This window comes from Zingiber officinale, chromosome 3A (assembly GCF_018446385.1).
Source record: "Zingiber officinale cultivar Zhangliang chromosome 3A, Zo_v1.1, whole genome shotgun sequence".
In the NCBI taxonomy this organism is placed as follows: domain Eukaryota; kingdom Viridiplantae; phylum Streptophyta; class Magnoliopsida; order Zingiberales; family Zingiberaceae; genus Zingiber; species Zingiber officinale.
In genome coordinates, this window is record NC_055990.1 from 20541856 (window position 1) to 20686034 (window position 144179).

General features: G+C 39.9%; 7 protein-coding genes across 14 annotated transcripts; 2 read left to right on the forward strand and 5 right to left on the reverse strand.

Annotated features, from left to right (window-relative positions):
• Positions 1-21100: 21100 nt before the first annotated feature.
• Positions 21101-26660, reverse strand: LOC122051319 (protein YLS7-like). 2 transcript variants are annotated; one of them, XM_042612383.1, is made up of 4 exons: positions 26500-26660; positions 25303-26395; positions 23298-23575; positions 21101-22131 (listed from the first exon to the last, which is right to left on the reverse strand). In XM_042612383.1, exons 2-4 carry the CDS (start codon positions 25772-25774, stop codon positions 21343-21345), a joined length of 1539 nt encoding a protein of 512 aa, XP_042468317.1. In that variant the 5' UTR covers positions 25775-26395; positions 26500-26660; the 3' UTR covers positions 21101-21342. The 2 variants fall into 2 exon arrangements, with proteins under 2 accessions (XP_042468317.1, XP_042468318.1); XM_042612384.1 differs by having other exon boundaries at positions 25303-26411.
• A 2998-nt stretch (positions 26661-29658) lies between these two features.
• Positions 29659-31612, forward strand: LOC122050251. The gene is made up of 3 exons (XM_042611173.1): positions 29659-30007; positions 30349-30543; positions 30614-31612. Exons 1-3 carry the CDS (start codon positions 29659-29661, stop codon positions 31435-31437), a joined length of 1368 nt encoding a protein of 455 aa, XP_042467107.1. The 3' UTR covers positions 31438-31612.
• Positions 31613-32049: 437 nt separating this feature from the next.
• Positions 32050-41254, reverse strand: LOC122051320 (prolycopene isomerase 1, chloroplastic-like). Of its 4 annotated transcripts, XR_006131427.1 has the most exons (11): positions 41026-41253; positions 39032-39255; positions 38420-38530; positions 37139-37192; positions 36213-36500; positions 35164-35355; positions 34887-35045; positions 33779-34015; positions 33072-33391; positions 32812-32972; positions 32050-32634 (listed from the first exon to the last, which is right to left on the reverse strand). XR_006131427.1 is itself a non-coding variant. In XM_042612387.1 (10 exons), exons 1-9 carry the CDS (start codon positions 41180-41182, stop codon positions 33077-33079), a joined length of 1701 nt encoding a protein of 566 aa, XP_042468321.1. In that variant the 5' UTR covers positions 41183-41254; the 3' UTR covers positions 32654-32972; positions 33072-33076. The 4 variants fall into 4 exon arrangements, 3 of the variants coding, with proteins under 3 accessions (XP_042468321.1, XP_042468320.1, XP_042468319.1); XM_042612387.1 differs by lacking the exon at positions 32050-32634 and having other exon boundaries at positions 32654-32972; positions 41062-41254; XM_042612386.1 differs by lacking the exon at positions 32050-32634 and having other exon boundaries at positions 32654-32972; positions 33068-33391; positions 41026-41254.
• A 165-nt stretch (positions 41255-41419) lies between these two features.
• Positions 41420-44677, reverse strand: LOC122051323 (probable beta-1,3-galactosyltransferase 8). Of its 2 annotated transcripts, XM_042612392.1 has the most exons (8): positions 43318-44677; positions 43024-43239; positions 42878-42942; positions 42591-42790; positions 42177-42522; positions 41975-42100; positions 41764-41873; positions 41420-41685 (listed from the first exon to the last, which is right to left on the reverse strand). In XM_042612392.1, exons 1-8 carry the CDS (start codon positions 43528-43530, stop codon positions 41537-41539), a joined length of 1425 nt encoding a protein of 474 aa, XP_042468326.1. In that variant the 5' UTR covers positions 43531-44677; the 3' UTR covers positions 41420-41536. The 2 variants fall into 2 exon arrangements, with proteins under 2 accessions (XP_042468326.1, XP_042468325.1); XM_042612391.1 differs by having other exon boundaries at positions 41420-41873.
• Positions 44678-44823: 146 nt separating this feature from the next.
• On the reverse strand, positions 44824-50433 carry LOC122051321 (SUN domain-containing protein 4-like). 3 transcript variants are annotated; one of them, XM_042612390.1, is made up of 6 exons: positions 50285-50431; positions 50070-50143; positions 49307-49502; positions 47431-48677; positions 47260-47345; positions 44824-45179 (listed from the first exon to the last, which is right to left on the reverse strand). In XM_042612390.1, exons 3-6 carry the CDS (start codon positions 49470-49472, stop codon positions 44951-44953), a joined length of 1728 nt encoding a protein of 575 aa, XP_042468324.1. In that variant the 5' UTR covers positions 49473-49502; positions 50070-50143; positions 50285-50431; the 3' UTR covers positions 44824-44950. The 3 variants fall into 3 exon arrangements, with proteins under 3 accessions (XP_042468324.1, XP_042468322.1, XP_042468323.1); XM_042612388.1 differs by lacking the exon at positions 50070-50143 and having other exon boundaries at positions 50285-50433; XM_042612389.1 differs by lacking the exons at positions 50070-50143; positions 50285-50431 and having other exon boundaries at positions 49307-49523.
• A 17238-nt stretch (positions 50434-67671) lies between these two features.
• LOC122051324 (chloride channel protein CLC-c-like) lies at positions 67672-70811 on the reverse strand. The gene is made up of 7 exons (XM_042612394.1): positions 70391-70811; positions 70102-70302; positions 69861-70038; positions 69509-69771; positions 69161-69430; positions 67949-69074; positions 67672-67862 (listed from the first exon to the last, which is right to left on the reverse strand). Exons 1-7 carry the CDS (start codon positions 70534-70536, stop codon positions 67758-67760), a joined length of 2289 nt encoding a protein of 762 aa, XP_042468328.1. The 5' UTR covers positions 70537-70811; the 3' UTR covers positions 67672-67757.
• A 4287-nt stretch (positions 70812-75098) lies between these two features.
• LOC122051325 (probable serine/threonine-protein kinase At1g54610) lies at positions 75099-86685 on the forward strand. The gene is made up of 8 exons (XM_042612395.1): positions 75099-76669; positions 78628-78912; positions 79005-79322; positions 84191-84418; positions 84877-84977; positions 85139-85214; positions 85320-85757; positions 86178-86685. Exons 1-8 carry the CDS (start codon positions 76064-76066, stop codon positions 86388-86390), a joined length of 2265 nt encoding a protein of 754 aa, XP_042468329.1. The 5' UTR covers positions 75099-76063; the 3' UTR covers positions 86391-86685.
• The last annotated feature ends 57494 nt before the right edge of the window (positions 86686-144179 follow it).

Consider the following 144179-nt stretch of genomic DNA (forward strand, 5'->3'; position numbering starts at 1 on the left):
AAATTTCTATAATTTTAATTTTCAACATGTGAATAATTTTTCAGAGAGAAAAAATAAAATATCTTTCCAATCTACAAATAAGGAAAGAGATCTAATCTCTTTCTTTTAATCTTTTTGTAGATCTTTTTAAAGAGAGATATTTTAATTTTAATTCTCTGTAATAAATTATATCTTCCACATAATAAAAATTAAAATTAAAATTCTTTTTAATTTAATGGAGGTCGGCCACCTAAGCTTGGGTTCAAGCTAGGGCCGGCCACCCATGAACCAAGGCTTGGCCGACCCTAGCTTGAACCACAAGCTAGCTTGGCCGGCCCCTTTCTCATGGGTATGAAGGTGGGTATAGTACTCTATAAATAAGAGGCTACGATAGGGACCGAGAGGAGGAATTGGTTTTGGTCTCCCGATAAAATTAAGCATTCCGTGTTCGCCCCGAACACACAACTTAATTTTATCAATAATAATTCATTCCACTAGAGAACTATTATTGAACTACCGCACCAATCCCAAATTACATTTTTGGGTCCTTCTTATTATGAGTGTGTTAGTCTCCCTGTGTTTAAGATATCGAATGTCCACTAATTAAGTGAGTTACTGACAACTCATTTAATTAATATCTTAGTCCAAGAGTAGTACCACTCAACCTTATTATCATGTCGGACTAAGTCCACCTGCAGGGTTTAACATGAAAATCCTTATGAGCTCCTCTTGAGGACATTATCAACCTAGTATCTCTAGGACACAATTTCCTTTTATAATCAACAACACACACTATAAGTGATACCATTTCCCAACTTATCGGGCTTATTGATTTATCGAACTAAATCTCACCCATTGATAAATTAAAGAAATAAATATCAAATATATGTGCTTGTTATTATATTAGGATTAAGAGCACACACTTCCATAATAACCGAGGTCTTTGTTTCTTTATAAAGTCAGTATAAAAGAAACGACCTCAAATGGTCCTACTCAATACACTCTGAGTGTACTAGTGTAATTATACAATCAAGATAAACTGATACCTAATTACACTACGACCTTTCAATGGTTTGTCCCTTTCCATTATGGTCGTGAGCTACTGTTTATAATTTATAAGATACTGATAACATGATCATCTGTGTGTGACACCACACACCATGTCATCTACAATATAAATTAATTGAACAACTACATTTATCATAAATGTAGACATTTGACCAATGTGATTCTTATTTCTAGATAAATGTTTATACCAAAAGCTAGGCTTTTAGTATACACTCTAACAGGACTGGATTTTTCGTTAGGTTTATTGTGCTAATGTTGTCACACAACACTTGCACTCCCTTATACGAAAGTCCATAATCTTCTAGAGTGTGAATCATCCACAACAATTGTGATACACTCTCTCCCATGGTAATGTATTCAGCCTCGGTCGTGGAGAGAGCAACACAATGTTGCTTTCGACTTGACCAACTAACCAATGATGATCCTAAGAATTGACAACCCCCACTAGTGCTTTTCCGATCCAATTTGCACCCAGCATAATCGGAGTCGGTATAACCTATCAAGTCAAAAGACTCAGTACGAGGGTACCAAAGACCTACTCTAATTGTGCCTTTAAGGTATCTCAGAATTCTCTTAACTGCAATTAAATGAGATTCCTTGGCACAGACTTGATATCTAGCGCACATGCCCACAGCAAAGAGTATGTCCGGTCGACTAGCTGTGAGATATAGAAGATTACCGATCATGCTTCTATAACGCGTTAGATCAACTGATTTTCCACTCTCATCATTGTCCAGATGAGTGTTTGTCGCCATTGGAGTGGACACTTCCTTAGAGTTACTCATGTTGAATTTCTTGAGCATCTCTTGAGTGTATTTCGTCTGATGGACATAAATGTCATCTCGAGTTTGTTTGATTTCAAGTCCAAGGAAGAAAGTCAATTCTCCCACCAGACTCATCTCAAACTCACTCTCCATGTGAGTGATAAATTCATTCAAATAGTCCTTGTTATTTGAGCCACAAATTATATCATCGACATATACTTGGGCTACAAAAATATTTTCACCATCTCTACGCAGAAATAGTGTTGGATCTATTTGACCTCTCACGAAACCCTTTTTTAGTAGGTAAGTTGACAACCTTTCTTACCAAGCTCGAGGTGCTTGTTTAAGCCCATAAAGAGCTTTCTTGAGCTTGTACACGTGGTTTGGTGCTTCAGTATTCACAAACCCTGGTGGTTGTTCAACATAGACCTCTTCTTTGATGAATCCGTTTAAGAAGGCCGATTTAACGTCCATTTGATAGAGCTTGAAACCTCTATGTGCAACAAAAGCTAGCATCAAACGAATGAACTCTAATCGTGCCACGGGAGCATAAGTCTCATCATAATCGAGGCCTTCGACTTGACTATAGCCCTTGGCTACAAGTCTCGCCTTGTTCCTTACGACTTCTCCCTTTTGGTTTAACTTATTTTTGAAGACCCATTTAGTTCCAATAATGGTGGTCTTCTTAGGTCTATGAACTAAGTCCCACACTTGGCTCCTTTCAAATTGACCTAACTCATCTTGCATAGCTATGATCCGGTCAGGATCGTGCAATGCCTCATCAACTATTTTTGGTTCAATTTCTGAGATCAAGGCGACCTCATTAGACTCATTTCTAAAGAATGATCTAGTCCTAACCCCTTGTTGGATGTCTCCCACAATCTGGTCTTGGGGATGACTAGAGGCTATCCTAGATTACCTTGGTGTTGGCGGTGCCTCATGAATGGTCTCACTAGGCACAGGCAGAGACTCAGTATCAGGCAAATGATCAGCCTGAGCCCTTTGTTGCCTTTACTCATCGTCATCAGAGTCAACCTCGACTCTTTCTTCATTTTGATCATTCAAACTTAGATTTCTAAGTTCAAGTTGAATTTCTCCTACATCCCTTGATTGATCATTCGATTTAGGGATTTCTTCAAATGCTACATCTGAGGACTCTTCAATCAATTTAGTCCTATTGTTGCAGACTCGATAGGCTTTACTGAAGAGAGAGTACCCGACCAGTATCCCTTCATCAGCCTTAGCCGTGAACTTTCCAAGATGATCCTTGGTGTTCAAGATAAACACCTTACAACCAAACACCCTAAGATGTTTAATTGTAGGGGGTTTCCCAAACCAAAGTTCATGAGGAGTTTTTCCTAAAAACCTATGTATCAGGACTCGGTTTTGCACATAGCAAGCTGTATTCACAGCTTCAGCCTACAAGTAGCTCGGTAGTGAGTACTCATTGAGCATGCTTCGTGCAGCCTCTTGCAAAGCTCGGTTCTTTCTCTCCACAACCCCATTTTGCTGTGGGGTCCTTGGAGTAGAGAACTCATGCCTATATCCTTTTTCTTGACAAAACTCTAAAAATCTATGGTTTTGAAATTCTCCACCATGATCACTTCTAATTGTTTTAATTGTTGTTGATTTTTCATTTTCAGTTCTTCTACAAAAAGAAATAAAGATATCTATGGTTTGATCCTTATTTTTCAAAAAGAAAGTCCATGTATATCTAGTAAAATCATCAATAATCACTAAGCAATATCTACTATCATTCAAAGAAATGACACTACTACAATCAAACAAGTCCATATGCAGTAAATCTAAAACAGTAGAGGTACTTACAGCGCTTTTACCTTTATGAGTTGCTTTTGTTTGCTTACCCTTTTGACATGCATCACATAGTTTTGTCTTTTGGTACTTGATGCTTGGTAAGCCTCGCACTAATCCTTTGTTGGCCAGCTTTCTAATATTCTTCATGTTCACATGAGCCAACCTCCTATGCCAAAGCCATGATTCTTCTTCTTTTGACATGAAACACTTAGCAGAGGCATTAGTAGCACTTTTAAAAGAAATTTGATAAATGTTATCTACTCTTGTGCCTACTAGTACCGTGTCAAGTGTGTCAATGTGTTTGACCAGACATTGACTTGAATGAAACTCAATTGTGTAACCTGTATCACACAATTGACTGACACTTAGGAGATTAAAAGTCATCCCCTTGACTAGAAGGACATTCTTGATTTGGAGGCATTCGGATATATGAATGTCTCCAACTCCTATAACCTTAAGACTACCATTGTTACCAAATGACACATTACCTCTATTTTTATTTTGAAAGGTAGTAAAAAGTGACTTGTCTCCGGTCATATGCTTGGAGCATCCACTATCAACAAACCAAGTTGATAGACGCTCTCCCTTGACCAATGCCTACAAGACACGAAAGATAGATGTTTTAGGTACCTAAATCTTGGGACCTAATGCATCTACAATGAAAGACTTAGGCACCCATGCCTTAGTTACACCCTTCCTAGTCTCATGAACCCTAGAAGCATGTGATCTATGAAAATGGGTTCTAGACACTAGAGAAATAAAACTTGACTCCTTGGGTTGATACCCTAACCCAGCCTTATTGTAGACCGCCCTTTGGGCATTTAGAATCATGTCTAATGTCTTGGAGCTAGTTGAGAATTTCTCAAGCATTTTCTTGAGTTTCTCAACTTCACTCTTCAAGGCTTTGTTTTCATCTTCAAGGAGCTCTAGATGTAGGTCATCAACCTCATCTTCCCTAAGAGCTCTCAAGTTCTCTACTTCATCTTTTAAATATTTAATTTCAGTTTTTGATTTTTTAAGCAAGGTAGACAAATGTGTAATAGTCTTATAGCATTTTTCTAAGTGAGAAGAGGTTACCTCTTCATCATCCGAAGATGATGAAGCCGCGGCTGAAGTGCTTGCGTCCCCATCACTCCCGGAATCAGATTCCTCCCTTGCCATGAGTGCTAGTTGCCTTGTGCTCTTCTCCTTCTTCTCTTCCTCCGATGAGCTCGAGGAGGATTCATCCCATGTGGCTTTGAGGGCTTTCTTTTTCTTGGCCCTTTCCTCCTTCTTCTTTAGCTTTGGACACTCGCTCCGATAGTGTCCTTTCTTGCTACACTCATAGCAAGTAACGTTAGACTTATCAATATTTTGATCTACAGTTTTACCTTTGTATCTCCTGCTTCTTCTCATGATCCTCCTCACAAAATTTGCCATCTCGCTTGATGATGATCCACCTTCATCATCGGACTCGAAGGAGGATGAAGATGAAGGAATCTCTTTCTCCTTCTTCTTTTCTTTCTTTCTTCTCCCATCCTTGCTCTTTTCTCCTGCAACCAAAGCTATACCTTTCTCCTTTTGACCTTTGTTAGCAAGTTCATGAAGTTCCATTTCACAAAAGAATTCATCTAACTTTACAATTGAAGATCCTTAGAGACCTTGTAGGCATCTACCATAGATGACCACAAGGCACTCCTCGGAAAGGCTTTTAGAGCGTACCTTACAAGATCGCGATTCTCCACGCGTTCATCCACGGAATGGAGACCATTGATGATCTCTTTGAATCTTCCATGTAGCTCACTTACTGTCTCATTTTCTCTCATGGTGAGGTTTTGGAGTTGGTTTAGGAACAAGTCTCTCTTGGCGATCCGAGAGTCCCGAGTTCCTTCTTGGAGCTCGATGAGCTTGTTCCATAGATCTTTTGCGCTCGTGAAAGGACCTACCTTGACGAGTTGGTCCTTGGCTATTCCACATTGCAAAGTGACCACTGCCTTGGCATCGGCTTGTCCTTTGCGGGTTTGCTCGGTGGACCACCTAGAGGAGTCGAGTTCCTTACCTTCTTCGTCCTTTGGAGGCGTAAATCCTTCCTTTACAGAAAACCACATGGAGATATCAGTTTTGAGATAATACTCCATGCGACTTTTCCAATATTAGAAATCTACTCCATCGAAGAAGGGTGGTCTGTTGGTGCTGAATCCTTCCTTCATGGCCATCTTCTTGCTCCTTAGGATGTTAGTCCAGATGAAGAGCACCAGGCTCTGATACCACTTGTTGGGATCCTTTGGATGGCTAGAGAGGGGGGGAGTGAATAGCCTCCACCAAAATCTTAATCTTTTCACAAAAATTCTAAGCGAGTTTGTTAGCGCAGCGGAAAATAAGCAAACAAAAAGAAATTATACGAGAAAAGAACCAAGCACCACTAACACAAGATATACGAGGTTCGGGGATAACTTGCCCCTACTCCTCGGCGTGTCCGTAAGGTGGACGAGCCCTTGATCTTCGGTAGATCACACCCCGGATGACACCGTCTAATGAAGCTCTCCTTCTCGGTGGAGAAACCTCTCCACAAAGTCTTCGAACATATTTAAAATGAAGCACACAAGACTTACAGATCACAGTGGCTCAAAGGAAAATCGAAGTAAGCTCACAGCCACGAAGATGATGAAGACAGAGTCCAAGAACACAGCAAGCTCTCAACCGAAACACACACAGTTTTTCACTTGCTTCACCTTTTCTTCTTTCCAGCATACACTGCTTCTTATGTCTCTGCATTCGATCAGCCTGCACCGGATCGCTGCCAACCTGCACCGAATCCCTACTGCAAGCTACGACGTCGCCAATCGCTTCTCTTCCTCTTCTGATTCTCTGAGCTCACACCAATAGAACCACGGTCTTCACTGGTGCCTCTGAGCTCGAACCAATCACCAGGAGTTAAGCCAATCGCCGCCTGATCACTGCCAGAAACACAGCCAATCGCAACCTGTAGCCGTTGCTGCTTCAAATGCATTTGATGCAGAGAAAGCAGTGGAAAGATCTTTTGTCTCATTCCTTTGATGAGGCTTAATTTGAAACTAAGCACTGGTATGGTACCGCAACCCGATCTCCAAAAGACTCACAGGAAGGTTAAGCGAGATGGGCAAAAGAAGTGCGAATCGAAAATATCGAGAAAGCGATGCACAATGAACTTAATCGTGGATCGGCGACCGATCACAGACCTTGACCGATCCGACAGACGGTTCGAGGTCGGTCTCGATCGGCGTGACGACCGATCGATTAGATGGATCGGTCCATGACCGATCCAACCCCTTTTCTTCGCGACATTTTCTCCCGACCGGTCTGCATCGATCGATTGCACTCGCAGTGCTCGAGTGTTTCCGACCGGTCTACGCATCGATCGATTACACTCGAGTGTTTCCGATCGATCACCGGACCGATCGTAAAATTTAGTCTCACTAGATCGGTCGGACCGATCAGTCATCCAAAGTATCACTGGATCGGTCTGTTGACCGATCCAACGCCTATGTGATACTAGGATTGGTCCGAGAACGAGCTACCGAGCCCTCTCTGACCTAATCCGGTCCAGAGAACGAGCTCCCGAGCCCTCTCTGATCTAATCCGGAGAACGAGCTACCGAGCCCTCTCCGACTTCGTCTGGTCCAGAGAACGAGCTACCGAGCCCTCTCTGACCTGGTCCGAAGAACGAGCTACCGAGCCCTCTCCGACTTCGTCCGGTCCAGAGAACGAGCTACCGAGCCCTCTCTGACCTGATCCGGAGAACGAGCTACGGAGCCCTCTCCGACCTAGTCCGGAGAACGAGCTACCGAGCCCTCTCCGACTTCACGTGCCAAGTTTCCAACTTGGACTTTTTCCTTCCACATGATCAACCTTGATCAGTAATCAATCCGAGTTCAATTAACATCTGAAACAAACTTAAATCAGTGTCAACATCAAAACAACAGCCAGGTCAGACTGTATCAACAGGGGGGGCCTCTTCTTACTTGATCTTTTGTTGATGAAGATACCTCTAGACTAGTTGGAAAGTACAACAACACTTATCTTCCATGCTCGAAGTCCGGCGAACAGAGAGGTAAATCGTGTGAGCGCTGGTCGAAGAAGATGTGGCATTTGAACTCGTCATCGCCTTTATATCTATGCTTCTAGGGCTCCCAATCAATTGAGCCTTCTCCCAATCGATTGTCATGTTAGATCCTAGCAATTTCAGCAGTCCAAAACCTGCATCCTGTGCAACGGTCATATCCTAATCGATTTGTTAATCTATTGGGGAGGCTTGAATCGATCGGTTGATCAATTCAGAGCGCCTCTGTGCTCTCGCTGGAAAAGGCCTAAATCAATCGCCCGATCGATTCAGCCTTCCTCGTGTCGCGTAAGAATTCCAACCCCAATCAATCGGCCAATCGATTAGGCTGCATTCTGTGCTTGCGATAAAGACTCTCAATCGATCGACTGATCGATTGGGCTGTTATTTATCGCAACACTCTCCCAATCGATCTGATCGATTAGGCTTCGGTTCAATTGATCGACTAATCGATTGACCACTCTTGACTTGCTTAACTCAAGCCCAAGGGCTCCCAAATCCAACATCCGGTCAATCGTGATATGTTGAAACTACTCGTGCCAAGTGACCGGTCAACCTTGACCCTCTTGGACTTATCGTCTCGTGCCAAGTGTCCGGTCCTCCGTGACCCACTTGGACTTACCGTCTCGTGCCATGTATCCAGTCCTCCATGACTCACTTGGATTTCCTTCCACTAGATGTCTAGTCACCCTTGACCCATCTGGATTTCCTTGTGCCAAGTATCCAGCCACTCCTTTGACCTACTTGGACTTACCGTCTCGTGCCAAGTGTTCGGTCCTCTATGACCCACTTGGACTTCCTTCCACCAGATGTCCAGTCGCCCTTGACCCATCTGGATTTCCTTGTGCCAAGTATCCGATTACTCCTTTGACCTACTTGGACTTCCCAACACCAGGTGTCTGGTCAACCTTGACTCATTTGGATTTCTACGTGTCTGGCTTCACTCACCAAGTCTTTCCATCTGTGTATCTTCACTCATTAGGACTTTCCATCTGTCTAGCTTCACTCACTAGGACTTTCACCTGCCTAACTTCACTCACCAGGATTTTCACCTAGTTTCACTCACTAGGATTTTCCCACTATCTGGCTTCATTCATCAGAACTTTCACCTGGCTTCACTCAGCAGGATTTCCCAACTACCTAGCTTCACTCACTGGGTCTTTCACTTGGCTTCACTCACCATGATTTCCAACTGTCTGGCTTCACTCACTAGGACTTTCCCTTACCTGACCTCCAGTTAGGACTTTCCCAGTCAAGTATCTAGTCAACTTTACATACTTGATTCTTCTTCACATCAAACTAGTCAAACATTGATCAGAGGAAAATTGTACCAACAATTTCCCTAATCGGACGATCACACTTGCAATCTCCATATGTTGTCAAACATTGAAAATCAAACATCAAGACTCAATCTTGAGCCAACTCAAGCTTAGTCAACTTGGTCAACCTTAACCCAGGGATATTACACCAACAAAAAATTCAATTTGAGCTTGAGCCGAGCTCGAGCCCGAATATAACCTAAATGAGTCGAGCTCGAGCTTAATACTATTCGGCTCGTTTACATCCCTAGATCCAACTGGACATTGGTCAGTTGTCAAATCCCACAGATCTAACTGAACTTCTCGCTAGATATAGGGTTCCGCAGATTTATCTGGACTTCACACCAGCTATCGGGTTTGGTGGACCTAACTGGATTTCAGGCTGGCGTCAGGTCCTCTAGATCTGTCAACTCCTGCATAGTTGATAAAACAATTAGAGCATAAATATTCTAACTTTAATCTACTTGTCATTCATCAAAACTTGAGTTAGATTATTAGTACAAATCGTACCAACAATCTCTTCCTTTTTATGCAATGAATACCTAAGTAAAAATTAGAAAAAAATAATATTGAAAGGCAATATGCAAAATATAAATAAATGATCTAAATTAATTTTGATTTACTTGATCAAGTTTGGTTGTTCTTTTTCTATATTAACTCTTACCCTCCTATTTTGGCATTCATAAAAAAAAAACTACAATAAAACAAAGACAAGCATAAGATAGATAAGTAATGTCAGACATTAATGCAGAAAATAAACAATGCACAAGAACAGAATGGAAAAGAAGTATCAACATAAAGTAGGCATAATATCATGTCAACAGTCAAGGTGCAGCGTAAAATATACATCCAAAACCAGTAAACATAAGGACTAAAGAAGATGCAGCTAAAATGATCTACTAAGAAGATGATGAAGAATGACCTGAGTTCCTAGAGCGAAATATATTCATCAGCTCGATATGGCGAGTCCTCTCCTCCTCTCAAAGACTAGAAAGGTCCTGTCGAAAACCGGAAACCTCCTGTCTAAGACTCATCATAGACTCCTCAAGTCTAGTAACTCTATCGTCTAGAGTAGAAGGAGCTGGAGGTGGAGGCGATCCAAAAAGATTAGCAATGATATCAGATATCTCTACCTCCTCTCCTGGAGCTAGGGCAGGCTGAGGCTAGGCAACAAGGTCAGGCTGAGGCTGGGTTGTGCGATCAGGTTGATGTTGGATCTCTCTCCTCCAAGATAAGATGCCCTGATCATCTATATAAATATCAACTAAGGACAAGTTCTTAGCTCCTACTATGTCGAACTCATTTAGGACTTTAACATCACCTATGGTGACATGAATACCTAATGATGCTAAGTAGAAAGTCAAAATATGACACCAAGGCATATGGATCCACCCGGCTAGTTGTAATACTTGCTAAATAAATGATAGTATGAAATATATATAAATTGATGTCTAAATCTAGCTTTTGACATAATACATAAAGAATGAATGAATGAAATAGACGCATCATGGTTACATCTCGGGTAGTCAAAGGCAAAATGCACATGACTAGGATCCTATAGAGAACATAGTTCTGAATCCTAAGGGTGACAGATTTAAACTGGGTCACAATAGATATGTGTTGTCCCCCCAAAAAAATATGAATATATTGTATCAAGAGTGATATGAGAATAAGGATTACCAAATGATAGATCCCTAGGAGATAGCACAAAAAAAGGGCATACAGAGGGTCGTAATCCTAAGAAGTCTCTAATGATTGTCGGAGATAACATAACATCCGTACCGATGACTTGAGAAGTGTATATGAAATCATTGACTCTAACTAAGTTATTATGTAGTTCAGCACACAAATTGATTAGCCAATCAATTAGATAAACTTTTATTTCTCATAAAACTCATGTTAATAAATTGACCAATCAATTAAAAATGCTTAATCGATTAATCAATTGATTGAAAGACTTTGTTTTAAAAAAGAACATGAGGTGTTGCCACAATGAGGTCTGGGGTTCGAATCTCGACAAAGTCAAGGTAAATACCTTCCTTATGTGTTAGTCATTATTCCAAAGGCTAGTAGCTGCCCGTGATTTACCTCATCTGTGTTGGCCCTGGAACGAGTTGGCGAGAGCGCTGGGGGCGAACGTATTCGCCTTTTGCCACAATTGTTTTAAAAAAGAAAAAAAATCAGATGTCCTGTGCCTAACGGCGCCTAGCTAGCTACCTAAGCAGCCGATTAAAACGACAATATCTACTGACGTCACCTTTGCAGAAGGACAGCCGCACATCAATCGCTTAGGCGGCGCCTTTTAGAAGAGTGCTTTCCACTAACGGTTTCACGCCGCAATGAGTTTATTTATGTATATTTTTGTTAATATTTGTTTAATCATTTTCGACTAAATTTAATACATGTGGTAAATATAATAACACTGAGAGCAACTGTCATTTTACATTATGGTAAAAAGGTAAATATGTTCGCCCCCAACGTCTCCGTCAATCCATCCTAGGGCCAACACGGAGGAAGTAAATCATGGACGACTACTATGTTAGGACCAAAAGTAGCTAGAGGGGGGTGAATAGCTCGTCGTGTTCGCTCGTTGCTTGGCGTTGCTTGTTCCTTCAAAGATGTGCAGCGGAATAATACAGAAACAAACACACAACGCTAACACGGTTGGTTTACTTGGTATCCACCTCACAAGAGGTGACTAGTCCAAGGATCCACACCACGCACGCACCCTCCACTATGAAAACACTCCTTTTCGGTAACTACCGAGGGCGGAGAAGCCCTACAAGACTCTCAGTACAAGAAGAAAGGAAAGGAAAACAAAATACAAGCGCAAAGCTTACAATGAGTACAGAAAACCCTAACCCTAGCTTCTCTTCTTGCCTTTGATCCGCCTCTTGACTTGGAAAGCTTCCAAGATCCTTCAAGAACTGGCGATCTGATCTTTGAGAGCGCTGTGGAGGAGCTGGCGAGTAATCTGGAGTGAATCGGAGAAGCGGTGCTGCAGTCATCACACGCCTGCAGCTATAAACGACGCCAACGGTCGGATCCCGATCGATTCGAATATTCCCAATCGATCGGGGAGGCTTTGGATCGATCCACGGATCGATCCAGAGCGCCTCTGTGCTCTGGAAACGCGCCTGGATCGATCCACGGATCGATCCAGCGCTTATCGCGCGAAGCAGCCGCGTCCCAATCGATCCACTGATCGATTGGGACCTCTGGATCGATCCACGGATCGATCCAGAAGCTCTCTGTTCGCTGGGACAGGTCTGGATCGATCCACTGATCGATCCAGCACTTGATTTTTGTCCAAAACCAAGTCCCAAACCTCCCAAACCAACATCCGGTCAACCTTGACCTGTTGGTATGTCATGCCTAGCATCTAGTCACTCCCTTGACCTGCTAGGACTCCCTTACCAAGTGTCCCTTTGACCCACTTGGACTTTTCTTCATGCCAAGTATCCGGTCAATCCCTTGACCTACTTGGCTTTCTTCATGCCAAGTATCCAGTCAATCCTTTGACCTACTTGGACTTCCCAGCACCAGATGTCCGATCATCCTTGATCCATCTGGATTTTCCCTTGCCTGGCTTCACTCACCAGGACTTTCACATAGCTTCACTCACTAGGGTTTTCCATCTTCCTAGCTTCACTCACTAGGACTTTCACCTGGCTTCATTCACCAGGACTTTCCTTCTGCCTGGCTTCACTTACCAGGACTTTCCTTCTGCCTGGCTTCACTCACCAGGACTTTCATACTGCCTAGCTTCACTCACTAGGTCTTTCATTTTGCCTAACATCCCAGTTAGGACTTCCCAGTCAAGTATCCGGTCAACCTTGACCTACTTGACTCTTCTTCAATCAATATCTTATTGTCAAACATCTAAACCCAAACCAAGACTCAGCTTGGTTACCCAGGTCAACCTTGACCTGAGGGATATTGCACCAACAATCTCCCCCTTTTTGATGTTTGACAATACCTCTATAACACTTACAATCCCATATGTAAGTTAGGCTAATCCCATAGCCTCCTTCTTCATGCCACTAGGTAATGAAAGCATAAATTAAGCTCTTCATTCTCCCCCTAAGAGGGCAAACTCCCTCTAGGTAATGAAAGCCTAACTTACTCCCTTTCATGAGTCCTTTCATTCTCCCCCTATGACCTTCCCATAGGTAATGAAAGCCTAAACTTAACCATACATTCTCCCCCTATTGGCACACATCAACCCATCGTTGGACACACATCAACCTATGCTCCAATTCTGGGCACACTTCAACAAATCCATTTGTTGAAGACTCTCCCCCTGAAGAGTTGCTCATCGTTGTTCACAACATCACTCGTTGTGATCAACACGATAATGAAGGTCTCATACCCTTCATTTATCCTTAACTTCTCCCTCAATGTAGACAAATACCCAACCTTGAGCATTTTCAACCACTTGAGTTTCCACTTGAAATAATGAGGATATCCACTCCCCATTTCTCCCCATTTCAAGTTTAAATGCTCAACCTTGAGCAAGTTCATAACAGAATGTTAACCACCTTCCAAGGTTCATGAAAAATAATTTTCATGTCTTTAAAGAGTCCCTCCCCCTAAAGACATGGTGGTAACTTCTGTCATTGCACCAACAATGACTTGGAATCCCTAAAACATTAGGAAACCCAAATTTAGAAGTTTTGAGGTTCAAATATTCAAAATTTGAAACAACCTCAACCTAAACTTCTACTTAGTCTTCGTTAACCAATCCATCCTTGTTTTCAACATGAAAACTCCCTTTGTATGTGTACAAATGTATTTAAGGGGTTTGGAATGGTTACCTAGACTCAAATAGGTTCAAAGATGCTGAAATCAGGCCTTCCCAGCCAAAACCAGCAACTTGGATCGATTGAAGTTGGGTTCCAATCGATTGAACCTTTCTGAATCGATCCACTGATCGATTCAGACTCCCTGGATCGATCGACTGATCGATCCAGCGAGCTTCTGCTCGCGGGAATTGCCGTTTGAATCGATCCATGGATCGATTCAGGAACTCCAATCGATCCATGGATCGATCGGAGCTCTGATAGTTGCTGAAATTCCATTTCAGTCAACTTCAGAAACCCCTAGAAAATTCTACAAAAATCCAAAAATTATGAAATTTCGTGTAGACATTATTTAGGGCGTTTACTATCACGAAAAAATAGTTTTCTATGAAAATACATCATATTTTCAAAGATTGACACAAACTTGAGAACTTGCAAAAACTTTAGTGTTTTCTTCAAGTTTGTGTCTAACTATTCAATGGTGATTACTATCAAAAGATAGCCTTCATCAAGGTTCTCCAAAATCATTTTGAAAACATTTTCAAAACCAATATCCCATCATGTTCCTTGGGCATAATGCACATGACTTGTACATTAGCTTTCCCAATGATGGGAAAACACATAACTATGTGTTTTGATGAATTTAAAACTCAAAAGAATGCACTAAATCAACATCTTGAGTTTTGTTCATCATCCTAACATCTCACTTGTATATAATATGGACAAAACACATACAAGTCACCTTATAGTCTTTGTGAGATGTAGATTTTGGTTTTTGCCCTAATCTAGGGATCGTGCATATTTATCTAGGCATTTTAGAAATGTTAGACATCCACCTAGGATGTCACTTGTCAATAAGTGTCGTTAAATGCCATTTGTCCTTAATTACAAGGAATTAAACTTAATGCATGATTATGTTATGGCATACATCAAAAGAAAATAATTTTCAAAACAGAATATCCTATTACTACATGATGTATGAATGTCATGACATGGTATTTTTGGATTTTTCATAATAAAACATGAATGCAAAACTAGACATGATGTCATGGCATATTATGGGCAAACAATCATGGCAAGATTTAGCATAAATAAAATATACCTAGATTAACTATCTAAGTATCCTTAAAGTCTTAGCTAAACTTACAACTTAAACCTAGATTGCCCTAAAGTGCTACAAGAGAATGCCAAAACCTAAATTTGACATTTCTAATTTCCTTGATTTAATGTATGCCAATTGAAAATAAACATGTCCTCAAATGTTGGCATATTCCATTTTTCCTCAAGAGTAGCACTTTTAAATTTAAGGCCCGGATTGCCTTAAATTGCCTAAGAACATACCAAAATCCCAACTTGATAGTTCTTATGAATTTCCCAATATGTGCCATTTAAGATTAAAATCAATTCTTCCACCATTAGGCACATTTTACTCTTTCAAGGAGTAATCAATAGGTCCATTTCATTTTCAAAGGTTAACTAAAACCTTGAAAATGCTCCTTGAGTGTCAATTTCCTCAAAGTTGGGTTAACTACCCTTCTAATCGGAGTTGACACTCTCTAACCCATCTATGGGGTAGAGAAGATGCTCCTAGGAACCCAACACCTATTGGTGCTCCTTGGATGCTCTAGGTACTCACTAGGGATAACTTCCCTAGATACCTTCCTAGTGACCTTGTTGGGCTTCTTAGAAGCCTTGGTCACATTTTCTAGGTCAACTCTAGGGATAGCCTCCCTTGTAACCTTGTTCGTGACTTTCTTAGACTTCTTAAAAGTCTTAATCACTTTGGTTGCAAAGATACTTCTAGGGATATCTTCCCTTGTATCCTTGACTTGACCTCTAGACTTAGGATTCGTTCCATAACTATATGGAACCCTATGATAACTAGGCACATCCTTCTTAGCTTTTGGTTTGTATCCCAAACCTTTATGGCCATTGGATGGCTTTGATTTTCCTAAACCTAAGTTATGCTCACTTTGCCCTAATAGGATATTTTCCATCATTTTTAGGGTCTTCTCCATTTTATCAAATCTTGACCTCAAGACTTGATTTTCTCTCACTAAGTCCTTAGTATTTGATTCATGAGCATTTTTGTTTCTAGGCTTGTATCTTACATCCTTAGAGTTATCGCCTAGGTTTTTACCTACATTCCTAGCCTTAGGGATAGTAGTTTTGGCATGTAGGGCCACATGCTTTTCCTTAAAGCCCTCATGCTTTCTATTCTTATGGTAAATTGCATTAAAATGATAAAAATTTGATCTATTATCCTTTTTACCATAACGTAAAGGGGTAGACTCAATAAATGTTACCTTCTTCTTTACCTTGGAGGCTCCCCCTTGACTAGTTCCTCCTTGAGCCTTGACCATCTTCTTCCCCTTGGGGCATTGACTTCGGTAATGCCCTTTTTGTTGACACAAGAAGCACACAATGTGCTCCTTGCTCTTCTTTGTCCCGGGGGTGGTCTCCTTGGGCTTCTCCTTGCCCTTTTGTGTCACTTGACCCTTTTTCTTGGCCAAGTTGGGACACTTGCTCTTGTAGTGCCCACTTTCCCTACACTCAAAACATATTATATGATTTTTATTTTTAATTGAAACATTTATACCTTCTTGTGTAGGGGTGGTGCTTTCTCCTCCATGTGATGTGGATGTAGGGGCTTCCTCTTGATCCGATAGTGATGCTCCTCCATTTGATTTTTCTTGACTTGTGGAGGTGGAAGCTTCTTCATCCTCTTCATCTCTTGACCCAGATGTAGAAGCTTCTCCTTCTTCTTGATCCGGTGTCACCAAGGATTGCTCCCCCTCAATCCTAGAGGTGGAGGCTTCATCATCTTGAATATGAAACAAGGAGTATGCTCCCTCCTTGTTCCCTTCGTTGCATTCCCTTGAGGATGAAGCTTCTTGGATTTCCTCTTCTTCGGAGGTTGAGCATCTCTTAACCTCGGAGTCCTCCTCTTGGTCTTGATCCAATGAGTCGCCCTCTTTGGATTCTCCTTGATTTGATACAGTGGAGGGGATCTCATGAATTCTTGCCAATTTGCTCCAAAGCTCCTTGGCATCTTCAAACTCTCCAATTTGTTCCAAGATGTTGCTTGGCAATAAATTGACCAAAAGCTTGGTCACTTTGTCATTGGCCTCACATCTTTGGATTTGGTCTTTGCTCCACTTGCTCCTTTTGAGTACTTTGCCCTTGGAATTTGTGGGAGCTTCAAAACCTTCCATGAGATCAAACCATTGCTCTATCTCCATCATAAGAAAATTTTCGATTCTTGATTTCCAAGAATCGAAGCTTGTAGATGAATATGGTGGAGCCACCCTTGTGTCAAATCCAAGTCCATCTTGGAATTGCATCTTGAAGTTGAGCTTGATAGAATCTTGAACTTGAAGAATTTGCTCCAACTTCTTCACCCCTCTAGCTTTTCTTGTTATGCTTGACCCTTCCGGCGATGATTCCGGTGAAGAGCGGCCTCGCTCTGATACCACTTGTTAGGACCAAAAGTAGCTAGAGGGGGGGTGAATAACTCGTCGTGTTCGCTCGTTGCTTGGCGTTGCTTGTTCCTTCAAAGATGTGCAGCGGAATAATACAGAAACAAACACACAACGCTAACACGGTTGGTTTACTTGGTATCCATCTCACAAGAGGTGACTAGTCCAAGGATCCACACCACGCACGCACCCTCCACTATGAAAACACTCCTTTTCGGTAACTACCGAGGGCGGAGAAGCCCTACAAGACTCTCAGTACAAGAAGAAAGGAAAGGAAAACAAAATACAAGCGCAAAGCTTACAATGAGTACAGAAAACCCTAACCCTAGCTTCTCTTCTTGCCTTTGATCCGCCTCTTGACTTGGAAAGCTTCCAAGATCCTTCAAGAACTGGCGATCTGATCTTTGAGAGCGCTGTGGAGGAGCTGGCGAGTAATCTGGAGTGAATCGGAGGCTGCTATAAACGACGCCAACGGTCGGATCCCGATCGATTCGAATATTCCCAATCGATCGGGAGGCTTTGGATCGATCCACGGATCGATCCAGATCGCTCGGAGCGCTTATCGCGCGAAGCAGCCGCGTCCCAATCGATCCACCGATCGATTGGGACCTCTGGATCGATCCAGAGGCTCTCTGTTCGCTGGGACAGGTCCGGATCGATCCATCGATCGATCCAAAGACTTGATTTTGTCCAAAACCAAGTCCCAAACCTCCCAAACCAACATCCGGTCAACCTTGACCTGTTGGTATGTCATGCCTAGCATCTAGTCACTCCCTTGACCTGCTAGGACTCCCTTACCAAGTGTTCGGTCAATCCCTTTGACCCACTTGGACTTTTCTCTGTGCCAAGTATCCGGTCAATCCCTTTGACCTACTTGGACTTTTCTTTCATGCCAAGTATCCAGTCAATCCTTTGACCTACTTGGACTTCCCAGCACCAGATGTCCGATCATCCTTGATCCATCTGGATTTTCCCTTGCCTGGCTTCACTCACCAGGACTTTCACCTAGCTTCACTCACTAGGGTTTTCCATCTTCCTAGCTTCACTCACTAGGACTTTCACCTGGCTTCATTCACCAGGACTTTCCTTCTGCCTGGCTTCACTTACCAGGACTTTCCTTCTGCCTGGCTTCACTCACCAGGACTTTCATACTGCCTAGCTTCACTCACTAGGTCTTTCATTTTGCCTAACATCCTAGTTAGGACTTCCCAGTCAAGTATCCGGTCAACCTTGACCTACTTGACTCTTCTTCAATCAATATCTTATTGTCAAACATCTAAACCCAAACCAAGACTCAGCTTGGTTACCCAGGTCAACCTTGACCTGAGGGATATTGCACCAACAATATCCTTAAAGACATGAAAATTATTTTTTCATGAACCTTGGAAGGTGGTTAACCTTCTGTTGTGAACTTGCTCAAGGTTGAGCATTTAAACTTGAAATGGGGAGAAATGGGGAGTGGATATCCTCATTATTTCAAGTGGAAACTCAAGTGGTTGAAAATGCTCGAGGTTGGGTAGTTGTCTACATTGAGGGAGAAGTTAAGGATAAATGAAGGGTATGGGACCTTCATTATCGTGTTGATCACAACGAGTGATGTTGTGAACAACGATGAGCAACTCTTCAGGGGGAGAGTCTTCAACAAATGGATTTGTTGAAGTGTGCCCAGAATTGGAGCATAGGTTGATGTGTGTCCAACGATGGGTTGATGTGTGCCAATAGGGGGAGAATGTATGGTTAAGTTTAGGCCTTCATTACCTATGGGAAGGTCATAGGGGGAGAATGAAAGGACTCATGAAAGGGAGTAAGTTAGGCTTTCATTACCTAGAGGGAGTTTGCCCTCTTAGGGGGAGAATGAAGAGCTTAATTTATGCTTTCATTACCTAGTGGCATGAAGAAGGAGGCTATGGGATTAGCCTAACTTACATATGGGATTGTAAGTGTTATTGTGGTATTGTCAAACATCAAAAAGGGGGAGATTGTTGGTGCAATATCCCTCAGGTCAAGGTTGACCTGGGTAACCAAGCTGAGTCTTGGTTTGGGTTTAGATGTTTGACAATAAGATATTGATTTAAGAAGAGTCAAGTAGGTCAAGGTTGACTGGATACTTGACTGGGAAGTCCTAACTGGGATGTTAGGCAAAATGAAAGTCCTGGTGAGTGAAGCCAGGCAGAAGGAAAGTCCTGGTAAGTGAAGCCAGGCAGAAGAAATCCTGGTGAGTGAAGCCAGGTGAAAGTCCTAGTGAGTGAAGCTAGGCAGAGTGAAAGTCCTAGTGAGTGAAGCTAGGCAGATGGAAATCCTGGTGAGTGAAGCCAGGTGAAAGTCCTAGTGAGTGAAGCTAGGCAGATGGAAATCCTGGTGAGTGAAGCCAGGTGAAAGTCCTAGTGAGTGAAGCTAGGCAGATGGAAAACCCTAGTGAGTGAAGCTAGGTGAAAGTCCTGGTGAGTGAAGCCAGGCAAAAGAAAATCCAGATGGATCAAGGATGATCGGACATCTGGTGCTGGGAAGTCCAAGTAGGTCAAAGGATTGACTGGATACTTGGCATGAAAGAAAAGTCCAAGTAGGTCAAAGGGATTGACCGGATACTTGGCACAGAGAAAAGTCCAAGTGGGTCAAAGGGATTGACCGGACACTTGGTAAGGGAGTCCTAGCAGGTCAAGGGAGTGACTAGATGCTAGGCATGACATACCAACAGGTCAAGGTTGACCGGATGTTGGTTTGGGAGGTTTGGGACTTGGTTTTGGACAAAAATCAAGTGCTGGATCGCGATCCGAGGCTCTCGATCGATCGATGGATCGATCCGGCCATTCCTCAGAACCTCGGATCGATCCGTGGATCGATCAGAGGTCCCAATCGATCGCTGGATCGATTGGGAGGCAGCCGCGATGGAAGAGCCGGATCGATCCGTGGATCGATCCAGCGCTTTCGAGCAGAAGCTCGGATCGATCCGTGGATCGATCCAAAGCCTCCCCGATCGATTGGGAGCAATCCAATCGATTGGGATTCGACCGTTGGCGTCGTTTATAGCTGTTGGCGTGCGATTCCTTCAACAGATCTTCATCGATTCACTCCAGCTCTCTCGCCAACTCCTCCACAGCGCTCTCAAAGCTCAGATCGCCAGTTCTTGAAGGATCTTGGAAGCTTTCCAAGTCAAGAGGCGGATCAAAGGCAAGAAGAGAAGCTAGGGTTAGGGTTTTCTGTACTCATTGTAAGCTTTGCGCTTGTATTTTGTTTCCCTTTCCTTTCTTCTTGTACGGAGAGTCTTGTAGGGCTTCTCCGCCCTCGGTAGTTACCGAAAAGGAGTGTTTTCATAGTGGAGGGTGCGTGCGTGGTGTGGATCCTTGGACTAGTCACCTCTTGTGAGGTGGATACCAAGTAAACCAACCTTGTTAGCGTTGTTGTATTTGTTTCTGTATTTTCCGCTGCATATTATTGAAGAAACGAGCAACGCCGAGCAACGAACGAACGCGACGAGCTATTCACCCCCCCCCCTCTAGCTACTTTTGGTCCTAACATACTAACCTTTGAAATAATGATTAGTACATAAGAAAGATATTTATTTCGATTTTATCGAAATTCGAACCCACAACTGTGATCTTACATGAGTTATAGGTAGGGTAAGATAACTTTTGATTAAAAATAAAAAACATCCCTTTGATTATTCTGGAAAAAAAAAGTGACGCGCCCTTTAAATTTTTGCCCGACAAATATTATAAAGATAAGCATAAATTGTACACTAAATTTACCGATAAGTGACTCAAAGAGAAAGATCGTTATCTGAGACAGATTCTCCATCTCCAAAATTAATCAGGCGGAACCTGAACCCTGAATTGAATTATCGAAGGAAAACAGCGTGGTTACAGTTAACTATTTGCATATAAAAGAATAGAGGCAGAGATGAAACATATAACAAAAGAAAGAACTTGAAAGATATGGATAGCTGTGGTTCTGATTCCAAGTCACGGGAGAGACTCCTCCCAGGGTAACTGTGTTAGGATAGATGTAAATTTATGTACTGGACGCAGTGATCCACCATTACTAGTTGTCTTCGAACTCTCTCCGGATGATCTCTAGTAGAATTTCGTTCCAAGTATCGACTGGCCCAGGCATGCACCAATGCAGACAATCTTGTGGTGGTGGCTCTCCGTTTGGTCCCCTTTTTGTAACCTTGTTTGGGTCAGGACTCCTGTATGGACCTGGGTGTCCATCGTGTCTGTGGCCGAATGGCTTGGTTATGTCCATCAATCTCAGCTTTGAACTGGCCCCAATCTTCTCCACTGCACGAGCAAAACTGGTAACCTGCTTCTCGTGCATCATGTCAGTAAACTCGTTTGTTACTACAGTGGTGGCAGGCTTGGTCTTTCCTGTGCATGAACCTCCAGTGTTCCAAGCTCCGCCCTCATAATGATCGGGTGAGTACGTTCGGACGATAGCTAAACCTTTGAAGTTTGGATGAGAGGCGATGGCAGTAAGGCAGCTCTCCACGGAAACAGCAAATGCATCAAAGTTTTTGATCTGCATTTTCCCTGCTGTCTTGGGCCACCAAAGTTGTCCCCCAACAAGGGTTGCATTGAGGATGTAGGCAGATTGCTTAGCAAACCAGTGGCCCGAGGAAAGGACCACTACATCAAACTTCGGGAGAAATTCCATGAAGTCTTCGTCAGGAAGGTCCAGATGAACCTTGACGACATTATCTGGAACAGGCTCAAAGTGCTCAGAGGTTTTGTGTACAAGCCATGATGACCATATTCTGACGATAGTAGTGGAGGTGGATCTGAAGTACCATTTCTGCATCCTACGGTTGCCTCTGTTCTTGGGAGCCTCTACCTGCAAGGAGCACAAAGCATCGACAATTTCCGATATTGAACATTTTGCTAGGTAAAATGAAAGCACACAACCAGTATGGATGAAGTTGAATGGATTGATACAAGATGAAAAGTATAGCTATCTTGTTTTCACTATCTTCTGTTGAAATAGCTTCATCAGACATGCTTCGGTAATTCCACAAGTATAATGCAACAAAGATATTTTGTGTAATTCGAGATATCCAACCTGCTAAAGATGTCCTACAGCCAACAGGAAAGAATGCAGCTGACACATCAAAGATGAGCCACTTTAGTATCCATCTACAGAAAATACCTATAGGAAGAAGTAGCTAGGTATCAAGATCAGTATTATTGGGAAATATTTTTTCTATTTTTACCTCTGTATGTTAGGTTAATTGGCTGACCAGGCCTGCCTGGAATGACCCTAAATTCCACATCTCAAAATGAGTCCTATAATATGCTTAAATACTAAGAGATCTCACACTTAAGCCTTGAGATTTGGGGTTGAATTGGGTTCTGGTCCTAAGAGAGCTAACTCCATGTGAACTAACTCCATGGACACTCTTTCATTGGCTTTCTTGCGTACACTGCTAGAACTGCAGAGTTGAACCATCTCCCTGAAGGCTCTTTCGGATCATTTTTGCTACGGCTCAACCAATTTTAGGTGTAATATCACTGCCCTTAACCCAGGCATTTGTTTTATTGCAATTCTGTACTTCACTGATTTGGACTCGCCTTTTATTTAATGTATTGGGTGAAACTATTCACCTTCAGGCATTTCCCCAAACAAAATGAAAAAAAAAAAAAAAAACATAGAAGTTCTCTTCAATCTACATGTTTTTCTCTTCCCCATACTACGTTTCGTAGTATTTTTCCGCAATCCGGACTTGCAACAATAGATGGGGCTTTGAAGAATTCCATGACAATAAATTTGTTTCTCACCACTATGCAGTGTGCACAATGAAGTTCGTATCAAACTTTGAAGATGGCTAATCTATTTTGAGTGCATGCTTCAAATTCTGAAACTCATAAACTTCAGCTTTAAAATGGAAAAACGCTATGCGAACAAAATTGGCAAACTAAATGCTCACTGATAATCATCTGTCATCAACACAATATCAGTTTGCCCTTATGGAGCAAAAGAATCAGGTTAATGTAGATTATTACCTGCCATAGAATGCAAAGCATGGATTCCATCTGATTTCTGGCAACGGAATCCCCAACAAAAGCTAATGTCTTGCCTCTCATTAATTCTAAGAATTTCCTTGCATCAAAGCGTGGAAGGTCACAATATTCAGGCTTCCATCTCCAGTTCTCATAGTCCTTGTCTGGCCTCCCATTTCCCTGACAGTTTTGCATCTGAGTAATTACTGGGCAAGTATTGTTTGTATACAAAGGTCCAGCAGCATCATAGATCCATTTCCCACTATAAAGATCACAACTCCCTGGAAGCATGACACAATATTAAAGTGTCCAAAGATATAACATAGTCAATATCTTCTAAGTAGATCAGAGAAAGATCTTTATACTAACAATGAAAAATAATTTGCCATTTTCATCGTGCTGTAAGCAAGGTATTGGAAAGAAACTATTGAGAATATAAATAAAAACATTGATTCACTTGATCACTTCTTAGCATTTGACTTTCGGGGGATAAGTGGTTAGCTCATCGCCTTTACCATTGTATTGGAGCACAAGGTCCAAACATCTTATATTACAAATTATTCCCATCAATTCATGTGGTGATTTTGGGCCAATTGAGTCAAGCACACCCAGCCACATGACCACCCACATATGATGGAATATATTAGCAAGATAATATAAAGTTTGTCCTCTTTCCTAATAGCATAAGTTTTTGAAACAAGTGATTATCCAATCAATTTTAACAAGATGCATTCAGCCTGCAGCTAAGTGTAGTTTTGAACACCAAAAAGTGATAGGGCACTGCAAGAGTAATTGTAAACTGTTGAAAATTGTATCAACCCTATCAACCCTACCCACATACATTATCATTGGCACATGGCAATTGCTTCTCTGAGTCCCAGATAAAGAAAAGGTTAAAATATTCACTAATTTTATGAGCCAAAGTCCTTTGACCAGTGCATTATGTGGTAAAGTGAAACAGTATTAGAAAATTCTTATATAATATAATTTTTTATCAAAATTTTCAACAAAATTAGCTAAATTTTTTTTTTTACAGACTTAGTATGAAAATAGTGAATCATTTTTACACAATGTCAAATGCTGAATCTAATGCAAATGCAGGATTAATAGATATATATGCGTAACTTGAATTTGTCCACAATTGCTGAGTACACAAATATAGGAAAAAAGACGAGCACAAAGTTTAGCTTTTCTAAGAAACAATATCTCCATTGGAGGGAATAGTGCATATATAGTTATTTTTATTAATACAAGCAATGGTAAGATATCGAACAGAAATATGAAGGAAAAAGCAGGAATAATGCAAATTTGTCACCGCGTTATGAGTATAATGCACATGATGGAATCAACAAGTACATGTGGAATAATTACAGGGCATACTTGGGTATTACATGGCATGAACCATGGATCAAACATATGGTACTTACAAAATCTAAAAAATGGGAGCATTAGGACATTTATGTCTTTAATAGATGAGGTAAGAAAGTCTACTATAAAGTGTGCTCACCCTTTTAGTGAAAAAAAAAAATTATTCTACAAAAGCTGAGGTTGCTTCACTCTAAAACATGGCATGAACTTGATTTTCAGTTTCAATAACTTCTCAATTTATTGACAACATGGCAACCAATACTGAACCTCCAATGGAGATAATTTATTGTAACCAACTATTCATTATTAAGCTCACTGCATTTACCTAACTCTATGGGCTACTCCTTGTGAAGTATAAGATCCACAGATTGTTATGTGCATCCTGCTTCTAATGTGAGAACAAAGTTTAATGGATGACTTCCAACAAGAAGGAAGTTAACTGGATAACAACTTTCAACCATTATACAGTTGTATCCAGATGAGAATGATTTGACTTTGAGATTCTAAAGGCTTAAGTATGCTTGCTAGCAACTTCTTGAAATATATAATTTATTGACAAGTTTTCACATAGATGAAGCTGGCAAGCCACACCATGCAGTTAACCAAAAATGCTTAAACATAGGATGATGGTTATACTTACTAGAATCATGCTTCTTGGAAGCTTCAGAGCTTTCTGTACCAATCTTTTTAGATCTGTCAAAACTAGAAGGGGAAGACATGTCTTTCAACTCAGAGACTAGTGTTATGTTGGGCACACCTAAGGTACTCGCATCTCCTTTCACCATCACTCCATCAGTGGCTGCCCCAGCAGAATCTACAGAATTCGTAGGCACATCAAAATCAGATGAAGGTTCCTTTATAACGATGTCCTCATTAGTGTCCTGTGAACGATCCAATGATGATGGCAAAATTTTGGTCTGATTAGCATTCAGGATTATTGAATCTGTATTCATGTACCGATCTGGTCCTAATAAATACCCATGCAATGTTGAACCAAGAGGATATGAAACCAGCATTATTGAGGCTATAATAAGAAACAGAGCTAATACTCCCACTGCTAAAGCAATGCTGTAGAGAGGCCGGGGATAAGAATAGCTTTTTGAGTAAGACATCGTCAAGATTCAGAGAATCCCACAGCTTACAGCTAAATGTGATGGTTCCCCTAGTTAGAAGGGCACTAGATGAACATCGAATAAACTACCTTAGCTGAAATTTGACGAAGTTATAAAATCCTTGGAAAGAATCAATCGAAAGCACCTACTGGTCAAATCTTATCCGTACCGCATCGATAACTTTTGGCAGAAACAATCCTCAATAATTCAAAGAAAATAACATCAGATCTACCAAAATATTCCAATTTGTCGGGATTACCGGGCGTGCTAGACAGAAGAATTTACCAGATATCTATAAAATCCTTCTAAATCAAGTCCGTGCCACTAAAAATCTCAAAACCCGATACTGTCACAGGAAGAACGACCTCCTATCTGATAAAGCCACCACGTTCGTAAACAATAACATCCCTTCGATTTCTTATTCCCCCATCGGGAGCACCAATTTGCAAGCAAGATCTGTCATCTAGAAATCTAAAACAAGCAATGCGCGAACAAAACATAACAGGTACAAATTCCAACTCAGGCCACCAAAACCAAAAATATGCCGACTGAGATCGTCATTTCAAACGCATCCACCATCTGCTTCCTCACGCGATGAGATAGAACCTCAATCACGAAGATCTGCGTCAATTTTCCCCTAAACAATTAAGCACTTCCATTCAAAGAAACAAGAAGAAAAAACTGGGAAAAAAGTTGATAATAACACGAAAACAAGGAGCCGAAACCTTCGACCCGCCGTCGGAGGAGGGCGGCGAACAAGACGCGAATGGAACTGGAAATCCAAAGCGGATCCACCGTTAGCGAGGCTTTCTCGTTCGCCACAAGTGAGCGACAGATCTCGCCAAGAACGAAATATTTTTTAAAATTGAGAAGTGCGAAAAGGTTAAAACTCTCCGAATTTAGCTATTGACCCACCGTCTCGTTTAATACTTTAATTAAGCAATGAAGTACGATAAATCGTAGCCGTCCAACTCACCGTTGTCGACGTGATCGGCGATCCCACTTCCTTTCACGGAATCCTCTGGGACCCTCCACAATGCTGTCGTAGAATTGCATGCCTCTATGGCTTTCTATACCCGTCCATAGATGGCAAATGCTCGATCGGACGGCTAGTCCATGTCGGTTTTTCTAAGAAAATCCCTTGATCAGATCATGTTTTTCGGACTTCCCAACCGACTCGATTTGGAGAGAAGTTAGTGGGACCACGTGGGACCCTGCATAGGACCCTTATTAACCAAATGATGATTATGGTAGAATTGGACGGAGAAATTAGGAATGCATTATCCCTATCAATTATTCTAAATTAAATTTTTATTATAAATTTTATAGTTTACATAAAAAAAATATCTATATTATATAGCATATTTATATAAATAGTAATTTCTAAATAATAATTTTTAAAATTAAGAAGATATATTTTATTTTCTAAATATTAAAATAATATTTCTCTTCTTTCCCTCTAATAATAAAAAAGATTTCCCTCCCTTCCATCTAATAATAATAATAATAATAATAATAATAATAATAATTAGGAAGAAAAGAAAAAAAATAATAAAAAAATAAATCTATGATAAATTATAAGAAAGTTTTTTATAGCACGAGTATTACAGTGATATTATAAAAGGGAATTCCCTTCTATAGGGAAAGATGTGTACAATTTCATTTTCTACATCATATAGTTATAATTTTTCATTTCTTGAGATAGTTAGAAACTGACTTAAACGTCCGAGGGATAACGTCGAGAACTCCTTTCCGATTTGACATTGACATTTTTGTATTATAGAGCCACGTAGAATCTTTACCGTATCAATTTCAAAACTATATTTTTAACTTGTCATCTTCATCTTCGTTGTTTTTGGAAAGATCAAGCTAGTTTATCATTAACTTAAAAAAGGTTGTGTTTAACTGAGAGGAAAATAAATTAAGGGATGGGTTAAGAAAAATTGCTTTTTTCCCCACCATTGACTGGTGAATGGAAGATAAAACTGCAACCTCGTTACCATTAGAAAGGTATGAGAATAGGTTTTGTTTTGCATAAGTCAGTTCTTTTTTATTATTGTAATTTGATATTTGAAATACGGTTTTTTCACTCTATTCTAGAATAATTTTGATTAATAATTTATTACCTGGGAGTATATAGCTTTAACAAAAATTATATATTAGTTTTTATTCAAAGTGCACCACTTTAGAAGGGGCAATGCTATTTTAAAGTGAAGCATGGAAGAATATTAGGTAATTTTAGAAAGGGCGCGCATCCAACTTTCATTCTTCTCAAAAGTAAAAACGCATAGTATTCTAAGTTTTTTCTCTTCTTTGCATATAATATTTTTCTTCTTTTCTTTTTCCAATCAAATTAAATTAAACTTTAATTTAAATATCCTCTAAATTTATTTATTTTTAATTTTAAAACTTTAATAAAAATTTATAAAAGAAGGCGAATAAAAAATATTTTTTTAATATCCAATTATAAAAGAATAAATAAATTAATTAAATTAATAACGAGAACAGATTTTATAATAAAAATAAAATAAAAAATCACTTTTGGTGTTGATTTTTAAAAAATTACTTGATGCTGGTATTTAAAAATTAGCTCCACAACTTAAACCCTAGCACTATTATTTTTTAAAAAATAGTAAAAAAAAAATTTAGACTTCTAAGAACTGTCTAAATCCATTGGAGTTAAAATAAATCTAATTAAAATTCTCTAAGTCTATCAATATATTTTTATAGAAACTCTCTTGGTAGGTACTTTTGTACATAAAGTTCCATGAATGATAGGAGAAGAAAATAAAATAAAGGGTGGTTGAAAAAAAAATTATTTACTTACCATTAAGTGGAATGGAAGTTTCAAATTCTTCACTAAACAAAAAAAAGTGTTTTAAGTGTCCCTCAGATGTGGTACAGTTGGGAAATATTTAGAAGAACAATTAAGAGATCAAGGTTTAAATTCAAATTAATATTTTAATAATTGATTTTCGAGTATGTATAAATTGTATTTTAAATTTATCTTATAGATAAATTGAGAAAAGATCATAGAAGAGAAGTTTATTTAGAGGGGATAGAAGTGAGACAAAAATAAAAAATAAAAATTATGGAAAAGAATAAACTAAGTATTAACGAATAAATTTATTTTTAGATTTTATCTAAAAAAAATCTTATATCAAATAAGATATTTTCTATCTCATAACTTCCTAATTTTCTCTAATATAGAATTTTGATTGTAATTTCAACCATAAGATTAGATGTAGAGTAGAAGGGATCCATATAGGGGTGGAGCCGACTCAACAACATCTCGTATTGTTGTTCAACCTCGTTCGATTTCAACCAATTTATTCTATACTAATTTTTCCTAGTACTCTAAGGGGGTGTTTGGTTGATGGATTTGGGAATGAAGGAATAAAATGATAGTAAAAAATAGTGTTTGGATTGTGGATTTGGGAATGACATTTTGGGAACGATTACTAGATTTATGGGAATCATCAAACTCATATAACTTGATGGGTTTCATTTTCATTCCTATTCTCATTCCACCCTACTATCAAATCCATACTCATAGTCATTTTCATCATTTAATCAAACACCCCTTTAGAACCAATACTCTTTATAACTCACTCAGCTCAAATAAAAATATTTTATCTAATATTATTTCCAAATTTGATTAATATCTAATTAATGTTTCAAATTTATCTAGAAAAAAGCCGGTGCACCTATTATATATAAGAAAATTATTGAAATTTTTTTATATAAAATGTGATAAAAAGATGATTCTAAAGAGGTAAATTACTCCCTAAAGATATGAAAAAAAAAAAAAGACATGTTAAAACTAATTCGGTGAAAGAGAGAATATATTCCATGAATTTTCTACTTCTTCTAGAAGCGTCTTGATGGGTATTAGACGGTTACTTGTTACGCCCTTTTTATACGATATTTCATACGCGAATGGCCTTTTGTTTTTAATTGAATATCCTTCTTTTAGCGATCCCGGCGGCGAAGTTGTAGCGGCGGCGGTTTCGATCGACAAGGAGAGCCGCCAGTTTACCGGAGGTTGTTCTCACTTACCTTCTCCTTCTCTTTCTCCATATCCTCCGTCTTCCGCCTTCAAATCCACATCTTTTCCCCTCTCTCTCTCGATCCCTGCCCTTTCCGACCAATCACAAGAAGAAGATGTTATCCAGCGAGAAGAGAAGGAGACGATCTCGATGAGCAATCGAGAACTGCAACTTCTTAGAGAAGGTGAGTTATCTTCGTTTCGATGTTTCTTTTTTGGGTCCTTGTTCTTCCATTCGATTCGTGGAACCCTAAATCTCTTCAACTGGGGAGCAGAAGATTTGTCTTTGCTGTTTCTCCTGGTTGACTGTTGAATCATATTTGGGGATTCAATAATCGTAGTTTCATTGCTCTTTTGGGAACCCTAAATTTCATCGACCAGGAAACTAAGGATTTGTTTACTTCTTGGTTTCATGGCGTCTCTCTCTGATCAAATGCGATAAAAAGTTGACTTTTTTGTTTCTGATTCTCTCGGCTAAAATTGTTTAATTTCAGCAATCAATCTAAAGAACCAAGTTCTATGGCAGCATCAGTAGCAGGAGGAGAAGACGACTCCCTCTCGTCTTCCTCCTTCCCTTCGCTGTCGTCCTCCAAGAACGCCCGGATCAAGTTCCTTTGCAGCTACGGAGGGAAGATCCTCCCGCGCCCCCGTGATGGACGCCTCAAGTACGTCGGCGGCGACATTCGCGTTCTCGTCCTCGCCCGCTCCGTCTCCTTCTCAGGTTCGCATTCTGCATCCACAAGTTGTTTGCTTTATTGTTGCTGCGGTTGACGATGCTGTGTGGGCTGCAGAGCTCAGAGAGAGGATCCAGGGGATGTTCCGGCATTGCATGGTGATCAAGTACAAACTGGTGTCGGAAGACCTCGACACTCTCGTGACCGTCGCCGACGATGAGGACCTCGTCCACATGCTCGATGAGTACGACCGCGTCGACATGCTCCACCCTCAGTCCCCCTCTGCCGCCTCCTCTCCCCGTTTCCGCCTCTTCCTCTTCCCTGCCCCTTCCTCCTCCGCTGCTGACCCGGCCGCCGCTGCGACGCTCGACCAGCGCTATGTCAACGCCATCAATGCTGCTGTCCCCGGAAGCCCCGGGCGTCCCTCGATCTTCAGCGTTTCTGCCGCGATATCCCCTACCTCCACAATCGACTGCTCCGGCGAGTTCTTAGCCACGCACCCCGCCGCCCACGTCGTCGGCGGCAGGATGAACCGCGTTCAGAGCACGCCCAATCTCGCCGGCGGAGGGATGCACCGGGTCAGCAGCACGCCCAATCTCAGCGGAGGCGGGTCATTGAACCCAGCGGGCGGTGCCGGCCTACAGTATCAACAAAACCTCAGCTACCACCACCACCTGCAGCACCATCACTTACCCCACCGCCATTCGACCGCGGCCCCTGTTTCGCCGGTGCACGCCACCGGCAGTAGCGGGGCCTCGAGAGCGGGCCGTAATGAAGTGTGCGGGTGCTGCGCAATGAGGGGAGGAGTTCACTACGGCGGCGGCGGAGGCGTCGGAAACATGCCCATCAGGAGCGCCGGCGAGGAGCCGCATTCCGGGAGGGCGTCGAGGAGCACCTCGCCGTTCCGTGCCGTGCCACGGGAGCCCGTCATCTGGGAATAATGGCTTTAAGAATCGTGCACGTGATAGCATACGTATCAGTTTTATTTTCAATAATTGTTCGGAACCGACGGTGCTGATCGATTCTGAGTGCAACGGACGGCTTATACATTTTTTTTTACTTTTATTTGTTTTTCATGTGATGAAATTGAGTGACGGATGATTTCCACTTGGACTATACAATTTATGTTACCTGTAAAATATAAAAAAAAACGAAAAAAAATAAATCAAAAGAGGGTCCTTATTTTGCTTATCCTTAAAGGTATATTCTATTTTTTAAAATAATTAACGTACTGTATTATACTTTTTATCCTTAATAATATTTTTAGTCATTGTAGTAACTATTTTTATACCATAGTACTAAAATATAAAATAAAATTATTCTAATTTAATTAAATATATATATAATTATAATTATTTTAATATTATTATAATTAAGAGGAGTACATGAATAATTATTATTATTATAATAATAAATCCTAATAATAGTCGTAGTAGTAATAATAACTATAATAGTAGTACCATAAAAAAGTAATATAATAATAACAATCATAGTAATAATTAATAATATTATAATTACAATCATAATATTATTAACAATAATCATAATAGTAATGATAATAAAGATTAATTTTTGAGGTCCACTTCAATTAGCTTCCTCTGCAATGAAAACGCAAAATTGTAAGGTTCTTAATGCCTCTCCTCTCTCGGCCTCTCGGGCACACAAGACACAATTCTTTCTATTTTTGCAAAAAAATCAAAACCTTCCCTTAACAACTTCCTCATAATTCTCACTTCCCCTTCTACAACCGCACAAACACTAATTCCTTCCCAACAACATCCACCACCAAATGCAGGTTTGCATTGATCAGGAAAACAAGTGCCCCTCAAGGCCTGTCGTTCTCCTTCACCACCGGAGTTGCGGCGGTGGAACAAGCTGGGACAGCAAGTAGTTAGTGAGGGAGAACAGCTGGAGACTGAAGAGGATAGTGAAGGTGGCAGAAGAGATAAGGAAGGTAGTGCATGTGCATGTCTAAGCTGAGGCTTTCCTCACTCAAGCCACCTTCTTGTTCGTTTTCTTTAGAGTGGTAGGAACTCCATTCCTCTTGATTTTTGTGCGTAAATCACAAGTTCTGTTCTTTCTTGTGGTTCTAACTCATGTGAAAACTATCAAAGGCCCAAGAACCTAACAAATGCTTCCTGGGAACATTTTTAACAGTTCAGATGAAGAAATTTTTGGCATTAAGAATCATGGAACTTCTACAAATAAGAAAGACTGCTACTCATGTTATGTTCCATGTCCCTGAATATATATATATATATATATATATATATATATATATATATATATAAAAGATGGGTGTTCTTCCCTTTTACCTTACTTTTTCTTGTTCTATTCTCAATTGGACGGCAAATCCAATCATCAATTGAATATACGTCGTTGTGAGGTAGCTGTTCTTTCTCGGTTTGAAGCACTTCCATCGCGATCTCTAGCTTGAATGCATGTCATTTCTACTGCCCTTCAAACTTGGTGGAAGCTATGATAATGTTTACAAAGCCAGTGAACCAAAATCGATCAGTAGCTATGTAACAAGGAGAAACCATTTCATCAACAAAAGAAGTAGCTTCTTACATACAGCAGTCAAATGCCAATGGCATCGAGAAGCTCAGAGTGCTGCTTGACGGACACCAAAGTGTTGGCGACAATGGCACCACTAGCTGCCACTGCTGGAACACCAATGCCTGGGAAAGTTGAATCGCCGCAACAAAATAGCTGCAGAATTGGTGTCGAATGGCCAGGGAAAGTCCCTTTTCCTGCCTTTATGGCTGGCCCATATGTTCCTCGGTTCCTCCTGAGAAACCTTCGATGAGTCAATGGTGTTCCAACTAATTTCACGTCACATTTCTCACGGCTAAATCCAGGGCCAAGGACACGCTCAACTGCTCTCCACATCACCTGAAACATTTTTTCCAGAGGTAACAAACCATGGAGCAGTTCTGCTTTCAAATAGAGATAAAAAGAACAGATTTCAACTTCAAAGAATTTAAGCTAAAGTGATGCATCATGGAAAAGGATACTCACATGGAGAATCCGTACCAATTTATGCATCCCGAGGGATAAACAATCTCACATACTCGGGATGGTCTAGTGGCTAGCACATTACCTCCTCCGTGTTAGCCCAGTGACGGGTTGCCGGGGGCACTGGGGGTGAGCGTATTCGCCGTAGACAAACTCACAAAAAAAGAACGAAAACTAGGAACATAGTGAAACAAAGTAATCCAAACCATCATACAAAGTAGACATGAAAATAATGGATGCTAGAGTGCTGGTAAATACGAGTACCTCTGATCTTTCTTCTTTTAGTTTTCGGTATACTATGCTTCTACGATCAAGCCCTTCCCACAATCCAAAGGGTTCTGTTCCTGGAGTATAAGCATGCAAGACGTGCTTTCCAGGAGGTGCTAATCCCTTACCATGTACACTTGGAATCGAAATTAATACAACATTCTGATCAGCATCTACACCCCTGCTCCAGTCATCAACAACTATGTGATGGATCCCCAAGTTTTCTGGTAAATTCTGTCAAATCCTCATTGTTAGTCTACTCGAAGAGTAACGTTGAGTTTATTTCAAGGGGATAAAGCAAGAGAGAGAATTTAGTTTAAGTGGCAAAGAACAGAAACAAATAGCATTGTTTTCCTTCTGACAAATTTCACACAACTTATTTCAGCAGAACCCAGAAGGAGATAGTAATGTTACTTTCTGTTTATTAAAGACTCAAAACTTACCTCCACTTTCACCTTTCTTTGTGGGAGATAAAATAGAGGTATTACATCAAGTTAAATTATTTTCTCTTTTATTTTTTCCTAAAAGTAAATGGGAGACATTGACAAATTTCTTTCTTTTAGGTTTCGTTACAATGCAAGTCAAGTTGATTTTATGGAAATGCTTATCTGAAAAGATAAATATTGACATGTTTGAATGAATGGAAGGAATTATTTTGCTTGTTTAAAATTGACATGGTGATAGTCAATGAAGGTTATTTGTTATTTCATGTGGCATAAGGAGATATCGGCAATACCCTACAGCAAAATACTTAACAAACCCAACATCTGGCTTTCCTCAATGACCGTCATAATTTTAGTTAGCTTTTTCTCTCTAAATAATCATTCTAGCTCCCTCATGAGTAGTAAGTAATAAAGGGGGACATTTAATTGCAAAGAAAATGTCTCTCATAATGGCAGTGTGAATGTTTTTCTTATAGTTATTTGGAGAATTTTTTAAAGTTTTATACAAAAGAACATACACAGTGAAGGCATCAAGAAAGAGATCAACTGTGAGTTTTTTAATAGAAGATTTTGATCTATGATAAGAGTTAATTCCTACTCATAAAAGTAGATAGCAATTAAGGAGAACTGGAGTAGAGAGCTGTTAGTGACCATCAACTTACCTGTGCATCAAAACCCAAATGAAGGTGCATAAATGATTCACACTGAGGGGTTGCTTGAACCTGATCTCTATAAGTTTTGGGGACAGATTCTACTGGAAGCAAATTGAGGGTGTCCCACATAGATGCATTGCTTACAACAGCCTTTTTGGCACGAATAAACTGGAAAGAGAAACAGTAAGTAGAAAATAATTTGTTTATAATCTGTCAAATCCATGATTCAAAAAATGTCGAGAAAACAGCTATGAAGGGCCGAGGTAAATGGAGTGATGAAAAAAACCTGCCCACTTCTTAATTTGACACCAGTAGCTCGACCATTTTCAATGACAATTTTGTCGACATGAGCACCCAGTGCAAGCCTTCCCCCAAACTTTTTCAATCCTCGAACAAGAGCATCAACTACTGCTCCACTTCCATCCAATGGATATTCAAGGACACATCCTGGTTTATACCATTCAGCAAACATATACACCTGGAATAAACATAAATAAGAAAAACATATAATGGTGAATTCATCAAATTAGTAGAATTGAATAGGATCTGCATATTGAATGGTTTGGTTGTTGTTTTACATGGAATATAAGCAGAATAGTTGAAATAGAGGAGAGCATCAGATGTTCTTTGTGATTGTAAAATACCTCTAACATGTGAAGGAAAATTCCACAAAACGACGGTTAGACCTGCTACTATGAGCCTATGATATATAAAGCTAAATGTTGGACTATGACTCAAACACATGAGCAGAAAATGAGATATGAGAATGTTAAAGTGGATATGCAGACATATGAGGATCTACTAGATAAAAAATTGAATATTAGAAAGAAAGTCAAGATTGTGCCTATTGAGAAAAATCTCTAAGAGACGTATTTATAACAGTACAGACATGTGCTTAGACAACCTATAAATGCTACAACTAGATGATGTAAAACTATGATGCACATTAAATGAGGAAGAGAATGACCAAAGAAGATTTTATCAACACCGATAAAACAAACTAAAATTCATTTAAATATAGATGAAGATATAGTAGGGGATAAAACTCAATGGTATAGAAGGATTCATATAGCCGACTCTACTGGGATAATGCTTGATTGTTGTTGTCGGCAATATGTTGTTGGCATGTCTATTTGGCTGGATTTATTCAATCATCATAGTACCATAGAATGTATATCTGTTTAATTAGTATATTACAATTGCTAAAAAAAGGCAAATTCAAACCTCTTAAGTTAGAAAATGCAAGATACTCTGATTGCAGTTGACTGCCATATAATCTGAGAAATATATTTTAAAAAATCAAACATAAATTCTCACAAGGTAAACAGAACTTACAATTTCTGCTGAAATTATGCCATCAGATTTAACTCCCGCAAGTAGAAAACATAACAGATCCACCCAATTACGGATAAAGGGATGTTTTAGCTCAAGAGAATCAAGTATCTCTGAGAAGGGTCTCAAAAGTTTCATAGCACCAAAAGCTCCTTGGGGCCCCATCTGGATGAATGACTTCAAGAGTGATGGAGCATATCTTGCTGCTGCAGTTGAGAAAGCACCCCAGTCACCTCGTATAGAAAGAGGGGGGAGAGCCATTGCAGCTGAAGATAATGGGAGAACTGCATCCTGCAGTGACATTTGGCAATTCATTTATAAAAAATAATAATAATGAAAGGTAAGGTAAGAACTCAAACTATCCAAACATGTCCCAACTGAAGAAATTTAGAGATTGCACAGCCGGCTTATGTACTATCAGCCAACCAAGAACAAGTAAGAGGAAGAGAGCTGATTAAAGAGTACAAGTAAAATTTAATTGGCTTCCTAGTATGAGATAGGATGTTGGTGCCTGGCTTGGGAGCTATATGGGACTTCAATGAATGCAAATGGTTAAGCATGATAGCATAACACAACAAAAATAGCTATTTGAACTTAAAATGGCAGGAGACTAATGGCTTTCAAGTTTCAACCTCAAACCATGGTTGAATTATATACATGCAGTTTATGTGCCTTGCCAGAAGTTTGATGATCAAAGTAGTTTATTTTCCCTTCTTTTTAAGGGAAGATTTCAACATGCAGTTTATGTGCCTTGCCAGAAGTTTGATGCCTAAAGTAGTTTCTTTTCTTTATGAGGGGAAGATTTCTACACACAGTTTATGTCTCTTGCCAGAAATTTGATGCCTGAAGATTCAGATGACAGGTTGTAGCAAAAACTATGAAATCATAACATCAAAGAATACTGATACCAAAGAATACTGATAACTCACAAGAAGCTTTTTCCACTCATGAACAGCATCAAGACTTACATATGTCTCTAGGTCCTGTAAATGATCCAGTAAATTATCAGGTATCTAAAAAAATAAGGATAATGTTCAATACAAACAATACAGAGAGAAAAAAAAAAAAAAAAAAAAGAAAGAAGAGACAAACTTATACATGTCTTCTTTTTCTGCAAGCAACAAAACAAAATTATGTACTTCATGGGATTAGCTATGTGATGCTAACTTAAGATCATAAACATGGATTGCCCAACTGCGTCAGAAATATTTATTATTGGCTGTAAATTAAATAAGTAGGACACCAGGACCTATTTAAATACAGGGACCTGTCCTCTGTACCAATCCCGTATGAGGCATGTTTATCCTGCCAGTTAACTAGCTATGAAGCACTTCCTAAATCCGCTTTCACTTGTCTAAGATGTTTAATAAACACAATACATGAGTGCTAGAATATTGTTCTAAATGGGTTTTTCACTGGAATCTTTGAAAGATCACGTAATTGCAACTAGCATCATCACTGGCATATGGCAAATGTCTGTATCGATGTATGTAGAAATAAGTTGCCCACTGAAGAAATTCATATTCCACATAGAATGTCGATTAGATAATAACTGCAGAATTCCAGAAGCTTTCCTTCAGAAGCCTTGGATACATGGTCTTCTGTGAGGTACATTCTTGGGTGGTCAATACAGTCATTCAAGCATGGATACACCCATTATGGATAGTTGGCCTCGGTATGCAAGGATCTTCGAGGGTAAACAGTTACATTGCTCTGATGCTCCAGAAATGGTTTGGATGTTTACATCTTTGGGAGAACAGAGGACCAAAAAAAGCTGCTGGAGCTTTTCATGCAATGCTCTGCAAAATGCTGCAGCTCCTTCAAGTTTATCCTGCAAGTGACCATTCACTAAACTTTGAAATGTGTTCCATGTTTTCCGGTCTTTTGTCTCTATTTTAATGTTTCAGTTTAACTTTAGACCTTTACTATCTGCTACATTTGTCTATTAATGTAACTCCAGTGTGAACGTTTTCACACTTATCTTTTTCATAAAATAAAAAGGTAACATTTTCCAAAAGAAAATAGAGGATAAAATATTTAACAAGCATAAAATAAAGCATTACAAACTGCTGGTGATTCACTCTGCTGCTCAAAGACGTAAACTTCAATCTTTTGTCAGAGATTTTTCATGCACTCAGGAAAAAAAAGACAAAGGAACTATAAAATAAGCTAACAAAATAGTCCATGAATAACAGAATAATCCACATCACCTTAAGAAACTCTGTAGGCCCAATACGTGACAGGAATTCACCTTCTGGAATGTAGACCATCCATGAATTGTAACTCGCACATGGAATTGATTCTCCCAGTGCATCAAGAACCTAACGGATATACAAAATTGTTAGGGATGAAGAAATCCATTGCTGTTACAGATTCCAGATTGCCTTCACAAGATCAATTTGCAATTAACAAAGAGACTTTGGGTCCCCAGGATAAAGAAAGTTAAGGGTAAGAAACAACCATAAAGTGCTTTATGATTACAGGATACTGAAATATTCCTCTAGTGTGAAGGAATAAATTACTGCCGCAATAATTTTTTTTCTTTTCTTGGGTAAACTGGCACAATTCATCGTGCAGCTAAAATAAATAAAAAGTAAATCCAATCAGAATCTCCTTACTGACTCATTAATACCTTCAAATCACTTTGCCTGCTCCATATAAAGTGATGGAAGATGAATTACCACATGGCCTATCCAAGACTATGATTACTTTACTGCATGGTAGTATTTATTTCAAAATCCATAAAGCACACAAACAGACATTTCAGAGATAAAGGGAAACATACATTCAAGAAACTTCGTAAATATGGCACCAGGAATCACCTGTGCAATAGGATTAGCTTGAAGTCCTCTCGACTGAAATCCAGAGAACAGAGATGGTCCTGAATCAAATTTGTAACCTTTTACGTCAAAAGAATGAGCAGCACCTCCAGGAAGATCATGACTTTCTAAAACCAGAACATCTTGCTGATATCTAGCTGAAAGTCCAGAACAACATAATCCGCCTATACCACTTCCAATAACAACTATATCTGCCTCTGGCTTCCCTGGAAGACACATATTAGTTAGAACATAGAAGAAAAATTTTCTGGAAATTGAACCTTTAAAGTCTGTGTTGAAAAGAACAGACCGTTGTTACAAAATCACTAGGCCAGAGTTAAGCATCGATATTTTCTCTGTTACTTAGTTCTTCTTTAGTGCCTTGAGAGCAATTAACAGCAAATTTAGAAACAACCATGTTTACTAATGTTGATGTCCACATTTGGATATTATTTCATTTACTTGAAAAGAATAATAATTAAAAAAAGGCAAATCTGATTCAAACAAATCCATTTTATACCATTAATAGTGAATTTAGAAACAAAAATATTGTGGTGCAACTATTTTCTTCGATATGTAGCATATGAAACAGACAAAAAAGAGAATGATAGGCACACTTTGTCACCTTTGTATAATTGTTGGATATTGAAATTTTGTCTCAAACAAACCAACTGTAATTTAGTTTTCACTATTAGCTACATGCAAAAGCCCAATTAATCTTTACAGAACACTCACTATCACCTGAATAAGTGAAGCTCTCTTTAGGGGATCCCCATCTAAGTTTTCTGTATTTAGATTGAATAGAGTTTCCCCTCATGTATTACATGGTATCTAAACCATTCCATCTCTAATCCTCCGATGATGTTGGAAATGAAAGGGTATGCATGAATTAAGAGATAATGTCTTCCCTCTACATGACTGAGTGAAACACTCTTGGGCATACATGAATATTGTTGGACCCTCCACCTAAATGGGTGACATTTTGGATTGAATTTAGCTTTCTCTTACGCTTCTACAATCTTCCCTCTCTATCTCAAGCTTCACCTGCTTCTATTTTGCATCAAACAATGACAATATTGTTGTCAAAGGAGAAAAATGACTGAGAAGCAAATACTCCATATGCTGCAAATATCTATATAAAAGGCAATGATGTAAAACCAACTAATAATTATACATTTTTTTAGAATAATTTTATAAGGCATGAAATTAACTAAACTCTGAATTAAGTTATATAATACAAAGGTTATTAATGGTTTTTTAAAATGGATTATCTTTATAAATGAGTAAATATGTGTCAACCTCTTTATATATTTGGATCATGTTTTGTCATTTTCTGGTTTTATCTTTATTAATCTTGTTTCAGGTAGCGTCAGGTTATCAGGTAGGGTCAGGTTATCAGGTAGTGTCAATATTGCCTTAATTATATTGGTTGGAGTATACTCGGTGGAAAAAACCTTCAACCTAGAATCTAGATGTCTTATCAGCAAACAGCAAGAAAAGATGGAGAAGAGGAAAATGATGTGTCAAACACTCAAGACAAGATGATTCCTTCTAAATGATAACTACTCACACGCAAAACTACTCAAACCACAGTATGAAGAGAACACTTCCACCATTCAGCGTGTGTATATGTTTCTAGCTAAATTAATAAGTTGATTATTATGTCACATATTGCTATTATGGCTTATTGTGCTCCCTATTGGCATAGACCTTAAATATTCCAGTTTGGATTTTATTCGACTTCGACTTTGCATTTTTCAAACTTGATATATTATTATATTCCAGTTCGCTTTTTATTTTTTTCTTCTCACAAAATCCATTTAAAATCAAACCGTCTCAACTCCTGCTTGTAAGGATATTTTAACACTACGAAGACTATTTCTTGTCCATTACTTATAGCATTCCTACAAATGCATCATACAAATGATAACAAACCACCTGTTCGATTCATAATCAACCAAACTAAGGTATTAGGAAAAGGGGAAGAAGCATATCACCTGGAAAGGGATTTCTCGATTCGAGAGGGGGCTCACCGACGGATGCGAGCGTCGCGCAGAGCTTCCGCCGCCTCCTGCTCAGCGATTTCCTCAGCCGCGAACGGGGCGGAGCCGTCGAAGAAAACGGCGAGAATCCGAGCCCCAGCGGAGCATCCATGGACGATGGTAGCGACTGAGACTCGAGTGGCCGACCCGAGACACCCTCTCCTTCCAATGAAGTGGGTCCCACTCGTCTCCACTTCCGTCGGGCCACCGGTCCAACTTACCTCTGAACCGATATCTCAAGAACAAGATGACAAAGCCGCCACGTTTCACTCGGACCGATCTTGTCTGCACCAGACCGGAACGGAATCGACTCGAACCCACTAGTAAAACATACAATAATTTCTCATAATTCAATTATATGAAATCATTTCCCACGAAACATCTGTCTCTTCTTATTATCTTTAATTCGAGGTACAAATTAATTAACTTAACTAATTAATTAGTCTCTTAAAAGTGATTTAATAATTCAGAGCGCCACGTTCCAAATCGCCTCAGCCGCCTCTCCGCACGTGCCGTGCACCTCCTTCATCCTCTCCACCGGCTTGCACACTCCGCTGCACGGCCAGTCAAACGAGGCGATGCAAAAATTACCGGACTCCGCCTTCCACTCGCAATCTACCATCAAACCCATCAAATCAAAATTTTCAGGGGGTGTTTTTCGAAAACTTCCAACTCGATTGCGGGTAACTTTACCGGGAGGTGTTCCGCAACACATTCTCCGCTCGTCAATGTGTTTGACTTCCAATCCGATCAGCCACGAACCCAACGAGACATCTTCGTTTGCATATTTATGAAGTATCGGCCTGAAACAAAATTATAAAATTATTTCAAATTATATATATATATATATATATATATATATATATATATATTTGAAAATTGTAAAGAAAAAAAAATTACTTACGCATTAATGGAGATATATGACGCAAGGTCTTTGGAGATGGCATAGATTTGGCCAGTGGCGTGTCTGAAATATTTGTTCCCTTCTTCTCCAAATTTCCAAAATTCCGGCTCATGGTATTTAACATCCCTGAATTAATTAAAAAGAAAAAGATAAATAAATAAAATATACAATAAATAAAATCGATCCGAAGCGGTATGCTTACTTTTGGTATAGAACCGGACCGGATTTCATGCAGCCGATGTACACTCTGGGCTTGTTTCTATATTGGGCAAGCGTGGCGACGAGCATCCCTAAATTGAGATGCACGTCGTCGTCGACCTTGACGAAGAAATCGGCGTCCCAAATGGCGACGGCGGTCGAGAAGAAGGCTCTGGTCTTGGCGGAGAGCTTGTGGTATCCTTCTAAGTGATCGAGCCGGAGGAAGTCCTTCGTCTCCGCGTCTTCCTCGTCGATGGCGCGGTCGACGGCTCCCCCCGACGTCGCGCTGTGCCCGATCACGAATCGCACCACCACCCCCTTCTCCTCCTCCAGCCTCTTCAGCTTCGCTCCTACCCTCAAAATACGCTATTTATTTATTTATTTATTTATTTTATTTACTTGTTAATTTTTAAAATACCTGTGGGCATCCACGTAGCCCTAACGGCTTCCCGCCTTTTCTGGCTGCTGAAAGCTGTGTTGATTCCGACGACCACGAACGCCTTTTTCAGCTGCTTATTGTAACTGCCGCCTCCTCTTCCTCCTCCTCTTCCTCCGTTCAGTCTCATCCTTCCAACTGCCAGTTCCATCTCCAGTTTCGATACCGATTTGTCCAGTGCTCTTCGATATACAATTTATGGCAAAAGCATCAGAATCATGCATTCGAAAATCGAAACTGAAAACAGAGAGAGAGTTCAATCAGCTCACTGGATGACTTGATGAGTTCTCGACACTTGATCCATCACGTCTCCGGTCTTCGCCTCCTCCAATCTCTACGAACGCAAAATTGTTAATATGACGGAAAAAAAAGAGCTTAATCTTTCGACGATCAAGGATCGTGTTCGAGTTCTTACACGTTTCCGGTCGCAATCTTTGGAGTCGCAGGCAATTCCCGCTCTGTTTTCGGAAGCCACCAGGCTGCTGATTCCGCTGCTAAGGAGCAGGCCCAGGAAGAAGCAGGCCGCGGCGAGGAGGACGACGGTCTTCACAGGCAAAGGTGGTCGGAACCGGGGCTTCTTCTCGGCCGCCGGCAGCTGCTGCTGCTGCTGCTGCAGCCTCTCGCTCACTGCCTTCATCAACCCAACCATCAGGAACATTAATTTCAGTGAGTTGAGCAAACAGAGGAGGAGTTGTGGATCAATTTATACCATGTTTCGTGATTCCAAAGAGCTGAAGCAATTGTCTGGCGATGAATTAAATAGCAAAGATTTGTGAGAGAGTGAAGGATTAATAACTAGTATCAGTTGCTGTCGCAGCACTGAATGAATGGTGGTAGTAAGGTGGTGGGAGTTTTGAAGCATTTGCAGGGAAATGGTTAAGTTTGGGAGGAGATTTGTGTGAGCCTTTTTTGCTTGTGTCATGCACTTTGTGTGCAGGGTTGCAGAGTGTGAGTGTGGGCATCAAGTCGGTCGGTTCTTCGTCACCTATGTCGTCGGCACGATCGAGCTGGCTAGACCCTTATCAAGTTGGTCACACTGTATGATGGCTTGAGTGATTCTGAGTTTTCTTAATGGTACATTCAAGTCAAATGAATTTAATGACAGATTCAGGATTATAGCACTCAGTAGGGTTTTGTTGCTAATGAAGCACAGATGGATACATATACCCAAACAGATGTTTGGTTGAGTTACTCAATTAAAGAAATCATCATTAATTTCTGTTTTCCATTCATTAGCATAATCTAACAAACAAATGTCAACATTGTACTTAAAAAAAACAATTTCAAATATCATTAAGTAGAAGCATATCATGTGGCACTAGTGAATGCTATGCTAAATGCAGAAGGAGAATAGATTTGAGATGTATGAAACATGGCATTTCAAGAAGAGGGGGAAGAAGCTTTAAAGATTTTTAGCCATCAAAGAGAACTAAATGCTAATAAGTAACTGCTGTTCATATCTGAAAGATAGACTTTGTATTTTTTTGAACTGACATCTATAATTGGCATGAAAATTATCATTATCTGAAACAATGGACAAAAGTCAAAGAAAAAGCCTAATCTTATACTTTTTCTTTCGTGTAAGCAAGCAAGCTTAATGATGGGCACTTGAAGCTACATAGAAGTCACGCTAAAAACAGCTTCTCATTCTCTTTAGTCAAGTGCCTATTAGGTAGATGTTTGGTGGACAAGTTGAATGTCTCCTCAAATTTTCAAAATTGTAAACAGACTAGTTAGAAAATACTAACCTCGATGAGAATGGCCTAATGAGATTTGCAACTGTTCAAGCATCTTTAACACAAACTTTATGGCATTTAGAGGATTTCAAAGTAACAAGATGTACCTGAGAAGTCGCATAACAGAATGCAGAAACCCAAGAAATCCATGCCAATCCACAACTAGAAATGCACATCCATGTTTATTTGCTTGTTGAGCTACAAGTAACCTAGCGAACAACCAGCGGTAAGGATAAAATTGTCAGCTATAATATTGCAATGGTAATATATATTTCTCGGGCATTCCTCGGTACAACTCTTGTAAGTGAACCATCACATATCTTGAAGTGTGTTAGATGAATGCAACTAATCCAAATGCGTCAAAAGCAAACAAGTATCGGCAAAAAGCAAAGCTTTCGAATTTCAAACTTAACATTAAGGGCATGCTTTGACAAAATATGGAAACCCATAAGAACGCCTGGGTATTTTTCAATCTGAAACAAGTGATGTACATCGCAAGTATTGCTTTGCTCCATCTACCTCAACAAAATATAGGATCTTCTCCAGATCAAAATCTCATAGAAACAAAAGTTTTGCCTCAGCTACAGATCTCAACACTTACAAAAGCTATAAAAGCATTATGAATGTAATAGTGCTACAGCTCAGAAGCAGCATAATCCAACCAGAGCTCATCTGACATGAACTTCCATATTTGCTTATTGTACAGATGCTCAAAAGTATGTTAATGATCAATTTAAAAGTAGCCACACAAGCAAATACAAAAGTTAAAAATATCACAGCTAGAGCTTTGTTTTCCATGTTGATATGATATTCCTGAATGCCTTTGATCTCTGACCTGTTTATGACCATCAATACATAAGCATCAAGTTGTTGAAAAAAGAAAGAATTATAAATTCAACAATGAAGTAAACTCAATAACTAAATATAGTCTGATAATAAAATATACTATTTTCTACTCGTTTTCTTCTTCTAGGTTGACACATAATTTTGAAATTTTCTTCTTCTTTTTGCATTTTGTTTTCGCATACTACTTTATTGTGTTCTCTTCTCTTACATTCTAATTCTTTACTAGTTGCATCGGTTGGTATTGCCAAAAAAGTAAGAAATTTGTCACGCACTCAAATAACCAAAATCATTTCCTGTGCACAAAGCTCAATCACAAGTTCCTAAATTAAAGAAGCAAGTTGTGGACAATTCCTGTTGGATAGAGCTCAATGAAGAAATAAGACGCATATTATTGATCATAAGTAGTTGGAAGTACCATGAATTGGTGAGGATCATAAGTTGTTCCTCCTATTCTTGTTTGTTTAGTTGGCAAAAATTCATGATATAAAAAGTCAATTTTAACTACTTTATCTATATTATATATGTTATTGATTTAATAAGACATTCATTAGGAAATATGGAGAAAATAATTATTTGCATATTATTTTATTAACTTAGGAGGAAATCTTATGATGGTCCCCTTAGACAATGTTGTAGCGGATCTAAAAGAAGGAAAATCTCTAGTAATTATATTGGTGCAACAAGGACAATATACATTTTTTCCTAGGGATGTTTGTCTATGCACAAATTCTTTCTTCAAATTTAATTTATTTGTCCTCGCAATTTGCAGAATATCATCTTCAATAATACGACAAAGATTGTTTTGAATATGATTGATGAATTTATATGCATCATTACTGGAACAAAAAATGGCTCATATAAAGGACTATATACGAGGTGCACACGAAAAATATTGGCATGCAGACTTAGCTCATACCAAGACTAATACCAGAACTTATCATTTATCTCCTATATACTCATGTAGGATACTGACACTTGAACAACGGCACCTCTATTAATCATGTGTTAGATTCTTATAACCAAGTTCGAGTAGCATGGAAAATGCTTGTCGGAACATGGAAAAGCTTTGTCCGAACTCTGAAGATTGCTTGCAAACAAGTTAAAGCGTGCAAGGAACTTAAAATCGGACTTAAAATGACAAGTATATGGGCACTATAAAGGTAGGTCAATTATCAAGAGCCTTTGAATGTTTATGAAACTAGTTTTCACGTATTTTTTTTTTACTTTTTCTAGGTCTAGGAATCTATATTGTATTTTATCTTTTCTATATGATCTTAGCCCCACCAAAAGATAAGCCTCTACTAGGTTCAAATTACAAGTAAATTTTCTTATACTGCATCTTTTTTTTAACCTCTTCTTCTGTCATTTCTTAGCTTGGTCTCACCTATTATCCTATTTCTCTAATCTCTTCTCCTACTTCTAGTTCAGTACTATTTGCTACATCAGAAGAAAACCAAAAAATAAATATTAAAAAAAATCATATGGGATGTTACATGGTCATCAATTGTCCTACTTATCTTGCTTACAGTGACATTTCTTTCTTTTCTCGTCTCTTTCCTGAATTTGGACAGTTCGAATGTTGGATAAAACTTACACAGCTTCCCGTTTTCTATTTAAAACTTTCAAAGAAACAACACATTATTTTTTTTACTCCCCACTCTATCCTTTCTGTTCACCAAAGCAAACATTGCCTAAGGGTGTATGCTTCTCACAAGAAATGGAAAATGCGAGGGAGAGATATAGAGTTGGGGAAATGGAGTTGATAGGGAGAGGATAAGGGAATTTATCCCTTCTTTTTATTTCCACGGAGGGAAAAGAAGGCTTTCCTACTGTTTAAGAAAGAAGGAGATAAAATTTAAGATTCTATGAATATACTTTTAGTTTTACTTTGTTTATATTCTGCAGTTTTGATGCTTAATATATTTGTATCTGCTAAGAGTGGGTTCATAAAAAACAGATCTCTCCAAAGCAAGTTAACTAAGCTAAATACTCTGTTGGAGAAGCTAAATTCAGAAAGGAAATAATAATTTACAAGATATAGGCAACAAACAAGAGATATTCAATTGAACCTGAGGACTGCATTCTCTCTACCTAGCTGGTCCAGTTGTAAGGAAGCAACTCTTTTCCATATAAGAAGATCTCCAATATCACTGACCTGAAGTCAAGGAATTTGAATTGGCTGAAAAACAAATAAGTTGGTAGCATACTACAAGAATATAAGAGTTTCAAGGTTTACATACAAGAAGATCTTTGCTGTCCTGCAGATTCTTAATCTCTAATCTCATTTGTGCCAAGATTAGATCTTTGTTGTTGATGTCATCATCAAAGTCCTTGAAGATGTGCCCATATCTGCTGTTCAGTTCCTCCAAATAACGCTCCAACACAGAAAAGTTCATATCAAGAGTTTGGACCTTCTGCATTAAAACCTTAAGTACAGTATCTCCAGGCATTCTTCCTACTTGAGGTGGTTTTGTCTCCTGCATAGGATTTGGCGAAGCACCCTTGGGGGGCTCTTGTTTTGGTTTTGTATTTTCATCAATATGTTCGAGAATTTCCTCAAACTTTTCTGCATTGTGATCCTCAAATTGGTACTGCTCAGCAATTTGTTCTTCGGGTTCTAACCTCTTGTTATCAACTGAAATCATGTCCTCTAGCATCTTCTCAACTGCATCCACTCCATAAACTTCCACCACACTGACAGTACAATAAAACTCAGAACCGTAATGGCTGAGCAAATTAATCTTCAAGTACCTTGCCCACTTTGGTTCTGGTAGGGAAAATCTCTGTGCATGTTTGACGTTTGCCACAGTGAAGTTCCCTAATTTGTCCCAACCATCTGTTGGGTAGACTAAACTGCTGAGCAGTTCAAGATCCTTCAGATTAGAGGAGTAGTGCTCGAAGTTTGCTATCTCAATAGTATCAACCAAAGTTTCTTCTGAAAGCTCAATGACAACATATTTCTCTTCAGCTGAGCATGGATTACGCAGATATTTATCCTGATCTTTGTCTAAGATGTTGGAAGCACCTTTAGCTTCCTTGTTGTGAGCTAATATCTTGGCACCCTTACTAGCAGAAGCATAATTGTACTCTCTACCACTAGGCTCCACTCGGTGGATGATACTCCCGGCTTGCCTAGGAATGGTGTTTTTTTCTTTAGAACTTATGGCTTTGCTTTTGAATTCATCGAGACCAAGGGGAGCAATACGTGATAATCTATCAATTCTTGGATGAGCCTCTTTTTCTAAATCAACAAATGGATCAGAAATCAACTCAGAAGTTGTGTCTTTGTGAGTAGTTGATTGTTCTAATTTGCTTCTATCACTGACCGAATCCTCTCCAATATTCTCATTTGCGACATTTTGGTTGTTTGGATGATCATAAGTGGATGTGGGATCAGATGATCGCAGCAAATCTTGAGCATCCGCTTTCTTATCTATATAGGAGGCATTGTGGAAACTAAACTTACTAGGTTCAGTGCTCTGTCCATCTGCATCATTAATATGAATGAAAAAAAGTATATTTATCTTAGAAAAACAATCTAAAATGAATTTCCATCAGTCTTTGTCATGTTATATCTTGTTAACTAATCAAGTCTCTATAAATTTTCAATGTCTGCAGATTGAAGTTGTAATAAAAACCTAATTGCTGCCAGTTTGGATTCACCTTGAAGAGAAAAATAAAACATAAGGAACAGTTAAAAAGAACTATAAAGGTGTGGGTTTGGATAAAATTCTCAATCATTCTTCAAAATATGTATGAAAGAAGAATGTTACTAAAGCAACAACCATACCCTGAGACACAATCAATAAATACATTAGAGAATAAATTGAATAATATTTTTTAAGAAAATAAATTTTATTATTAGGAAAATGAAAAAAAAATACAGAAAAAAGAAACCCAAATCTCAAAGATAATTGGGTTAAAAAATTAGAAGAAAACAAATTAGAAAATCACATAAAAGCATAAAAGTGAGGGAAGTGCTGTTACTTATGCATGACAACGCCATCAATAAGAACATGGATAGAAAATAAAACGAGGCAAATATTATTAACAAAATAGCCAGTCAAATCTCCTCAAAAGGCTGATGATGTAGGGAAACAGAAAGAAGAGCATTACCTCCACAACCATCACCTTTACTAATCAAGGAATTGATGAGTAGAATTAGAACCCAAAAGATGATGAGAAGAGATGCTGAGGTTATGTAAAAGTGTTTAATCTTGTTAATAACGTTGTTCTCCAATATAGCTCTTCTTTGTAGAAGAGCTCTGCTAGATCTCTGCATTTGCTCATTAATCCAATTGCCAAATCACAGCTGCCAAATCGAAATACAAGATTTACTTGGTTAGTAACATTCAAGAGTAGATGGAGATGACGTGACCATGAGGGTGAATTAAAGAACAAAGATAGGAAGACGACACAATCCCAACAACCATGTCTATCAAAATACTACATTTTTCAAATGCAAAGAGCTAAACTGTGTAAGGATATTGAATATTAATGAGAATTCCAGTAAAACTATGTGATAAAAACGGGAAAAGGAATAGACTAAAGCAACTAAGCTACCAAGAGGTGGAAAAATTTTATGGCGAGAAAACTTGAAACGCAATTTCAGAGGAAATTTAAAATATTTAAAGCTCTTTCTTTGTCTTCCCCATCTGGATACATATGACAGAAGAATAAGATCGACTTGTCTATTTTTGCAATACACAGTTTTTTAAATAAAACGTTTTTGCTTTTACTTGCCCTCGCCAAGAATCGAAGCAGATTTTTTTTCTATGGTTAATTTGCGAGAGCGGAAAAACCTTTTGTCCAAGACTAGAAAACCCAAAATTTTCAACAACATCGCTCCTAAACAAAATCTAATCTTGTATTTACAAACCGTCCTTCAAAGTCGATTCCGATAAAACGCGCAAGACCTCGGCCTCAGACCTCGAACGAACGAACGATAAGAATCTGAAACCAAAATAAATAAATAAATAAATAGGAAATCGAATCAAAGACGAAGCCTTGGAGACAAAAACACCAATTCCCCAGATCTAATTCGCTGCCCGTCCCCCGAGATCCAATATTGAATAAGATCGATCAAATACGAACCTTCAGTTCAAGGAGATCTTCGCTGCCGATGGGGATCGAGTCCGAATCGGTGGATTGAAGAAAGAAACGGACGACTTCCCATGCGAGCAGGGTGGAGAAAAAGGAATGAGTCGGGAGGTCAAAGGTCTGCGGCAGCAATTGCGATAACATCAATATCTGTCCGTGTTAAACACCTAAGACCGTCATGTCATAACTGGGCCCGTATTCACCGTGATTTACTCCCTCTCATACTTATGGGGCCGGGGTGAGGGGGCCGCTGGGTTGGCGGTTCCAACCTTTTGCATCAGGGTGGAGAAAAAGGAGAAAGCAGAGGGAGGCGTTTCTGGAATTATACTCCACTTCTCTGCGGGCGATTTGAACCGTTAACCTCGACCCTTTCGACGGCTGCGATCTCTCTGATGACGGCGATTCATTCCAATTCCAGCTCAGACGCAGAATTTGTAATTTGTCTTTTTATAAAAGAGCCCTCTATCGCTGTAGATTCTTCAAATTGCCCGAGCATTCGAAATGATTTTAGATTTTTAGGGTGGCATTTTATTTTTTTTTCCTCATATTATTTGGAATGGAAATAGGTATAAATATAAATATTATAAAAATAATATTTAATTAGTTAAATATTTTCTATTAAATCTAAATTTTCTTTATTTATCTTTAAAGAAAAATAAAAGAAAAAAATTAGATGGGAGAGAAAATTAAAATATAATGAGAAAAAGTGTGATAGAAAAAAAAAAAGAAAAAAAAAATATGATTAGAGAAAATAAGAAGAGAAAGTCTGATGGGAGAAATTGAGAAAAGAGACAATATAATGGGAGAGTGAAAGTGTAATGAAAAAAAAAATCAAAAGAGAGGTGTAATGAGAGAAATTGAGGAGAGAGTATGTGATGGGAGATAATGAAGACAGGAAAAGTGCGATGAGAGAAAATGAGAAGAAAGAATATAGGAGAGAGAAAGTGGTATGAGAAAAAATAAGAAGAGAGTATGTGATGGAAGAAAAAGTATGGTGGTAAAAGGCAAATATGCTTGTCCCAGAGCCCCCGCTAACCTGTCCCAAGGCCAACACGCTCGCCCCAGTGTCTTTGGAATAGTGTCTAGCACTAAGGGAGGCATATACCTCGACTTTGCCGAGATTCGAACCCCAAACCTCATGGTGGCAACGCCTCATATGCTAGCCACTAGACCATCCCGAGGGGCAGGGACGGATCTAGGATATTAAGTTTGGGGGGGTCGTATATTAAGTGACAAAAATAATTATTAAATGTATTATATAATAATGACATCTCCAAACTTTCAAAATACATAATGTATATTTAGTTGAAATGTGAAAAATAAAGGAGAAAAAAAACTTAAATTCAGTCCTACAAAGATTTAAACTCAAAGAGGTGTGTTAAAATAAAATTAAAACTTACCAATACACCAACTACACATATGTTTTGAAGTAGGGTAAAATAATATATATACTAATAAATTTTAAAAACTTCTCTATAAAATTATGTTATTAAAAAATTTAGGGGGGGGGGGGGGGGAGGTCGTGGCCCCCTCATGTCCTAATGTAGATCCGCCCCTGCCGAGGGGACGATGGAAGAGAAAGCATGGTAAGAGAAAATGAGGAGAGAGAAAGTGTTATGGAAGATAATGTAGAGAGAATGAGGAGAGAGAATGTGTGATGATAAAAGAGAGAATAAGAAGAGAGAAAGTGATATGAAAAAAAAATTAAACAAATATATTAAAGGTGTATTTGGTTCAAGTTATCATAATAATCTTAGTTATGTGATTACCTAGTATGGAGATTAAAACATAACCTGTATATTTGGTTCAACGTAAGTAATGCTATAATCTAATTTGACATTTACTATATTACCCTTCTTAAATTTAATATTTAATTATTTTTTAAAAGCTAAATTAAATTATATTAATAATAATATTATAAATTAATAAGTTGATAATATATATAATAAATAAATATAATTGATTTATAATTTTTAAATTTTAAAATAAATTTATATATATTTTAAAATGTAATTAAAATAAATTTAAATATTTTACGGTATTTCTCCCTCGTTCATTGCCACTGCCTCCTTTGCAAGCTGTTGGCATGTCGCCTCCTCAGCGAACCGCCGGTGTCGTCTCCCTCCTCCACGAATTGTCGGCCCCTCCTTCATGAACCACCAACATCATGCACCTTGGCCCGCTGCTCCCTCCTTCGCGAATCGCCACCACCTTGGGTCACTGCTCCCTTCGCCAGGGTGTTGCCTCCTCCGCGAACCACCGACCCTCCTTCGCGAACCTACTGCTCGCAGCAACCATCTGCTCGCAAACCGTATGCTCATGAATTGTCTGCTCACGAAATGCCTATTCGTAGTCACCGTTGCTTGCTCACAGTCACCATCACCTGCTCACAATTGTCGTATGCTCGTGAACTGTATTTGTCGTCTGCTCGCGCCTCGCGAACCACCTGTTCATAGTTGCAGTCGTTATCTGCTCGTGAACCACTTGCTTGCAGTCACCGATTACTCACAATAGCAGTCGTCGTCTGCTCGCAGTTGCTGTCTGATCGTAGTCGTCGTCTACTTGCGAACCGCCTCAATCGTCGTCTGCTCGCGGTCACCACTTGCTCGCCATCGCCTAGCCTCGAAGATAATTTTGGAAAAAAATTATTCTTATCCTCGAAATAGTGAAAAAAAACCTTAAGTTTCTAAGGGAGCATTTGATTTGTTTGCATTTTCACTTTCATTTTCAGAAAATCGCATTTTTTAGTTTTTTGGAAAATGATTTTTCCGTATTTTTTTATTTTCTTAGAAAATTCTCTTTCTTTTTTGTAGAAAATGAACGTGAAAAATGTAAACCAAACACATTTTCCATTTTCTCAGAAAATGAAAATAGAAAACGTGAAAAATACAAACCAAATACCCTCTAAGGTTCTCTAATTCTGGAATCGATTTCCTGATTGTTGACATGGCGAGATGTTACATTACTTAGTGATCCTGTCCAAAATGGGTGGGTCAAAAGCTGGGGATGTGGCTGCTACGCTGATTGGCTGTAGACCGCGCTCCGCTCTGCAAAACAAATAATGTCAGTGTCGAGCCAAGGAAGGGGTCCATGGCGTTGGTCCTCCGACGCTCAAGCTAGTTAATAGAAATGTAGAGGAAAGCGGAGCAACATTAACACAATCACAAATAATAATCATGTGTACCTCCGTCGGTGATGGACCCCTCTTTATATAAAGCCCTGGTGGGTAACGTGCACCCTCCTAGAGGTATGGACATGTTCTTCAATATGTCCTATGAAGGGACATGTCAGGAAAGTACCTCTGACACCATACATTAACAAGGCATGTATATCCCTAGCAAGACAGTAGAAGCTTCCGCCATACGATCCGTCTGTCGATCATGCCTCGTGTCAATGATACTATCACCCAAAAGGATATCAAGAGATATAATAATGGTCCCGCTGCTTGGCCGAGCGGGGTGGCCGCTCGGCCGGGATTCCTCTTTTTCGTTGATGGTCAGGTCCCGTTGCTTGGGCGAGCAGGGTGATCGCTCAGTCGAAATCTCTCCGCTTTGTTGACCTCAACTGCTATTCCCTACGGTGACTGAGTGTAGTAGCATGCCGCCCTCCCCGTTCGTGCAACCTCTCTGGTCTCCTTAGCGTCCTGCTGCTCCACAATGAGCATCTAGCTATCTTATCGTATTATCCGTGTTAGACGGTTGGCCCACCCGGACACTTATTACCCAACCGACCATTGTAGCTTCTTGCCAATTCGACCCTGATTACCTCGATCGGCCATTGTAGCTGTCCTCCGCTCGGCCACCGTAGGCGAGCTTTTTGACTCCTCGGCATTGACCACCTTGACTTTGACCTCCACCTCGGTAGTTGACCCATGCCAGGTGGGCCCCCGCATCACAAGCCTCCCCCTCAAGTCTAGTCGAAGGAGACTGTAAGTTCAACTGATTGGATGAGTAGAGTCTTCGGTGGCTTCCACGTCTGATCGAACAAGAAATGCTCCCAAGTTTCTGTTCAAAACAAGAGTTTGCACCATTCGGCTTTATTTCACTAGGCTTGATTTGTAGTTGCCGCTCGGATCATACCTACAAAGGCATATAGTGAATCGACTGTTCGGTAGTGTAATAACCCACTCTCTATGCCGATTGGGACAATGAACGACAACACTTGGCGAAATTATTCTTTTCCCTATGCTCCCTCGGATTAGTGTCTTTTTATAGTAGTTGGCGTCATCTAAATTTCTTAAAAATCGTGCAAATCTCTGATGATTATGGTCGAGCACGCGTCCATACCTTTTAATTAAGTCATATTAATGTCTTCCGCTAGCTGAATGTCATGTGTCCCACTTTCTGCCGCCGCACGTTTGACGTGATAGGCGGATATCCGCTAGTGACGTGACAGACACCTTTTTAAATTCTACGGTCGGATCTTCTCCTGGATTCTTGAACCATAGATCGGACGGCTCAGGGCAATCGACCGCAAGGTTTATAAACCTTGCTTGTGTCGCAGTCTTCTTCACTCCGTGTGCCTTCGTCTTTGAGCTATCTACGACACTTCATCCTTTCTTCTTCTCCGGCGATCTTTTCTGTAAGCTTCTTCACTTTTTTCTTATCTGAATCCATTCGCGGCTACTTCTTGCATCTTTTGTTATCGATGGTCAATTCTGCATAACCCTCCATCCCTATCCCTAGACTCTAGTATTCTTCCACGAGACCAAGTCGTCGAGGACGATATCGAAAGTCTTAAATCCGCCTACTAATTTCCATCCGACTACCAAGTTGTTATTCCTTCCGCATACGACCGGCCACATGAACCACCTGCGGGCTTTTTGTGTTTTTTAAGGACTAATTTACTGCTGGTCTGTGATTCCCCGTTCATTCGTTCTTCTCCGCTGTTTGCAAATATTTCCATATTTCCCTTAACCAGTTAGTGTCGAACTCCTTTAGACTGCTGTGCAGGGTTGTTGTCTTGTTCCGCTTGTATGACATTCTTTTGACTCCTCGGCTCTTCAATTATTTTATTACCCTAAATTTTCCAAGCCGGGGACCTTCTTATTCCAAGCCCGAGTGGGCTTGGTCTTTTTTGATAAGATGTCATCCTTCAATAAGCATTGGAGGGACCACTACTTCATTCTTCATTTTCCCGAGCAGCCAGACTTCCCGATCGACTGGCAGATAGAAGTGACGAATCCCTTATCACTCGGGAAGTACAAAATTCGATTGGACTTTTTCCAGGCAACTTCCAATTTAGCCGGTCAGAAATACCACATGTTGGTTGGTCCTAGGAAGATCGTACCGGTTCCACTGTACAAAAATTTTATACAAGTGTCGAACCTTTCCTAACAACCTATTGTATTCTTTACAAATTAAATTCGGAATCGCAAACGGAACTTAACATTATTGACTCCAAATTTAACTTATCTGTTCTTAATGATTTAGACTTGGATCGCAAGCGGAACTTAACACTATTGATCCAAATCTACCTATGTTACAAATTCAATTAAATATTTATTTCCGAAATTGGCTCCCAGGTCAAACATGGCGAGACACATGACCTTCTTGGGTATGGGAGCATCCACCACTGCCTCGACAAAGCCTCTTAACGAAATTCAATATTTAATTTCCTAAAATAACATTAGGTTTAACCAAAAGGAACAATCGAATCACAAGATCGAAAAAATAAAAAAACACAACTTCGAATATCTAATCCAAAAATCTAGAATCATATGTCTCTTGTGTTTGGAATTCATACAAGGAAAAACTGGTATGATGCGGAAAATAATTACTAGTTATACCTTTCTTTATATGCAACGATCTCTTGATCTTCTACCGTATTCTTCTTCTTATCTTGGGCGTTGTGTGGGCAACGATCTACCGAGATGAGAACCACCCAAATCCTTCTTCTTCCTCATCAAGTTTCGGCCACCAAGACTCCTCCAAGGATGTAGAGGTTCGACCACCACCACCAAGCTCTAAGGGATGCAAGAAATAAAGTCTCCTATCTCTCCTTCTTCTCCTAGCTAGAACCAGCCACCAACAAGAGCTCCAAGAGATGGATAATACCGGCCACTAAAGAAGAAGAGAAGAGGAGAAGAAGAAGCTCTAGGGCCAGCCACCACCAAGGAAGAGAGGGAGAAAAATAGAATCGAGTTAGCACCCATGAAGGCACCCCTACCTCCTCTTTTATAATCCTTGGTCTTGACAAATAAGGAAAATTTAAATAAAACCTTCCTTATTTTCTTTGCCATGAAAAGAAAAAGTTAATTGATTAAAACAAATTTCCTTTTCTTAATTATAATGGTCGGCCACCTCATAGCTCCAAACAAGGAATGTTTTAATAACACAAGAATTAAAACTTCCTAATTTGTTTCCGAAAATTTATAAAAAATTTCTCTAATAAATTTTCTCTTCATGGTTGGTTATAAAAGGAAATTTTATAAATTAAAATCTTTCTTTTAAACATGTGGATGATTTCCAAAAAGAAAAGTTATCTTTAAAATTAAAATCTCCTTACAATCTACAAATAAGGAAAGATATCAAATCTTTTCTTAATCTTTTATAGAAACTTATAAAAGGGAATATTTAATTTTAAAATCTCTTTTTAAATCATGAACATGATTACAAAAAAGGAAAGTTTTATCAAAATTAAATTCTTCCTTTCAATCTACAAATAAGGAAAGATATCAAATCTTTTCTCAATCTTTTATAGAAAGCTATAAAAGGAAAGATTTAAATTTTACTCTCTTTTAAAACCATGAAACCCACATAAGAAAATTTTAAAAATAAAAATCCTTTTAATTTTCTTAGGGCCGACCACACCATGCTTGGGCTCCAAGCATTGGTCGACCCCATCAACTTGGCTCAACCCTTGGCTTGGTCGGCCCAAGCTTGGACTCCAAGCTTGCTTGGCCGACCCCTTTAAGTTGGATAAGGAAGTGGGTATAGGTGGGTATAATTCTCTATATACAAGAGGCTACGATAGGGACCGAGAGGAGGAATTAGTTTGGTCTCCCGATGAAATTAAGCTTCCCGTGTTCGTCTCGAACACCCAACTTAATTTTATCAATAATAATTCATTCCACTAAAGAATTATTATTGAACTATCGCACCAATCCCAAATTACTTTTTTTGGGCTCCTTCTTATTATGAGTGTGTTAGTCTCCCTGTGTTTAAGATGTTGAATGTCCACTAATTAAATGAGTTACTAACAACTCTCTTTAATTAATATCTTAGTCCAAGAGTAATACCACTCAACCTTATTGTCGTGTCCGACTAAGTCCACCTGCAGGGTTTAACATGACAATCCTTATGAGCTCCTCTTGGGGACATTATCAACCTAGATTACTAGGACACAGTTTCCTTCTATAATCAACAACACACACTATAAATAATATCATTTTCCAACTTATCGGGCCTATTGATTTATCGAGCTAAATCTCACCCTTTGATAAGTCAAAGAAATAAATACTAAATATATGTGCTTGTTAGTATATTAGGATTAAGAGTACACACTTCCATAATAACTAAGATCTTGTTCTTTTATTAAGTCAGTATAAAAAGAACTTACCTTAAATGATCCTGCTCAATACACTCAGAGTGTACTAGTGTAATTTATTAGTCAAGATAAATTAATACCTAATTACACTACGACTATTCCAATGGTTTGTTGCTTTCCATCTCAGTCGTGAGTTACTGTTTATAATTTATAAGGAATTGATAACATGATCTTCTATGTGTGACACCACACACCATATTATCTACAATATAAATTAATTGAACAACTACACTTAACTTATAAATGTAGATATTTGACCAATATGATTCTTATTTCTAAGTAAATGTTTATACAAAAAACTAGGCTTTTGTTATACATTCCAACACCACATTCACCGGTTGCTGTTGGAGGGCATCCTTTATGTGTTCGCCTTGAGCCCAATCCACACACGACTTTCGTCTAGCCTAGGTATCATCTTTCTTCCCTTCATCCTTGAATCTAACTAATTTTACTTTTTTTTTTTTTTAGCTGGGGTCATGTTAAGGGTGTGTCTGGCCGGCAAGAGCAAACTCGCGGACGCTGAGATCAATGCTGCGGTAGTGGCCAAACTGGAGAGCCGAGGCCTACAGTCGGTCGACTCCCAAGAGGATCCATTCGGCGAGGCCGAAGGGGCGGAAGTGTCGGCCAGCAAGAGTGGAAGAAGTTAAACTACGATTAGTGGGGTGGCTGCTACAGCCGACCTTCCTCCCGAACGACCCTCGATGTTGCTGATCGCGGTGGCTTCTGAGTCGGCCACTTCAGGCGAACCCTTGCAATGCCGCAAGAGGCGCCGCACGGAAGGGTCCTCTCGCTCTACTACTTTCGCCCTACAGACTCCAGCCCAAGGCGGCTCACGCCCATCTTCCGAGTGGAGCAAGACTTCCACACTTGCTCCTCCAAAGCAAGAAGCCGCAACACTCCACACCTCCATGTCATCTGACCGAACGCTGTCATTGTCCAGGTTGCCGCTGGGGACCATTTTCGCACCACTGGTGGTCTTCATGTCGCTCCCATCTTTGTCGACAGCCAATATCCTACATCCTACCAATTATAATGCCCCAGTCGACAGGCAGAGCCACCTCAAAGTCCTCTGGTCCGAGCGACTAGAGGCAAATAACGATAATTATCCATTTGCCGACCGACGAGTGGCGCAGTCCGGACGATATTGCATCCCGCACCTTCGAGCACCAGATACAAATACAAAGGCCATTCGCATAAATATAGGCCAAACCCCAGGCTCGTGCGACGGTCATCTCTCTAGGGGAGCTCACGAACAACTATACTCAGATGTCCACTAGTGTATGTATGTTGCCTTCATACTTCTTTTTATCCGCTCGACTCTTACAATTTTTCTCTTACTGTAGTACTGGGTCAAGAGCCTGACTATATGCTAGAGGCTCGCATTTTTAAAGCATAAAGTCTAGCAACTGCGTGCTCCGAGCGGCTAGTTAGCGGCTTCTGAGTTGCGCTTGGAGCAGCTGACTGCCGAGGCCGGTCAACTGAAGGTTAATTTACAAAAGAGCGCCGAGCTGCTGGAGGTAGAGAGGGGCAAGAGTGTCGAGCAGGCTTCGCAACTAGCGAAGCTCAATAAGTAGGCCAGCTCCTTTGAGGCGAAGATCCTTTCGGCCAATATCAAGAAGCTTCGAGCCATCAAGGACCTAGAAATCAAAAACAAGGATACTTAGATCCTGACTCAAAACTTGAAGGAGACGATTGCAGCTTTGGCTACCGAGAGGGAGAGTAGATCGGCTGAACAAGCAGTGGCGTAAGAACAGCTCGCCCCTAAGGATGCCGAGCTGGCCACTTTGAAGGCAGAGCTGGAGGCTTCCCAAACGACTTTGAAGGAGTATCAGAGCAGAGAGTCCAGCTGATTCGAGACCCTAAAGTAGGATTACCTCTGAAGGCGCTGGAATTTCATTCTGTTTCAATTTTCCTGTATAAAAAATTTATACAAGAACAGAACTTTTACTAACAACCCGCATGTTCGATCAAACATGTGTTTGACCAATCAAGCAAGTTCTTGAATGATCAAAGCACACCTTGATTGAAGTACAAGATCGTTGGCCTCTTGTGTTGGTATTCCAAAAATGATACAAAGAAAACTAACTAATTACGTAGCAGAATTAAAGAATTAATTGTACCTTTCTTCATAGCTAAAGACCTCTTGATCTTCTGTCGTATTCCTCTTCTCTTCTTAGGCGACGTGTGGGAGACGATCTACCAAGACAAAAACCACCCTTCCTCTCATTTCTCCAAATCGTCGGTTACAAAAGGAGGCTCTAGGATGGGGCACATTCTAATCTTCTTCCTCTTCTTCCTTCTCTTCAAGCGGCCGGCCACTAAGGGAGAAGGGCACCGACCCTAAACAAGGAGGAGGGGGGCACCGACCCTAAGCAAAGAGAAGAGGAGCCGACCCTAGGTGGAGAAGGTGGCGCCGGCCACCAAGGAGGGAGGAGGTGAGGGGTGTCGACCACAAGGAGAAGGATGTGTGCCGCCAGCCCTAGGAGGAGAGAAGAGAATTGTGAGAAAATTAGGTTTTGGAGGCACCACCTACTCCCTTTTATAAGCTTGCCGCCGACCCTAGGTAAGGAAGAGAAAACCAAAAACCAAAACCAAGTTGTGGATGGGTGGATGCGAGGCTTTATATAGAGGCTACAACAGAGACCTAAAGGGGGAATTGGTTTAGGCCTCCTAATGAGCTTAGGTTTTCTGTGTTCGACCCGAACACCCAACCCAAGTCCATCAATAATAACTCATATCACTAAAGAGTTATTATTGAACTACCGCACCAATCCCATATTATAATATGGACTCTTTCTTATCATGAGTGCGTTAATCTCCCTGTATTTAAGATATCGTATGTCCGTTAATTAAATGAGTTACTGGCAACTCAATTAATTAACATCTGATTTCAAAAGTAGTGTCACTCAACTTTATTATCATGCCAGACTAAGTCCACCTGCAAGGTTTACATGATAATCCTTATGAGCTCCTCAAGGGGACATCATCAACCAAAATAATTAGGACACAGATTCCTTCTATAATCAACAACACATCATATAAATAATATTATCTCTCAACTCATCGGGCCTATTGATTTAACGAATAAATCTCACTCATTGATAAGTTAAAGAAATAAATACTAAGTATATGTGCTTGTTATTATATAGGGATTAAGAGGATGCACATCCATAATAACAGAGGTTCTGTTCTTTTATGTAATCAATACAAATCGAACAACCTCAAACGGTCATGTTCAATACACACATAGTGTACTAGTATAATTTTATAGTCAAGACAAACTAATACCAAATTACACTACAATCGTTCCAATGGTTCTCTCCTATCCATCTTAGTTATGAGTTACTATTTATAATTTATAAGGAACCGATAACATGATCTTTTATGTGGCACCACACATCATGTTATCTACAATATAAATTAAATGGACAACTGCATTGACATATATACAAATATAGAATGCAGACATTTGACCACAGTGATTCTCATTTCAAAATATTTCAAAATAGATGTTCATACAAAAGCTAGGCTTATAGTATACATCTCAACAACCTATACTCGGACCCTTTCAACAACTGACTCATCGACCGAGTGCTTCGCCTCTTCAACCTCGCCGTTGATAGGACACTTGACCAGCTAAAGGGCAATGGCTATATTCCATCTGCATTGACCAACAAGGTCATCAGTCGGAATAAGCTGACCGAGTCGTTGCCTGATGATGTACTGAATTATCTGGAGTGAACTCGCTCCCTGCGAAGCTTGCCTCATTTTGTACTGCCCTTCGCCAACTTGTAAAAATTTTTTAAGTCTTAATGCATGATCGCCCGTTCGGCGTATCCTTATTTATTTTATTCGTATTTCATCATGCATCGGCATTCAACATTTCTTTGCTTTGTTGGCTGTCGCGCTTACTTATGCATGCTTCACCTCTTGGTTCGAGTAGGACTACGAATCACTTACCGTTTTGCAAAAAATTTCTAAGTGTGGTGATTTGTCCTCCCGATTGTCGATGTAACTAATCGTTGGGATACCCGAGCAATCACTTCATAGTTGTCGAACGACTTTATTTTAGTGGAAACTGCTGCTTCTTCGAGTAAGACGTTTCTTGGTCAACCTTATTCTCGGCTTACATATTCATCATTCCTCTTCGTTTGTTGTAGACTTGGTTTTAGAGTGATCGATCAACTGTTACGTTATTTATCTAGACTCGGGTTTATAGCCACCGCTCCGTTGTTGACGAAGATCAGGGTTTAACGTCACCACTCGATGGTTGACGAATACTTGGGTTTAAGGTCGTCACTCGACCGTTGACGAAAACAGGGGTTTAAGGTCGCTGCTCGACTGTTGACGATGACAGAGGTTTAAGGTCACTGCTCGACCGTTGATAATGACAGGGGTTTAAGGTTGTCACTCGATTGTTGATGACGACAGCAGTTTAAGATCGTCGCTCGACCATTGATGACAACAAAGGTTTAAAGTCGCCACTCGATCGCTGATGAAGACAGGGGTTTAAGGTTGCTGCTCAACCGTTGATGAAGACAGGAGTTTAAGGTCATCGCTCAACCGTTGGTGAAGACAGGGGTTTAAGGTTATCGCTCGACTGCTGATGTAGATTAGGATTTAACGTCGCCGCTCGACGGTTGATGAAGACCAGAGTTTAAGGTCGTCGCTCGACTGTTGGTGAAGATAAAAGTTTAAGGTTGTCGCTCGATCGTTGGTGAAGACATGGATTTAAAGTCACCGCTTGACTGTTGGTGAAGACAGGGGGTTAAGGTCATCGCTCGACCGTTGACGAAGACAGGGGTTTAAGGTCGTTGCTCGACCGTTGGTGAAGATTAGGGTTTATAGTCGCCGCTCGACTTTTAACTTCACCAATCGACACAAGAGTCTTGAATACTTATGGATTATTCATCGTTCACCTACGTTTACAAGACATACTCAATTACAATATTACTCGGATTTAACCATGCACCTTTCACCCCGGCTTGGAAGGGATGCAGATGGTTCGCGATCCTGTGCTGATCGAGCTTTTTTCCATGATAGCATTCACCTCCAAGCATGGGTTTTTCCGAGCGTCCCTTGCTTCGAACTTGACCATCTCACTGTAGCATTGTAGAGCGACCAACTGGTCGCCTTTAACCTCGCCCACCTCATTGTCCACCGAAAACTTAATCTTCTGGCAGATAGTGAACACCACCGCTCGGAACTCATTGAGGACTGGTCGACCTAGTATGACGTTGTAGGCGGACGACGCGTCCACCACAATGAAGTTCGTCATCCTCGTCCTCTTTAGCGGCTCCTCTCCGAGCGAAATGGCTAGCCGTTCCTGGCCGATCGACAACACTCTGTTGCCTGTGAAGTCATAGAGTGGAGTTGTCATTGGTCACTCCGGTCAATTTGCAATTAGTTAAACGTTTTCTTGAATATAATATTTATCGAACTCCCCATATCAACAAAGGTTTGGTGAATAGTATAATTAGCGATTACCGCTCGGATTATCAGGACGTCGTCGTAAGGGATCTCCACTCTCTCTAAGTCTCTGAGGTTGAAGCTTATTTCAGGTCCTTCAGCCTTCTCCTTGTTGCACCCAACAACATGGATCTCTAGTCGCTAAGCGTGTAACTTCCTCGCTCGGTTGGAATCAACTCCGGTCGGCCCACCAGCAATCATTCCAATTTCTCCCCGAGCGGTGTTATTCCTATTTTTTTCTTCCCTAGCCGAGGGTCTGTTCCGCTCAGCGGAAGCTCGGACGGGACTCATGTTGTTCCTTCGTTGGGGCTGATGATGTCGACACTCAAGCACCCCTCTTTCTTCCTCGTCTCGGCCAGATGGCCGACATCTATGATGTCGAATGGGAGATAGTGACCGTCGACAATATCCTCATGGAGCCAATGGGCTTACAATCAAAGTCAGATCATAACAGTCGATCGTGTTGTGCGTCATCGACTAATGGAAGGAGCAGAATAGTGACTTCCATGCCTTGCCTTTTGTAGTCTTTGGGCGACCGGCTGCCACATGCTGCACAACATGCGTCTGGGGCTCATGGCGTGGCTGTGTTCCTCACAATCGGGACCCCTTTGGGGGTTGATGGCTACTCGATTGTCGTCGTTCAGATGCTGCTATGGGCTCGACAGGCGCCCCCTTCCTTCTAGCTGCTTAGGCATCCTCCACGTTTATGTATTTTATGTAGGGGTGAGCATTCGGTTAATTCAGTTAATTTGGTTAATTTGATATTAATTTTATATAAATTCTTTTTATTATTATTTTAAACAAATTTAGTTAATTCAGTGTTAACTGAAATAACTAATTCGGTTAATTCAGTTTTAACTTTGATTTGATTTGGTTAGCCAACACTAAATCGGTTTTCAGTTAATTCGGTTAATTTATGGACCGAATTAACCGAATGCTCACCCCTAATTTTATGACCCTCATGAGCAGATAGTCGAAGCCCCTCGGCGGCTTCCAAATGATTGACCGGAAGAACTCTCTTTATGGCGTTCATTTATGGCGTTCATCAACACTTCTGTAGAGATTGAGAGAATGCCCATGATCACCTGGTTGAAGCACTGAATGTAGGCCCTCAGTGCCTCCCTGGGCCCTTGCTTCAAGGAGAACAAATTGATGCTGGTTTTCTGGTGGCAGCGACTACTGACAAAGTGGTGTAGAAATGCCGCTGGAAAGTCTTTGAAGCTGTGGATTGATCCGTTCGACAATCTCTTGAACTAACGTTGTGCTGATCCGGAGAGGGTAGTGAGGAAGACCCGACACTTTATACCGTCAGTATACTGATGAAGTGTGGTCGTGTTGTCAAACTTGGCCAAGTGGTCCTCATGATCGATAGTTCCGTTGTATTCCCCAATCGCCAGCGGGATGTAGTCCCTCGGCAGAGGGTCGTCCATAATCCCCTACAAGAATTGTTGATTGATCCGCTCAAGCAAATCATCTTCCCTTGTTTCATGCATCCCGAACGAGTGCATCGTCCGAGGAAGACCCCCGATCCTTGTCCGCACGACCCCATTCCTCTGATGGAGTCTGGAACAATGCTCAATAAAAAAGGATCAGCGCATTGGGTACCTCTCCATATGTGTCGGTCGACTTTTTGTTTTGTCCCCAACCGAATACATGCTCCGCTCGATCTTCATATCTTACCTGATGCCCCACCGCTGATGTCACGTGCTCATGCGCTTAGCGCTCGACCAACGCTTATTGCTGTTGTTGCTTCACTATCCTTGCGGCTCGGGCTTGTATAAGCATATCAAGCTCCTCCTTTGTCAGCATCACCGTGGTGAGTTATCCAGCGTATTCCATCTTGTTTTGGATGCAGGCTACGTTTCCACAGACGACGCCAAAATGATCCTGTCCGAGAACGGGAGGGTGGAAAGCTAGGGATGTGGCTACTGCACTGACTGGCCGTAGACCGCGCTCCACTCTGCAAGACAAATAACGTTACTGCCGAGCCAGGGAAGGGGCCCCAGCGTTGGCCCTCTGACGTTCAAATCAGTCACCAGAAATGTAGAGAAAAGCGGAGCAACAATAACACAAGCGCAAACAGTAATTATGTGTACCTCCGCCGGTGATGGATCTCCCTTTATATAGAGCCTTGGTTGGCGACGTGCACACTCCTCGAAGCCTGACAATGTTCTTCAATATGTCCTATGAAAAGAAATGTCAGGAAAGTACCTCTAACACCATACCTTAACAGGGCATGCATATGTTGGATCGTAGACGTTCGATAGAGGGGGGGGGGGGGGGGGAATATCGATTACAAAATTCGTTCAAGTATAAATGCAGTGGAAATAGAAAATCAATGCTAACACAGAACCAATTTTACTTGGTTCGGAGCCTGTGTCGACTCCTACTCCAAGGCCCGCGGTCGTTGACTGCTTTCGCTGGGCAATCACTAGCAATTCGAAATTTATTACAAACTTAAGTACAGAAATTGCTAATGAAGAAATAAAAGCGATACCGACAAAGGAATAACTTGAAAAGAAAACGTGCGTTATCGGAGCTTCGTTAGCGTCGCAGGAGCGCAGAGCAGCAGAGCAAGCAGTAGACGATCTTCTTGTTTCAGTTGTGTTTGAAGCTCCCCTCTGACCCTCCTTTTATATGAGGCTCGGGGCGCCCTGGTGAGACGTGGCAGGTTCAACCAGCGAGCTCCACGTGGCGACGCGCGATCGGGATAAAACTTGCCTCCCGGGCGCCCGGACCACCTTTCTCCAGAGACCAGCTTTCCTGCAAGACAAGGTTAGTCCGAGGCAAATGAATAATGTATATCCTGCAAAATAAATTTTTAGCACAGTTTATAAGTTTGACATAAAAAGTATGACTTAGATTCCGTCTTTCCGAGATCGGAATCTAGTCACGATCTCGACTTAGATATCCTAAATGGATCTAAGCCGGATCGACGCCTAATGTTACCTTCCCGGGAACGCGTCCTCACAGTCACTCCCTTCCAGTGACTTACCTTTACTCACCTGCCAGACGTCCGGTCAGCCCTTCAACCCGTCTGGACTTCCGCCAGTTATCCGGTCAGCCCGTCGACCTAGCTGGACTTCTCGCCAAGCGTCCGGTCAGCCCGTCGACCCGCTTGGACTTCTCGCTAGCTATCCGGTCAGCCTGTCGACCTAGCTGGACTTCTCGTCAAGCGTCCGGTCAGCTCGTCGACCCGCTTGGACTTCGTGCCAGACATCCGGTCAGCCCGTCGACCTGTCTGGACTTCGTTTGCACTCTCGGTCAAAGTGTTAGATTACGATAAACCTAACTTAACCCGATTTGTCATTCATCAAAACCTGAGTTAGACCGTTAGTGCTAACCGCACCAACAACATATCCCTAATAAGATAGTAGAAGTTTTCGTTGTACGATCTGTCTGTCGATCATGTCTCGTGTCAGCGACACTATATCCTAAAAGGATATCGAGAGATATAACAATGGTCTCACTGTTTGGCCGAGTGGGGTAACCACTCAACCGGGACTCCTCTCCGTTGATGGTCAGGTCTCATTGCTTGGCCGAGCGGGGTAGCCGCTCAGTCGAGATTTCTCTGCTCTATCGACCTCAGCTGCTCTTCTCTGCGATGATTGAGTGTAGTAACATGCCCTCTCATTTGAATAAGTTCTCTGATCTCCTTAGCGTCTTACTACTCCATAATGAATAACTGACTATCTTACCATATTCTGAAATCTTATTTCTATCCACCAAAAATAAGAAATTTGGAAATGTATCGAATTTATTATTCTCATTCTCATTCTCTCATTCTCATAACCAAAAGCCACCTAAATATATTCTAGAGCATTTTATTCTAAGCACCATCACACCCAGGAACACGAACTATTCCACGACCTACTCCGTAAAGCCTAAACTACTCCGTGCCCAGCTTCGATCCGAGTTACCTCAAGGAGTACAAGGCTGCTATCGCTTTCACCGGCTCCTAACGATCAAGCGGGACTCCCAATTCCTGGTCTTCTCCTCGGCGACACGCACATACGCCGTGAGATTCAAGTTTCCGCCACGTCGCCGTCACCCTACACGGCTTCTACTGCTGAAATCTCCTCATCCCGATCGATTTCAAAGATGGCGACTGCAGCGTGGTGCCTTGATGATTCAACTGCGGCGGCAGATAGAACTGGTGGCGACTGCTTCTGATTTGGGGAAGAAGGAATCGGATGAGGTTCGCGAGGTCTGGAAGGGGGTGGTTCGGCCGAGTGCCGGTGGTGGCGCACAGCGAGGTCGCCTCCACCTGCCACACGCTAAACGCTAGCTTCCGCTCCTCACGGAGTCGCGCTGAGGTTAAGCAGAGGGTACGACATGCAGAGGCACAACAGAGCACGGCATGATTGTTCTTAAAACAAGGGGCTTTAACATATCGCACGCCCAGATGCAACCACAAATATTCCCAGTATGAAAACAACAACGACAACGATCAAACGCTCATATGAGGACGGCGATGTTTGAGATGAGGAAACAGCCCGAGGATGTGCTCCGGCATGAAATCATGCCGCGTTAGAATCCCTACGATGGGATGCCTCTGCAAGCAAAACCAAAAAGGTTCAGGCGATGAGAAAATATCAGGCCAAGAGGAGGATAAATTAAAGAAATGCAAGGAAAACTGACCCCCGGAGTCTTGGGCACGACGCACAGGTGCCGGAGGCCAAGGTCTCTGAATAGAACTGCAGCCTTGGATAGGGGCATGCTCTCTACCACTGTGTAAGGCGATCTATTGGTAATGGGATGGAGATCCACAAACATTTCCATTTCTTCGTCGTCGATGTCAAGGTCCTCCAACTGCACACCCTTACCAGACCCTGCTTTGGCGAAATCAAACGCGCCAAATCTCTGCAAAACATGTCCTGCGCCAGTGGACACCCTTTCCTTGGTGAATTGCTTCCCTTTGAGCAATACGAGCAGATGAGACCGCAATACGAGACCACACAGTCCTGGTTCTTCCGAAAAAGGCGGCTCGTCGATTACTGGAAATCCATTATGGCCGGTCAATTTCAAAGTGTAAACTATGTTTGCCACCTTCTCGACCCCGGCAAGGGTAATGAGCGGGCCTGAGACCGCGTCGCCGGCGTCCAAGTTTCGCATGTAAGGTGCAGGGTGGCATTCCAGGTAGGGGAAGCCCTTCATCTTCACAATTTGATCGTATATTCCCTTGTTGAAGCAATCCGCGACGGTTTTGGATACGAGGAGAACGAGCATCACCAGGGGGAGCATTAGAAGATCGTTGGTGAGCTCCAGGAGGATAACGCAAACTGAGACTGTCATTCTCATGGTTCCGCCGAGAAAAGAAGCCGCGCCGAGGAGCGAAAACAGGCCTTTATCCAATTTAGACAGAGGGCCGAGAAGGGTCCCCAAAAGGCGACCGTACGAAGCCCCAGCCATTATGACGGGGATGAAAAGGCCAGAAGGAATGGCGATGCCATAGGTGACGATGCCGAGGGAAAAACTCGCAGCGAAGAAGATGAGAAGAGAAGAAATGTAGAACTCATCCTCAGTGCCACCGCTGAAAAGATTGCGTATGGCATCGTCATTGGTGTTGAGAAAGAGGGAAGCGAGGTCGTTGTAATGGTTCGGCGGACATTGGAAGCTCTTGAAGTTGCCCGACCGGCCGATGGTCGGGCACTGAGAACCTGGAGGGCACGGGGTGCATTTGGCCAGCCATGGCAGTCCATACGAACAGCACGAGGTCAAGAGCGAGATCGTAACTGTGAGGAGGATCTTGAATGGAGCTCCTCTTCTGCAACGAGATGAACAAGTCCCATAATTACATACATTCATTCCAAACGCCGAAACAAATTAAACCAATGGCGAGAGCTAGCATACTCATTGATGACGCTGTAGTTGCGAAGTATCTTGTCGACGGAGAAGTTGTAGAAGCTTCCCAAAAGTCCACCTATGGCTCCGATGACTACCACCGCAATCAGATCCGGCGTTCCGTAGGTAGCGACAGTGGCGCTCAGGTCGAACATTATCAGTCCTCCTTGTCCAAACAGCCCGCACCTTCCACTGCGGCAGAAACCTATCAGACCCCTCAATACGACAGCAACTACGGCCGTCGTGAAAAATGTCCTCCAGAGGAGAGCACTTCGCCACCTAAAAGTCATCAAAGAAACACAAATGACAAGTGGTTTTATGATTACAGAAGTTGTAGATTGTAAATTGAGAAGATACCATGATGCGACTTCTTCGAGTGCAAAAAGAACCCCACCCACGGGGGCTCTAAAGGCAGCTGCTACACCGGCAGCAGCTCCACAAGTTATCAAATCTCTACGATCTCGGTCGTTCTTGAAATATCTAAGCCATTTCCAAGTCAAGTGATACCTGCGCGATCCACCCTGACCGAGGATGGAAGCTATGCATGATCCTGTGTGAACCATAGGGCCCTCCTTGCCCACCATGAGTCCAGCAGCAACTCCCCCTATGGAACCAAAGATCTGCAGATTCGACAAATAAAAAATTACTTGCCTAGGCACAATCAATCCATCACTGATCTAACAGCGGGCATTCAGATTTTCTACAAAACCTTCACAAACAGTGTGCTGGGAGCCAAGATGGAGTGAGCATCGACCCCATTTAGATAAGCTTTCACCTCAGGTATGCCGGACCCAGCTGCTGCCGGAGCAACATAAGCACATAGAGCAGCAGTCGCTGCTGCCAGAATTAAGTTGCAGCCAGCGTAGACGACAAATGCTGCATGATACCTGAACTTGACCGCGTAAATGATCACTGAAACTACTTTGCAGAATCGACAGGTAGAAAATTACCTATGCTTGAGCATGAAGTTGCTCGTGAGTAACAACTTGAATCCAGCAATGTTCTCGACGGCGAGGTTGTTGAAGAATCCGACTAATCCAGTAGCCAAGCCTATAAGGAGCGCCAGTGCCCACTTGAGCACTACGTACTGGAAAATCTGAACCTTGTTTCGAGATCTCCAATCCTCTTTCAATAAATCATTCTCCACGATCCTTAAAGAAAAAAAAATCGACAGTTAAAGTATTTGCGACTGAAAATTTCAATGGGGGAGTGATCAGATGAGGGAGAGGGAGTAGGTACTCGTAGTCCAAGCTCTCGATGGGGCAGATGTTGGCGCCGACGATGGCGCTCTGAGAGGTGGTGTTGGCGACGGCGCGCCTCCTGATCAAGGGTTCCGCCGCTCCTGTCTCCTTGTCCTCGTAAAAGCTCGACGAGTTCCTCTCCATCTCTTGCTCCGGTGCCAGCAGCAGAACTGCTGCTTCTGCTGCTGCTGCACAAAATGTTGCAGCAAGTTAAAAAAATATACAGAAAACTGTGGGAAAGCAAAAAAGCTGGATCGATCAGTAGCGTAGAAATCTCGTCTAATAACAGGAATTTTGCCATTTTGATGCGTGCAATCACGAATAATCAACTGTATGCAGATGAGTAGGTGGGCTTGATGTGGTGAAGCAATGCCTGGAGGCTGGAAGCGTGTAAGCTTCCTGAAGCTTTCGGAGATGAAGAACAGAGGCGACCAAGAATTCGACCAGCAAAAAACTATAAAATAAGAACAAATACATAACATAAAAGGAAAAGAAGAAATAACAAAAATTGATTTTTTTTTTACTTTTAAGTTTAGTCAATTCAATTGATGGTTGACAAATGAGGCTCCTGTGATTGCGTAAGGGATCTTAAAACTTAGCCTCAATCACTTTCAATCAATTCTTCATTTTCAATTTTCCACTTTTTCAAATAAAACAAATGTAAATGTTTATTAACATTTTTTTTTAAAAAATTAACACTTAGAAATAAAATTGAAAATAAAAATTATTACAATACCAAACTACCAACCACCATATGATCCCCCAAAAAACTACTTTAATGATTCAATTGTTCAAGTAGCTTGATTGATAAACATAGTAGAGTAGAACATATATTTACTAAATATTTTTTAAAGTAATTTAAATTGAATTTTAGGAAATAAAAAGATATTTAATCAAAAGAAATAACACTATCCTAATTTTTACCATTTCTATAAAAAGAATACTTTATATATATCTTTTTTGAATTCATTGAGAGGAAAAAATTAGTGAAAAGGAAATTAAATGTAGGTCTTTTGGGAGAGCATCAATGAGTTGTTGTTTTGTTTCCGTAACTTTTCTAGCTTTTGATTGATATGGAGGTCATATTTTAATGCCATCAGCTTAATTAGGCAGAGAGGAGGCCTACTTGGGCATTATTTGAATGCTAATTCTTTTTAAGAAAACATAATCAAAAAATAAATAAATTTGGATCACTAGAGTCCTTTTTTGCCACTATAATGAAAAGATAACTAATCTAGAAGACTGATTTGAACGTGTAATTGTATGTTCTGCTTTTTAAATGTACTCGATAATTTGGAGTGGATATCACTTTCTTCATAAAAATATCTATTGTAAAAGTATTTAAACAAAAATTCTAGCTTTGAATATGATTTTTAAGAACTTCAAGTATGATTAAAGTAGCTTTACTATTAGATGGTGTCATAATTTGCAACGGAATGGAAATATAGGGTTTCATATTGCAGAAGCATCGCTAAGAACTATCACTAAATGATTCTGGATAATGCATAAGCAGCAGAACATAAACCCCTAAAAGAATCAACTTTTTTTGGAAGCAAAGCAGATGCCGATTGCTCAGTCTTGAAGAAACAAAGGAATCTACAAAAAAAACAAAAAAGGGGAAAATAAAGCAGGAGGGGGGGAGACGAATCGAAATCTCAAACAAATCAGACGGTTAATCCACCAAATTGCAAATTTTCCACAAGGAGAAAAAAAAAAGGCCGCACAATCGACATTAGGGATCACGGACGCAATGAACCCTAAATCCGTTCTCGAAATGATCAAGCGAGGCGAGGCGAGGCGCGAAAGATATTACCTCTATCGGAGACGGGATCAAATGCGGAGAAGAGGGATCGTCGGTGGTATCCGCATCGATGGGAAAAGGTCGGAAGGTTGAGGAGAGTTCAATCTTCGGGGAACCCTTTGGCGAAGGAGGAGGAGGAGGAGGAAACTTTGGATTGTGCCCAAGGGAGAGAGGAAGCCACCGTTTTCTGGCGTTGGCGAGAGATTGCCGGCGAGAAGAAAGGAGCGGCATTCCCTGCTTTAAATAGTTCGCTTGCTGACACTGTACCAAGTAGATAAATAAAATAAAATAAATAAATAAATAAGAAACTTGTTAATTTTAAAAATCCTAACATAGAAAATATTCACTAATTTCTAAAAGTAATTAAAAATTGAAAGGTAAATCTTAAAAGCTTTTATATATATATATATATATATATATATATATATATATATAATGTGGGCCCCAACCACTTCAACATTTGGGGCGCAACATAACAAGCCTCATATACAATTTTCCTAGACTCGTTTCTATGTTGTATTTTTGTAACTAAAATGATTCATTACGCTTTGAATCACCGAGACATCTTAAATGAATCAGGGCACCCTTAATGATTCTAAGCACCTTGCGTTATCTCAATCCTCTCTCTCTATATATAATATAATATGTTAGCGTAGACACTACACACCCAATGACACACCTTGCTAGTATTATTGAGCACTATGTATAAATATTTTTTTTATAGGATTTAACATTTAGGGTCTAATGTTTATAACTTATTATATATAAAAGTTATAATAAGTTTCATGCCCTTTGCAAATTGCACGTCCACGTGCATGCTCAGGGGTACTTACATGTAGAGATATAATCGAATCGAATCGAGTCGAGTCGGATTTTTAAATGTTTAAATTTGATTTATTTATAATTGAGTCTAGCTTGAGATTTATTTAACAAATATATATATTGCTCATGAGCTTATTCGAACTTTTATCAAACCTAAATAAGCTTAATAAATATAAATTATAAATTTAAATATTTATTTAAAAAATAAATTATGTATTTAAAGAAAATTATAATATTCTTATTAAAATTTATAATTCTAATCTAATAAATAAATTTAATATATTTATCTATATGTTAGTTTAAAATTTATAAATTCAATATCAAAATTATTATTATTTTTATTTAAAAATTGATATACAAACTTAATAAACATGTTCATGAGTTAACGAGCCTCAAATAATTATAAGTTACTTGATTTATTTACATTACTACTTACATGATAGGAGAGGGTCAATCCCCGTCACATCATGAGTGCCCCCCTCAAGTGCACATGTAGGCGTGATTTAGAATTTAGGATTTAGATATAATATTTAAGCTAAAAGAAGTTAAAAAAAAATACACATATTACTAAAGAGATATGCAACATTAGATAATATTACCTTATGTTATGGTACACACCCGACCACCCGGGTGCACTAAAAGGGTACATTTTTTGCTTTCTTTAATTTAAATACTACATCTTAAATTTTAAGATTTTTTTAAAAAAAATACATTTGGTGCACACGGATGTATAAAAGTTCCCCTTAACTTTAGTTTTTTTAACCATTAAAAGACGCTCCATTTTGATTATTTTTTAAAAGGCACCTAGCTCCCATAAGTAACTCATTTACAAATTACCCAACTGTCTCATTTATAATTTTTTCATTATTATTTTTTATCTATATTTCTTATCTAAATCTTAAAATAGATATAAAACCATAATTACTATCCATTACTACAATATGTATTTCTCTATTATTCATGTGGTAGGTTGTCCTGGGACCTGGATTTATACACGAAATATAAGTGGAAAATAATAATAGGAACAACGTAGCAGTTGGATAATTATTTTGGATTTTAACAAAAAATATATATATAAATCTGCTATATTATCTGTCCCTTATGTCAACCCCATGAATATAAAAGGAAATACATGCAGATACGTCAAACTCACGATAAGATTAATCCCATATTCATGGATTTATGAGAATCGATCCTAGAGATGCCATAAGTCCACGTCTCTGCTATTTGGGGTTCTAACAAAGTTCTAAATGAGTTAGCCATCTTAATAAGTCTTTAAACTATTTTACTCAGCGGGCGGCATCGACGGCGCCGTTGGCTATGGCGATGGTGAGTTCTGACAGTGTCGCGGTCGATGACACTCGTCGAAGTTGGAGACGGGAAAGCAAGCTGAGAGCGGGCCGACGTGGAAGTCGAATCGCCACGTCGATGCCAACCAAGGAGAAGCGGGCTTTAACGCTGACCTCTTTCATCTCCGTCAGCGTCCCGGCGTCCACCGTCCCGCCGTTTTCCCTCCCGTACTCGATCAAGTACCAGCTGCCGAGGAACACCCAAAGCTCCCGTCTGAGGCCAGATCGCAGCCCCTCTGGGAACTTCTCGAGTTTCTCGTAGACGGGGGACTGGTCAGCTGGCCGGCGAGTCTACTACGGGGAAGACGAGGAGGAGGAGGAGGAGGGCGCAAGGTCGGATTTTGAAACCCGGCATCGTCGGAAGATCGGATTTTGAGATTGTTTTGTGTCGCGGGGAATTTAATCGGAAGGAGAGCACATGGAATTTGATGACCATGAACAGGAAACATGGCCGCAAGTCGCAGGCGAGGAACAAGGAATTAGCAGTGCTTTAGAAGGCTTCGATTGATTGAAATCGATCGAATGAAAATTATATAAAATAAATTTATAAATTTTAAAATAAAATTATGAGCATTTTTCATTTTAGCCCTCAAAGGAATCATTTTTCGGAGCGTGGACGTAGTGGGGTGGGGCGGAAGACCCTTGATGCGGTGTGGTGGCAGCGCAGCGTACAGCTTATCCCTTCCGCCCGCCTCGATCTCCTTCAGCCAGACGCCACGATGAGTTGAAGCGACCGCTGCGATGGATCTCCGCCGTCCGATCGCCCTCCTCTTCGGCTACCTCGGACAGGAATGTCGTGCTACCTCGCGTTGCGGCTTCCTTCTTCCTCTTCTTCTTCTTCTTCTTCTTCTTCTTCTTCTTCTTCTCTCCTCCTCAACTTCCTCTGCCTAGTCCCATCACTTTCGCATCGGTCGCAGTATTTGAAGCCCTAAAAGTGCGTCTTTTCTGATCCATCTTGTTCTTCCGCCGTCTCTTTGATTCCATTGTGAAAATACATGCGTGTCTCCTGCTGGCGAGATCTCTCCTCTTGCGGCGGCGACCTCTTGGTTCTTCTTCACATTGGATCACACAAAAATCACGCCTTTTACCCTTTTTTGAGTCGTTTCTTTTGGGAGAGGGAATATACTGATAGTTTTTGGCTACTTTTCGTTGTTTCTCATTTGTGATTTGGTTTCCTCGTCTTCTAAAAGATTCGTTGGCGAGAAAAGATTGGAGGTGGGAGAATCAGAGGAAGCGACTCGGAAGTTCGAGCAAAATGCTCAGATTTGCGCTGACTACATAGGATCATTACCGGATTCCGACGGTCTTCGTTGTTGAATTCGTCTATTTGGCGGTTTGCAGGCCTGCAACTGGCCGACGGAGAGATATCCTGACTTTGATGTCTGTCCGTCTGCTAATAAAGGCTGTTTATGCCATTTGGATCGTCATTTGACTGGCTATTTGTTATTGTTTCAACTGATAGCTTCCCTTTTGGATTTTTCTATTGGGAGTTGGGACAACCTAAAGGGTTATTCTGGAGATCTCGTGATTGTTTCTTCGTGCATCGTTGGATTCAGCTTATAAGGAGTTCGTGATTCCGTTCAAGATTTCAAAATGGTTTTTGGTTCCCTTCAGTGCAAAAGCCGAATTTTTCCTTGATCTAAGTGCATCAATAATTACGATCGCTTGGTTGTAACGGGAGAGGATTAAGAAGTTTCTTATGGGCTGTGTTTCATCCAAGGGATTCAGGGGAGATGATGTCCCGGAGTTTCAGAGACCCAAGGCTTCAAGAAGGACGCTAAGTAGACTTCTTTCTTCAACGACTGAGGACTCTTTGAATAGGCTGGTTTCTTCTTCAAGGAGAGATGAAGTTGGAGTGATAGATGCTGATGCTGCTGCTAGCACTGATCTCAGTACCGCACAGCTTATATCAATGCCACAGGAAAATGGAATCACTTCTCCGTCTCCATTTGTTGGCACGGGAGAGAGGAAGTTATTGCCTATGGTTGAGAGGAATGGTAGAGTCACAACTCTCTCGGTGGATGATGGAGAAAGAAAGGCATCTCCTGCAGTTAGGAGTTCTAAGGGGGCTAGGCTGCAGAGACAAGCAACATTTGATGCTCAGGCAAGTATGGTAGAGCCATCTTCAGCAGTTGTCAGTTCTGCTACGGTGAATGAACACAAAACGATGATCCCTCATGTATCAAATGGGTTTAAATTCGAGCATGCTGCAGCTGGTTGGCCTTCTTGGCTCACAGCAGTTGCTGGTGATGCAGTGCAAGGCTGGCTTCCTCGAAGGGCAGATTCCTTTGAGAAATTAAACAAGGTGAGTAACAGCATCATTAGAGTTTTTTTTTTTCACAGGATCATGTATTGTGCAAATTATTTATCATTTGCGCGTTGTATATGGTGAATCTTTTGTTTGTATGTTTAGTCAGTTGCTGTTCTATACCTGAAAATATAATTGCCTCTCAATTATTTTGTGTATAATGCTCATACTAAAGAAATTTGATTAACTTCTTTTTTTTAATGCTTTCTGAAGCTTCACAGAAACTATATCTCAGCTCAGACTTCTTCCTTATATCAAATAATGTAAATTCTGTTATGAGGCATTCATTTTGGTGTTATTGTCATATACAAAGTAAAAATTATTGTTTCCACAATTATCTGGTTGATATTTTTATTTTGGACAACATGGTCTGTCACTTGCACATATTGGGTTAGGAAGGTCCAAACGATGGCCAACACTTCCAATTCATAATTAGCTGGCCTGCACATAGAATAATTAGTGGAGATTAAACTCAATTTAGTGAAGTAGGGGGAAGGGCACTTTGCGACAAAAGCTAACATGTTATTTGGTATAATTACTGGGGAAAATAATGTTTATGGTTGAAGTATGATAAGTTTGTGCTGGAAGCTGGGTAAGAGCTAAAATGACAAAAGCATGCTATTTTAGTGGCAATTACCTTACTTTCTCCTCAGAAAAGCTAGTTTTGTTATACAATACCAAAGGGAGCCATGAAATTCAAAACCTGTTGTGACACAGCTGCTCTTGATCTCTATTTATTTAGAAGGACAAAGTTGCTTTTTGAAATTATCATTAAGTATTAGTCCCAACTATTTGGAGTTGACCATGTAGATTTATCTTTCTATTGAGTTATAAGCAAGACTATATTTTTAGTGATATTCAAGTTAGCTAAATCATGTTTATCACACTAAAGTTGTCCGAGTCTCCCTCTATACTTAATATCTTTGACTATAACCAATTCAATTCAACTAACTATAAAATTTATTAGTAACTTCTCAACATGTGCATATCATGTCAGTTTATTTTCTAACATTTTTATAATTACTCAGAGCTTGCCTAATGGTTCCTCATTAGAGGTCTTTTTTTTTTTCAAAAAAAAATCTACTTTATTATGGAAACTACATTTCGTATTCAGTTTTAGTTCTACTTAACACTTCTTATTCTTCATTTGATTCCTATCTTAGCAATTACTTGTTTTTAGCTGTAGTTTTTCTCCACTACTTCAACGTCTAATTTAATTTATTTAAACTCATCAATTAAGAGTATTATCTGCAGCAGTTGATAACATTTTCCAATCATGTTTAATCCACGTCAAATATAGTTTATCAGCTTCTATAAGGACAATTGAAACCCATGGAACTGAATGAAAGACTGTGTATTTATATTTTGAGGAAAAAGTAATTTAATTATACTACTTGTGCAGAGTTTATTCTGCTTCTATTAGGACAATGTAAACCCATGAACCTCAATGCAATATAATGTATATTTATCTATTAAAAAATAATAGTTATACAGCTTATGCATCAGTTTCCCAGTCAACTTCATGGTTTCTTGATAAACAAACTGGAAGCATGAAAATTTTAGCTCATCTTGATCGTTTTTATGCATCATAGGTTTGTAAGTGATGACTTTTTGACACTTTTTTGTTTCTGTTCACTATCTTGTTGGAACCTAGAAGCATGAGAGATAGGTCTGGATTTTGTTGTTTAGAGATTTTCCATTCTGAAACTTCATTTGTTATCTTAAGGACCAATCATAATGATGACGCTGTTGTCTTTTACCAGCAACAGGTTAATTTTAGATGTTACTTGCTCGTGAAATTTTGTCTTGTCTAATTTCCTTGTGGAAATTATTGTTTAGATATATATGTCATTGCATATTGTAAATTATAAATATATGCTGTTGAGTTCATTTCAAAATATGTGATGGTTAAAAGTTTTTTGGTTTTCTGCTGATAATCTTTATCATTCCTGCAGATTGGGCAGGGAACTTATAGTACTGTGTACAAAGCCCGTGATCTTGAAACTGGCAAAACTGTTGCACTTAAAAAAGTTCGTTTTGCTAATATGGATCCAGAAAGTGTACGGTTTATGGCAAGGGAAATACACATTTTACGTAAACTTGATCACCCCAATGTCGTGAAGCTTGAAGCTTTAATTACCTCGAAAATATCATCCAGCTTATATCTTGTTTTTGAATATATGGAGCATGATTTTGCAGGACTTCTGGGGACACCTGGCATCAAGTTTACTGAACCTCAGGTATTTTCCTCCACACATAATTTCTTACCATGTAATTTTACCGATCCTGTTTTTATTTTGGGGGTATACTCATTATGGAAAACTACATCCAGGTCAAATGCTATGTGCAGCAGCTACTTTTTGGTCTCGAGCATTGCCATAACCGTGGTGTGTTGCACCGGGACATCAAAGGTTCAAATCTTTTGATCGACAATAATGGGATCTTAAAAATAGCAGATTTTGGACTGGCTACTTTATATAATCCTGGTCAGAAGCAGCACTTGACTAGCCGAGTAGTAACATTGTGGTATCGTCCTCCCGAGCTCTTACTGGGCGCCACAGAGTATGGTGTTGCTGTCGATATGTGGAGTACTGGTTGTATTCTTGCGGAATTGCTTTCTGGGAGACCGATTATGCCAGGAAGAACAGAGGTAGCACCTCGACTTTTAAACTAGGCATGCACTTATATTTCATGATTGCATCTGGAAAAAAGGGATCAAACTATGAAGGGTTTGATTCAAAAACATCTAGAATGGACTACGGTGAGTTGAAAAATTGGAAATTATCATATCTAATTTTGATATATAGCATAGAACTACATGGTTAAGTAAACATCACCCGTAGCACAGTGAGATGTATGGAGAGGGACTATTGCTATTAAATAGAGTTTAAGTGGGTTGTTCCAAGAAGAGGAAAATGTGTCAGAAGAAAGAACAGATCACACATAAGGCCAACTCTATGCTCTATGATAATTCTATACTGATTCTCTTTGTTAATTGACATCCTTTGTGACGTTATTTTCAGTTAATATTTGATTTGTCTCAGATTAACTTCACAAACTTTTATAGTTACCAGTTTTTGGTTAATTGTTCTGACCTCTGGCTAAATCAGTAAATATTACATTTGTCTTTTGATCCTCTTGCTAAATCTGAGGGGGCGTTTGGTTTAGGGGAATAGGAGTGGGAAATGAGAATGAGAATCATTGATTGTCATTGTTAATGTTTGGATTATAGGAATAGGAATACAAATAAGGGAATGAATCCTTGAAATTGGGTAATAACTCATTCCTATGTATCTCCCCTTTAATGAGCCATTATCCTATTTTCATCAATCAAAATATTCCCTTATTCCAAAAATACCCTTGACCTAAAACTAAAATTTTCTCCCTTAATATCAAATATCAAAATATATTTATTTATTTTTTCTTTCATATCACTTCTCTCTTATCATATTTTCTCTCTCATCATTTTATCACACACTTTCTCTCTCCTTAATCTCTCCTATCACTCTCTTTCCTCTTTTTTTTTTCTCATTACACTTTCTCTCTCCTCAATATTTTCTATTGCACTTTTTTCTTTCTTTTTTCTCATCATACTTTCTCTCTCCTCAATCTCTCCCATCACACTCTCTTTTCTTCTCATCACACTTTCTCTCTCCTCAATCTCTTTTGTCACACTCCCTCCTTTTTTTCCTCAACACACTTTCTCTCTCATCATACTTTCTCTCTCCTCAATCTCTCCCATTGCACTCACTATTCTTTTTTTTTTCTCATCACACTTTCTCTCTTATCATACTTTCTCTCTCCTCAATCTCTCTCATCACACTCTCTCCTTATTTTTGCTCATTACATTTTCTCTCTTTTCATCCTCTCCCATCATACGTTCTCTCACATCATATTTTCTCTCTCATCTTCTCTCATCATGCTCTCTCCTATCACACTCTCTTTTCTCATTTTCTCTCATCACACTTTCTCTCTTTTCATTCTTTCTCATCACACTTTCTCTCTCATTATTCTTTCTCATCACACTTTCTCTTTCATCATATTTTCTCTCTCAATATTCTCTTTTATCATATTTTTCTCTCACATCTATTTTTTTCTCTTATTTTCCTTTAAGGGTAAAAAAGGAAATTTTGATTTATTCCGATAGAAAATATGCAACTAACCAAACATTACTTTTAAGAATGATATTCATGCTCATACCCATTCTCATTCCACAATACAATGATTCCCATTCTGATTCCTATTCATAGGAAAGAACCAAACGCCCCCTGAATAAATTATGTCAAATATAAAAAATTGAAAAGAGAATCCTGGTTACTAACTGTGTCACGCCCCGGAGGAGTCCCTGTCCGAAGAAATTTCGACAGCATCTCCCCTATACGGCGGACAATCTGAAGCATTACTACATCACCATATACCTCAGCCACATGCGGCTGGAATAGATAACAATATAGGAATAACATAACCACGCAATTAATATACACAGTCAACCTGGCTGGACATAAATGAATAAAAACAACCACACACGACTGGAAACATGCACAGCGGAAGACACAAAATAATACGAACGTAAAACTAACAACGACACTAACAAAAATGTCTGCAACCACCAGACTAGACTCCAAAAATTCACATCGACTCATTGAAAAGCAAAATACACAAAATCAACATACCATCCAAACAATACTAAAACAAAACAAGAAAACTATCCTCGAGTGTGACGTGGGACTGGCAGCCGACATCTCTCCAAGCATCTATGACTCATCTACCTGTTACCTGGCGAAAGAAAACCATTTTTTACGGGGTGGTGAGTATTGGAACTCAGCGGGTAAGGAAAGATAGTGCATGAACATAAAATACAACTAGAAAGTGAGCCAGGAGTATACAGTCTCATACAGAAATAGCAGATACTACAATAGGACCATAATACTCATACCGAAACCATATCCTAGGCTAGGTATAGAAGATAGGAGTAATACTAATCTGCTATAGTACTACTCATAACTACAGAGACAATAAGCAAGGTATATACAAATTGCAATAAGTAAACCAAGGAATAAACAACAACGATATATATCAACATAAGCAAGTATAACAACAATAACGTGATGCACCAGCCCACCTCTCCGCACCATGACCCCTGTATGGTCGAGAGGCCGGGTCAGTGACAGACTGTACACCACTCCAGCTACCACTCACACAAATGGCCGAGGGGACAGTTGCATAGTAGCTAACTAGCTACATCTGCGATGGGGTCCCTACTGCTCGTACTCCAGCTACCACTCACACGAGTAGCCGAGTGCGGCACGACAGGACAAGCGGCATCAACTACAGCTACCACTCTCTCGAGTGGCCGAGGATGCGGCATGCATGCAATGACATGATGCAAACAATGCAATAGTTATCATATATATATATATATATATATATATAAGCAGAAACAGATATGCTACATGAAGCCAGCATGCTCAACATAATATATAAATAAATAACAGTCAAAGCATACAAACATAGCATCTAGTATCTGCTACTGATCATGGACAGCAACAAGAGACTGTATAGATATAAAAACGAGTAACTCAAAGATTTTGAGTGGAAGTATCAAGCACAGGAAAGTAAGAGTGGAGTCAAGGTAAACAGTCCTTATCCCAAAATAATTCATGCACTAAGGTCAAAGTACTAAAAGAAAACAAAGCAAGAAGTACCCGCCTTAAATGTAGACCGAGCTAAACAATCTCCACGTCGAAGTGTTCGTCTCGAATTACGGCCCTGTAAATCACATAATGTACAGTTTAATTATTTGCATATGACATTTACTAGCAAAACTAAATCCCAAACCTAAATAGATATGTCTACTTCCTCTAATCTTTCTAATCGTTGAATCCATTAAATTTGAGAATTAATCTCATTCATAACTCATCACCACTTATCACAATAACAATCTAATGATTTTCTATTAATGCTCATGAAATTATTGAAATCAACCTACCAACTGATTCACCCAACCCAACCATCATAGAAAATCTGAAATCAAACCTTATAATATAGAATACATATCATAACAAGGTTCTACCATACATCAAGTAGCAAATCCTAATCCTAAATTGATTAGGTAACGCCAATTAGTCCAACCTATAAAATAGATCGGATATCACATTTATCTTTCACCAACAAATCAATTCTTTACCCAATTCATCCATCCCTTACATCCAAGATTCCAACCATGGCTCAATTAATCTCTATCAACAACAACAGATTATCAATCTCTAATCTAATAACGAAAACCAAATCAATACCAAGTTAATCATAAGCGTAGATTAATCCACCCATCAATCTAGTCAGATCTAAAGTGCACCTCAGTTAGTTGGGTAGCGGCTCGGTGGAGATCCCAATCGTGGCTGTGAGGAACAGGACCTGGTCGGTTGGCGCTAGGGCACAAGAGCAACTACGCTGTGGTGCTCGCGTGTGGAGAGGAAGATCCAACGGCTTCGCGTGAGGGCTCGAGGAAGAAGAGATCGCCGGCTGTGCGGTGCTCGTGCGAGGAGGGAAGAAGGCTTGGCTGTGGCTCCGGGAGAGAAGAGAGGCCAGCGGTGGAGGCTGTTGTTGGCCGACGAAGAGGTGGCGATGGCACGGCGCACAGCGCCGCCTGCGCGTGCGCGTGCGAGTGGGAGAGGGAGGGAGGAGGGTCGGCGATTAAGGTTAGGGCACGGGCAGGTTTTTAAAGTAAAGGGAAAAGAAAACATTTAAGGAAATTAAACATTTCCTCGTTTAAATCAGGTAATTTAAACAGGCTTTATCCTGACCCAATAATTTATCTCCTTAACCTACGTCATACAAATTCCGAAAAATTCTCAGAAAATTTTTAAAAACTCCTAAAAAATCTAATAAGATTATTTGTCAAATAACCTTATTATTTAATCATTATCTGGGCACCGTATTTTACAAACTGACTAATACTTTATGTTTATTATATGTTATTACATTATTAAACCAAATATAAGAAGTTTTGGCATCTTGTCGATGTTGAATTGATGGTTGAGAACACGCTTTCAACTCATGGTCTGTGACCAAAAGAAGGAAAAAGAAGAAGAAAAATGTTTGCGGGGCAATTACCAACTTCTGCAATGGAACTTCCAAGTGAAATTTTGATATTTTGCTGTGGATTGGACTATATTAGTGATCCTCAAACCTTTAAGCAGATGCTGACTTACACTTCATTCAATCTGCATTATCATCCATGCAACAAAATAACATCTAGCAAACTCTATTATTTATTGCATTCACTTGATTAGTAAAAGAAATAGAATATGCAACGTGTACAAAAGCTTCTTAGTGTACTCATTGCAAGCATTTTATAATGAGTATTACAAAGCTAGTTTTAATCGGAGTTCTAATTCCATATTTTTCTGCTTAGCAGTTTGTTCGATTTCTTATGTCCTTCTCTTTCCAGTTTTCTTTTGCTATGTACAACTTGTATTTGCACATCAATCTTATTGCCAAGTATCCCCTGATTTTTAGGTGGAGCAACTGCATAAGATATTCAAGTTATGTGGCTCGCCTGCAGAGGAATTCTGGAGAACATCAAAGTTGCCCCATGCTACGTCCTTTAAACCCCAACAACCCTATCCACGCCGCATCAGGGAGACATTTAAGGATTTTCCTCCTTCAGCTTTAGCTCTTCTTGATTGTCTACTTTCAGTAGATCCAAGATTCCGTGGAACAGCAACTTCTGCCCTCAAGAGCGAAGTAAATATTTTCCCTTTCCTTTGGTTTGGCTAATTCCTTAGGCCAGCATCATTTCAACAAGTTAAACAAATAATTCTTTTGGCATCATTTGTCGTTCTATTGGTTTACTAATTGCTTGTGATGATCACTAATTCACTGGTTCATGCTAAATTCTATTTCTAAATTCTTCCATTTGTTCCTCAAGATGCCTTACTACAGGCCAACATTTGCCATTGTTTGAACTTATCCTGCACAAAAGAAGGCATGGAAACTTGTATGTGCGATTATGTTGTATAGTGGATCTTTTGTTTTGGCCTTGTTTAGGCATATTCCCTTTCGACTCCAAAAGTTAATATATAACTGCGACTGTGGTGCCATAAAATGATTGTCAAGATGTTTGGGGACATTAATTTTTCCCATTGAATGTTACATTAGTTCCATATCTCTGTTTTTAATATTTAATTGTTACTTCTTATCAGTTCTTCACCACAATGCCTTTTGCTTGTGACCCTTCAAGTTTGCCAAAGTATCCTCCAAGCAAGGAATATGATGCCAAACTTCGGAACGAGGAAGCTAGAAGGTGCTTTACTATATGCTCAAGCACACTTCGCAAAAGTCCACTCCTTACATATTCGCTAGCTATAATTAGAAGCCATTTAAACTGAAACTGTCTTTAGTTTAAGATATTGACATGCCTTGAAATTCACCATATAACTAAAAGAGCAACCTTTTTGTTAGCAGGCAGAGGGAAGCCGCCATCAAAGAGTATGGAAGTAGGAAAGGCATACCTGTGCATGATAGCAACATCGAGTCACAGGTATATTCACTAAATAAACTATTAATAAATCTTCAGCTTGTTTCAATGTGCAACAAAAATGGAACTCCATAACTAAAGCAATTTTTATTTTCACTGCAATTACAGAAATTGCATGGAAGTCTTAGAACAAGCAATGACAAGTACAAACCGAAAGATGATGCACTGGCAGGTTTCTGGGTAGACCATCCGAGAGGAACAGCTCAGAATGGTTTCCCTCATGGTGGCCCTTCGATGCACTCTGGTCGATTATCTACTACTGGAGTGCCCACTGGCCCGGAAATAAAAACACATGCATCGTACATTCCTCAGGGTGGGGGAACTGCTCTCACGACAGGGCTAGTGGTTGCGAGAAGCCATACTGCAAAGTTGGACCGTAGGCAGAGTGCTAAGCACACACATTTGCCGGAAAATCAATCGGCCTCCAAATACAATCAACTTGAATCTGATTCATCGGAGAAGCCAGAATGGGCTCACCACTTGCTGGATGCCCCTTCATCTTCCCGCAAGAAGGATGAGAAAACTGGAGAAGAGGAACAAGCAGCTGTAAGTGCTCGTACAATCTTGCGATTTGGCCAAATGGCACATTTTATCAAAACACCTTTGCTATAGAAAACACGCAATGCATGATTTTTAATTAGTTTTGTTCTTTTATCATTTTGCTTCTCCAACAAAACCAACGGTTTAACATACTCCTACTGCTAGGTAACGATCATATAGAAATCCATTGTCTTAGCTTATATTGCAAAAGTGGAGGTAGGAAAACATAGAGAAGATGGAAATTAAGGTAGATAATTGGTTTGATCGCTCTGTTATATGCTTAAAAATTGAATCTGAACTCTTGTAATACTGTCATAGGATCTATGTTTATGCATCTTATCCTAACCTTCAGATTGTAGGTTCTGCTTAATCTCGTAAACCGACATATTTATACCCTCACAATTTATGTTGCCACATGTTATTCAGGGCCACGGCACTAGGAAGAACCGTATCCATTACTCTGGACCTTTGATGCCTCCAAGGGGAAACATTGACGAAATTCTCAAAGAACACGAGCGACAAATCCAGCAGGCTGTACGCAGAGCCCGCCATGACCGAGCCAAACCCCGAAAATACGGCGAGAGGGCTCAGTTCGAAGCCTTGCTTTACGCTAGCAGAAATGGCAGGTCAGATCATTAATGTGTCAAACATACAGTTCCATTCTCCGGGAGGAAGAAGACATTAGACAACTTGGACAATTGTGAACCTCGGGATGAAACCAAATGGTAAAGCACATCACTTTGCTTGGTCTACACAAAAGATATAACCAACACATCCAGTTCGCTATGTCGAAAAGTGAGTTCTGAATTGTTTGTTACATCGAATGATCAAAAAGCTCTACTTTAGCATTAGTTTGACCCTGATCTTAATCCTTCCTATGATTAATTGTATATATACAATAGAAACAATTCGTGACAAAATTTAGCCTATGTTTCTCTCCATTGGTGTTACCTAAGTTTGCATTCTGAATTTGGGAAGGGGAAAAGGAAAACAAAAAAAAAGAAAGAAATTGCTGCGCGAGCAGATTTTGTATGTGAAATGTGTCTTGTGATTTATGTGCAAGTTCTTCAATTTGTGTGATGATTTGTGAATGTGTTTGATTCTTATTTATTTTTGTTTGAATTGGTCAGAAATAAAATAAAATACCCTGAATAATAAGTTTGAAAAAAAATCAGACTATGTAGGTAATTTTACTTTGCATTTTATAAAAAGTTATTTCCGGAACGGAAACTCATGAAGAATAATAAAAATAATAATAATAACCATCTTGTTTTCAAAATAACATAAATTTCAAATTTAATAAAAACATAACCTAGTAAACGAGAGGACTAGCACCATCCTGTTCTTCCAAAGGTTAAACCAACTAGGTATTTTTGTTATTATTCTAATACAAAAAGTTATTTTCTTTAACTTACAACAGAAACACTCCATTTTTGGATTTAAAATGACACAAGCTTGAAATCCTAAGGTAGCTTCTGTACCAAAAACAAGTTAATTTATGGCTTCACTTCTGCACCTCAATCAACCTTTAATCTGGATCATCAAATTCGAACATACTACTGTCACATTAAAATCAAAATAGTCGTATGTCATATCGGATATTTTTCTGTGCAGATGTGCAACACATGTCAAAAAGATATAGGCCTTATTAAGGAGGAATGGAAGGTAATAAGTAGTTTAATGATTAAAATGTCGTGTTTATCATGTTCTACATTAATAATGAGTAATTTGTTCTGTTTCCAAGAAGTAAGGATGATGTTGGCTTGAGTCAATCAATGGTTCTAAAAATGAGTGTCATGGCGGGAGACAAAAGACGCCTGAAGCAACAGCGGCTAAGTATTTCATCAGCTTAAGTCGGACCACGATACAAAGTATGGTCATCCGATCAGAAAATAGAGGGTTTCAGAAACATTGGTGGCTAAGTATAATATCCGTTCAAGGTAAATAGATGCTCGATCGGAGAACAAGAAGCACAAATAACACTAAAGTCCAATCAGTCGGACTTGCAACCTCTTTCGACTAGATTTGAGGGGGAAACTTGTGATATGACGATTAATGTGGACCCCCAAGTCAAGTCAAAGTCTAGGAAGTCGGCTGATGTGGCAGTCAAAGTCAGAAAATATCAACCCTTGAAGCCAACACAATCAAACTTCATGGCCAAGAGGTTATCCGACAGGCCCAATGGGCCGGTCGAACCATTGGGCCAAGAGGTTAGTCGATCAGACCATTGAGTTGATCGGATGTCAAGCCTCTGATTATGGATGATAGCTCTAGGATTTCTTTATGATAGTACAATTAACTAGCTTGATCAAGTGGTCCAGTCAATCAGAACTGCAGTCCGACCAACTGGACGTCCGATCCGATCAAACTCTGTTGGTAAGCAGATAGGTCGATTGAGGATCGAGTTCCCAACAACACTCTATAAGTCCAATCAACTAGAGGGATTGTCGATCGAGTCATAGATGGAGCTCGACCGACTTGCCATGTAAACATACTATGGGTCCCTTAACTCAACAACCTCACAATCTTTTTTGACATCTTGTACCATGGAAGATAAAGAATATTTTACATGTAAGCTGTACATTAGAAGTTTCCTCTCTACCAAACGCATAACTTGCGAATCCATTTTATAAAAAGTGTCAGAGCATTTTTATAATTTATCCTTTTAGGAAAACGCTTTAAGGTTCGTGCACAAACAAATAGTAATATTATAAAAGGAGATCTCTATCTACAGGCACATGTATACTCACATTATGCTAGACTACACAATTTCCACTGTTTATACTACTGTTCATTGCCTCACATATACTGACTTGAGTTTCGGAGGGCCAATGTCGAAGTCCCCTTTCCTGGCCCAGTCACTAACGCTCTCTATGACACGTATGATCGTGAGGAGTTTTTGTTACCCAAGTCTATCAGCCAAGGCAACAAACTCGTTGAATACATCAGTGTAGCGCGCGTGCAGCCCAAAACATTAAAGGGCATCACAGACCTGTTATTGCCTCAAACTTCTGTGACATACACGACCATAGTCCCTCTAAGAAGCTGGTCGCTAAAGGATGCATCCACGTAGCTAGTTAGCAGGCTAAGGTCTCGTTCGTTAACGGAATTAACCAGACAAATCGCTCCACCAACTAAGAACGACCATGCACCACCACCCGATTCAGCGTTGCAAGACACTTTCAAAATTCGAATTCATTCAAATTCGGCACGGTAATTCAAATTTGAATTCATCCACAGCTGGCACATCACTTCACATTCGAATTTTGAGTTAACACGACACCTCAAATTCGAATTCACATTGCTATCAAATTCAAATTCAGAGCTGACATGGCAATTCAAATTTCAAATTCAAATTCGAACCAGAGTTGACACGACAACCTCAAAGCGTGAATTCAGTTTGGCCACAACACTGTAAGTTCGGTTTCTGCATTAATGATCAGATTCTTCTGTCCTTTCCACAGAACTTATTAGCTGTTGATCGGAGGACTTGGCTTGACATGGAGGCGAGCAATATTGGTAGATGGTCTAGGAGTTGGGGACCAAAGGGGACAAGCAGCGATAAGGTGAACAGCGAGGAGTGCCCTTCGTTACAAATCAGTCGACAGTAGTGACGTTTGTGCCGACGATCGCAAGGGACTGTTTCTTGGCGTACACCAAGGAGGTTGCTTGCCGACCAATTCACCGGAGGTCCCACTGTGGTTGCGGAGAACAAGCGTGAAGGGCAATGGTTTGGTGCTACCATGGTGCTCATTAGCCGACCAGAGGTCATGTTTTGAAAGGGTTCTACCGACAGCAGTTTCTTCCGGTGACCAGCAGATCCTTGACTCTTCCGGTGACATTAGTGAGGAAGGGGCTGAGGGCACATTGGATTCAGTGGCAACATAGGGAGGGGAGGGAGAATCCGACAGTTGGAATCCACCGGTTGCTTGGAATCAATTACTGTGAGCAAGTAAACTTCATTGCATGGAGTAGATTGTCGTATGCCAATGCATGCGAGGGATTGATTACTACCTTCTTCATCATGGAGTTGTCATTTGAGGAGCTGCTGAGTTAGTTTTGTGTCCCGGGCGTGGAGGTTAGCCGGATCAACTTACGAAGATGGAGAGCCAAGGAGGACACAGTGGAGGTCATGCTGATACAGTCATTAGTGAGAGTATTGCTTGTACTTGAGATCTTGTGTACTTGTGATGACGGTTGGTGTTTGCGTATGCCAATCTGCTATTGCGATACCAATGCCTAGCCTTGTGCGACATTGTATCTTTAGGCGACCTTATGGATTTCTCGTTCCGATCTGGCATTGGTCCAGACAAGACGAGCGGGGACATTTGAGCCATAGGTTGCTGTATGTTCCTTTCTCTCCATATACGATAATTTACCTTTCATCAAAAAAAAAATGAAAGAGCTCTCAGTTTAATTTTTTTGTCACCGTGAAAGTGCTCTCAGTTGGTCTCGTTCATTAACAGAATTAACCAGACAAATCGCTCCATCAACTGATAGGGTTTGTGTCTTTTGTGGCAGGTGGGAGGAGACACAGGAGCTCCTCTTTTTCGGATGCCTACAGATCCGGTAGCTTTGGGACCAGATCCGAGACTGGCTGCACATGACTCATGATATGACGACATACCGGCGGATGTTGCGGGTTTTTGTGCGACACTACAGAGGGACAGGACTATTGGTGCGAGCGCGTCATGCTGCTATGGCTGCACTGATACACTACGTCTGGCAGGCGCGTAGTCGCTTGAGGTTTGAGAGCGAGCCGTTTGATGGGGACCATGTTTTCCGGAGGATCCAGACACACGTCTACCGTTCTTTAGACATCAGGCTGGATCAGATACTTCGCCAGCCGCCTTGATGTCTCACCAGCGAGGAGATTCATGGAGCCAAGATCTGCCCCCTACAGCTTTTGTGCAGCTTCACCATAGCTACAATTCGTGCAGCTGCACAGTTGCAAATCTGTGCAGCTGCACAATGCTGTGCAGATGCGAGTTGTGCAGCTGCGTTCTGTGCAGCTGCACAGTGCATTAAAAAAAAATCGTGCTGTTGCACAGTACTTAGTTGGTAGGATTTTGCAGTGCGAATTTTGGGGGGGGGGAAAAAAAGAAAAAAAAATCACGTACAGATTTGAAGCCACCATTGAAGCTCCTCTTGAGATTTTCCTCCTAGCTGCTGCATGAAGCTTCATCTAAGCTTGTTTCGGTCATATGCAGATTGGAGCTTACTTGATCATGTGCAGATTGAAGCTTTACTTGATCATGTGCAGATTGGAGCTTCTTGGTCATGTGCAGATTGGAGCTCATGTGCAATCTCATGTGCAGATTGGAGCTCATGTGCAGATTGGAGCTTCACTTGGTCATGTGTAGATTGGAGCTTCTTGGTCAGGTGCAGATTGGAGCTCATGTGCAGATTGAAGCTTCACTTGGTCATGTGCAGATTGGAGCCTTCTTGGTCATGTGCAGATTGGAGATTCACTTGATCATGTACAGATTGGAGCCTTCTTGGTCATGTGCAGATTGGAGATTCACTTGGTCATGTGCAGATTGGAGCTTTCTTGGTCATGTGCAGATTGGAGACACCATATGAAGCTACGCTGGAGAGTTTTGGCAGATTGAAGCTTCATCCTTGGTCTTCCATGGAGCTTTGCTTGAGGTTCTTTTTGCTATGTGCAGCTGACAACCACACCAAAGATTACACACTGGAGGCTACTGGAGGTGCTGGCCTATGGAGGAGATTACGTGAGCAGTCTAGTGAACAGTGGTGCAAAAGAGACATGTGAGGAAGTGAGGATAGTATTGTTGTGTAGGAAGGGTAGTGTTGTTGTAGAGAGAGGTGAGGCTACAAATGTATGTGTATGAGAGACATGACATGGGCATTGAGAGAGGCTGTACAGAGAGGGGAAATTGAGAGTGCAGTGTTGTTGTATGTTAGTCATTGAGTGGGGCATGGGGTGAGGAAGGTGAATAGATCCATCTTAAAAATCTATCTAGTCCGCAGCAAACGGCTCGCGGTAAGGACAACGCCAAATCTGTTGATGGCTGGGGCTTTGCCAAAAAGCCCAAGAGGGTCCATAGATCGACCAAAAAGATCTATCTAGTCCGCAGCAAACGGCTCACGGTAAGAACACGACAAATCCGTTGATAGCTGACCACTTGCTAAAAGTGGGGCGACGACACTTGCAGGATGACATCCTTGGTATGGGACCTCATGGAGCTTAGCCGAGTCATTCCAGGAGATAGACTGTGCACTATAGCAGACGAATGCATTTACGAGCGGTTGCTGCGGATGAGGAGACACCAGTGGATGAGGTGGAGGATGCGAGACGGCCAGGGCCGGACACACTTCAGATGCAGATATGTGCAGGAATGAGAGACAGGATGTCGGCAGTACTGAGACAGGATAGAGCTGAGACTGCTGAGACCAGACCTACAAAGGTCGAGCATTATGATATCAGTGCCTTAGGATCCTTCGTGACTAGTGTGGTGGAGTGCAGGATGATGATTGTATTTCAGTGGATGGTTTAGTGAGCACATGGGAGACTGGATGTATTTTGAGCGGGTGGTACAGTGAGAGTACATTGCATGTACATGGACTTCTTAGAGACCATACCTCAGATAGCCATCCGGATTTGACATTTCGTCAGCACCGACTGGATATCCTAGGACATGTAGATTGTACATTTTCTTTGATGATATATAATTTACCCTTCATAAAAAAAAAGTGAAAATGTGGATGATCTTATGTTATCTTGCCGAGCGGATACATCTTCTATACAACATTTAGCGGATTGCTTGGATTTCTTTGAAAAGGCTTCGGGATTAAAGGCAAATCCACAAAAAACACAGATTTTCATGGTCGGGTAGAAGCAAGAGTAAAGACCCAAATTCTTGAACTATTGGGTTTTCAAGAAGGTTCTTTTCCTTTCCGATATTTGGGCATTCCATTGGCGGCGGAAAAATTGAGGATTGCTAATTATGGACCGTTCCTAGAGGCTATCACAAGAAAGATAAATGTTTGCCCCAAATATACTTTGTCATATGCCAGAAGATTGGAGTTGATATGTACGGTTCTACAAGGAATGAAATGCTTTTGGCTTTCAATGCTTGCAATTCCTAGTGGAGTTATAGACAAGATTAAAGCTCTTTGCCGTATGTTTGTTTGGTCCTCCAAATGGCCTCCTATATCTTGGAAAAAATTTGCCTACCAAAACAAGATGAGGGATATGACCTTAGAGATCTACTTGCATGGAACGAGACTTTATTGAGCAAAATCTTATGGGATATCAAGTCCAAAACAGATTCCTTATGGATAAATTGGGTACACCATCATTATATAAAAGGTATAGATTTTGGGGCATGAGAAAGCAAGGTTTCGGACTCCCCTTTGATCAAGAGACTTATAGAAATTCAGAACAAGGTCTTGAGAACCACAAATGGTGTTGGAAGTGCAAAAATGAGGATGATCGATTGGTTCGTTGGCATAGAAAATGGAGTTAAAAATGCTTATAATTTCTTCATGCCAAGGGGGTCGGAAGTAGCATGAAAATCTATGGTGTGGAAATCGGAAATCATGCCAAAGCACCGCTTCACATTATGGATGTTAGCTCATGGGAGGTTGAGAACCAAGGATAGAATGGAGTATGAGGCAAACAAGGATTATGTCATGTGCCAACAACAAGAAGAATCAAATCAACATCTCTCTTTGAATGCCCGGTGGTTTGTGAGTTTTGGTGCAAGGTGAAGCGATGGTTGGGGATCAAGCACAACTTCAAATCCTTTGAGGAGTTGCATCAATATTTTGGGAAATATTACAAGGGTGGTGGTAGAAAGATGAAGGCCCGACATCTAGCCATCTCTAGCTCAATCTATTTTATATGGGAGGCTAGAAATAGATGTCGGTATCAAGGCATTGCACCGGATATGGATTGACTATTTCAGAAGGTCCAAATACATACCTACCGGTTTGTGGACTTGAAACTCCCTTAGAGCACTTCATTTGCAGGTTGTAGGCTATTGTTAAAGGGTGTTTGAAGGTATAATGCTGGTTGCACTTGAAGGAAATAGAATCTATAAGCTGATGTTGCTGTTTTGGAGCTATCCGAAGCTTGCTATCCGGCTTTTGGAGTTGTCCGAAGCTTGTTGTCCGAAGCTGTCCAAAGCTTGCTGTTTGATGATCACATTTGGAATTGGCTTGCTATTTGATGATCACATTTGGCTCACTGTCCGTGTTGCTTGTGTGTTTGGCTCACATCCGTGCAAGGCTTGGTAAGCTTGGTAACTACACGTGTTTTGATTGGGTAGCTTGTCTTGTGTTTGGCTCACATCCGTGCAAGGCTTGGTAAGCATGGTAACTACGTGTGTTTTGATTGGGTAGCTTGTCTTGATGTGATGTGTGGGTTGTATTGTTGGTGCAGTGAGCACCAGATGATCGAACCTGAGTTTTGATTATGGCAAAGGGCTCAAAGTTAAGTGGTGGTGTTATCTAACAAAGTTCATGGAGCTTGCAGGAAAGTCCTAAGTGATACTTAGGCAAAAGTCCTAGCTGCGGTTAGGCAAGTTAAAACCCTAGGGGGTGGTAACCCTAGGTCATAGGGGGTGGTAACCCTATGCGGAAAGCCTTGGCAGGTCGATGGCTTCAGGCAAAAAGTCCTAGGGGGTGGTAACCCTAGATGGAAAGTCCTGGTGTCGCGAACCAGGTGAAAGTCTGAACTGGCCGGTGAAGCGGATGTTCAGCAGAAAGTCCGGAAGCATCGAGTGCCGAGCAAAAGTCCAGTCGATCTGGAGGATCGTACTGGCAACAGGTAAATCTCCTGAGTGGAGTAGGTGAGGACGTGTTCCCCGTAGAGGGAACAGTAGGCGTCGGGTCGACCTAGGGTTTCCGGTAGGAAACCTAAAGTCAGACCCGGACAGTTCGAATGCTGTCAAAACTTTTATTATTATCATTCATTATGTTTCTGTGCTAACTTTGTTTTGCAGGGTATGTGTTTGGGACTAACACATTTTGCAGAAACAAAGGGGCAAGTTACAACTCGGATGAACAGTGTCCGAGGCGCCTCCATGGAGCTTGGAGGCGCCTCGGGTGCGAGCCAGGAAAAGGCCAGCGCAGCAGACTGGAGGCGCCTTGAATGGAGTTCAAGGCGCCTTGGACCGGAGGTTGAAGGCGCCTTGGATAGGCTGAAGGCGCCTTGAACCAGATAGAGTTCGACCAGGTCCGTGCTGATCCACGCTGGTGACTCGGCTCGTTCAAGGCGCCTTGGTGAACAGTAGAAGGCGCCTTGAACACCCTTTATAAGGGGTTTCGACCAGCAGCTCTCTACAACGAACTCCAAGCAATCATTACGCTACAAGCTGCTCTAGAAACGCCCAGAAGTGCTGTTACAAGTCCCCGACAACCCGGAGCTTCAGATTCTGCTACTTTATTATTGTCGGTATAATTTGTTTTAGTTCTTTCAATTGTAATATCTTATTGTACATTTTACGAGCTTATAGTTGTTGCCCACGGAAAGAGATCAAGGATCGCGGGCCTTCGAGTAGGAGTCGCCTTACGCTCCGAACGAAGTAACTCCTTCGTGTCTGTGTCTCTTTACTTAATTTCCGCTGCATTAACTCTTACGTTTTACGATTCCGATAATCGAACGATTTTAGCCACGAGCGCTATTCACCCCCCTCTAGCGCGGTCTCGATCCAACAATTGGTATCAGAGCGGGGTCGTTTTGAATTGGTACAACCACCTTTCAAAACAAATTTTTCACAGTTTTTTTTTCGTTTTCGGAGTCGAATTAGAATTTAGCCTTATAGCTATATTCTAATTTTTGTTTCCCTCGAATCGACTTTTGCTCGAAGTAGGTGCAACACCACTCGAGTTCGTTTTTATTATTCTTTATTCCAGCACTACTAATCCAAGACTTAGTCTTGGAACATATTCTGTTGTTTTCTTTTGTTACATATTATAAATGGCCCAACAAGAGGGTTTCAGCACTGTACGTCCCCCGCTATTCTCCGGAGAGGATTTTGGCTACTGGAAGGGAAGAATGGAAATGTATCTAAAGATACAATTCGAAATGTGGATGATCATAAAGACGGGACTGAAACTGCCAATCGATGACGACGGCAAAACTACACCCTGCGAGAAGTGGGACGCTTCTCTAATAAAAAAGGTGGAAGCCGACGCCAAAGCTACCTGCACCCTCCAGTGTGGTCTTACCAAGGAAGAACTCAACAGAGTTGGCCCATTCTCCTCTGCAAAGGAGCTCTGGGAAAAGCTCATCGAACTCCATGAAGGCACTGACGACACCAAGGTAAGTAAAAGAGATCTTTTACTTAATAAATTATATAATCTAAAAATGCAGGAAGGCGAAACGGCGAGTTCTCTTCACGCGAGAATACAAGACATCCTTAACTCTCTTCACGGAATTGGCCAGAAGATAGAAAATCGGGACGTAATAAGGTATGCACTAAACTCGTTTCCAAGGAATACATTGTGGGCATCAATGGTAGATGCCTACAAAGTTTCCAAGGATTTATCTTCTTTAAAACTAGATGAACTTTTTAGTGAATTTGAACTTCATGAGCAGACTAATGCACAGCCAACCGAGAAAGGTATTGCGTTGGTTGCAGGTACAAGCCGAACCCGGGAACCGAGACCACGACGGAGAACCGAACCAGCATCGGAAGCTGAACCAGACTCTGACGATGAAGAAGGTGACATTACAACCGAGCTGGTAAACCTCGTGAAGAAGCTCTACAAGACGAAAGGATTCGACAAAAGAGATCTAAAGAAGGCAGTAAAATCAAAGGAAGGCCCACAAAATACAAAGATGAAGTTTGAAGTTACATGCTACGGGTGTAACCAAAAAGGGCACATCCAATCAACCTGCCCTAACCTGAAGGAGGTCAAAAAGCAAAGAAGGAAAAAGGTCCTTAAGGCAACATGGGACGAATCTTCATCGGAGGACGACGACGACGAGCTCGAACAAACGAGTCTACTCGCATTAATGGCCCGGGACCAAGTCGTCGAATACGGATGCGAGAGCGAGTCTGAGGCAGAGTTCGAGCAAAGCCACGGATCCGTATCCGTTTCCGAAGGACCAGACCCCGCTGTAAGTATCTCCCGGTTGAACATTTTAGTTAGCTACTTATTGCGCAAATTAGCTAAGTCAAACCTGAAAGTTAAGTCACTTCTAAAGGAAGTAAGTGTCCTTAAAGAAGTGGCTGACACCAAACCCTCACCTGACCAGAGTCAGACTGAATTTCTAACTCAAGTTCAAAAACTTGAGGAAGAAAATTCAACTCTAACAAATCAGGTTAAAGATTTAGAAAATACCTTAGAACGGTTTACTTTGGGCTCCAAGAATTTGGACTTGATTCTTGGGACACAAAGAGACTGTTTCTTGGCGTACAACAAGGAGAGCGCTTGCCAACCAGTTCACCGGAGATCCCGTTGCGGTTGCGGAGAACAAGAGTGAAGGGCAATGGTTTGGTGCTGCCTTGGTGCTCATTGGCCGGTAGGATGACATGTTTTGGAAGGGTTATGTCGATTGCAGTTTTTTCCGATGACCAGCAGATCCTTGAAGCTTCCGGCGACATTAGTGAAGAAGGGGTTGAGGGTACATTAGATTCAGTGGCAGCAAAGACAGGGGAGGGAGAATCCGGCATCTGCAACTCCGGCGAAGTCATCAGCATAGAGATCAGGCCTTCAGAAACACGTCACCAGTTGCAGATTGTGAAATTCAAATTCAAATCGTCGTTTGACTATGACAGCAAAAGTCGGAGAGGTTGAATTCAAAATTTGAAATTTCAATTCCAAGTCTTCGATGGCAGCAACAGAGTGGAGGGCAGTTTGGATTCGGTGATAGCAAAAGAGTGGGAGATTGGATACCGGTTTGAAATTCAGATTGGGTTTGAATTCAAATTCAGAGTATTATGTGTGTGGTCAAAGCTCATTACATGAAACTTGATCAACTTTTGCTTGGAGTTACCAGTTGCTTGGACTCAATTACAGAGTGCGAGTCAATTACAGTGCATGGAGTTGATTGTTGTATGCCTGCATGCAAGGACTTGGTTGCTTGGGATCTAACGGTTGCTTGAAATCAATTACAGTGTGCGAGTCAACTTTATTGCATAGAGTCGATAGCATATTCCATGCCGTATGCCAGCGCATGCGAGGGTTGGTTGCTAGGAATCAATTACCGTGTGCGAGTCAGCTTCACTGCATGGAGTCGATTGTCGTATGCCAGTGCATGCAAGGGATTGATTACTACCCTCTTCATCACAGAGTTGCCACTTGAGGAGCTGTTGGGTCAGTTTTACGTCCCCGGCGTGGAGGTTGGCCGGAATCAGCTTCCGGAGATGGAGCACCAAGGAGGGCACAACGGAGGCCATGCTGATACAGCCACTAGTGAGATTAATGTTTGTTAGCATGGTTGTCTAGTTGGGCTTGTACCCGAGATCTTGTGTACTTGTGATGACGGTTGGTGTCTGCGTATGCCAACCTATTGTTGCGATATGAATGCCTAGCCTTGTGCGACATTGTATCTTTAGGCGACCTTATGGATTTCTCGTTCCGATATGGCATTGGTCCGGACATGACGGGCGAGGACCTTTGAGCCATAGGTTGTTGTACATTTCTTTCGCTCCATATATGATAATTTACCTTTCATCAAAAAAAAAAGTGAAAGAGCTCTCAATAGATATTGAAAATTTAGTCACTATTCCAAAAGCTAGTAGTCGTCCGTGATTTACCTCCTCCGTGTTGGCCCTGAGATGGGTTAGTGGAGGTGTTGGGGGCGAGCATATTCGCCTTTTGCCACCGTGAAAGAGCTCTTAGTCTAAGTGAGTGGAGGTCCGGGAGATTTAGTGAGAGAAGCTCCAACCTCTCTCTAGGATTCTCTTCGCGTGGATAACCCTCCATCATGACCGGCAGAGGTTTCCTTCCTCCTCACTGGTAGGACGAGGGCTTGGTCTGTTGGTTGCTACTCGGAAAACCTAGAGGTTCCACTGTACAAAAATTTTGTACAAAGGTCTGAACCTTTTCCTAGTTACCATGTGTTCTTTTAAATTAAATTTTGGATCGCCTGCGGAACTTAACACGTTTGATCCAAAACTTAATTTATTTGTTCTTTTAGGTTTAGACTTGGATCTCCTGCGGAACTTAACACGTTCGATCCAAATCACCTAAGTTATTAATTCCATTAAATATTAATTTCCATAATTGGTTCCTAGTACTGACGTGGCGAGGCACATGACCTTCTTGGATATGGGAGCAACCACCACCGACTAGACAAAACCTTTTAAGGAAAGCTAATATTTAATTTCCTAAAATAACTTTAGGTTAACCGAAAGGAATAATCAAATCACAAGGAAAAGTAAAAACAAAAGAACACAACATCGAAAAACATATTCGAAATACTAGAATCATAAGCCTCTTGTATTTGGTATTTATTTCTAAAAATAACTAGTATGATGCGGAAAGAAAAAATTACTAGTTATACCTTTTAGAAAGACCTCTTGATCTTCTACCGTATTCCTCTTCTAACCTCAGACATTGTGTGGGCAACGATCTTCCGAGATGAGAAATCACCAACACACCTTCTTCTCCTTCTTGCTAGGTTCGGCCAAAACAAGAGCTTCACCAAGGATGAAGAAAACCACCAACCAAGCTTCAAGGGATGCAAGCTTTCTCTCCTTCTTCTTCTTCTTCTCCAAGTAGTATCCGGCCACCACAAGAGCTCCAAGGGAGATGAAGAATTCGGCCACCACAAAGAGGAAGAAAGAAAGAGAGGATGGTCGGCCACAACACCAAGGAAAAGAGGGAGAGAACAATAGAAGTTCTAACCCATGAAGGCACCCCTACCCCTTCTTTTATATTCCTTGGCTTTGGCAAATAAGGAAATTTATTTATAATAAAATTTCTTTAACTTTCCTTGACAACAATTAATTAAGAAAATTTTAATAAAATTTCTTAATCAATTAATCATGGTCGGCCACCTCAAATAGAAAAATTAGGAGAGTTTCAATCAACAATTAAAACTTCCTTATTTGTCTTTGGAAATTTTAAAAAATAAAATTTCCCTTTATAATCCCTTCATGGTTGATAAAAAGAAATTTCTATAATTTTAATTTTTCAACATGTGAATAATTTTCAAAGAGAAAAAATAAAATATCTTTTCAATATACAAATAAGGAAAGAGATCTAATCTCTTTCTTTAATCTTTTGTAGATCCTTTTAAGATAGATATTTTAATTTTAATTCTTTTTAATAAATTATATCTTCGACATAATAAAAATTAAAATTAAAATTAAAATTAAAATTCTTTTTAATTTTATTATGGCCGGCCCCCTCTAGCTTGGGTTCAAGCTAGGGCCGGCCACCCATAAACCAAGCTTAGGCCGGCCCTAGCTTGATTCCCAAGCTAGCTTGGCCGACCCCCTTTAGGTGGGTATAGAAGGTGGGTATAGGTGGGTATAGTACTTTATAAATAAGAGGCTACGATAGGGACCGAGAGGAGGAATTGGTTTTGGTCTCCCGATAAAATTAAGCATCCCGTGTTCGCCCCGAACACACAACTTAATTTTATCAATAATAATTCATTCCACTAGAGAACTATTATTGAACTACCGCACCAATCCCAAATTACATTTTTAGGCTCCTTCTTATTATGAGTGTGTTAGTCTCCTTGTGTTTAAGATATCGAATGTCCACTAATTAAGTGAGTTACTGACAACTCATTTAATTAATATCTTAGTCCAAGAGTAGTACCACTCAATCTTATCATCATGTCGGACTAAGTCCACCTGCAGGGTTTAACATGACAATCCTTATGAGCTCCTCTTGGGGACATTATCAACCTAGTATCTCTAGGACACAGTTTCCTTTTATAATCAACAACATACACTATAAGTGATATCATTTCCCAACTTATCGGGCTTATTGATTTATCGAACTAAATCTCACCCATTGATAAATTAAAGAAATAAATATCAAATATATGTGCTTGTTATTATATTAGGATTAAGAGCACACACTTCCATAATAACTGAGGTATTTGTTTCTTTATAAAGTCAGTATAAGAGAAACAACCTCAAATGGTCCTACTCAATACACTCTAAGTGTACTAGTGTAATTATATAGTTAAGATAAACTAATTCATAATTACACTACGACCTTCCAATGGTTTGTTCCTTTCCATTTTGGTCGTGAGCTGCTGTTTATAATTTATAAGGTATTGATAACATCATCTTCTGTATGTGACACCACATACTATATTATCTACAATATAAATTAATTGAACAACTACAAACAAATGTAGACAATTTGACCAAATGTGATTCTTTATTCAAAATAAATGTTTACAAAAGCGTAGGCTTTTAGTATACATTCCAACATGGTCTCGCTGTGATTGTCTTCCACGATCTGTGGAGGGCTTTCTTGTGGTGGTTTTAAGGCTCAAATAGCAAGGTAAATGACCATATAGTTGATTTTTCCTCACTCTAGTGTCAAAAGGTCATTTTTTGCATCTCCGGCAAACTGCTCCGGCTCCGACCATCTTCTCCGGCCAGGGCCGGCCCTCCCCTCCACTCTTGTGCTACCAAGTGGTTGGGGGAGGTCTGGACACTGCCAACTCACCTAAGGTTTGGTCAAAGACAACAAATGCCAAGAGCTAGCTCTCATTGGCCAACTAGGGAGGTGAAGCATTTCCAAAGTACAACTGATTTCCTCGCTTCATGGCTAAAGGAAAGGGGAAGAGCAAGAGGCACTCTGGTCAAAAGGGTCATAGGGAGGTGGCAAGTGAAGATGAGGTGGCAAAGGAAATATCCTATGTGGCAAGCACAAGTGTACAAGTGGGCAAACTGGACATGGATGATTTGGACCACCATGATGATGTGGCTAAGGAACTTGATGATGTGACCACCCGACAACAAGCAAGGGCTTCCCCTCAGCTACCACACACCCATGGAGGCCCTCCACCACCACCACCACCACCGATAGAGGAGGTGGAGACCTTGCCGAAGATGCAAGAACATCAAGCTCCGGCTCCTAACACCATGCCGGGCCAAGGGAAGGATGCTGTGAATGATGCGAGGACTGATCAACCACCAAAGAAGCAAGATTGGGTTAGACTCTTCAAAAACAATCGCAAAACTAAGCTTGCTATGAATCTAGATTAGTACGAAGCAAAAGGAGAAAGATTAGCCTTCCAGTTTGAAGACATAGACAATGTGGAGGATGCAATGGGGTTTTGTTTGGTTAGATGCTTCATGGGTCGTCATCCAAGCAAAGATGGAGTTCGATACATTGGTTCTCAATGGAAGACTCCTCACAGATTCTTTCTACACAAGGGTGGTTGGGTGGTATACAAGTTTGATAAAGAAGAAGATGTTGGTTGATCCTAGGAATATCGTACCGGTTCCACTGTACAAAAATTTTGTACAAGTGTCGAACCTTTCCTAACAACCTATTGTGTTCTTTAGAAATTAAATTTGGAATCGCAAATGAAACTTAACATTATTGATTCCAAATTTAACTTATCTGTTCTTAGTGGTTTAGACTTGGATCGCAAACGATGTTTAACATTATTGATCCAAATCCACCCATGTTACAAATTCAATTGAATATTAATTTCATAAATCGACTTCCAAGTTAAACATGTCGAGGCACTAGGCCTTCTTGGATATAGGAGCAACCACCACTTCCTAGGCAAAACCTTTCAATGAAATCTAATATTTAATTTCCTTATATAACCCTAGGTTTAACCAAAAGGAACAATCGAATCACAAATTTAAAAAATAAAAAAAAAACACAAACTCGAATCATAAATTCGAAACCTAGAATTATATGCCTCTTGTGTTTGGAATTCATACAAAAAAAAACTAGTATGATGCGGAAAATAATTACTAGTTATACCTTTCTTTGTAAGCAACAATCTCTTGATCTTCTACCGTATTCCTCTTCTTATCTCGGACATCGTGTGTGCGATGATCTACCGAGATGAGAACCACCCAAGCCGTTCTTCTTCCTTCTTCCAAGTTTCAGCCAAGCAACCTTCTCCAAGAGATTATAAGTCTCGGCCACCAACCAAGCTTCAAGGAAAAACTAGGAAACAAAACCTCCTCCTTCTTCTTCTTCTCCAAGCTAGATTCGGCCACCAAAACAAGCTCCTAGAGGTTGAAGAGGTTTGGCCACTAAGGAGGAAGAAAAGGAGGAGATGAGGATATGATATGGCCGGCCACCACCAAGGAAGAGAGGAGAGGAAAATAGAAGAGAGTTGTTGTAAGATGAAGGCACATCTAGCCTCTCTTTTATATTCTTTGGTCTTGGCAAATAAGAAAATTTATTATTATTAAAAATCCCGTATATTCTTTGCCTTTGGTTAATAAGGACATTTTAATTAAAATTTTCTTTAACCCTTTATATGGCCGGCCACCTTCAAGAGCTCCAAATAAGAAAAATTTTGTACACAAAATTAAACTTCCTTATTTGCTTCCGGAAATTTTTAAAATAAAAATTTTTCTAATAATTTTTCCCTTCATGGTTGGTTATAAAAGGAAACTTTTATAAATTAAAATCTCTCTATTAAAACATGTGGATGATTTACAAAAAGGAACATTTTCTCTAAAATTAAAATCTTCCTTTCAATCTACAAATAAGGAAAGACATCAAATCTTTTCTTAATCTTTTGTTGAAACTATAAAAGGAAATATTTAATTTTAAAACTCTTTTTTAAAATCATGAGAATGATTTCATAAAAGGAAAGTTTTATCAAAAATTAAAATCTTCCTTTTAAATACAAATAAGGAAAAATATCAAACCTTTCAATTAATCTTTTGTAGAAAGTTATAAAAGGAAATATTTATAATTTTTAAAACTCTCTTTTAAAACCATGAGGATGGTTACAAAAAAAGGAAAGTTTTCTCAAAAATTAAAATCTTCCTTTTAACTACAAATAAGGAAAGATATCAAACCTTTCACTTAATCTCTTGTAGAAAACTATAAAAGGAAAGATTTAATTTTAAACTCTCTTTTAAAACCATGGCTTCCACATATGGAAATATTTTAAATAAAATCCCTTTTATTCTTTACATGGCCGGCCACACCAAGCTTGGACTCCAAGCTAAGGTCGGCCACCTTGACTTGGCTCAACCTTTGGCTTGGCCAGCCCAAGCTTAGACTCCAAGCTTGCTTGGCCGGCCACCTAAGGTTGGGTAGGAAAGTTGGTATAGGTGGGTATCACACTTTATAAATAAGAGGCAACGATAGGGACCGAGAGGAGGAATTGGTTTTGGTCTCTCAATGAAATTAAGTTTCCCGTGTTTGCCCCGACCACCCAACTTAATTTCATCAATAATAATTCATTACACTAAAGAATTATTATTGAACTACCGCACCAATCTCAAATTACATTTTGGACTCCTTCTTATCATGAGTGTGTTAATCTCCCTATGTTTAAGATGTCGGATGTCCACTAATTAATTGAGTTGCTGACAACTCATTTTAATTAATATCTTAGTCCAAGATTAGTACCACTCAACCTTATTGTCGTGTCGAACTAAGTCCACCTGTAGGGTTTAACATGACAATCCTTATGAGCTCCTCTTGGGGACATTATCAACCTAGATTACTAGGACACAGTTTTTTTCTATAATTAACAACACACACTATAAGTAATATCATTTCCCTACTTATCGGCCCTATTGATTTATCGAGCTAAATCTCACCCTTTGATAAGTCAAAGAAATAAATACTAAATATATGTGCTTATTATTATATTAGGATTAAGAGCACACACTTCCATAATAACTATAGTCTTGTTCTTTTATTAAGTCAGTATAAAAAGAACTTACTTTAAATGGTCCTACTCAATACACTCAGAGTGTACTAGTGTAATTTATCAGTCAAGATAAAATAATACCTAATTACACTACAACTATTCCAATAGTTTGTTCCTTTCCATCTCAGTTGTGAGTTACTGTTTATAATTTATAAGGAATTGATAACATTATCTTCTGTGTGTGACACCACACACTATGTTATCTACAATATAAATTAATTGAACAACTACACTTAGCTTATAAATGTAGATATTTGACCAATATGATTCTTATTTCTAAGTAAATGTTTATACAAAAGCTAGGCTTTTAGTATACATTCTAATAGAAGACCGTCAATGAGTTCTCCAAGGAGGGCCTTACTTTGCTTTCGGTGTTCCGATGTTCTTGAAGATAATGCCCAAGTATTTTCTATTTGATGAAGATGGTCGGTTTGTGACAGCGTGGATACAAATTCATGGTCTCCCATCAGATTGTTGGAGCTAATTCGTGCTAAGCAAGATTGGATCAGAAGTCGGCAAACCATTATACACCGACAATTTGACTAGGACAAGGGAACGATTAGAGTATGCAAGGCTTATATTGGATATTCTGGCTATTGGTGAACATGTTCATGAGGTCCCCATCACGTTACCTACTTGTGTTCAAGTGGATTTGAAAATCATACATGAAATGGTTCTGGATTTTTGCCAAACATGTAACAAATTGGGTCATCGGTCGGAGAATTGCCAGGGAAAGGCTACACCGGTTAGGCAACAACAAAACAACCCCCAAACTCATCCAAATGTGCAAGGATATGAGAGACCAAGATCTCAATCAACTAGAGGTTGCGGGAGGACAAGAAGATATAGAAATTGTACAAGGCAACAATGGCGACCAACGCAACAAGGTCCAAATGTTGAGATAATGGTTGATCAACAAGAGCTTGCAATTGTCGTTGTAAACAACCCTATATCGGTGGATATAATTCTTCCCAATTGTGAGAATAAAGCCCACCAAGGAGAGAATCAAATGCCACAACATCATCCCCCTCAAGAGGTGGAAACAAATGAAGAGGTACCTAGAGAAACTGAGCAACTGCAGCCACCAAAAGTGGTCCAGCAGCCGGCAATTTCAAGTGAACGGAGCTCATCCTCCTCCTCTACTTCTTCCTCCATGGTATCATAAGAAGATGGGGCAGCGAGTGAGACTATTTATACTGTATCGGAGGCATCAATATCTTCTTCATTGCCCACGGCTACATCATCTACGAGTGGAGATACGACAAGTAGTACACCTACCCCTACAATTGGTACAAGACAACGGGTGCGAGCAGCCGCAATAGTCATAAATGAAGGTTGTGTCTTGGAATATTAGGGGCTTTCACAATCCCCTAAAGCATGGAGGGGTGCAACATGTCCTTCAGCAAAAAGACATTCAAGCTATGGCGTTAATGGAAACAAAACTTAAGGAAGACTCACTAAGTCCTATATTACAAAGGAGGTTCTCTGGTATGGGGCATGCACATAATTTCCATTTATCTAATCATGGTCGCATACTACTTCTTTGAGATTTGCATAAGGTTAATTTGGATATTGTTATGACTACAAATCAATATATACATTGCCATATTCGATGTCGTATCTCTAGCAGGAGCTTTTTTGTAACTTTTGTTTATGGCATTCATTCAATTGTCACAAGAAGACCTTTATGGGAGACACTTATAGATTTGGGAGATAATATTACTGATGCTTGGATGGTTATGGGTGACTTCAACTCATTCTTGTCTATTGATGAAAAGAAAGGTGGTTCTCCGGTCACAAATCATGAGATGAGAGATATGCAGATTTTTACATAAGCTTGTGGATTGGTGGATCTCTGTTCCATTGAATGTTGCTTTACATGGTCTAATGGTAACATTTCTTGCAAGCTAGATAGAGCTTTGGTTAATTCTTTTTGGTTAATGGCAGATTTTGATGCATATACGGAGTTTACGGCATCGGGGTGTCTATCAGACCATTCATGTACTATTATGCACACCTTGTCTAATGACCGACCTCCGAATAGAGCTTTTAAATTTATCAACATATGGGCATTGCATGAAGACTTTGAGAAGATTGTGAATGACTCATGGGCAGCCCCTATACAAGGAAACGCTCAATATGTTCTCAAGGTAAAGATGTTCCGCTTGAAAAGGTGCTTGAGGGAGCTAAACAAGAATAAAGTTGGGCACATCTCGGAGAAGGCAAAGAAAGCAAAAAGAAGAATTAGAGGAGGTCGAAAGAAGCATTCTAGATGGTAACCCAACTCCTATAGAGTATACTCACATAAGGAAGAAAGCAAATCATTTAGCTGAAACGGAAAGACAATTCTACCAACAAAGGGCTAAGAATATATACTTGAAGAGTGCGGATAAATGCACAAAGTTTTTCCATGATGTGGTGAAGAAGAACAACAAGAGGATTGCAATCATCACACTCAAGAAACGGATGGGGACCAAACCACAAGTATTGGTGAAGTAGCGGAGGAATTTGTTGACTACTTTCATGGCTTACTTGGTAAAAAAGAGGCGTGCACATTTTTGGACAGCAATGAGATCATCGGAAGAAAGCTCACCTTGGGGCAAACTGAGAATCTAAGCAAGCCGGTCATGCTAGAAGAAATAAAAACCGCTTTGCAAGATATTGGGTGTGGAAAAGCCCTGGGTCTGGATGGTGTTGGGTTTTTCGGGCCGCGAAAACCGCTTTTCGCGTCGCAGAAACCCCGAATCACCCAAAGTCGTAGATCCGTGCAAGGAAAAATTTCGAAAACACGAGTACGAGTTTAATACTACGATCTACAGTAGATCTACAAAAGAAAAAAAACCATTTTACCTTCGAAGCGTGCCCTCGCAAATCCCGCTCGTCCAACGGTACGCCGGATCTCGAGAGTGTCAACGTAGACACTCCTCTAATGATATCCACACGAACAAGGAGTGCTCTCTAGCACTCAAGGATGGAGAAGAGAGACCTCAAGTGTGCTAGCACTCTCTCTAGAGCTCTCGGATGGAAAGGGAAGAAGAAAGGAAAGCAAAGAAGAGAATACAATACACTTCTCTAATGATATTACCTTTCTTCTTGGACTTCTTGGATTAACTCAACCACCTTCTCCTCTCTTTGAAGTTCACGGCAAGAGCAGCAAGGAGAGAAAGAATGCTAGGAAGAAGATGAGACAATAACCACACATCAATTTCCACAAAACAAAAACCCCCATTCCATTAGTGTGGCCGGCCACACAATGTAACCCCCCATTAATGTGGCCGGACACATTAAAACCAAGGGGAGAGTGTAACCCCCATGAGGTGGCATGTCTCATGAGGTGGAGGTGATGTGGCAAGGATGAGTCATCCTTATGATGTGGCAATACATCAAGTCAAACATGATGTTTCAACTTCTACTTGGTCAAGTCAAACTTGACCAATTGTCTTCCTTGTTGAGTTAAATCCAACCTTTGATTCAAGTCAATTTTAATTTAATGAATCTCAATTCATTAATATAAATTAACTTAATGAATCAAATCTAAATTAGACTCATTCAACAATTGAATCTAATTGAGTCTAACTCAATAAGTCTAATTTGAATCCAATCTTTGGTGCATCATATGAACTTAATCCAATTGATTCATCATATGAACCTAATCTCCATCCACATGTTCTTTGTGTGTGACCCAATAGGTTCTTGTAACGTTGGCAATGCCCCTAAACTCATTTAGAAGCATAAGTAATGAGCGGTATCTAGCAATACATCATTACTACCCAAGTTACAAGAATGTTGAGATCCAACATCACCTTGTGACTACTAATTGTGACTCCTCACAATATATGACAAGTGTCCTTCTATCCTAGACATCTAGATTGATCAATGTGAGGCATAGACCGTGTCATCCTCTGACCAATCTAAATCTTGAACTCCAAGTAGACTCACTCAATCAAATGAGCTCAATATCTCATATTGACTCATTTGGGTATGGCCATACACTTCGTGGTCTTACTCTATCAAGAATATCGATGTCACTCCCGTCATATAGGAGGGATAGATCCCATCTACATCACTCACATCCCTCTGCATAATTCGTTACATACCCAGTAATCGCCTTTATAGTTCACCCAGTTACGGGTGACGTTTGACGAAACCAAAGTACATAACTCCTTATGTAGGGATCCATGGTGACTTCAGGTCTCAGGACTAATAGTCATACTAATAGCCACATGAGAAAGTATATGACACTCATATAACGATCCATGATACTTTCTCATGGCGGGTCATTCAGTGTACATTCTCTAATGCATATCCATGTGTCAGCTTGATATCTCTATATCCATGACTTGTGATATCAAGTCATCGAGCTGACCTACATGCTAGTCTTATTGTATTAACATTGTCCTTGAATGTTAATACACGACTAACAATGATTTAGAGTAGTGTTCCCTATATCATCTCACTATCGATTCAACTAATCGATTGATATAGGTATGAACCTTCTACTCAAGGACGCTATTATACTTAGTCTATTTGACACTAATATAAATAAGTATAATAACCAAACAAATGCCTTTATTAATATACAAGAATATGATACATGAGTCCATACAATCATCAAATGATTGGCTCTAGGACTCTAACTAACAATCTCCCACTAGCACTAGTGTCAATCAGTATAGGCTCTAAGGCCTAATGACCTAGTGTGACCATCATGCTTTCTCTGTGCCAAAGCCTTGGTCAAGGGATCTGCGATGTTAGCCTCTGTAGGTACTCTGCAAATCTTCACATCTCCTCTATCGATAATCTCTCGAATGAGATGGAAGCGCCGTAGTATGTGCTTGGTCCGCTGGTGTGAGCGAGGTTCCTTCGCCTGTGTTATAGCTCCAGTGTTGTCACAATAGAGCTCAACTGGGTCAGCGATGCTAGGAACCACCCCAAGTTCAGTGATGAACTTACGGATCCAAACTGCCTCCTTTGCTGCCTCTGATGCAGCAATATACTCGGCCTCTGTTGTAGAATCAGCTACTGTGTCCTGCTTCGAACTCTTCCAGCTCACAGCACCACCATTTAAGCAAAACACGAACCCCGATTGCGATCTATAGTCATCCTGGTCGGTCTGGAAGCTAGCATCACTGTAACCCTTTACAGCTAGCTCATCATTGCCTCCATATATCAAGAAATATTCTTTAGTCCTTCTTAAGTACTTAAGAATATTCTTGACCGCTATCTGACTGGTATCTGCTCGTCATGCTCAAAGCATACGAGACATCAGGTCGAGTACATAGCATGGCGTACATGATCGATCCTATGGCTGAGGCATAAGGGATCTGATCCATACGGTCTCTCTCCTCTCTAGAAGAGGGACCTTGAGTCTTCGAAAGACTCACGCCATGTGACATCGGCAGAAATCCCTTCTTGGAGTTCTGCATGGCAAACCGAAGGAGTACCTTGTCAATGTATGTACTCTGACTTAGGCCAAGCAATCTCTTAGATCTATCCCTATAGATCTGTATCCCTAGAATGCGGGATGTCTCACCTAAGTCCTTCATTGAGAAGCAACTCCCTAGCCAGGTCTTGACAGACTGAAGCATAGGGATGTCCTTCCCAATGAGTAGTATGTCATCCACATACAATATGAGGAAGACAACTATATCTCCTACAACCTTCTTGTAGACACAAGGCTCATCTTCGTTCTTGATGAAACCAAACTGTTTGATTGCATCATCGAAACGAAGATTCCAGCTCCGAGAAGCTTGCTTTAGTCTATAAATGGACCTATGCAGCTTGCATACTCTGCTAGTATGCTGTGGATCTACAAAACCCTCAGGTTGTGTCTGTTGGTGCGGGTAGCACTAACGGTCTAACCCAGGTTTTGATGAATGACAAATAGGTTAAGTTAGTTGTGTTGTTGTCTGACACTTTGATCAAGTGTGCAGGAAAAGTCCAGACAGGTCGACGGGCTAACCGGATGTCTGGCACGAAGTCCAGCTAGGTCGACGGGCTGACCGGATAGCTGGCGAGAAGTCCAAGTGGGTCGACAGGCTGACCGGACGCTTGGCGAGAAGTCCAGCTAGGTCGACGGGCTGACCGGATAGCTGGCGAGAAGTCCAAGCGGGTCGACGGGCTGACTGGACGCTTGGCGAGAAGTCCAGACGGGTCGACGGGCTGACCGGACGTCTGGCAGGTAAGCAAGGTAAGTCACTGGAAGGGAGTGACTGTGAGGACGCGTTCCCGGGAAGGGAACATTAGGCGTCGATCCGGCTTAGATCCATTTCGGATATCTAAGTCGAGATCGTGACTAGATTCCGGTCTCGGAAAGACGGAATCTAAGTTATACTCTTTTTAATTATCTGTTGAACCTTAACTGTGCTAACAATCTGTTTTACAGGATATACATTTCCCTCGGACTAACTTTGTTTTGCAGGAAAAGGGAGTTTTCTGGAACAAGGTGGTCCGGGCGCCCGAGGGGATCCGGGCGCCCGGAGGTCCGGGCGCCCGGAAGGCGAATTCTATCCAGCCGAGTCGTCGCCACGTGGAGCATCATGGTTTGTGCAGCTACGTCACATTCCAGGCGCCCGGAAGGGATCCAGGCGCCTGGAACAGCATATAAAAGAAGCCCCAGACAGGAGCTTCAGATCCAATCAATCAATCTGAGAACTCTTCTACTGCTGGTCTTGCTGCTCTACGTTCCTGCGACGCTGATAAAGCTACGACAAAGTGCTCATTCGGTTTTTAGTTTACTTCTTTGTCGGTATTACTTTGTTTCATTAGCATTTTCTGTATTCATCTTGTAACTATATTCGAATTGCTAGTGATTGCCCAACGAAAGTGGTCAAGGACCACGGGCCTTCGAGTAGGAGTCGTCATAGGCTCCGAACGAAGTAAAAAACAACTGTGTTCATTTACTTTTCCGCTGCGTATTTATACTCTTATTTTTCGAATCGATATTCACCCCCCCCCTCTATCGAATCTAACGGTCCTACAAGTGGTATCAGAGCAGGTACCGCTCTGATTTGGTGCAACCACCAATCAGACAGGGGGTGAATTATTTTTGTTTTTTTTAATTAATTTTAAAGCTGGTGTTTCGTTAACTTAATATTTCACTAATCAATTTAAATTAGTGCAACACGAATCTAGATTTTTTTTCTATTTTTCTCTTCCCGCACTACTAATCCAAGACCAAGTCTTGGGATATTTTTTTTGGTTATTTACCTGTGCACAGAATGTCCCAACAGTGCGACCTCCACTCTTCAACGGGGACGACTTCCCTTACTGGAAGAAGCGCATGGAGGTCTACCTCAAAACAGACTTCGACCAGTGGATGAGCATTACGAAACCTTACAAAACTCCAGTGGACAACGCCGGGAATCTAGTGGATCCTGAAGACTGGACAGCAGATCTCAAGAAAAAAGCGTCAACAGAAAATAAAGCGATCAACACTCTACAGTGCGGATTGACAAGAGAAGAACTGAACAGAGTTGGTCAAAAACGCTAAAGAGCTATGGGACAAGCTGATCGAATTCACGAAGGAACGAGCGACGCTAAGGTAACAAACGACCTGCTTCTAAATAAAATTTTAATATAAAATGCAGGAAGGAGAAACAATGAATCAACTACACGCGAGGATCAAGGACATCCTCAACGGGCTTCATGCAATAGGCCACCAAATGGAGAACAGAGACTTAATAAGGTACGCTTTAAACGCTTTTCCACGTAATAGTTTGTGGGCATCAATAGTGGATGCCTACAAAATTTCTAAGAATCTTTCTAACTTAAAATTAGACGAGCTGTTTTGTGAATTAGAATTACACGAACAAATTAATGCTGGAGCCGAGAAAGGTATAGAACTATTTGCAGGTTCCTCCAAAGAAAAGAAAAGCAAGCCTGAACTTGAAGAAGACTCCGATCAAGATTCTGAAGACGACGAACACCGGTGAACTTGGTAAGAAAAATGTTCACCAGAAAGAGGAGCTTCAGAAAAGGATCTTCAAAAGATCAGCTCTCCCTCGTAACAAAAGAACGTGACTTGCTACGGCTGCAACAAAAAGGGACATTACAAGAACGAATGTCCAAAACTAAAGTTCGACAAACCAAAGCCAACCAAAAAGAAGGCACTCAAAGCAACGTGGGACGACTCCTCGGACGAATCGGAGGAAGAAGAGCAGAAACATCAGAGCCACCTCGCCCCGCGAAGCCGAAACAGATAACGAGTCGGAAGATGAAGACGGGTCTGAATCCGAAACAAGCCACGAGTCCGTACTCGTTTCCGAAGGCCCGAATGAGGTATACTTTAATTTAAACAAAAAAATTTTTAGAATTATTTCATGTTTAAATAGTAAATTAACTAAATTAGAAAATGAAAATAAATCACTTCTTGAGGAAAATCAAAACCTCAAGGAACAATTAAAGAATTCGAATCCAACTCAAGATCTAACACTTGAGGAAGAGAATTTATCATTAAAAAATGAAATAAACAATTTAAAAGAGATGTTAGAAAAATTCACAACAAGATCAAAAAATTTAGACTTAATCCTAAATAATCAAAAAACATGTTATAATAAAACCGGACTAGGATATAAGTCGAATTCAAATAAAACCTTCAAATCATTAATAACCCAATACAAGTCAACCAATCTAGCTTGGGTTCCGAAAGCGTGTTTGACCACGCAAGTAGGACTTAATCAATATTATATACCTAAATAAAAAATACATTATATAAAATTAAATAAACCAAAATCCAAAATACAAACCTAAATCAAATTCAAAATCTAAACAGTTTAAAAAATAACAAAATTATCACCAAGTTAACTATAACTATAAAAAGAATCGACACAAGCCTAAAACCAAAATCTAAATTAATGGCCAATAATTCAGGGGGAGGCTCCAGAATAGCTGGCACCTCCAAAACTAACCTACCCGACAGGGTAACCCAAAACTAACTAACCCGGCAGGGTAATTAGGATTAGTTAAAAAGAGACCAAGTTTAACTTGAATCATGGTACTGGTGAAATTTTTGGATGATAGTACGTTAGGGAAGCTTGGGCATCGCATGTCTAGAAAGATATGGCTTTGATCTGGTGCATTTGGCCAAGTGGAACTGACCGAAGCTACCCTTAAACGAATCCTAACCAGTTAGACCAAGATTTAGTACTAAGTTCCGTGGATAGGACTATTCGGAAAACCTCGAAAGGTTGGTTACTTCTAATGATGTCCTTGTGACTCACCAAGCTTAGAAGTTTATCCGAAAATGTCTATTTGTGGAAACCAAAGCTAAGTCTGAATCTAACACAAGTTAAACCAAAAGTCTGTAATCAAACCAATTTCATCTCACAAAATCATAAGATTCCTTGATTGATAATATAGATCGGGTGAGATGAATAAGGCTTAAATTTTAATTTCAAATTTTTTAAAAATTAATTTCAAAATTTTAATTTGAAACTTAAAAATTAATTTCAAAATTTTTAATTTTAACTTAAAAATTAATTTCAAAATTTTAATTTTTAACTTAAAAAATTAATTTCAAAATTTTAATTTTAAACTTAAAAATTAATTTCAAATTTTTAATCTTAATTTTAATTTTAAAATTAAAAAATTAATTTCAAAATTAATTTCAAAATTTTAATTTTTAACTTAAAAATTAATTTCAAAATTTTAATTTTAAACTTAAAAATTAATTTCAAAATTTTTAAATTTGAAACTTAAAAAATTATTTTCAAAATTTTAATTTGAAACTTAAAAATTAATTTCAAAATTTTTAATTTTAACTTAAAAATTAATTTCAAAATTTTAATTTTAACTTAAAAATTAATTTCAAAATTTTAATTTTAACTTAAAAATTAATTTCAAATTTTTAATGTTAACTTAATTAATTTCAAAATTTTTAATTTTAACTTAAAAATTAATTTCAAAATTTTAATTTTAACTTAAAAATTAATTTCAAAATTTTAATTTTAACTTAAAAATTAATTTCAAAATTTTTAATTTTTACTTGAAAATTAATTTCAAAATTTTTAATTTTAACTTAAAAATTAATTTTAATTTTAACTTAAAAAAAATTAATTTCAAAATTTTAATTTTAAACTTAAAAATTAATTTCAAAATTTTAATTTTAAACTTAAAAAAATTTAATTTCAAAATTTTAATTTTAAACTTAAAAATTAATTTCAAAATTTTAATTTTAACTTAAAAATTAATTTCAATTTTTAATTTTAACTTTTAAATTAATTTCAAAATTTTAATTTTAAACTTAAAAATTATTTTCACAATTTTAATTCTAAAACTAAATTTTAATTTCAAAAATTTTATTTTTAAACTTAATTTCAACCTTTAAACTTAACTTCAAACCTAATTTCCAAAAAAAAAAAAAAAAAAAAGGAGGTCAAAAACCAGGGGCGGGCGCCCCTGGTATTCCCCTCCGGGGCGCCCGGAAGGGGATCCGGGCGCCCCACCCTAGCAACCCCGAGCACCCGGAAGGGATCCGGGCGCCCGGAGTCCCCTATAAATAAGGGGCAGCAGGCGCCCCCAACCTTTGCCCCACCAATTCTCACTTTTGCCAAGGTTCACTTTGAACCTCAGTGCGAAAGTACTCTAAATCAAAATTTTCTTGCGGTGAAGACGCTGTTGTGATTCAACCGAGGTTGTCAAATCTATATTTTTCGATGGCTCCTCGATAAATAAAATACTTCCCCTCTCTAAAATCTTATTAGAATTTGTCTTCCCAAATTTTTTTTAGAATATTCTTTTATTTATATACAGTAGAAAACGAACAAATACTGGTGCTGGACCCTCCAATGCTAGTACAGACCCTAGGTTTCCCACAGACGAACTTAGGATTAAGTTTGAGTCTACCATTTATAAGACCATTAGGACTACCTGCATAGATAGATCGTTCTTTCTAAGGTCATGTCCCTCTGCTTTAGAGGTTATAGGCCACTATAACTTAAGGAACCTTGTCGAATGTACCAGTCCAATAAACATAAGTTCGTGTGCCGAATTTTGCAATAACCTAGTAAAAATAGACGATCTCACCTATACCACTAGGGCAGCAGGCACTGATATCGTATTTTCCCCTACGACTATCCGAGAGTTTTTAGAGTTGCGTCCATCTACTTGCTCCTTTTTGTGCTATCCTCCGAGGGATCTACCGTTCGAAGATCCCTACTCACATATTACTCTCGATACGATTTATTCGTATTTTTTCGGGGGAGAGAGAGATCCCACGGTGACACAGTTTAGGTCAGTAGAACTTCGAGTCCAGGACTACGCTCTTTATAGGGTTGTAGTCCTTTGCATTTTACCACTGACTACTCGGGACATCGCTGTGATGCGCCCATTCCATTCGTTCTTACTTTATGCCCTGATTCATAGGTTAGACATTGACATCAGCCTACATATCTTCTCCACCATCATCTATTCAGCTGGATTTGTGACTGACAGTCGAGTCCATATACCATTTGGTCACATTCTGACAGCCTATATGTCCTCGTTGCACATTGATGTCACTAGGGGAGACATTGCCCATATGACCGAGTTCGATGTTATAGCCGCTCGGAACTTTTCCCTAGCCGGCATCCATATAGATAGAGATGACGGGACTATGTCTTGGTGGAGGGGGGCACAGCACCAGCCCGATCCAGACGCACAGGTGGACGAGTTCATGCTCGCACTATTTCCAGAGGAAGCCGCACCGGCTCCACCACCACCCCCAGCTCGAGCACCACGACACACTCCCCGCACTCTAGCCGACCGTATGACCGGACTAGAGAGAGCTATGGTGAGTCTCCAGCAGGAGAACTCTGATTTTCATCGGGACATACGGCGAGAGGTTACCGAGTTACGAGCTGCCGGAGTCACCCGACACACTGAGCTGATGGCACTTCTTCGATCCTTGGGATCTGGACCACCCCCTTCATCATCTCAGTAGCCTTAGTGATGACCTACTTCTGTAGCTACACTACTTGTAAAATATTTTGGATTTATCTAGTGGCATTTCAAACTTACATTGAATATGTTCTATCTTAATAGGCTAGGATCTTTCAAAAATACTTTCAAAAATGATTTTACCAACTTATAGGCTAAACTTGTTTGTTTTCAAACTTTCCATTTTTAGACTTTCAAAAATAGTTTTGGCCTTAGACTAGTTTTGAATCCTTAGAAAGCATGTACCCATAGGTCTAGTTCTTGAGCATCTCACCAACACCTTAGGTTTACCTTGCTTGTGTTTGATAAACATAGAAAGGGGTGAGATGCATAGGCCAACTGTCTAGACTTAAGATGCTTATTCCAGTGCATCAGCATAAGTCTGGACGTTAAATACAATTCAGATATTAATCAGATTAAAGTTCATCAGTCAAGTCAAACACTGACTGGTTATAATTAACTTAATCTGACTAACCAAGTGAAAGCTACTATCTTCTGATAGTTAGTTAGTACCTAATTGGTTAGACAACTGGTTAGAGTTAAGTATCAAGTTCAGGGGGAGAATTAACTCAAATTTTGTGTGTTTGAAAAATGCTTTTTAAAACCTAACATATGTTTGAACATTGAGTTTAACTAAATATTTGAAAAATGTGAAAGTTTAATCCCACCTGATTTTCAAACCTGATTTGAAAAGTTAACTATTTCAAAATTTAGTTCTTATCAAATTAGCCTTAAAAATTAATTTTTGACAAAAAAAATTTTCTTGAAAAATTACTTAATTTTTTTTTGTTTGAAAAATCAAAGTTGAAAAACTTACCTTTTTGAAAAGTAGATAAAAATTTGAAAAACCTATTTTGAAAATTTCCACACGCTTGAAAGTTAAACTTGATTAACTTTAAATTTATACTTTTCAAAACTACTTGTCTCCCCCAAGTCAACTTGACTATTTTTTTAACTTGGTGTTAAAAATTGTACTTTTATCTTTCAAATTTTGAACCAAACCTAGATATCTTTCAAAATTTGATTACCTGTTACAGTAACTCTTCACTATGATTGTTTACCTTTGTTCATTTTTTAATGAATGCCAAAGGGGGAGGAGGGTTAGGTGGTTAAGTTAGCTAAACCAATTTGAAAATACAAACTAACAAACTTTAAAACCACATAAATGCATGTTGTTTCTTGCATATGTTTTCACTAACTTAACCAGGTTGTCATTCCATCAAAAAGGGGGAGATTGTTGGTGCGGGTAGCACTAACGGTCTAACCCAGGTTTTGATGAATGACAAATAGGTTAAGTTAGTTGTGTTGTTGTCTGACACTTTGATCAAGTGTGCAGGAAAAGTCCAGACAGGTCGACGGGCTGACCGGATGTCTGGCACGAAGTCCAGCTAGGTCGACGGGCTGACCGGATAGCTGGCGAGAAGTCCAAGCGGGTCGACAGGCTGACCGGACGCTTGGCGAGAAGTCCAGCTAGGTCGACGGGCTGACCGGATAGCTGGCGAGAAGTCCAAGCGGGTCGACGGGCTGACCGGACGCTTGGCGAGAAGTCCAGACGGGTCGACGGACGTCTGGCAGGTAAGCAAGGTAAGTCACTGGAAGGGAGTGACTGTGAGGATGCGTTCCCGGGAAGGGAACATTAGGCGTCGATCCGGCTTAGATCCATTTCGGATATCTAAGTCGAGATCGTGACTAGATTCCGGTCTCGAAAAGACGGAATCTAAATCATACTCTTTTTAATTATCTGTTGAACCTTAACTGTGCTGATAATCTGTTTTACAGGATATACATTTGCCTCGGACTAACTTTGTTTTGCAGGAAAAGGGAGTTTTCTGGAACAAGGTGGTCCGGGCGCCCGGAGGGGATCCGGGCGCCCGGAGGTCCGGGCGCTCGGAAGGCGAATTCTATCCAGCCGAGTCGTCGCCACGTGGAGCATCATGGTTTGTGCAGCTACGTCACATTCCAGGCGCCCGGAAGGAAACAGCATATAAAAGAAGCCCCAGACAGGAGCTTCAGATCCAATCAATCAATCTGAGAACTCTTCTACTGCTGGTCTTGCTGCTCTACATTCCTGCGACGCTGATAAAGCTACGACAAAGTGCTCATTCGGTTTTTAGTTTACTTCTTTGTCGGTATTACTTTGTTTCATTAGCATTTTCTGTATTCATCTTGTAACTATATTCGAATTGCTAGTGATTGCCCAACGAAAGTGGTCAAGGACCACGGGCCTTCGAGTAGGAGTCGTCACAGGCTCCGAACGAAGTAAAAAACAACTGTGTTCATTTACTTTTCCGTTGCGTATTTATACTCTTGTTTTTCGAATCGATATTCTCAGTGCTCTGCTATTTCTCAGTGCTTGTACATTAGTACAAATGTGCAAAGCACATCCGGTATCTAATACCCACGACGAAGAAATAGAGAGGTTGACTTCTATAACATTTATACCTGAAGTAGAAACCTTATTTCTCTTCTTCGTAAGATCTTCCAAGTATTCTTTGGAGTTCCTTTTCCAATGCCTTGCTTGTCCTTGATATAGGTGACAAAGATGTTCAACCATATCGTAAGCGCTCATCAACTCATGTTGCTTCTGAAGCTCAGAGTTCATGGTTGCGAGCATAAGACATGACACATCTAATGCGTCATCTTGATGCTTCTTGTAAGCATCCCAGTCAGCTCGCGTGGCAGTGGCAGGAGGAGCCTCCGGAATGGGCTGCTCCAGAACGTACAGTTTACGTTCCTGAGTGAGAACTATTCTCAAGTTCCTGTACCAGTCCAGGAAATTTGCTCGGTTGAGCTTGTCCTTCTTAAGGACAGAACGCAGGGAGAAAGAGTTTGTATTCGACGTCATGGTTATCTACAACAGAAAATTTGCAGAAATAAATATCATATTCTTTTAAAATCATTTAATTAGGCCTTTAATTAAATGATGCTCCCACTGAATTCTATAATTCTTGTGGGACAAGATCCACATCATACTAACCCTTGAGTTAGCTTTGGCTAATACGCCCAAGGCTTAGTATGATCGGTAGGTAACGATTACCAATTACATCTCTATGCAACTCTTGTTTATAGAATCAATATCCGCATTTATATTAAAACTCGAGTTAGCTTTGGCTAATACGCCCGAGAGTTAATATAGATGTGATTTTGACCTATCTTTTCCAACCGTTGGAATAATGCCTATAGTTGACTCGATCCAACCGAGTAACTAGGAATACTCAATCTAATTGAGTTTGTATTCACCCATGCGTTGATAGGCGGGACCAAGATTGTCCCTCCGTACCCTACCAAGATAATATGTATTGCTCTGCTTTGGCAGATTCAACAATACATGTGATCGAGGTAGTGATAGGTATCACGGCACAGTTAGGCATTTAGAGTTGGTTCGATCGAGATCTAATCTAATCGAAAAGGATGCATCTTGTGCATGACTTAGATCTAATCTAATCGCAAGGGTGCATCATGTGCACGACTTAGATCTAATCTAATCGTAAGGCACTAATTAATTAATTACTTATTAAACATGCATCATATACATAAGCAATTAACTAATTAATATATTTGTGATTTAGTCATGGCCCTACTACGATCTTCTCAAGCCAATGAGAAGATCAAATGGTCAACCTAGGGTCAACAGCTTCTCCAAGCTCCTCCCTTTGACCACCTTGTGTTGCTCGTGCCCGCCTCGGAACTCCGTCTCGTGTGGACCCTCCACCGCTCCAATTTGTACATTACAATTTGAAACTTGAGTTACATTCGAGTCTAAATCTAATTTACAACAAGAATATAAGAGAAGGCACGACGCGCAGGTCGCGAATAAATAAAAACATACAACACGCGCAAACACATAACGGCACGCAGGCCGTATTATGAATTACAACACAACCAATCATATTGGGTTTTTGGGCCATGACTATCACAAAATTAATATATAATTCAAAATTATATATTTTTCATAATTTTATATAATTTTAAAATTAATTTTTACAATTTTTACGAGTAAAATTTCCCGGCGGTCCCGTTTAACGGTTTCGGGCGCAATCGCGGAACGGATCCCCTTGCGGGGCCCAGGGGCAGCGCCCCTACCCGCGATCTAACCATCGCGAGGGTTCCTTTGCGATCCAATAGCGCCTAAACCCGCTGTCCCAAAACGATTTGGGCCGAGACATTACCGTTTCGGAAAAATCTTCCCGGCGGATTCGTTTTTAGCGATTTCGGGTGCAATCGCGGAGCAAATCCTCTTGCGGGGTTAGGGGCAGTACCCCTACCCACGATCTAACCATCGTGAGTTGCTCCTTTGCGATCTAATGGCACCCAAGCCCGCTGTCCCAAACGGATTTGGGGCAAAACGAAGTCGTTTTGGAAAAATCTTTCCGGTAGCCGAAGCCTACAAGTGCCGAGACACTTGTGCTTCGCTTCTACGAAAAAATTACCCATAAAAACTATAAAATCATAATTTTACAGAAAATTACAGAAACTTTAGTTTTTCATAAAACGAAAAATCAAACTCGTACAAGCCTTGCACGTGGCTCTGATACCACTGTTGGATTTTTCGGGCCGCGAAATCCGCTTTTCGCGTGGCGGAAACCTCGAATCACCCAAAGCTGTAGATTCGTGCAAGGAAAAATTTCGAAAACACGAGTACGAGTTTAATACTACGATCTACAGTAGATCTACAAAAGAAAAAAAACCATTTTACCTTCGAAGCGTGCCCTCGCAAATCCCGTTCGTCCAAGGGTACGCCGGATCTCGAGAGTGTCAACGTAGACACTCCTCTAATGATATCCACACGAACAAGGAGTGCTCTCTAGCACTCAAGGATGGAGAAGAGAGACCTCAAGTGTGCTAGCACTCTCTCTAGAGCTCTCGGATGGAAAGGGAAGAAGAAAGGAAAGCAAAGAAGAGAATACAATACACTCCTCTAATGATATTACCTTTCTTCTTGGACTTCTTGGATTAACTCAACCACCTTCTCCTCTCTTTGAAGTTCACGGCAAGAGCAGCAAGGAGAGAAAGAATGCTAGGAAGAAGATGAGACAATAACCACACATCAATTTCCACAAAACAAAAACCCCCATTCCATTAGTGTGGCCGGCCACACAATGTAACCCCCCCCCCCCATTAATGTGGCCGGCCACATTAAAACCAAGGGGAGAGTGTAACCCCCATGAGGTGGCATGTCTCATGAGGTGGAGGTGATGTGGCAAGGATGAGTCATCCTTATGATGTGGCAATACATCAAGTCAAACATGATGTTTCAACTTCTACTTGGTCAAGTCAAACTTGACCAATTGTCTTCCTTGTTGAGTTAAATCCAACCTTTGATTCAAGTCAATTTTAATTTAATGAATCTCAATTCATTAATATAAATTAACTTAATGAATCAAATCTAAATTAGACTCATTCAACAATTGAATCTAATTGAGTCTAACTCAATAAGTCTAATTTGAATCCAATCTTTGGTGCATCATATGAACTTAATCCAATTGATTCATCATATGAACCTAATCTCCATCCACATGTTCTTTGTGTGTGACCCAATAGGTTCTTGTAACGTTGGCAATGCCCTAAACTCATTTAGAAGCATAAGTAATGAGCGGTATCTAGCAATACATCATTACTACCCAAGTTACAAGAATGTTGAGATCCAACATCACCTTGTGACTACTAATTGTGACTCCTCACAATATATGACAAGTGTCCTTCTATCCTAGACATCTAGATTGATCAATGTGAGGCATAGACCGTGTCATCCTCTGACCAATCTAAATCTTGAACTCCAAGTAGACTCACTCAATCAAATGAGCTCAATATCTCATATTGACTCATTTGGGTATGGCCATACACTTCGTGGTCTTACTCTATCAAGAATATCGATGTCACTCCCGTCATATAGGAGGGATAGATCCCATCTACATCACTCACATCCCTCTGCATAATTCGTTACATACCCAGTAATCGCCTTTATAGTTCACCCAGTTACGGGTGACGTTTGACGAAACCAAAGTACATAACTCCTTATGTAGGGATCCATGGTGACTTCAGGTCTAAGGACTAATAGTCATACTAATAGACACATGAGAAAGTATATGACACTCATATAACGATCCATGATACTTTCTCATGGCGGGTCATTCAGTATACATTCTCTAATGCATACCCATGTGTCAGCTTGATATCTCTATATCCATGACTTGTGAGATCAAGTCATCGAGCTGACCTACATGCTAGTCTTATTGTATTAACATTGTCCTTGAATGTTAATACTCGACTAGGAATGATTTAGAGTAGTGTTCCCTATATCATCTCACTATCGATTCAACTAATCGATTGATATAGGTATGAACCTTCTACTCAAGGACGCTATTATACTTAGTCTATTTGGCACTAATACAAATAAGTATAATAACCAAACAAATGCTTTTATTAATATACAAGAATATGATACATGAGTCCATACAATCATCAAATGATTGGCTCTAGGGCTCTAACTAACAGATGGCTACGGTTCCAAATTCTTTACCTCATCTTGTGATATTATTGGTAATGACTTTATTGCAGCTGTGCAGGAATTTTTTCAAAGTGGCAAACTACTAAAGTAATGGAACCACTCCTTAATATCACTTGTGCCGAAAGGGGACCATGTGGTGGGGGTAGCGGACTATAGGCCAATTTCATGTTGCAATATCTTCTACAAAGTTATTTCAAAGATACTTGCTGTCCGATTAACGAAAGTTATGGATTTCCTATTGGATCCGGCTCAAGTAACGTTTATAAAAGGACGTTCCATAGGTGACAACATATACTTGACTCAAGAATTATTCCGGAAATATGCAAGGAAAAGGGTTTCTCCTAGATGCATGATTAAAGTGGATTTGAAAAAAGCTTTTAACATGGTAGATTGGGATTTCCTTATGTTGGCACTTGTTGGTTTTGGTTTTCCCCAATGTTATTGCAATTAGATCAAGGAATGTGTTACAACGGTCGCTTACTCTATTTCTCTTAATGGTGGAGTTTATGATTTCTTCAGTGAACAAAGAGGACTTAAGAAAGGAGACCCTCTCTCCCTCTTATTGTTTGGATTATGCATTGAGGTGTTATCAAGAAAAATCAAAGCCACCTCCAAATTGTCATCCTACCACTTCCACCCAATGTGCAAGGAGGTGGGCATCACACACCTTGTTTATGCGGATGATATTATGTTGTTTTGCTGAGTGGATACTTCTTCTACACAATATTTAGTGGATTGCTTGGATTTCTTTGGAAAGACCTCCGGATTAAAGGCAAATCCACAAAAAATGCAGATTTACATGGTCGGTGTAGATGCAAGAGTGAAGGCTCAAATTCTTGATCTTTTGGGTTTCCAAGAAAGTACTTTCCCCTTCCGATATTTGAGTATTCCATTGGCGGCGAAAAAATTGAGGATTGTCAATTATAGATCGCTCCTAGAGGCTATTACAAGAAAGATAAATACTTGGCCCAAACATACTTTGTCATATGTCGGAAGATTTGAATTGATAAGTATGGTTCTACAAGGAATGGAATGCTTTTGGCTTTCAATTATTCCAATTCCTAGTGGAGTTGTAGATAAGATTAAAGCACTTTGCCGTATGTTTGTTTGATCCTCCAAATGCCTTCCTATATCTTGGAAAAAAATTTGTCTACCAAAGCAAGATGGGGAATATGGCCTTAGAGATCTACTTGCATCAAATGAGGCTTTGTTGAGCAAAATCTTATCGGATATCAAGTCCAAAACAGATTCTTTATGGATAAATTAGGTACACCATCATTATATATAAGTTACAGATTTTTTGGCATGGGAAAGCAAGGCTTCAGACTCCCCTTTGATTAAAAGACTTATAGAAATTCGGAACAAGGTCTTGAGAACCTCAAATAGTGTTGGAAGTGCAAATATGAGGATGATGGATTGGTTCATTGGGATAGAAAATAGAGTTTAAAATGCATCTAATTTCTTCATGCCAAGAGGGTTGGAAGTAGCATGGAAAACTATGGTGTGGAAACCGAAAATCATGCCAAAGCACCGCTTCACATTATGGATGCTAGCTCATGGGAGGTTGAGGACCAAGGATAGAATGGAGTATGAGACAAACAAGTATTGTGTCATGCCAACAACAAGAAGAATCAAATCAATATGTCCTATTTGAATGCCCGGTGGTTTGTGAACATTGGTGCAAGATGAAGCGATGGTTGGAGATTAAGCACAACTTCAAATCCTTTGAGGAGTTGCATCAAATTTTTGGGAAATATTACAAGGGTGGTGGTAGAAGACGAAGGCCTGACATCTAGCCATCTCTAGCTCGATCTATTATATATAGGAAGCTAGAAATAGGTGTCGGTATCAAGGCATTGCACCGGATGTGGATTGACTATTTCGAAAGGTCCAAATACATATCCACCGGTTTATGGACTTGAAACCTCCCTAGTGCTCATGATTTACAGGTTCATTGTCGTTGTTGGATGGTGTAGAAGGTGTAATATTGACTGTACATGAAGGAAATGGAGGCCGCAATGTTGATGTTGCTATTTTTGGAGCTCACTATGCTTGCTATCCGAAGTTGGAGCTCACTGTGCTTACTGTCCAAAGCTCACTATGCATGGCTTGGCTTGGCAACTACATGGTGTTTGATTTTGTGATTTTTCTTGATCTATGCATGGCTTGGCTAAGCTCACTGTTCGTTTACCAACTGCTGGAAGTGTGGTGCTAACATCCAAGGTGTGCATGGTGGCTTTGCTTCCATCCACGGAGGGCCTTTCTTGGTGTCATGGTGTTTGTTTGGTACGTTGTTGTTTTGTGTGATGGATGTGTTTTGCTTTGAGTTGTGTGTGAATGCAAAGTCCAAATGTGGGCTTAAGTACGTGTAATGCCAAGTGTGGCTGTAGTTTTTGATTGCATGCAAGAGTGATGTGTATCCACCTCATTGGGTGGCATGCACCCATGTGGTGTTGTGCTTGTGGCAAGGAAAGTGGTGAGATTATGGACTTTACCACAACCAAAGAGGTTTAAACTCATGATGCTTGTATGGTTTGACATGTGGTTTGAGAGTTTTTACCTCTCAAACCAATTTTTATACATACGTACCTATTTCCATGAAAGAGCTCTCAGTCAGCATCAAAGGGCAAAGGGACATGTTGGGCAGAGGAAAAATATATTTTCGGGTGGCAAACAGGAAGATACTATGGCAGCCAGCAAGGTTGGTCTTTTATTGTGCAGTACTGTGGATGGTATGGATGACAGAGTACAAACTAGAAACCAAGCGGCAAGGCGGCTAAGGTCGTCTACCTCCACATGAAGATAGCATCATGGAATGTGAGGGGCTTCAACCAAATCCCCAAACAGAGGAAAGTGCAGAACTTATTTCTGAAGCACAAATTAGCGGTGATGGGCATCTTGGAGACCAAATTGACAGAGTCAACGTTCCAAGGGATGAAACTAAGAGGGTTTCGACACCTTGAAATGGCACACTATATTGAGGAGGGCTCTAAAAGAAGTAGAATAATGGTACTTTGGGACCCGTGCAAGATTACCTTAGATATATTGGAATGATATGAACAATACTTACATGTAAAGCTCACTTGTACAGCTACGCAGAGATCCATTATGATTACTTTTGTATATGGGCAGCTCGACATAAGGAATAGAAGGAGGCTATGAGAGGGATTAAATATGCTTGGCAGTGATATGGATGCCCCTTGGATATTGCTTTGGGACTTTAACTCTCCATTATCAGTTGATAACAAAAAAAGGTGGTATGTCAATCACCTCTTATCAAGTCACATACTTCCAAGATTGTGTCATGCACAATGGATTGGAGGATCTACATCAAGTGGGTTGTACATACACTTAGTCTAACAATGAGGTCTTTTGTAAGTTGGACCAATGCTTGGTCAACAGGATGTGGTTAGAGCAGGACATAGGAGGGATGGCTGAATTTCTACCACCATGTTACATCCCTGATCATACCCCTTGCTTTGTCACCTTCATGGGGACTTTGGAACACATCAACAAGCTATTCAAATATTGCAACATGTGAATCATTCATGAAACTTACAACAACGTGATAGAGGAGAAATAGTCCAGCTTAGGATCGGACCCAAGGGAAGGCACAACACAGTTTCGTCTCAAGCAAAAGCTGCAAAGGTTAAAGGTCACATTTAAACAATTCAACAAGCTCCACTTCCAGCATAGCAAAGAAAGAGCACAACAGACACAAGCTTCAACAAATGCAACAATTGGGTTATACTACTGGTGCTTTTGAAGAGAATTACCTATTCTATGCTCAAAAAGTCAAGTGTCGATATTTCAGTGAGGTGGACAAGAACACAACTTACTTCCATGCTTTAGTCAAAAAAATAATAGGAAGAAAGAAATAGTGGTGCTTGAGAAAATAGATGGGGGTACCACAACTAACTTGGATGAGATTGTAACTGAATTCTTGGAAACATAAAAGGGGCTACTTGGCACTAGCATCCCAAGGATACCTCTCCAAGCCAAATTCTTTACATTTGGGAAAACTTTAAATTCTAAACAACAAGCAATCTTGATCCTCATGCCTACAGAAGATGACATCAAGAAAGCCCTATTTAGCATTGGAGACCAAAAAGCCCGGGGGTTTGATGGGTACGGATACAAATTCTTCAAGCACTCATGGGACACTATCAAAGGAGATTTGGTGGCTGCAATACAGGAGTTCTTTAGACATGGGAAACTCCTCGAGCAATGGAATCACACGCTCATATCATTAGTGCCGAAAGTATCCCCGGCCAGTAGACTTGCGGATTTTCGGCCCATATCATGTTGCACGGTATTCTACAAAATAATTTCGAAGCTATTAGCATCTCAATTTGTCGACATTGCTGGGCACATTCTTCATCCTGCACAGCTGCATTTGTCAAAGGGAGAACCATCATAGATAATATACATTTGGCACAGGAACTTATGCGAAGCTACACAAGGAAGCATATCTCTCCTCGAACCATCATGAAGGTAGACTTCCAGAAGACTTTTGACACAGTACATTGGGATTTCTTATTGGAGGCACTAGTAGGACTACAGTTCCCACCCACTTTTGTTGCTTGGATACGGGAGTGCATCACTACTATTAGTTTCTCCTTATCAGTCAATGGTGGCATATATGGCTACTTTCGAGATGCCAAAGGGCACGGTAGGGTGATCTTCTCTCCCCGTACCTTTTTGGGATATGTATGGAATACTTGGCCTAAATGCTCAATCAGCAGACACAGCGTGTAGACTTTCATTTTCATCCTAAGTGTCATGGACTCGGCATAGCCCACCTTGCATATGCTGATGACCTTCTACTATTTTCCCGGGGTGGCCGATCCTCCGCTAGTATTCTCATGAGCTGCTTGGAAAATTTTGGAATGATGACAAGCTTGTGGCCGAACCTCAGCAAATCTTGTATCTACATGGCTAGACTAGCGGAGGATGTGAGGCAGGTCCTGCTCGCAACAACGGGGTTCCAGGAGGGACACATGCCTTGCAGATACTTAGGAATTCCCTTAGCCTCAAAGAAGCTGAAGATTGTAGACTACAACCCCTTGATTGATGCTTTGTGTAGGAGGATCACTGCATGGCCGAAGCTCACACTTTCTTATACGGGGAGAGCGCAGTTGATACAGTCTTTCCTACAGGGGATGGAATGCTATTGAATGTCGATATTGCCCTTGCCGATCGGAGTTGTGGAGCGCATCTATAGCTTATGTCGGAGTTTCCTTTGGACATCCAAGCACCCCCCCATAGCCTGGCTTGACATGTGCAAACCTAAGGATGAAGGAGGGCTTGGGTTTAGAGAGTTAAAGGCATGGAACACTGCTTTGTTATCCAAGGTGCTATGGCGCATACATGATAAGCAGGATGCCCTTTGGATTCGGTGGGTTCACCACACTTACCTACAGGACATGGATATATGGCGATGGAGGATCAAGCACATTGATTCCCCGCTTCTCAAGCGGATAGCCCAGATATGAGATCAGATGATCAGTTCAGTTGGTTCCATAGCGACGACACAGTAGACCTTGGCAGGCTGGTTTAGCTAGCATAGTCCGAGCCGCTGTGGAACCAACCAGGTATATGATTTCTTTCGAGATACTGGAGGTCGTGCACCGTGGGTAGGGACAGTATGGAAGAAGCATTTCCAGCCTAGTCACAAATTCACTCTATGGTTACTCACGCACCGTAGGTTGTCCACCAAGGATCGGTTGGAGTACCTTGGAGATACTGAATGGGTCTGCATCTTTTGCGACATCACGGAGGAGACACAGGTGCACCTCTTCTTTGGATGTCTACACATCCGACAACTTTGGGACAACATCAGAGATTAGTTGTGCATGACTCATGAGATAACGACCTATAGGAGGATATTTCGGATCTATGTGCTCCGATACCGAGGGGCAGGGATACTCATGCATGCACATCATGTTGTCATGGCTGCACTGATACACTACATCTGGCAGGCCCGTAGCCGCTTGAGAGCAAGTCATTTGACTCGGACCAGATCTTCAGGAGGATCCAGACCCATGTCTACCGCACTTTGGGCACCCATCAGGACCATGTACTACACCAATCACTTTGATGCGCCACTAGAAAGCGCCTACTATATTTTGTGAGAAGTGGTGTGAGGCATGTATTAAAAAAAAAAACGGGAGGGAGGAGGAAGAAAAAAAAAGGAAAAAAAATGTACAAATTGAGTTTCATTTTCAATGTACAGATTGACTTGAGATGGAATGCATGGCACGAAGCTTTAAATGGCTTGCTACTTGGAGCAGCACCTGGGCATAAAGCGAGCTACTGGCATGAGGCTACTTGGGGCAGCATCTTGGCATGGAGCTACTGGAATGGAGCTCCACCAACATGGAGGAGTACGGGTCACACTTGTGAGGGTTGCATTTGTTGTGAGCGGTGAAGTCACTGTCCATGAGAGCTTGAGATATCATATGGGCGTGGTCATACTAGGTTTGTATAGGGGAAGGAGTGAACTTCACGGATTGTATCTGTACAGTGAAGGACCATAAGGGTTGGGATGAGAGTATGAGGTTGTGTGCTGTAATTTGTATACAGTAGCTATGGTGAGGGGATGTGAGTTGGGAGGCATAAGAGAGGATGGTGAATAGATCCACAATAATTGATTTATCTAGTCCGCAATAAATGGCTTGTGGTAAGGACAACACCAAATCCGTTGATAGTTGGGGCTTTATCAAAAAGCTTAAGAGGGTGAATTGATTTACCATAACGATCTATCTAGTCCACAGCAAACGACTCGCAGTATGAACAGCGCCAAATCCGTTGATGGCTGGGGCTTTGCCAAAAAGCCCATGAGGATTCATAGATCCACCATAAGGATCTATCTAGTCCCCAGCAAACGGCTCATGGTAAAGATACGACAAATCCATTGATAGCTGACCACTTGCTAAAAGTGGGGTGACGATATGTGGCGGGAGGATAACCTTGGTCAGATGGGACTTACCTCAGGCAAATTCATTGACTCATCATACTAGGGTCGGGTCGACCATGTGTTGGCTGGGAGGAGGAGTATGCACTGATCTCAACGGATGGGGCAGTGGGTGGCACACGGCCAGTACTAAGCATATAGTGAGCACAAACCATATAGCTACTTGGATGACTCAGCGTGGACACGGATGTCTGAGCGAGTAGATTACGGGCAAACACTGTAGAGTACCAGGTTGATGTGTAGATATGGAGGCAATAGGTGTCGAGGCATTAATGGCATTGCAGGCATCTGTGAAGGATGGTATTATGAGTCTACATAACATTGATTGTGTGGGAGGATGGTACGATGAGTGCACATCCATTGATTGTATTTAGGTTATACCCTGCGGATGGTACAGTGAGAGTACACGACATGTATATGGACTTGCTTAGGGTCCATACCTTTGATATCTAGTTGGATCTGATACTTCATCAAAAATAGTTGGTTATCCTTGGACATGTATAGTTGTACATCTTTTCTTGATGATATATAATTTACCTTTCATTAAAAAAAAGTGAAAGAGCTCTCAGTCGATGCCATTTCTCGGGAGGTTCTCGGGTAGAGTAGGAGGATGTAGAGAAGATATCCTATTGGCTATATTGGAGTTTCTTCTCCGGCATAGAGGTTATCTTCTCATTGGCGTTATCTTACATCTCTCCGATAAACCTGCTCCTCTCCCCTCCTCTTCTACTTCGGTTTTTTTTTTTTTTTTGGTTTTCTTCGATTTTCTTCCTCTCTCATTTCCCCTCCTCTGTCCTGGTGCCCGAAGAAAGGTTGTGATCGGTAAGAGTCATATTGCTTTACACTTCACCGGTCGTTCGCCGGAGTTTTAAAATTTCGGCCGGCACATTCCATAGAAGGCATCTTTTGGGCCCATTACTCAACATTAATGAGCATTAATTTCAGAGGATATTAGCGTTAATTGGAGTTCCCCCTATTTGGAAATTTTTGGTGCCATCCGATTTGGTTTTGACGTGGATTAATTGGAGCCTTCTTGATTTGGAAGTTTTGGTTGGTATTTTGAAATTGGCCTTGATATTGGCATGGACCACTTATTGACTTGGACGACGATTCAAACTTGGTGGTTGCATGTTGCTCTTCCATTTGAGTTGTGTTTGACTTTGGTTTTGCACTTCTGGTTTTGTAATTCCACGTGGATACATCAAAATGGGAAAGAAGAAGAAAAGTCTCAAATACTCTCCTTTGAGTCTAACCAAGGGCCTGTTGGTGCGGGTAGCACTAACGGTCTAACCTAGGTTTTCATGAATGACAAATAGGTTAAGTTAGTTTTGTTGTTGTCTGACACTTTGATCGAGTGTGCAGGAGAAGTCCAGACAGGTCGACGGGCTGACCGGATGTCTGGCACGAAGTCCAGCTAGGTCGACGGGCTGACCGGATAGCTAGCAAGAAGTCCAAGCGGGTCGACGGGCTGACCGGACGCTTGGCAAGAAGTCCAAGCGGGTCGACGGGCTGACCGGACGCTTGGCGAGAAGTCCAAGCTGGTCGACGGGCTGACCGGACGCTTGGCGAGAAGCCCAGACGGGTCGACGGGTCGACGGGCTGACCGGACGTCTGGCAGGTAAGTGAGGTAAGTCACTGGAGGGGAGTGACTGCGAGGACGCGTTCTCGGGAAGGGAACATTGGGCGTCGATCCGGCTTAGATCCATTTCGGATATCTAAGTCGAGATCGTGACTAGATTCCGGTCTCGGAAAGACGGAATCTAAGTCATACTATTTGTGCTAATTCATACTATTATAAAATGTGCAGGTTATATATTTCCTCGGACTAATTTTGTTTTGCAGGAAAAGGGAGGTTTCTGGAACAAGGTGGTCCGGGCGCCCGGAAGGCAAATTATATCCAGCCAAGTCGTCGCCACGTGGAGCATCACGGTTTGAGCAGCTACGTCATATTCCAGGCGCCCGGAAGGAATCCAGGCGCCCGGAGCAACATATAAAAGAAGCCCCAGGCAGGAGCTTCAGAAAATCAATCATCAATCTGAGAACTCTTCTACTGCTGGTCCTGCTGCGACGCCAACAAAGCTCCGACAAAGTGCTCCTTCGGTTTTTAGTTAATTTCCTTGTCGGTATTACTTTGTTTCATTAGCGTTTCCTGTATTCATCTTGTAATTATATTCGAATTACTAGTGATTGCCCAACGAAAGTGGTCAAGGACCACGGGCCTTCGAGTAGGAGTCGTCACAGGCTCCGAACGAAGTAAAAACAACTGTGTTCATTTACTTTTCCGCTGCGTATTCTTACTTGACTTTTCGAATCGATATTCACCCCCCCCCCTATCGAATCTAACGGTCCTACAAGTGGTATCAGAGCGGGTACCGCTCTGATTTGGTGCAACCACCAATCAGACTGGGGGTGAAATATTTTTCTCTTTTTTGTTTTCAGTTCGACGCTTAATTCTAAAACTGGTGTATCATTACTTTAATATTTTTTTAATTAATCTAAATTGGTGCAACACGAATCTAGATTTTTTTTCTACTACTTAACCCTCTCTTCCCACACTACTAATCCAAGAACAAGTCTTGGGATTTTTTTTCTTTTCGTCTGTGCGCAGGACTAAAATGTCTCAGACAGAAGGATTCAACACAGTACGACCTCCACTCTTCAACGGGGACGATTTTCCGTACTGAAAAAAGCGGATGGAGGTCTACCTCAAAACCGACTTCGACTAGTGGATGAGCATTACGAGACCCTACAAAATTCCAGTGGACAACTCCGGGAATCTACTGGATCCTGAAGACTGGACAGCAGACCTGAAGAAAAAGGCATCAACAGAAAACGGATTGACAAGAGAAGAACTGAACAGAGTCGGTCCACACAAAAACGCTAAAGAGCTATGGGACAAATTGATCGAGCTGTACGAGGGAACGAGCGACGCCAAGGTAACCAAACGAGACTTGCTCTTAAATAAAATTTTTAATATAAAAATGCAGGAAGGTGAAACGACGAATCAGCTCCACGCGAGGATCAAGGACATCCTCAACGGGATTCATGCGATAGGCCACCAGATGGAAAATAGAGACTTAATAAGGTACGCATTAAATGCTTTTCCACGTAACAGTTTGTGGGCATCAATAGTGGATGCCTACAAAATCTCAAAAAATCTTTCTAAGTTAAAGTTAGATGAGCTTTTCTGTGAATTAGAATTACATGAACAAACTAATGCTGGAGCCGAGAAAGGTATAGCTTTATTTGCAGGTTCCACCAAAGAAAAGAAAAGCAAGCCTGAATTTGAAGAAGATTCCGACCAAGATTCTGAAGACGAATAACACCTGGTGAACTTGGTAAGAAAAATGTTCACCAGGAGAAAAAGGAGCTTCAGCAAAAAGGACCTTCAAAAGATCAGTTTTCCCTCAGAACAAAAGAACGTGACTTGCTACGGCTGCAATAAAAAGGGACACTACAAGAACGAATGCCCAAAACTGAAGTTCGACAAACCAAAGCCAACCAAAAAGAAGGCACTCAAAGCAACGTGGGACGACTCCTCGGATGAATCGGAGGAAGAAGAGCAGAAACACCGGAGCCACCTCACACTGATGGCCCGCGAAGATGAAATAGAAGACGAGTCGGAAGATGAAGACGGGTTTGAACCCGAAACAAGCCACGAGTCCGTACTCATTTCCGAAGGCCCGAATGAGGTATATTTTAATTTGAAAAAAAAAATTTAAAATTATTTCCTGTTTAAATAGTAAATTAATTAAAATAGAAAATGAAAACAAGTCACTTATTGAGGAAAATCAAAACCTCAAAGAACAAATCAAAAATTCAAATCCAACTCAAGATCTAACACTTGAGGAGGAGAATTTATCACTAAAAAATGAGATTAACAATTTAAAAGAAATGTTAGAAAAATTCACAACAAGTGTAACACCCCACCCTCCTCGCTACTAGTCTATGAGGGCGGAGCGCTACTGGACTACTAATTTTACTTAATTAGAGTTGTTCACATGTAAAGATCAATACATAAACTCTCTAAAAATGCAATTAACTAGCAGCGGAAAACTAAATGACTCATCTAATACATTCTTAATAAATGACAATCTTAATAAATCCTTATGCTAGGTCCCAAGGCTTCTATAGTCCAGGCATCACACATCCATCCGCACCTCCTTGTCGCCTTCCTTTGCTATAACTTTTCCTTTCCTTTATCTGCAGTAAGAGGAAAATGCAACTATAAGCAAAATTGCTTAGTAAGCGCTATCTAACTCACAAAACTCGAATATGCATGTAACTGGAAGAAGTCTAAAACTGAATGCTCAGAAAAAAATACTATTCATACTCATCTACTAATAAAAGAACAAGACATGCTGAAATGCTAAACATGTAAAGCTACTCATGCTCAGAAAATAGCAAAGAACAGTAAGCTAATCTAAATAACATGCTAGCATAAAAGAAAACTCAACTTGCTGATTTTAAAACAAAGTGAAACTTAATTTATCTGTTCTAAACTTATTCTTTAATTCACTTGTTTAAAACTTATTCTTTAATACTTTATACTTATGTAAAAATTGCTTTACTTGTTCAAAAACTTATACTTATAATACTTCAAAATAATAATCAACTTCTCTTGGGCCCGGCAACTGTGCTTTTACTTTTGTAACGACCCGACCCATTTGGCGGCCCATTTGGCAGCCCATTTGGCGACCCTATGGTCGTCGACCGTCGACCGTCGGCCGAGCCGTTACTACTAGGTTATCTAAACCTAGGGACGACTATGGGAGCCCAACCCAAGGACAACTGAGAGTCCAGCACAGTGCCACTGATAAAAGTAAAATACTTGTTATCTTTTAATACTTCTATATAATGCCTCGGCATTTTCTTTAGCACCTTGTGTGCCAAAATCCCTAAAGTCTTGACTTTGGGATCTACTTAAGGCCTTGGCCTTCTTCTTTCTTTTCTTTATCTTTCTTATACTTTTCTTAAACTCAAAATACTGATAGGGAACTCAAAATTTGTAATTGAAATGCTTAATGAAAAATCTACACTGCAATGCTTAATTAAAATCTGCATTATAAGCTTACATAAAAATCTGCACTTATAAACTTAATTAAAATCTGCACTATAGGCTTAATTAAAATCTGCACTATAAGCTTAAATAAAAATCTGCACTATAAGCTTAATTAAAATCTGCACTATAGGCTTAATTAAAATCTGCACTATATGCCTAAATAAAAATCTGCACTATGAGCTTAATTAAAATCTGCTCTATAAGCTTAATTAAAATCTGCACTATAAGCTTACATAAATATCTACATATGAGCTTAATTAAAAATCTGCACTATAAGCGCTCATCATGCTTTGAATTCAATAAGAACAAAGGTCCGAAACTACTCCTACTGCAGGTGAGAAGCACTTACTTTGATTCTTGGACTCACAACCGAACAAAAAGGGCATCTAGGACCTTGGCCGGCCGCCGGAGATGATACCCTAACTCCCTTTCATTTTCTGCCCGAGCTCCGCCATCGTACGCAGAAGAGAAGGAGAGAATGGTTTAAGTCACGGGAAAACAGAGCATCAACTTATCCCCTTTTATAATCCAATATTCTGTTAATTATCTTAAACAAATTTGCTACTTTTTCTAAACAAACAAATCCAACATCAACTTATCCCTTTTATAATCCAATATTCTGTTAATTATCTTAAATAAATTTGCTACTTTTTCTAAACAAACAAATCCAATATCAACTTATCCCTTTTATAATCCAATATTCTGTTAATTATCTTAAATAAATTTGCTACTTTTTCTAAACAAACAAATCCAACATCAACTTATCCCTTTTATAATATTCTGTTAACTATCTTAAATAAATTCACTACCTTTTCTAAACAGAAAAATCTGTTTGCACACCTGGTCAGCCGGGTTTTGACCGAGTCAAAGGTCATGGGTTCAATTCTCGGCTTGGATATTTTTTTGTCGAAACTTCCTTCGTTTAGTAAAAATACCAAACGACCTCCAAAAATTACATAAAAATATTCTAAAAATTTCTAAAAATCCCTAGAATATTTCTATAGCATTTTTAAATATTTTTAAATTACTTTTAGAACTCTAATTGAGGAAATTTGGGTCGTTACAACAAGATCAAAAAATCTTGACTTAATCCTGAACAATAAAAAAGCATGTTATAATAAAACCGGACTCGGATACAAGTCAAACTCAAATAAAACTTTTAAGTCATTAATAACTCAATACAAATCAACTAATCAAGCTTGGGTTCCAAAAGCCTGTCTGACCACGCAAGTAGGACTTAATCAATATTATATACCTAAAGAAAAAATACATTATATAAAATCGAATAAACCAAACCAAAATCCAAAATACAAACCTAAATCAAATTCAAAATCTAAACACTTTAAAAATCAACAAAATTATCACCAAGTTAACCATAACTATAAAAAGAATCGACACAAACCTAAAACCAAAATTTAAATTAATAGCCAATAATTCAGGGGGAGGCTCCAGAATAGCTGGCACCTCCAAAACTAACTTATCCGACAGGGTAACCCAAAACAAACTAACCCGGCAGGGTAATTAGGATTAGAGACCAAGTTTAACTTGAATCATGGTACTGGTGAAATTTTTGGATGATAGTACGTTAGGGAAGCTTGGGCATCGCATGTCTAGAAAGATATGGCTTCGATCTGGTGTATTTGGCCAAGTGGAACTGACCGAAGCTACCCTTAAATGGATCCTAATCAGTTAGACCAAGATTTAGTACTAAGCTCCGTGGATAGGACTATTCGGAAAATCTCGAAAGGTTAGTTACTTCTAATGACGTCCATGTGACTCACCAAGCTTAGAAATTATCCGAAGAATGCCTATTTGTGGAGACCAAAGCTAAATCTGAATCTAACACAAGTTAAACCAAAACTCCATAAGTAAAAAATCTAATTTCATCTCACTAAATCATAGGATACCTTGATTGATAATATAGATCGGGTGAGATGAATAAGGTTTAAAATTTTAATTTTAAACTTAAAAATTTTAATTTTAAACTTAAAAATTAATTTCAAAATTTTAATTTTAAACTTAAAAATTAATTTCAAAATTTTAATTTTAAACTTAAAAAGTAATTTCAAAATTTTAATTTCAAACTTAAAAATTAATTTCAAAATTTTAATTTTAAACTTAAAAATTAATTTCAAAATTTTAATTTTAAACTTAAAAAGTAATTTCAAAATTTTAATTTTAAACTTAAAAATTAATTTCAAAATTTTAATTTTAAACTTAAAAATTAATTTCAAAATTTTAATTTTAAACTTAAAAATTTTAATTTTAAACTTAAAAATTAATTTCAAAATTTTAATTTTAAACTTAAAAATTAATTTCAAAATTTTAATTTTAAACTTAAAAGTTAATTTCAAAATTTTAATTTTAAACTCAATTTCAAAATTTTAATTTTAAACTTAAAAATTAATTCCAAAATTTTAATTTTAAACTTAAAAATTAATTTCAAATTTTTAATTTTAAACTTAAAAATTAATTCCAAAATTTTAATTTTAAACTTAAAAATTTTAATTTTAAACTTAAAAATTAATTTCAAAATTTTAATTTTAAACTTAAAAATTAATTTCAAAATTTTAATTTTAAACTTAAAAATTTTAAACTAAAAAATTAATTTCAAAATTTTAATTTTAAACTTAAAAAAATTAATTTCAAAATTTTAATTTTAAACTTAAAAAATTAATTTCAAAATTTTAAACTTAAAAATTAATTCCAAAATTTTAATTTTAAACTTAAAAATTAATTTCAAAATTTTAACCTTAAAAACTATTTCAAAATTTTAAAACTTAACTTCAAACCTAGGTGATTAATAACCTAGGTGATTTGGATCGAACGTGTTAAGTTCCGCAGGAGATCCGAGTCTAAACCTAAAAGAACAAATAAATTAAACTTAGGATCAAACGTGTTAAGTTCCGCAGGCGATCCAAGTTTAATTTAAAAGAACACAAGGTAGCTAAGAAAAGGTTCAAACCTTTGTACAAAATTTTTGTACAGTGGAACCATTAGGTTTTCCGAGTAGCAACCAACAATTGGTATCAGAGCTAGGGTTTTGCCTCTGTGTATTTGGTATTAGTTTAATTATGCACATGTCATACATAATTTAGGCAGGATAATAGTAGGATGTGCTAACTTTGTGGATGCAGGATCAACTATTATGGCTTATAGTTATTATGTATGTGATTGGACCTTTGGACATGTCAAGGGCATTTTATTGTGTGTGCATGATTGTATTATAAAATACAGCAGGAGCTGTATTTAGTTTTATTAGGATTTTATTTTTTGATCTAGTTATATGTACATTTCTTTTATGGAATATAGGATCGATGGATGTAAATTTTATTTTATGTTCGATCTAGTTTACATGTACATTTCTTCGAGGAATATAGGATCGAAAAATGTAAAATTCTATTTATGTCGCGGATCGAATCTTGCAAGGCGTGGAACCTTTTGAGGACCAGAGGCGCAGCAGAACAAGGAGCAAGATGGATGCGACAACTAGACCCGATGGCGGTGGCCAAAGATGGCAGCTGCTGGGGTTGGTGACACACGGAGGACAACAATAGATAAAAGCCATAATAGTTGAAAATTAGTTTTTCTATTTATTACTTTTTATGCTGTGTTGTGTGTGCTTGTTAGTATGCATGCTAAGTAGGCTAGCATAGTCAAAATTCCTCACTTTAAATAACTAAGTGGGAGAAGGATTTATTTTTAAATAAATTCCACGGTCTCCATTACTGGTTTATAAGTGATGCAACAAGCTTGCGCGTTGGCTCTGAGTGCCTTCCTCCATATCGGATGAGCTTGTTTGCGGATCACTAGCTTAAACTTCCATTTTGGATTACTATAGGAAGTTAATTAAGAGCGTGTGATCTTCCCCATCGGAAGGGGCACAATCTTATTAATGGACTTAGTGTCAAGTAATGGTATACACTTAGGCACGTCTAATAGTATCCTCCCCATCGGAGTCACTGCTATTATTTGTGTGATCGAAGAAAACCAACTATTAATTTGTCAAATAAATAGGTTGACAAGATAATAAAAACTCCTCTTACAAATGTTTGATTTTGTATACGTCCACACTATCGTGGCATACAAAATTCACGGTGTTTGAGGTAATTTTATTTTGTCATAAAGACTTATTGACAAGATAATTAATGGGTAAAACCCTCCTCTTACAAATGTTTAAATTTTGTATACGTCCACACTATCGTGGCATGCAAAATTCACAGTGTTTGAGGTGTTGTGAATTTAAATAATATTGTTTGAGGAATCAATGTTATTTTAAATTCAAAAGTTTTGACCAAATATTTGATCAAAGACAGATCAACTATTAATTTTATTCGTCATAAAGTAAAGTTGACGAGATAATAAAATTAATGGATAAAATCTCCTCTTTGTTTTTGTATACGTCCACACTATCGTGACATACAAAATTCATGGGGATTTAAGGAATTGATTTTGACCAAATATTTTTGTGATTCTTAGGATTTAGAATGTTTGTCAATCCCCTAGTTGTTATACTATAGAAAAGACTTAGTAGTCCCAATTGTAATGATTGGAAATAGGACTTGGACATTAAGGTAGTCTGTCTTCTTAGAACTAAGAACAATATAGGTGTATTTAATTCATTAGTTGAAACATGTTTAGTGGTGTTATCTACCAGAACCTGGAGTATAGATACAGATGCCATTAATCATGTCCGTAATTCATTGCAGGGTTCCAGGAAACTTGACAACTAAATGAAAATAAATCACCGTTCACATGGGCATTGCTGTAAAAGTAGCAGCTGTTGTAGTGGGAGATGTTTATCCTTTGATAAGAATAAGACATGGATTTTAAGAAATTACTTTTAAGTACCAAGTTTAGAAAGAAATTTATTTCAGTTTCTAAAGAATAAATATTGTGTCTATTTTGATAACAAAGTTGTTATCGAGAAAATAGGAAAAATATCTATTTTGGTACGTTGGTTGGCAATTTATAAATCCCACGATGCAACAAATGGAAATTAGTAACACATCTTCTAATTTTAAGAGAAAGCAACCTTCGGAAATGAACCATTTATATCTTTGGCATCTAAGGCTAGGTTATATTAACTTGAGTAGGATTCATTGGTAGCTGATGAACTTTTGGGTTCATTAGTAGAGGAAATTTTTTCAACCTGCGAGTCTTACTTGGAAGGAAAAATAACTAAGAAGCTTTTAAGTCTAAGGGGTATGGAGCCAAAGATATATTGGAATTGGTTCATTCTGATTTGTGTGATCCTATGACTATCCAGACAAGAGGTAGTATCGAATATTTCATCTATTTTATAGACAACTATTCAAGATACAAATACATTTACTTGATGTGCCGCAAGACTAAGTGCTTTGATTAGTTCAAAGAGTACAAGGCTGATGCGGAGAAATGTCAAGGTAAAAGTATCAAGACACTACGGTTAGATCGTAGTGGCAAGTACCTCTTGGAAGAATTTAGGAGTCACTTATCAGAAGTAGGGATTCAATCCCAACTAACTACACCTAGTATACCCCAACAGAATGGTGTAGAAAAAGGAAGGTATAGGACTCTTATGGAAATAAGTAGATTGATGATGAGTTATTACCAAATTCATTTTAAGGATATACTCTGGAAATGGAAGTGAACATAGTACCTTCCAAAATCAGAACTCTCTACTCATATAGAATTGCTGAATAGGCGTAAGCCTATTTTAAAGCATATTCGGATTCGGGTAGTCCAGCACATATGCTGAAGAGAGATAATGATAATTTGGACAGGAATTCACTTGTTTGTGGGTTATCCTAGAGAAATGAAAGTAGGTTTATAGTCTTAAAAATCAGAAGGTCATTGTTAGCATCAATGATCGATTTTTAGAAAAGGACTATGTAATAAACCACGTGCCCATAAGTAAATTTGTTCTTAAAGAAATTATAAAGGACATGTCTAATCTAGTACCAACTGTACAAGATGAAATATCACAAGAAACTGCAACACGTATCACAATTGATACACAATTATAGACAGTACATCATCGTAGTGGGAGGGTTGTCAAACAACCAAAAGAATTCATGTTTTGGGAAAGTTTTTGGACTTGATCCCAAACAAACATGAGTCTGATCCCGGAAATATGATGAAGCACTCCAAAATAAAGATGCAGCATCTTGGCAAAGAGCAATGAATACAGAGTTAGAATATATGTATTCTAATAAAATCTGGAAGCTTGAAGAACTACCAAATGGTGTAAAAGCCTTTGGGTGTAAAAAGGTCTATAATAGGAAAAGAGGGATAGATAGGAAGGTAGAAACTTTCAAAGCAAGGCTTGATGAAAAAGGAAACTTTTTCACTGGTAGCCATGCTTAAGTCTATCCGGGTTCTTTTATCTATTTGGCAAGTGGATGTCAAGACAGCATTCCTTAATGGAAGTATTGAAGAAAGCATCCATATAAAGCAACCAGAAGGGTTCATTACAAAGGGCTAAGAGCATCTTGTGTGCAAGCTCAATCAGTCTATGGACTGAGGCAAAGTTTCAAGGTCTTGGAACATCCAGTTTATCAAAGTAATCCAGACCTATGGATTTATTAAGTAACCGGATAAGTCTTGTATATACAAAAGGTGTGATGGAAACGTGGTGGTATTTCTTGTACTATACGTAGATAACATTTTTGGTAGTTGGAAATAATATCAAAATGTTGTCAGAAATAAGGGTATGGTTGTCCAAACAATTCGATATAAAGGACTTGGGAGAATATATATATTCTTGAGATCAAAGTAATAAGGGATCGCAAGAAAAGAATATTTTAATTATCCCAAGCTTCATATATCGAAAAGAAAAAAAAATCCTTGCTCGTTTTAAGCATGCAAAACTCCAAGAAAGGTTTCTTACTTTTTTTTTTTTAGCATAGAGTAACTTTATCTAAAGAAATGTCTCCGTAGACATCAAAGGAGATAAAGGACATGAAGACAGTTCCTTATGCTTCGGCTGTGGGAAGCCTAATGTATGCAATGCTGTGTACGAGACTGGATATCTATTTTGCCGTAAGCATAGTTAGTAGACATCAAAGCAACTCTGGACAAGGACATTGATCTGCGGTAAAGTATATATTGAAGTACCTTAGAGGCACTAGAGATTATATGCTAGCTTATAAGGCAGATAATTTGTTCCCTGTGGGTTGCATGGATTTTAACATCCAATTGGAAAGGGACAATAGTAAGTCAACCTCGGGGTTTTGTGTTTACTTTAGGAGGTAAAGTCATAACTATGGAAGAGTGATAAGCATAGGTGTTTTTCTGGACTCCGCCATAGAAGCTTAGTATATGGCAAGCCTCTGAGGTAGCCATAAAAGCTGAATGACACAATAACCTCAAGATAGACTTAGATATGATTTCTGGTTTGTCCAAAGATTATTACAATTTATTGTAATAATATTGGTGCAGTAGCAAACTCGAAGAAACCATAAGTCTATAAGGCAAGTAAACACAATCGAGCGCAAGTACCACCCAATACGAGAAATCGTATAAACGAGGAGAAGTTGTTGCCGCCTAGATTGCATCAGGTGATGACCTATAGATCCTTTCACTAAGGTCCTTAAGGCAAGAGCTTTTGATGGACATGTTGAAGGGTTGGGAATCAGATGTATGGTAGCAGATATGACAGCTTAGTCTTTTAGTATAAGTGGGAGATTGTTAGGATGTATACTAAAAGCCTATCTTTTGGTATAAACATTTATCTAGAAATAAGAATCACATTGGTCAAATGTCTATATTTATGATAAATGTAGTTGTTCAATTAATTTATATGGTAGATAACATGGTGTGTGGTGTCACACACAGAGGATCATGTTATCAGCACCTTATAAATTATAAACAGTAGCTCACGACCAAGATGGAAAGGAACAAACCATTGGAAGGTCGTAGTGTAATTAGGTATTAGTTTATCTTAACTATATAATTACACTAGTACACTTAGAATGTATTGAGTAGGACCATTAGAGGTCGTTTCTTTTATACTGACTTTATAAAGGAACAAAGACCTCAGTTATTATGGAAGTGTGTGCTCTTAATCCTAATATAATAACAAGCACATATATTTGATATTTATTTCTTTAACTTATCAATGGATGAGATTTAGTTTGATAAATCAATAAGCCCGATAAGTTGGGAAATGATATCACTTATAGTGTGTGTTGTTGATTATAGAAGGAAACTGTGTCCTAGTGATCTAGGTTGATAATGTCCCCAAGAGGAGCTCATAAGGATTGTCATGTTAAACCCTGCAGGTGGACTTAGTCCGACATGACGATAAGGTTGAGTGGTACTACTCTTGGACTAAGATATTAATTAAGTGAGTTGTCAGTAACTCATTTAATTAGTGGACATTCGACATCTTAAACACAGGGAGACTAACACACTCATAATAAGAAGGAGCCCAAAATGTAATTTGGGATTGGTGCGGTAGTTCAATAATAATTCTTTAGTGGTATGAATTATTATTGATGAAATTAAGTTGGGTGTTCGGGGCGAACACGGGAAGCTTAATTTCATCGGGAGACCAAAATCAATTTCTCCTCTCGGTCCCTATCGTAACCTCTCTATATATAAAGTAGTGTATCCATCTAAGCCCATCTTATAGTCCATGTTGTTAGCATTACTATCCAAGAATGCTTAATGTTGGTGTGATCAATGTGAACAGCAAGTTCATATTTACTTGCTGTGCCTGTGAGATGTCGTTTGCTTAAAACGTGAGAAGCTTTGTTTAAGCAACTCACAATTTTTGCTTGGCAATTAAGTCACGTTTTTGCTTGGCAATGAAGTCAACGTGAGAAGCTTGCCAATTGCCAACATGACCACATGGAATTAAGAGGAAAAGAATTTTAATTAAAATATTTCTTTTCATTGCCAACGTGAGAAGCTTGCCAATTGCCAACATGATCACATAGAATTAAGAGGAAAAGAATTTTGATTAAAATATTTCTTTTTGTGGAGAGATGTTTTAAAAGAAAGTTTTAATTTTAATAAAAACTTTTCTTATTTGAAAATTATCCACATGTTTAAAGGAGATATTTTAAACTATTATGAAAGGAAAAATTATTGAAAAATTTTTTTATAAATTTCCGGAAACAAATTAGGAAGTTTTTATTCTTGTGAATAAAAAAAAA

Excerpts from the sequence above, each read along its gene's own strand:
- LOC122051319 (XM_042612383.1), bottom strand. The coding sequence starts at position 25,774 with ATGTCTTACTCAAAAAGCTATTCTTATCCCCGGCCTCTCTACAGCATT. Across the intron at positions 23,576-25,302 it reads TTCCAAGAAGCATGATTCTA|GGAGTTGTGATCTTTATAGT; the intron begins GTAAGTATAACC and ends TCATGCTTCCAG. Across the intron at positions 22,132-23,297 it reads TGCTTTGCATTCTATGGCAG|GTAGAGGCTCCCAAGAACAG; the intron begins GTAATAATCTAC and ends TGCTCCTTGCAG.
- LOC122050251 (XM_042611173.1), top strand. The coding sequence starts at position 29,659 with ATGGGTATTAGACGGTTACTTGTTACGCCCTTTTTATACGATATTTCA. Across the intron at positions 30,008-30,348 it reads ACTGCAACTTCTTAGAGAAG|CATCAGTAGCAGGAGGAGAA; the intron begins GTGAGTTATCTT and ends GTTCTATGGCAG. Across the intron at positions 30,544-30,613 it reads CCGCTCCGTCTCCTTCTCAG|AGCTCAGAGAGAGGATCCAG; the intron begins GTTCGCATTCTG and ends TGTGGGCTGCAG.
- LOC122051320 (XM_042612386.1), bottom strand. The coding sequence starts at position 41,182 with ATGGATGCTCCGCTGGGGCTCGGATTCTCGCCGTTTTCTTCGACGGCT. Across the intron at positions 39,256-41,025 it reads ATCGAGAAATCCCTTTCCAG|GGAAGCCAGAGGCAGATATA; the intron begins GTGATATGCTTC and ends TGTGTCTTCCAG. Across the intron at positions 34,016-34,886 it reads ATTTGGGTTTTGATGCACAG|AATTTACCAGAAAACTTGGG; the intron begins GTAAGTTGATGG and ends AGGATTTGACAG.
- LOC122051323 (XM_042612391.1), bottom strand. The coding sequence starts at position 43,530 with ATGACACAAGCAAAAAAGGCTCACACAAATCTCCTCCCAAACTTAACC. Across the intron at positions 42,943-43,023 it reads AAGATTGCGACCGGAAACGT|AGATTGGAGGAGGCGAAGAC; the intron begins GTAAGAACTCGA and ends TTGCGTTCGTAG. Across the intron at positions 42,791-42,877 it reads AGAACTCATCAAGTCATCCA|AGCACTGGACAAATCGGTAT; the intron begins GTGAGCTGATTG and ends TGTATATCGAAG.
- LOC122051321 (XM_042612388.1), bottom strand. The coding sequence starts at position 49,472 with ATGCAGAGATCTAGCAGAGCTCTTCTACAAAGAAGAGCTATATTGGAG. Across the intron at positions 48,678-49,306 it reads TAAAGGTGATGGTTGTGGAG|ATGGACAGAGCACTGAACCT; the intron begins GTAATGCTCTTC and ends TTAATGATGCAG. Across the intron at positions 47,346-47,430 it reads AGGACAGCAAAGATCTTCTT|GTCAGTGATATTGGAGATCT; the intron begins GTATGTAAACCT and ends CCTTGACTTCAG.
- LOC122051324 (XM_042612394.1), bottom strand. The coding sequence starts at position 70,536 with ATGGAGAGGAACTCGTCGAGCTTTTACGAGGACAAGGAGACAGGAGCG. Across the intron at positions 70,039-70,101 it reads AACTTCATGCTCAAGCATAG|GTATCATGCAGCATTTGTCG; the intron begins GTAATTTTCTAC and ends GGTCAAGTTCAG. Across the intron at positions 69,431-69,508 it reads CTCGAAGAAGTCGCATCATG|GTGGCGAAGTGCTCTCCTCT; the intron begins GTATCTTCTCAA and ends GATGACTTTTAG.
- LOC122051325 (XM_042612395.1), top strand. The coding sequence starts at position 76,064 with ATGGGCTGTGTTTCATCCAAGGGATTCAGGGGAGATGATGTCCCGGAG. Across the intron at positions 84,978-85,138 it reads CGGAACGAGGAAGCTAGAAG|GCAGAGGGAAGCCGCCATCA; the intron begins GTGCTTTACTAT and ends TTTTGTTAGCAG. Across the intron at positions 85,215-85,319 it reads ATAGCAACATCGAGTCACAG|AAATTGCATGGAAGTCTTAG; the intron begins GTATATTCACTA and ends CTGCAATTACAG.